The sequence below is a fragment of the Haliotis cracherodii genome, unplaced genomic scaffold (assembly GCF_022045235.1).
Source record: "Haliotis cracherodii isolate W230 unplaced genomic scaffold, xgHalCrac1.p SCAF_1, whole genome shotgun sequence".
NCBI classification, from domain to species: domain Eukaryota; kingdom Metazoa; phylum Mollusca; class Gastropoda; order Lepetellida; family Haliotidae; genus Haliotis; species Haliotis cracherodii.
Window position 1 is genome coordinate 34,971,706 of NW_027266264.1, and position 110,285 is coordinate 35,081,990.

The window sequence follows — 110,285 nt, forward strand, 5'->3', positions numbered from 1 at the left end:
TAAGATAACCAGAATCTTTTTCTTTTTTTCGTTGTGTCAGTATTCCACTTTGTAACAAGTTCTCACATGTGAATGCAAATATTCTTTCTGATCCACTTCCAACAAGGACTTTAATCTCTTAAACACATACTAGCATTTCTCAATAAGATGGCCACGGTGAGAGCAAGCATCACAGACGGGCAACACAAATTTTCTTTTTCTGTGTGACAACACAAACAATGCCATTCAAAAGGATGTAAATGTTGGGGCCATGTTTATTTTCGCAGATATGAATCACACCGGTATTGTGTCGCCTGGAAAATATGAACGATCGTTGCTCCCATATATTATCATTCACATCTTCATAAAAACACTTTGAGGCAGGTTCACAGGTAAACAAAATACAACTGGGGTGAATCACCAGAAAATATAACTGGTTCTGGGAAAGGTAAAGAAAACATTAACATTTATAAAGTGATGATTTTCAAGCAACTTGGCCAGAGTGAGTGAGTGAGATATAGAAAGGAAATGTAAGAGTGAAAACCATATTTCATGGAAGAGTCGGTTTGTGAGGTACCCAGGTTTGTCTACCCTGTGGATGGTTTGTCAGATCTTTATGTTTCTTATCAGAGTAAATATTCTGATTTCAATGACATAGGGTTACAACAGTGCAATCAGTTTCCCATCTCGAAGTGTTCAAAATTAAGAATGCAAGTCATGAGGTTCACCTAATGTTAAAAATCTAGGGGGTATAAGATACTACACTCCTCAAGGACTTCTCTTATTAATACCTCACTGTCAAGTCATTGGGAAGATAAAGATTTCAAAGTAACAAGGTCAATGTCCACAACTGAAGAAATAAATGAACCATTAAACCACAACAGTGGAGTGTTGATGGTTGCTCACAAAAGATGAAAGCCCAGCATCTGCAGATTCACTCAGCACCTAGAAACTATGTCAGTGCAGCAGGTAAACCGAATACTGAGGCTATTCTGGCCAGGAGCATGTAAGCATCATTGATTCTGACCTCCTCTCATCGACTCAGTCAGGGCCATCAATCAGTGGAGCATCACAATTTCCCACAAGCTAGCCTCACCACAGAAATAGTACTGCTACCTAGTTTCTCCGACATTAGGCCATGAAAAGTTTTTAAAATGTTTGTCATCATCGTGAGTTTCACTTAAAAATATGCTATTGATACTTAATTATTCAGGAAGCCTCCCTGTCCAAACTAATTACTTCTGGTTGTATATATTTTTATAAGCCCCACAAAAGGACTTTTCTGTGTTGTTTCTCAGTGGGTTTAAGCAGGTCAAATACATTTTCTCAATTTTTACTACGTCTCTGACTCCTATATGTATATGTCAAAATGACACTAATATTTAACCACAGTCAAAATTTGAGGATTAAATTCGTGCCATGATCGATCACGAAAGATAATGAAATATTATTCATACATTCATCATACATACTTTAATAAACATAATCAACAAAATCTATTTTGGGATGAAATATAACCATGCCATTAAGAAACTGCTGCATTTGTCCTTGCCTATTCATAACATTCCAAATAGAAAATGTCCCTGATTATCAATTATTGCTTTCCATGTATAACTTATTTACTATGTGTCGATACTAAAACCTCAAAACAGTCAGACACTGGTCCATGGCAACATAACAGGGAATACTATAGCAACTCAATACACAGTCCCAAAGAAAGGTGTTTCATTGCAGCTAGTCATGCATATGTAATGAAATAATCAGGCTCACATATCGTAGTTCAACAACACAAATACACTAATATACTAGAAGATGAAACAGTTTGGAAAGGCTTCCACTTGCAACCGATACCGTGGATCAAATCTACATTGGGTCTTGCTAGACAAGCAGTCGAGGAGGGGAATATTAAGTATTAATTTCCTTGGAATAGTAACAGTAAAGAAAACTTTCTCACTGAACTGAAAGATGAATAGACTCCTTCCTTTGAGCTTAGCTTGGCAATTCCTCAAGAGAATAGAGTATTTATTTCAGGTTTAACTTTAAGTTTCCTTGGAATATAAACTTAAAACCTTTTCACCCTAACTAAAACATTAATAGACACAGTATTCTATGGTTTTAAAGTCTAGGAGCATTGCATATAAGGAATGCTGTATTCATTTTAGAATGAACAGTGCACAGACTAAGCAATCAATGGCAAACTCAAGACTGACATTTCTAATTGGATTATTGAAGGAACAAGGATCAATGCATCTCTATGATTAATGGCAATCTGTTTGAAGAGAGAGAGAGAGATGCATCCTCTCATTTCACCTTTTGGCACATTTTAGACACACCATTTTGGCCCATCTTTGGTTTATGTTTTGGCTTTTTTAAATGTAATGGATGGCCGTCTTTAATTGCACAAGGTGATGCTATATATCCTATTTTGGGGAGAGATAGATAAAGCATCATGCCCTCGAGATTCAGGAAAAGCACTTTGATATTGATGCAAGAAAAGGTGTATAAAGTGTCAACACATATACAGGTCTGTCATACAAAGCCATTGGATGTCAACTTGGCTATGACCAATGTCCATATCATCATCAGCAGACTCGTAAGAAATCACACGTCTTGTGAGGCGACGACCCTTTGCAACGAGTAAAGCTCTGAAAGAACATTGCGTCCAAGATTATTGCACTAATATAGTAGTATACTGACTCCGAGCTGACCAGTCCTTGTTTTAGCCCCTAATGACGAGCACCAGACTCGGTAACAACATGTACCATCATTTAACACTTTTGGTATGACATGGCCGGGGATCGGACCCCGGACCTTCCACTCTCCGGGCGGGCACTCTAGCACAAGACCACGGAGGCGGTCGCTCATCATCAGAGACTTCGATTGGCTTGCTGAATGGGTTGACATCACTGGAATCTGAGGATGTGCCAACAGATCCATAAGTCTGATGAAAGCAGATTCTTGTTGCACGTCACAGATGGGCGAACGAGGGTTTGGAGACACAGAAACATAGGGAAACATTGTACCAACAGTCTTGTATAGTGGAGGCTCCGTCTTGGTGTGGGGAGCAATATCTCATGACTGTAAACTGGACATGGTAACAGTACGAGGCAATCACAATGGTGATTCTTGAGGATTCCAGGACATCCTCAATACTGTTGTTGTGCCATATTTAGAGGATCGTGCGCTTGCCACCCAATCTGTGTTCATTGATGACAATGCTCCGTCATGGTGTGGTGAGCAATATCTCATGACTGTAAACTGGACATGGTAACAGTAAGAGGCAATCACAATGGTGATTCTTGAGGATTCCAGGACATCCACAATCCTGTTATTGTGCCATATTTAGACGATCGTGCACTTGCCACCCGATCTGTGTTCATGGATGACAACGCTAGACCCCATCGTTCTCTTACTGCGATTGCTTTTCTTCAAGGACATGCTATTGACACTTTGCCTTGGCTCGCTATGAGTTTGATTCAATTGGAACAAGCAATTAAAATATTGAACATTTGCATCACTCTGTGTACTCATTAGATAAGAGTCTCATCTAACACAAGACATTCAATTCTCCCACATAGCTCAGGCTTGACGTGAATAATACCTTGATGTTGGACAGAAATGGTCACAAAACCAGGGGGGGTGCTTAATTAATTTCTAGGTGTATACTTTATTCTGGAAATTATTTTAATCATTATTGTCAATCTCTCTTAGAGAAACAGTAAACTCCAGGCTTACTAACCATTGCTATAGTACCTTTATCATGTTTATCTTGACTAATTGTCCATGACCTAACTTCATCTCTTCACACATGAAAGTAAATGTGAATAAACATTAATCTGGGGTTAGAATAGCACTTGTTAACATGACATAACCACTATTTACAATACCAGACTTGTTATATCATGAAATCATTGCTAGGACATTGGTATGGGACATTTAACACCCAGTTAGACAGTAGGGCAGGCGACCCATAAGTTTTGCCTGCCCATCTTCAAAGTTACCTGCCAATCTTCAGACATTACAAATATTGAAAAATTACACACAAAAACATGAGACAAATCGTGTCTTGATTAGTTGAAATAATGCAAACAACTAATTGAGAATAACAAGAGTCATCAGAAGATGACAACTTTGATCTAAATCATGACACAAATTGAAAGTTGAAATATTTGTCAAAAGACTCCCTAATAAATAATCCTAGCATCTAGGCCATACAGTGTCAGCATTTGTACTCTAGTATGACACGATATTGATGATACCCTGTTATGACAAGCATAAAGCAACAGAAAATTTCACCAGAAGGGTGTTTGAAACTGCCTACAGCAGACAACACAAGGATACAACAACTGATTGGTTTCATCACCAATCATATCCTCTTCATTTTCAGATTGAAGTCAGGTCTGGAAACATGTCAGCACGTTCCATTGGGTATTCCAATATTCAACAATAATCACATCATTAAGGATATGTCAGCTAGTGCATCGGTATCAGTGTCACAACTGAACCCACAAAGGCAAGTAGGTGAATAGCGTCAGAACACCTCCTCAACAGGGCTTATATTGTGCACAAGTAAAACATCCACGAAAACATAATGAAAACATGTCCTTGATCGAGACATGACTAAAACCATCAGCAGCACTTATCATGGTCTCTCAGTCTTCCAACTATCTTCCTGACCAGCAACAGTTTTCCAGTAAATCATCCAATGGTATTTACAGTCTACATGCAAAACGGTAATTAGCCAAGTAATCCTTCTGTGCAATGATGTTTCACATGTTTCCAGGCAAACGTGACCACAGTGATTTGAAGTCTCGATATTACATCTTCATGCTGCAAGAGCCAACTGCCAAGATGGGTCCACTGCTGTGACTTCCTGGTCGAGAGGTGACAAACAACATGTCCCCTCCATCAATCAGTGGATCACAGTGATGAAGTAGCAGTCATCTTGCCCTAGGAGATAAGCTACACATCCCCTGTCTACTGCCCCTACTACCTGGCAGGGCTTGTACTCAGGCCAGTATGCCTTGGGGTGATGCAACCTGGGGTAGGGGGGTCATTATTTCATCCAGTCCGATGCCCTGAGGCAGAGACATTGGGAAGTCTCGCAACAATCCTGATGCGTTACTTTGATGGGATTATGGTGAGAATAGGTTTGTAACTGGTCTGAAGATAGCAGAAGACTTATTTGAAAACTTTTAGAACTAAGGGGATTAACTGAGACACATTCTAAGATATTGACAAAGTATGACAAATACACGATCTTACAAAAACATCCATGGATTGCTTTTGAGTACAAAATGGGTGTTTTACTTGGTATAGATAGAAAGTGTATCTAACAATATGAAGAAATATTAGCCAGCATGACCAGTGAGCAATTTAACTTTACAACAACAATAATAATGAGACAACGACCCACACCCTTCTTGGAAGACTCGTCACATTGACTTCCATAGGCAACACAGTAATACACCTTAATACAATCAAAGCCAGAAAATCTAACATAAACTTTAAGTAGAACTTATTCAAGAGTTGACATCTGAGAGTAGGAATATTTACATAACATATTATACAGTCTATAAGTGGACATGGAAATGTTAAATCAAGCATGGGTTGTCATGCAACTGCATCAATCATCCCTACAGTGCAATCAGCACCGATTATGCTTAATTGAAATATCAAACATTGCATAATCGCCTGGTTGAAGAGCACAAAGCACCAGATGCTGATTTCAAATGGTACTTAATTGTGTCTCATACTAGTCTGGAAATATGAATTCTTTGATAATGAGCTGACTGCAACCGGACTGGATAATTCAAGACTTGATGAGCTGAACTGAGCTGAGAAGATGAACATTTACCTACATCTTGTTCAGTTGTTGAGTTGAGTACAAAACTTTGTTGTTTAATGCTGCACTCAGCAATATTTCAACTATATGACTTTGGTCTGACAACCCAGTGATTGACATCATGAGCATCAATCTATGCAATTGGGATACAATGACATGCATCAACAAAGGTCAGTGAGCCTCTTTACGGCAAGCGTGGGTTGCTGAAGACTAATTCTAACCCAGATCTTCACAAGTACGATGAGTACGAAAGGTTCACCTCAACATTCCCTCTCAAGTGAACATCCTGTACATGGCTATTTCAACAAACTCAGGTAGCAATCTTAATTATTTCAGGTCAGTAACAATAAGTAACTGATTAATATGTTTTACATATTTATTAGATGTTAATCTAGACAATGGCAGTAATATATACATCAGTGGTACATCCTTGTGACCATTATCAGTGATTATGGTAATCAATTTGAGTAACCAAATAAAACCCAAAGACAATGGTTAACCATGTTAATAAACTTGATAGAACACATTCTTCTCTTTCAACCACAGCCATCATTAAAGCAGCAGTTTAGTTGTCAAGTAGTTGTCAAGTAAGCTTAACTAAGGCCATGACCAATTGACAACTGGTTCTGTGGAATCATCTTATGTTTTCAAAAAAAGTTCTTCCAAATTATCTCAGTAGAGATTTCAGGTTCTATGATAATTTAACCAGTTTGTTATATTTAGGTATTTTATTACCTACCATCTTGAAAATGGATGTCAAAAATAGATGTAGGGCTGTAATCGGGATAATATGCTCTTTCCCAAAGCCCGGCAGAGGGAAAGCCCTAAAAGCTAAAATCAATAATATCTAATTATGGTCATGTTGGTTCATGAACTATTACCATCATGAAGGCATAATATCAACAGACTTTTAGCATACTGAGTTTTCAAAACATCAAAATTTTCACTTCAACACTCAAACTCAGGTTCTCCATATAGTCACGTTGGGACCCAGGATGAGAAGAACAAATAATGAATTAGTTGTAGCCTAATCACAGACGAGCCTAGCTAAAGATGCTAAATATAAAAGTCGGTAAACCCTGTGAAAACTTGATACCAACAAGTTTTGCAGAGTGAAAACGTTTTGGCACAGTCTGCATGAGGCATTGTGTATTCATAGTTGTTTGAAATCAGACAGAGTTCGAAATTAAGGGAGGTCCTAGTCCCTTGAGGTTTTTCTCATCTACAATTTGAATCTTAGAGGCCCTCTAAATCTATTAACTTTTAGCATTAGGGCAATGACAAGAGTGAGTGAGTGAGTATAGTTTTACGCCGCTTTTAGCAATATTCCAGCAATATCACGGCAGGGGACACTAGAAACGGGCTTCACACATTGTTACCCCCATGTCGGTAATCGAACCCGGGTCTTCGGCGTGACGAGCGAACGCTTTAACCACTAGGCTACCCAACCGCCCCTGGCAATGACAAGAACCCTTTGACTTTAATACTGGATTTCAAACACAGGAAATAGTATTGATACCACTCAATTGGACTTGAAAGCCAATCTTAGCATAACTCATCATGTTCATGAGAGTTCCATGGCTTATCAGTACACAATTTGCAGTAAACAAACTCTTGTAAACACATTTAGAAGGATCATGGTAATGTTCTTTAGAAGGTATTCACTTAATTCATTCAATTAAATTAACAAATTAAGTTATATCATGGCATGACATTTTGATGTTGGAGGAGAGCATGAAGTGATGCAGGTCTTAGACATTTACCACTTTGGTGAAACCCACAAGAATGTGTATGGTGCAGAAAAACTTTGAAACATTATCATGATGAACTAGGATTCGAACCCTCGATCAAAGGTCTCAATTTGTCTCACTTTGGATAAAAAGGCCTACCATGTCCCCTTTCTGAACAAGAGGTTCCTGACTGCCAGAGGTGCTATCACTGCTATATCGAAGAATCAAGTCAAACCAATATTTTATTCAGCAGTGATGAAAGGGTAACAATATTACGTAAAGGTCACAATGTCCCAAAGGCAAAGTCTACACTTCAACCAACAGCAGCAAATGTAGATATTTAATGTAAACGAATAAACAGTGCTAAATCATTTACTGCAGCATGGCTCATCATCACAGCTGTACTGGTTGTAGCATGACTCATCATCACAGTAATACTGGCTGCAGCATGGCTCATCGTCTCAGTAATACTGGCTGCAGCATGGCTCATCATCACAGCTGTACTGGTTGTAGCATGACTCATCATCACAGTAATACAGGCTGCAGCATGGCTCATCGTCACAGTAATACTGGCTGCAGCATGGCTCATCATCACAGCTGTACTGGTTGTAGCATGACTCATCATCACAGTAATACAGGCTGCAGCATGGCTCATCATCACAGTAATACTGGCTGCAGCATGGTTCATCGTCACAGTAAAACTGGCTGAAGCTTGGCTCATCATCACAGTAATACTGGCAACAGCATGGCTCATCATCACAGTAAAACTGGCTGCAGCATGGCTCATCATCACAGTAATACTGGCTGCAGCTTGGCTCATCGTCACAGTAAAACTGGCGGCAGCATTGCTCATCGTCACAGGAAAACTGGCTGCAGCATGGCTCATCACAGCAGTGATGGCTTCAGCATGGCTCATCGTCACAGTAAAACTGGCTGCAGCATGGCTCATCATCACAGTAATACTGACTGCAGCATGACTCATCTCCACACACTCAGGCCATTGGATAATGGACACTACTTAACTTTTGATATGGATATTTTCCTATTTCTCTTCACAAACATACACCTATAAATATGTTAAGCACCATCCATTGATTCCTTTCTTCATTTTCTCAACTTCCATGTATCATGTTTATCTTCAGGAAATACCTACACATCACTGACCTACTTTTGATAAATATCTTAGATTCTGTTATACCATTGAAACCTGCTGAAACGTTGGTACCAGAACAGCGTGTGTATCTCACAAAATCAGGGTCGTGTCACATCTTGCAAAACAGCACAGGAACCAATCAATAGAGTTAACAAATAACCAAGTGACATGAATAGTGACAAATCAGGTCATGAGATGTACAAATCCACCTTCTGTATTTCAATACAAGTATGTCACTTTGAAACAAAGACAAATGTTTCATCAGAAATTCTACCAAGATAGATTTTCGAAAAAATGGCTATGGTACTTTATATGGAAATATAGTTTAATTATTTTCCTGATGTATATAAGCATGATGGAATTAATAGTTGTTGTGGGGCGGATGGGAAGCATATGCAAGTATGATTATCCATACGAGATGACCTTTGAGGATGTCCCGAGTAGGTCACGGGCTGACCACATCCAGGAAGATATCAGGAAGGTCAGTGATTCCTGACCGATATCAGTGCACATCATCATCTAATTGGACTAAACTGTCCAGCTAATTGCCGTCACTACAGCATGTGGGGCCTGTGGGTGTATCTCACTGCCTATTAACATGAATTATGTATGGCCTGAGGACACAACGTTGGTTAACCTAATCATTGTTCATGTCTGCTGATTCAACCTTTCAAATTGTTTCAGTTTGCCATACTGTAGTAGCTTGCAGCTTATGAATATTCAACATTGACTTTACATGCTTTTTATCTGACAAACTTATCAGGCATATTGACATTGATTTATCTGAACAAGTTTCAAAACGGTGGTCTCCTATTATCTCGAAAAATGAAGACTCCAAAGGGAAATTTTGAGATAAATGGATTAATATGAACTTGAGACACAGTGCTTCACATTACCAGGGGTACTCGGTCATTGACCCTGTAGAAAAGAATATTGGCTCTCAATTTTGGTGAAAGTGCCTTCTGCAAGTGGCATTTATAATTCAGGGGAACTGTTGAACAGGAAAGAGATTGAACAATTAGCCAAGTGTGTTTTTGTGTCATAAATATCAACTAGTAGGTATAAACAATGTTAGAAACTGCCTCTAGTCCTAAAGTCCTTGCCAAACTGCCATATAGTTAAGGTATCAAAAGGACTAGTAGAAATATGCCCTTTTTAAGGGTTTAGCTATATGCTATCATTATAAAGACTAGCGTTCAAAAAGTGTTAGTTTCTACTGCTGAATAAACACTGTATTATTTCAGCCTATTTATCTTAACAATTGAAAACACATGAATCAGGTAATGTCAGTCTGAAAATAATCAAAGTTTAAGACAATTTTTCCTTTATTTGAGTAACTTTATGAACTGTGAAAGAAAACAATGACCTTAGTGAACTGCCCAACATTACATTTACAGCAAGACATTTCTCAAACCCTAAAACAATGAATGGGAAAATCTAGTTATGAATATACATACTGTGTATATTGTATTCCCGAAGCCAATTTATGCTGATGCAGTAAATCTGCCAATACACTATGACACTGATCAGCAGATGTTCCATTATGAGGACAATTTACAAACAAAAGCTATTCTCATTCCTACTTTCTATCAAAACATCCCATTCAGTGAATTCCAAATCATTTGAACATGTCTCTGTATCACTTCATATTCATACCATTTATCAGGATAGATTCCACATGAACAAATTTATCAGCAAAAATATATAAAACTGGACACAGAGTTGACATTTTTAAGTTGGAATGGCAGGTAACATCGTATTTCATGTCAACATGGTCTTCAGGAGGACAAAGGGACATATTAATCACGCTAAAATGTCATGTTTAACTTGTTCAACTTTGGAAAATTTAATGTGGATTTCACGTATATACACAAATTTGTAATTAGGAAATATCTATATTATTGAGATTATTAAATTCTGTCAAACCTGGCAGTAAGCAAAGTGAAAAGTATTCAAAAAGGATACGTTTCTGCTGAATTAGCAGAATAACGCTTCTGAAACACAAACTACGAGTCCTTTGTCAGGAGCAGTTTCTCATTATCCTCTTGAACCAGCATGACCACCAACAAACACCTCCTGGACAGACACAACACCTCCTAACACAAGTCATGCATATCATTTGAACTACCAATCAGTCCACGTCCAGTAAGAGCACCTTGTCAATGACTTCACCAAGCACCTGCCATGGTCAAACAAACGTCACTGACCGACAACAAAGGTTTCATGCAAGAACCCATGACCCAAGGAGACACACAGTCAGCATTTCCAAATCAGCTTATCAATACTATTGTCCAGTCTCACTGCTAGCCTATAAATCCAGTAGCACAAGCAATCATATCAGGGCTGGTCTCTTCTATCTCTAAGTAGTGATTAAAGACTTCATAAGCTGTTACTGCACACAACATACAGTAAAGCTGTATATCAGCAGATCACCTGTACCTGATATCGGACACGAAAAAGGAACAAGTTTGTAAAAATTTCTCTTGACACTGTTTAGCTGGCTAACAAGGCCCCTTTGAGAAGGTCAATCAAAGCAGTGGGGAAACAGTCATGCATTTTGTCACGATGATAAACTGATGACATTTGATTATCCAATGACATTTCAGAAGGACCTTGCCAAGACACTGTTGTCACTGAAGATAAATTCTGAAAAATGCTGATGGCTCCATATTGTCCAGAGTCATTAACTTTAGAATTCCTATGAATGTGATTTGCTGAAAAAACATCATTCAGCTTGATGTGACAAGAAAGAAGCAAATGAAGAAGGAAAGGTGAAAGTAGATGATGAAGTCCATGCACAGTTCTGAGAAGTTTGTTCACGAGTTGATGTGAGTTCATACCATATCTTCTCGCTACATTGCGAGAAAAAGCTATGATAAGGGAACCTATCTATTTGACTTTAAACAATCATAATGGTCTGTGAAATATAAGACAAGACTGTCAATTGGTCCATTCCGGACCGCTAACCAATGAAATCTTTCATTTTGTCGCGCCCAGAAAGGTTTTCCTGCATTGTGCAGTTATTCGTGAGCAAGATGAGTGACATTGAATCTGATTCAAGGCAAGGTAATATTTGTTGTTCTGGACCAAATTATCTGCAATATATACATCATCATTGGTACTTCAGCTTTGTCATTATTTCTATGTTAAGACAATTTACACTAAACACTTCAACCAGAGGGTTCCACAAAAGTGTTCAAAATTGTTAAAATCATTTTTGGTTTTAGACCCCAACCAGGGCTTGCCTTGGACCCTGGCTAAGATAAATCTCACTCATGGAATCACTATGGGCTTGACAGCCATACTGATCTGACAAACACTCTTTTTGTATTTCTGTAGAAGTATCCTGTACAAAACTTCCCATAAATCATGCCAATATATTGTTGGATTACCTCTACTAAACAATGCTAAACAAGGCCTTGGTGACAGTCTCAGCCAATTACAATGGTTTCCAACTGAAAACCCTATTATTCAGTTTACATGCTGCAGTGGTAGTCATCATTGCGACAGGTATCAGAGAAAACAACATTATGGAAATTGATAAAGGGAACTTGCTAACATGTGATAATGGACAGACTTCAAAACTGACATTTTCTTCATTTCTTCAATTATATCTTACATGACAAAGGAAGGTAAAACCAAAATATTAAAAAATGTTCCATCAAAGAACTTTTCTTGTCAATTTGCTGTTTTATCACTGGTAATGACCCAGACAGACTAAATTATTCAAGCTGTTTGATGTTTAATGCATAACTGAAACGTACAATCAGTTATGGTAACAATGGCTTTTTTTAATCACATGCTAATTGGTTTCTCAAAGTGACTTTTTTCAAAGAAAGAATAATGGACAATACACATGAACACAAATAAAGATAGTTACTAGTAAACATGGTAACTGTCATTTTACAGAATGGTAAAAATCCATGTATTAAATTAATAGGGCTACAACAAATACACTATGAGGCGAATACACTTTGTTTCACTAATATAGGGTAACGAATACGAATATTAATTCACGAATTACAATAACAAGTGACCAGTGACCACAATACTGTCTAATTAAATATTATAAGGGTGTTTTCCTTAGAAGAACATTATGCATATAATTTGTTCTTATGGATACAGGGTATGTAAATGCACATGATTGCATATAAATATAAATATTTGATTCTAGTGGCCACGAAAAACAAACTCAATTCATGAATGAATACGGTTCGATTCACCGAATACGTGAGTGAATCGTAACAGCCCTAATGTTTAACAGTGTTTAACGACTAAAATTTTCAACAGCAAAAATTTCAAAGCTGATGTTTTGCTGAGGTGTCTGTTTCTCTAATCTGCATTGAAATATCTTGACATACAAGTTATCATGGTTACAGTTTTCAAAATTTGACATCATTTACTGTCTGCCTAAATAAACAGAAAATCCTGTTCAAACAATAACTGGTATATCTGAAATAATATCATGTCTCTGTATCGTGATACTCGAATGTCTCGCATTCAATGCACTATATCTGGCAAATTTGTGTAATTATCAATTTGATATTGACCATTCAACAGAGGGCAATATCATTTTTTAAGGACCAAAGGAATAGGTACTGACCGAGCCTAGTTGAAGGCCAATATGACTAACCGAGGACCTATAACAAGGCTAATATGAACACACCCATTAAATGACATATTCATTAAGTGACTACCTAAACTATATCATGTATATGTTTCAAAGTAGTACCTGTCAAAGAGATCAAGAAACAGCATACAAAACAGGACCTATGCTCTAACAAAGTGTGATGTCAGTAGTCTTTTGACTTCTTGGGAATGCAATCATGCGCAAAAGCCGTATTGGCACTACAAAGCCGTGTTGGCCTGCTAAACCCGTCTTGACCCCTGCTTCAATATGTTGTGAGCCGATTTGAGGGCATTACGGACAGTCGATTAATAAAACATGATATTACCTGAATTGTGGTCAATAATTGTTTATTACATAATTACATAATAAAAAAACAACTTTATTTGAATTTGAGTTAAGAATCGCGTCTTTTTCTTTTTCCCAAATGACAATGAAAAGCACAGTCATATTGTTTACCATGGAGACGCTGCTTCACAACAAGCAAAAATGTACATGACAGTTTGACATTACACATGTTGATGGCTGCCTTTTAACTATCATTGAAATAGTTTTACTTTCATCAGTGTTTGAGTGAGTGTGTGTGATTTTACGACACTTTTAGCAAAAATCCAGCAATATCACGGCGAGGGACACCAGAAATGGGTTTCACACATTGTACCCATGTCAGGAATTGAACCCGGGTCTTCAGCGTGAAAAGCAAACGCTTCAACCACTAGGTTACCCAACTGCCCCTCATCAATGTTTGAACAAAGTTTGTTCACTTATGACCGCCACTAAATCTCTATAACTTTGAGTATAATGGTTTTAATAAGCATCCCAATTTGTTTACTTAGTAGTAAGTGAGTGAGTATGGTTTTACACCGCTTTTAGCAATATTCCAGCAATATCAGGGCAGGGGACACCAGAAATAGGCTTCACACATTGTACTCATGTCGGGAATCGAACCCGGGTCTTCGGCATGACGAGCGAACGCTTTAACCACTAGGCTACTCGACTGCCCGTTTACTTAGTAAGCTGAGTAACTATGGTGAATATGGTACATGTATAACGGTGACAAGTGAATAGTAATTGCAAAATAACAGTTTCTTGCAGTGATTGCAGGTCACTGTTTTATTAAGTGATTCAAATCAACTACAGAGGTAAGCATGGTAAGCAAAAGAAACATTGACAGTATTGTGCATTTGGACCTATCAGTTTATTAAGTGCTTGATCTATAACCTGCAAGACACACTGAAAATACCCTTGATTGTGGCCATGAGATAAAGATATTTCACAGTAAATATATTGATACTACCACCACATGTACAACTCATAATACTGTGTGTTCTCACATGTGTCAATGCGTTTGAATGTATTGATAATATGTGGTTCAATTTTAACATGAAATGCCTACTGCAACTGATACATCATGTTCAGAATACCTGGTGAATAGTCAAAATATCTACGGTTGCTTCAGCCACAAAATGCAATGGATCACGTTTTCAAAGTGTGAACTTGAGTTATTCTCATCATGGCACTACATCCTGAGTGAAGTATTCAATGTGCCTCGTTAAAGAATTCCCTAATATATGTATGCTGAGAAGGATATTAATTAATTAAAATTACATACAGATGACATACTGTGATATCTCTTTGAGACAACTGAAAAACTGTTTAAAATGAATGAGTGAGCGAGTGAGAATGGCTTAACACTGCAATGCGTAGTATTTCAGTTATATATGCATTTCAGATATATACTGTAAACAGCTTTATTTCTGCGCCGTTAAAATATTGCGAATACCACTCCAAAGACAATACTGCGACGAGATATTTTTGCGAGTTCCTGTGTTGAGATGACCCCTCGATTACCAAACAATAGACAGCTTCTCTCCGAAGCTAGTTAATCTAGAAAAGTTGACCAGTGTCATGAAACCGATTCACGCAAGATGGCTTGTTTCCTGTGTGGACAAAATTGCAAAGGACACTGACGCAATCAAGCGAGGTAACAGTGACACTAATTGGTCTGTTTACACTGTCATTTGTGATGTATTGTGTGACCATTCTGCATTCATTTGTGTTTTTAACTTATAGATTAACCTGTGGTTCTGGTTGATGATTTCAACATTTGATGACGTGTTGCAATGAATAAAGTATGTATGTATTATCGATACTTATTTTTGCGTTTTTAATTTTTGCGATTGAGTCTCGTTCGCAAAACTCGCAATAATAAAACGGTCGCAAAAAATTCCCTGTTTACAGTATCATGGCATGCCAGCTTAATGTAAGAGAAAAGACTGATACTGGTGAAGATCCATGTTGGAGTTCTTCAGCAACCCATGCTTATCATAAGAGGCGAGTAATGGGATCGGGTGGTCAGACTCGCTGACTTGGTTGATGCATGTCATTGATCCCAAATGTGTGGATCGATACTCATGATGTCAATCACTGGATAGTCTGGTTCAGACTCGATCATTTACAGACTGCTGTCATATACCTGGAATATTGCTGAGTGCAACGTTAAACAAGAAACAAACACAAAGGAAAGCCTGAAGTGACACATTTCTCGGATGCTTACTCTTCAGATGAAAATCAACGAGCACAGATACTGTGCTGACATAATCATTGGTTTCTGAGTCAATTCTGACATATACGTCTTTGCTTGAATGGAGATGTGACGAATCATCTGAAAGGACCTATGCTGACCGCATGGAACTCTGGGTAGGAAGGTGAACCACGTGTAACTGCAAGCTCTGATACCTTCATTACGTAACATTGTGATAGGGGCTGTTGCTGTGGGGAGCTTGGGCATGAGTGTACTGCTGTAATAATGGCTGGCAAGCATGTCATCATTCTTTGGGGGCAAAAACAGTACGCTGGGGAACGGAGCGTCTAAATTGCCTTTTAATAGTAAGAAAGTTGTCTCAGAGACTGACAAAGAGGGTGACAAAGAAACGGGCACTGGTGATTGTAGTCAAAATGTTGCTCAAAAACGTAAACTTGATTCAATGTCTGAAACGGGGTCAGATACGTCAACTGTCAGTTGTCAAAAGGCCAGCCAAACTAAAATTCGGAAATTTAATTCTGAATGGTTGCAGGAATTCAAATGGCTACGTTATGAAGAGGAATGTGGTAAAATTATGATGTACTGCAAGATATGTGAGGCAGCTTGTAAACAAAATGGATTTACAAAAATATGAAGAAGTCGGCATTGAAAGAGCATCGTGATAGTGCGGCACATCACCATGCTGTTACCACAATGTATCAAAGAACTTCCATGGCAACTCATATGAATCATTGAATGCGGCAACGGAAAAATTTTGAAAAATTGACTGTGATGATGAGAACTGTATTGTTCATGGCAAAAGAAAATATTGCTACAAAAAAAATATTCTAGTCTCTTGGATTTTCAGGAAAAAGATAGATGTACCAGTTTAAGTGGTGTGGTATATACACATTCTGATTCAGTGGAAGAAATGGAACATGCTTTAGTTGAAAGCACTATTAAGGATCTAAAGGAAAAAATAAAGGAAAGCACGTTCGTTGGTTTAATCATCGATGAGACAGTAAATGTTACTGTGGAAAAAAAACTGATTATGTTCAACAGAGTAGTGCTTAACGGAAAACCTGAGACAATATTTCTTGGTAATTTTACGGTACACTGTGGGACGGCCGAGTGTGTCACAGAGAAGGTTAAAGAGGTGTTAGTACAGTGGAACATTCCTATCGAAAAAGTTATAGGTCTAGGGTCTGATGGCGCAAGTGTGATGACTGGACGGCAAAGTGGGGTCGGTGTTCGACTGCAACAAGGTGGCAGCCCTTTCATGATTCATGTGCACTGTATCGCCCACAGGGTGGCTTTAGCATCCGCTGATGCAGCCAAAGTATCTAAGACTATCACTGATTATAGAGAAACACTGAATAGCATTTACAAACTGTACGAATATTCAGCAACAAGATATGCCAGATTACGTGAACTGTCAGAGGTTCTTTCTGATTCCGATTTCTCAAGTGTTAAACAGCCATGCAGTGTGTGTTGGCTGTCCGTAGGGAGGGCTGTTACGGGGACGAAAGATAACTGGCCAGCACTTGTCATGGAAATAGAAGAAGAAGCAGCAGAGCGAAATAATGGTGCAGCAGTCAACATCCAGAAAAAAAATCAAAACCTCCTCATTTATTGCAACAACCTACATGCTATCATATGTGTTGTATCATATGGACAAACTTGTCACAACATTTCAGAAAGACAGTCAGAATCTCGGCATGATAATGCCAATTTTGATCTCAACCTGCGACTCATTGCAAAGATTGCTAAAAACACCAAGAGAAAATGAGCAATCGTTTATTTAAAACATCACAAACGGCTTGTTTCGTGGTGTGAAAGTTACATATGCAGATGCACGTTCGGTACACTGCTTTTAAGAATTCACGTGCAGGCTTCATCGATGAATTGTGCAGTACATTACATGCCAGATTTCCTGAAGACAGTCTGTCTACCCTTACTTGTCTTGACAAAGTCCTGAACCCGTCTCATTTCCCAGATTCACGCGAAGAATTGAATAACTATGGAAGGGATTCCCTGAATCAGCTGATTACACATTTCAGTCCTGTGATTGGTCCAATAAATAATGACGTCACATATATTATACATGTAGATGGCGACCGGGCCAACCGTGATTTCGCCAGCTACAAAACTACAGTTGTGGGACTTGGTACACACACACTTCAACAGAATTGTCGAGTTATCATGGCTGATTATGAGGATATTTATCCAGATTTTGCTGTTTTTGCAGCTGTAGCCATGACGATACCTGTGAAGAGCGTACCAGCCGAACGCGGCTTCAGTCTGCAAAACCGCATACATACGGCAAGTCGTAACCGACTTTGCCAGCAAAGATTAAACAATCTTATGATCTTGAACATGCATTCTGGTGAAAAACACCTTCCTGCAGCAAATCTACAGTTCAGAAATAAAAAGAGAGAACTCTGATCCAAAGGTATGTTTTTACACAGTAACATGGTCCGAAAATGATAAGGACCGGTGTATTTTTAGTCAGCCGGCTGACAAAAATGCTAACGGAAACACTGATTGTGATTGAGTCTGGACCAGGCAAGCCAGTAGTTGATATTGATAGATCTGTGGCACAAAGCTTGGCTGAAAAATGATTAGCGGAGTGACAGTCAAATTTACAAACATAGTACTGCTTGAAATTGGAGTTTTTTAGCATTTAACCATGTTTATTGGTATAAGTTTTCCCCAAATTGTCAACAGCATTGTCAATGTGCTATCACCTTTTCTTGGCTAATCATGTCTACAACAGGAGCTGACAAATGTGCAGTAAGACAGCATCAGTCTATGAGAGTGTGATTTTTGTTGAAGATTTTTAGGAAGAGTGTAAATAGTCAGTGCTATTTAACTGTTTAAAGAATATTCAAAACCTGTAAGCTAATACCAATTCAAGACTCACTTGTGGGTCAACACAATAACATCACATGAAAAATCATTGTTCACTATTATTAAGCCCCACCACGAGTGGGAGGGGGGATATAGGAATGGGTGCTGTCTGTCTGTCACGTTTCATTTCCAGAGCAGAACTCAAAAACCAAACCAAATTTGTGGATAGTTTGGGATTCTTGAAAAATATTTTCAAGGAACAACTTAGACTTAGACTTAGACTGAAAAGGGTGGTAGCGCTCGTTTCCGGAGCAGATCTTGAAAACCGTACAATATTTCTAGCCTTGACATATTGGCGGGGGATATGAGTATTTCATGCTTCTTGTGCTTGTCTTCCTGTTGCACCAGACATCAAGTAACACCTAATAAAGTGCGAACAGAGTGGGGGTAAGGAACAGAACAAAAAGCTGGTCAATGAGTACAGATTCAAGAGTGAAAGATCCCCAAATGTGAAAAAAGAAATAAGACCCAAGTGAAAGAACAAATCAATGCTTCAGAAACAAAATAAGAGCAAAACCCACTTGGCACAAGACCATAACCATCAAAGTCAGATCAATGACTTGCATGGCCGAGGTGATTGTTGGTGATGAGCCACATGAAACATAAATGTGAAATGCTGAAGGTGAGCGCCCTACTGTTGGCTGTTGGGACCACAATAATCTGCTAAACAGTGCAATTACACCGATGTGGAGTACATTGAAAGCTGACAGAGCAGTGTGGAGACATTGACTTTTTCAAAGTAACAGCTTGTAGGAAGAAGTCAAACAAGACTTTATACTGATCAATACAGCCCTGACAGAGTGCTCTGTGGTAACACACACATGGCTCATCAGACATACTACCACAACGCATTCGTGTTGCATCATATTGAAGACCAAGAACAACAGTTACACACTTGTGTCGTATAATATAGGTGACAAAGAACACACTTGTGTCGTATGATATAGGTGACAAAGAACACACTTGTGGTGCATCAAATAGAAAGACTAAGAACAACATATTTGTGTTGTATAATATATAAGACTAAGAATACACTTGTGTTGTATCATATAGAAGACTAAGAACACGCTTGTGTTGTATAATATAGAAGACAAAGAACACACTTGTTTTGCATCATATAGAAGACTAAGAACAACACACTTGTGTTGTATAATATAGAAGACTAAGAACATCACAGTAATGTTGCATCAAATAGAAGACTAAAAACAAACTTGTGTCGCATAAGAGAAGACTAAGAACACACTTGTGTTGTATAATATAGAAGACTTTGAAGAACACACTTGTGTTGTATAATATAGAAGACTTTGCAGAACACACTTGTGTTGTATAATATAGAAAACTTTGCAGAACACACTTGTGTTGTATAATATAGAAGACTGCATGTTACTGCATTACAAGTCAGCTCACACAGGGATGATGAATAATGTATAGTTGTACACACATACATACATCCAAGAAATCAATGAAAGTTGGTTGAACTTCTCACACCAAACCAAGATTTCTTCTTGTCTTGTGTATGATGTGGTCATTGATGCAAACACAATGGGTCTTCACCAGTATTGATGTCCTGTCACACGATATGGGCATTGTATTGATCACAGTATATTATTACAGTGTATTATTTCTTTCTTACAGGTGATCAAGCAATCAATATCTCTAGCCACATAAAAACCTGCTTGACCGGCCTCATCCCAGGTGGATGCAGATGATTAACACAACGACACAGAGACACAAGAACAGCACTAATGGACACAGGACACAACACTAATTAGCATCATTAACCATGTTAACTAGTAACAGAACCGTTGTTGCTCAGAGCCCCAGAACAAAGTAATGGTTAGAAAATCACACAGCTCCTTGGCAGTATAATTAGGCACACCTCTGATTTGGATCAATGCCGATTGTTTTCACTAACCTATATATAAATGTTTTAAGATGCTTATCATAAAAAAATTATTGATTGGTGTTGGAATAATCAGTAAACCCAACGTCAATGACTAAAATAGCACTAATCAGAAAGCGGCATAATGACGTACGATGTACGTGCTTACTGTGACATATGATTTATCTCCCGTTTGATCAAGAATTTATTTTCAAGCATGTGTATTGATCAAAATACTTTCTGTGTGGTTGATCTTTCAATGGTTTTTGGTTGAAGTTCAATATCAATGGCAAATAAAATATACTCCTGGCCTAACATGCCTAACAAATTTGGTTTTAAAATTCATGTTGCTATTTTGAACATAAACATACGGAACAAAAAGGTTAGGGACCATGAATATTTTGGGGGATTTTTTTGTAGTGAACATGGAAAGACTGAACATATGATATAAAAATATTCTTAAAAATATTCATGATCCCTTATGTTTTTTGTTCAGGACTTCTTAACAAAATGTATCGTATCACCTATATTAGCTGATTAGATGCCCAAGCGTCTATTAATTTGTGCTTGCCATTGACCTGATATTAGAGGCCGTGCATGTATTCTGTTTAATGCTGCCGCAGTGTCAACTCCTTACCTTTCCAATTTATACAGTACATTCTACCAGAAACATTTGCAGGAAATGTTCATTATTTATCAACAACATATCTCAGTATCAGAGACCAGGCTTCTATACTTTGGATAGAGCGTTACATCCAGCATCAGTTGGAGGCCAGAGTGTATTGGATGCCTGGCATCTAATAAAGGAAACACAGTAAGCTCAGCTGCAAACCGCCCATATGTTGAGACTAAGCTCTGCTGATTAATACCTCAAAGTCTTTACATACTCTAAATGTGTGTCATGACATATACATGATCCTTGTATCTATGCTGCACTCATTCACCAGGCATCTGTCCTAGTTTGCAGACCCAATTTTTTTAAACCACATTTAATATCTATCTTCACAGTCTTTGCAGGTAGTGCTGACTCATCATTTGAATGTTGCGCTAACAGTCTTGCACAGTGGGCCTTGTGGCTAAATACATCTTTAGAAACTGTGCCAATAGTCTCATAAATCAGAACTCCCTTAGTGAATATAGGCAGTTATTAATTTTCTTATAGAATAGGCAGACTCATGATCACAATGCTGTTCATGTCAGGTGTGGAAGGATTTGCATTAGTAATACCTATTTCACACTACTAAACTGGACTCCAGACATGGCTTCAGTGAACCTATCTTGGGAGTTCCCCCTGAGACGACTCAAACACTTCAACACACATATATTGACCTACATGTTTGGTAGTGTCATAAAGGTCATTGACCTCTTGATATTACAAGCAGGATCTGGAAGAAAACTGGTCTCAAGATGTTATTTATCATGGCATTCTCTCTGTGACCTGACCTAATGTCAACATCAGAACAAATAATGAACAATTTCGCACTACAAGGAGAGACACTGCTATTTGAATGTTAGTCACAAGTGCTAATCTGTGCTAAAGTGCTAAACTACTCGTGTTGTCCCAACATCAGGGTTAGATGCTTTGTCTAGTCTCCTTGTCTGACATTAGTGGAGCTCTAAAGGGATTAGTTGTTTTTTCCCCAGATCTACTTATTTTACAGAAATGAGTTGTAGACTAGTCAGTAACGCATGGTGTCAATTCCCTGCACCGAATTATACCCTTGATAAATTACTTACGACAGTCTGTCAATATTGATGTGGACTAGGGCCGTTACAATTCACTCGCATATTCGGTGAATCGAACCGTATCCATTCATGAACTGAATTCGTTATTTGTGGCCACTAGAATGGAATATTTATGAATATGAAATCATGTGCATTTACATAACCTGTACCTAAAACATCCATAAGAACATAAGATATGCATAGATTTCTTTAAAGACAACACTCTTATGATATTTAATTTAACAGAAAATTTGGTCACTGGTCATTGTAGCATTTGAGCAGATACTAATTAAGACTAAGTACCAGGACAAGTGCAGTATATATAAAAATGTATAATAAAGATAATTAACAAACCATGTCAAATAATTTATGTTGTTAATGTTTCACTGAATATGACAAATAATACATCAACTACTGACTTATTATCATATTCGTGAATTGATATTTGTAAAGATGTTATTTGAGAAAAGCGGCATAAAACCATACTCACTCACTCACTTGACTGGGTGCCACCATATTGTTACACCTCCAGTGTAATTTATAAAACCCTCTTCTATTAATCCCACTATATTCGTGATACAAATCGTATTCACCTCATAGGTTATTTGTTGCAGCCCTAATGTGGACCATCACATGAAAGTACATCCTCCCAAGGCAAGGTAGTAAACTGACTTTATAAGTCCAGTTTCCACCCTTGCCGAAATAGGCTCGAATTTCTGGGCTCCATCCTAGCGCCATCAGTGGCTATTTAATGCAGCGAGTAATGTCCCTTGCATGTCCTCCTTACTGACCAATCTGATTCCACTTCTAGTATTGCCAAACAAAATGGTGGCACCCAGTCAAGTGAGTGAGTGAGTATGGTTTTATGCCGCTTTTCGCAATATTCCAACAATATCATGGCGGGGAACACCAGAAATGGGCTTCACACATTGTACCCATGTCAGCAATCGATCTTGGATCTTCGGCGTGACGAGCAAACGCCTTGCAACCACTCAAGAGGATCTTATTGATAATAAAGATCTTTATTGTAATACAACAGGTTTTACTCACAAAGTGCATCAAATCACTTGAGCACTTTGACATGAAATGAAAAGATATAAAATGAAAAGATTGGGAAAATATCTGCCGATGACCAGTTGGCGGGACAAATGCTCTGCAAATCCTGTAATCAACGAATTCGGCAAGGCAGTAGCCAAAATGTCATTTCTGAACTAGATGTTGATATTGTTACAGGATTTTGATTGGACTGTGCATAGATTCATTAGTCCATCCAAAACATAGCTCCATAATTCCAGCCTAGGTCAGGAAAGGAGGTAACTGGATTTTTTAAGTCAGTCAACTCCCTTGCCTCAGGAAGATGATGAAAGTGTTGTCCAAACAAACAGTTACCATGGTTACTGCAAACCAACAAGAATACAAAAACATAAACAAAAGTTACCTGAAATTCTTTTTGATCATTTGAAGATTGGCTCTTAGAGAACTTTACATCAAGACTTTTTCATTGGACTTGATCTTTTTCAAACAGATGAAATGTGTGCAATACAATGTTTGAGGAACTACATCATGCATGCAGTCTGCAACTTAATCAAATAATCAGAAGCCCAAGTCAAGTAAAGTTCTCTTTGCCCTTGTGATCTCGGCTAATAAATAGTCCATAACTATATGGATATAAAGTTTATCTAAAAACATCCTCCTTCATGTTGTAAGTGTTTTATTTGATTTGTAAATCGATCAAAACATGTGCATTTATGTATTTCCCTCAATTTCAAATGTGCATTGACATTCCATTGAAGACATACAGTGCTATGACCACAGGCAATGAGGTTGCAGTGCAATGACGTCATAGCTTAAAGAATATTGCGTATTAGTCCCATTTGGCTTTGCCATAAGCAATATGCGACATGTCATCAAATGGAAATTGATTCCTTTCTTGCTTGAGATTGAAGCAGACATCTTCAAAATGATACCTAAGGGTAAGTTCAGGCAAGCTGACTCAAACGTTTTCAGCACAGGCAGCACATGTGACATGTACTAATAGAAGACGATTTCAATGTCTTTATTATTTCAATACAACTGGTACAGTCAACAGATGCAAGTACTTGCTTGATGAAGGTACCAGCATCTGCACTGAGACATCTCATGAAAAGAATAAAAAAGTCAACTGGTGTCTTTAAAAACAATAATGTTGAATTTCAAAATTAACCAACTTTGACACAAGTATAGATTATTGTACCATTATCTCGAAGTTGGCACTTGCCACATTACCAGTTTTAAGAAGTCCATTTTGAGAAATGTCTAAGGTACCTGCTGATAAGTTAATACAAGTACCACATGTTTCATCAAATGGTCAAAGTACCGAGTCAGCATATGTCAAAGTATTGAGTCAGCATAATATTCTTTCAAAGTCACACCATGAAGAACTAAGGACATCTTGATTGCCTTAATCATGTTAATGCTTGTGTCACAATAGCCAGCACCTTGTCAACACTACACCTCCAGTGTAATTTATTAAACCCTCTGCTATTAATCCCACTAATCAAAACAGGCCTACTTGGTTGCATTTAAACAAGAGTTTGCCACTAACTTGGCTACATCCCCCGCCCCTGTTGCAGAATTTATGACATAATTAAATCTAAACAAACCCTAACCTTTTTTAACGGAAGTGGAACTTGTCATGGAAATTGTAAAAAAAAAGATGAGTTTGGAACCTAAGTCCATCAATGTCCATCTTGTTGCTATTGAAACGTAAAAAATAAATAATTCATAATTTAAGTAAGTAAGTACACAGCATTCACCTGATGAAAGCGCAAGAAGCAGCTCTGAAAATCTGTGACAAAGAATAAAACAGGACACTTCCATGTCAAAAGTGTTATGTATTCATGTTCTTCCAACTTCTAACCATGCTAACTGCCTATCAAAGACTTCATATGTCAAAGTAACAAGTCAGCAAATGTAAATGTAACATAAAACAACATAAAAGTTAAACCTTAATAGGTCACATTTACCACATGCCAGGAACAAAAATCAAATGTCATCATTCAGCACTGAACATCCATTACCCAAATATGGTGTGAGCAGCCACTGAGTGGTAATGTGTTTTCTCTAAACAATTGGGCATAAAATAACATCTAACAAAGTGCTTCAAAGAGTACAGTTCCTCCACAGCATAAACACAACTGAAGTAACAGGTCAGCATTTATAATCTATCCATCCAAAGTTCCCTCATCAAGAGGGTAGGAAGTGTCGGTCTTGTGTAAACTATGAGTATACAGGTAGGAACCTCACATGCCATTAACACTGAAAGTGAGAAGTAGGGTGTCTGCAAAGTGCAACATGTTACTCAGATGACATAGATCAGATGTGTATACAGATTGCGTTTCCTTAACATCATTAATCTGCATACATTTGTTTAGCACAAAACCATTACACGTGCTAGGATTAGAATACAATGTAAGAACAGTGGTATACATGATAAAGGGAAAAGAATTAGAAAATATAAGTTTCTTTGATTGAAATAAATGCTTATTCAAATCACTACTCTAATATAATTTTAAGCCTTTTTTCAGGGGAAAAAGAAAAACAGTACCTTCTAACATGACTAATTATCAGACACTTTCAAAACAACATTCTGAAATCTTATGGTAATCAATGGGAAATATTGAAAGTTTTACCCAAATAACTGCAGTTACTACTAGCATAAGATATAACAGCTTATATGAAGTTAGCAAATATCAAAGGAATTGTCAATGTTACCTAATGGCATTTAGTTAAACAAATAAAATGAACAGTTAGTATGAACTGAATCACTCGGACTTTCTATACATTCATTACAGAACGACAATAATAGTATTAACTATACCACAGCAATTGTAATCTTCAATAGACAAACTAATGAGACATGGAGTGTAAGGTGCCATTGTTCAAAGCTATCTTAGCGCTAAGGTGATCGTAACTCCCATACCTTAACATAGACTTACGATGTCGTAGCTCTAAGCCTTAAGGTTGTTAATGTTATGTACAAACACCTGGTAAACTGTTTGTAATTTCTCTCCAAAGATGACTTCTTGAGATGTTTGAGTACAATTGTCAATATATTTAACTTTAGCCAATGATTTATCTAGGATTTCAAACTAAGTGCCCTTGTCATGCAGATTGGGCAAAAAGGAAATTTTCTTAAGTCCTTATTTTCATATATTCATTTTTTTTAACATTTCATTCAATGCACAATGGGAAACTATATCTTACAGCTTTTTCTTGCTTAATCCTGTTATCAGAGAGAAGCAAGTCACCTCTCAAAATTAATAGCATGTCTTGACAAAATTATACTTCCAATTTGGGAATTATTACTGACATTTGCTCAAACTTGAGGCCGAATATCTGCCTCTGAGCAGGTCTAGATAAATCCATGTTAGTGGGGCTATTTCAGTCATTTTTGTTTATTTTGTGACTAAGTGGTAATTAACTGAATTTGGGAACAGTCATCCGTCAGTAATAATACTGACCTGATGTAAACATACATTGTTCTTGAAACAAATTAGGAAAATGTTGCATTAACATGGTCCACAAAATGTGAAATCAGATATCATTAAGTATGATGAGTGCATGAGGGAGTCGTGTGTAGTGCCACTAAAAAGGCTGCTTCAATCATATTACAGCATGTAAACATTATCAGGTTAAAGTGGGAGGAAAGTGTAAGTGATAAAGGGCTTATACATTAACCACATTTGTGAAACCCACAAGAACAGGTCAGTGTCTGACCAACAGTATTAATTCCGCCATAGGAAGCAAAAGGCTATTAAACCTAAAGGAACATGCGACATAAATGTCACAATGGAACTTCTTTTTCCCACAACACCAGTGTCATAACTAACACAACACCTTCATGGAACATATCTCCCAAAACTAGAACTTGATCAGGACAGGAGCATCCCTGAATGCTAAAAATAGTACAATAATGTAAGCATTGTTTTGGTATTAAGCTATTGGAATGATGGCTACTAGTGATGGCTACCTTTAATATTTTCAAGTCAACAATCTTATTTCAAAATCTGTGAGTGCCCTCAGTAAAAACATTGACATGTGATCATCGATGTCTGATCCATCTTGGAATTTTCCATTCCACATCATCTTCCCTCCAAATTGCTAAGAAACAAAATCTAGACATGCTTGCCATGCCAAGTATGACAAATTGAGACAAATTTACTAAAAATGACATTGTGTATCTGCATGACTGTTTGTTATGTTCAGAAAAATGTAATCATTAGGTCTAATGCTTATATTTGGGTACAATTACTGCACCTGTGAGATGTACTTCGGGCAGGTAAATCTATATCCTTTGAGCAAAGTATGCTAAAAACAGCTAAACATAAGCGGTTACAAGATTTCAAATGTATTGATTGTAGACCTAATGCACATTCAACATCAAAGTATCCATATGTCAACGTTCAACCAATAGCCTACATGTCATCAGCTGTGCCATGGTGTGAAGGCAACTTTGTGAGGTTCACAAGCCCATATCGTGATTATCTGTTACATGAATACACATACAAACGAGGACCGGGCATGGCAATTCATACTAATCCCATAAAATATAGTTTTCTTAGATTTACTTGGCCTACCTTAGTGACACTCTCACAAGGTCTAAACGCACAGCCTGCCTTTTGACAGTCGTCTTGGCTGTCAGTGCACACTGGGCCTAATTCTGCAAATAAGCTGATAATCAATAAATCCGCTTAATTCATTGGTCAGCTAATCAGTCACGATACATAACATAGCTGTGGACCTTAGCAAATCTTCTAAAAAGGTTTTAACTTACCAAAGTCGTAGAATCTTATCCGAAACGTTTATTCGTTATTTTTTCTTGGATGTTTTACCGGAACACGATCACGTTGCATTGTGGGGGAAATACGGGAGGTTACTCTGTTTCGTGAGTTTCTTTCGAGGCTGAAAGAGTTGTGTACCTTTTTTAGATATTTTACAAGTACTTCATTTGAGTGCATGCATGAAAGTCAACATGCAGCATTTGTGATCTGTACAGAAAGCCTGCATGGTACGCATAAATATTGAAAACAGACGCAAAACAAACTACAGAGTGCATCCACTGGGAGGCAGAATATTGGGTACCACCTATTATTATTTTCTGTACGTTATCATTTAAAAAGTAAATTTTGGATTCGTTTCATTTTGGGGACTCCATATTCATTTAAATTAACGGTCTCTAAGCATGCGCAATCTTTCACACTTGTGGTAGAGTACTGTTAACCAGGCGGCCTATTCACGAAGCTGTCTTAGCGCTAATTTAAGATTGGTGTTAATATTGAGGTATCGAAGCGAAAAAACCTCAGCTAACACAAGCATTCTATTCAATACTTGCTATATCTATCTATAAAGGACGACAGCTTGACAATACTATCCTTCATTGATCAATAATGCTGTGAAACAGCATTAATTATAACATCAACATTTATCTTCAATAGCGGTATAATTGTTTATCTTTTAACGTATATGACATTTTATAAAGAATAATAATATAATTTCAATCTTGGGAATCCCTTAATAATCGATGACGTCATTGGAAAACACCCAGCTTATTTTGCCTCCGTTCCCCCAAAAGCTTACTGTCTTGGCGAAGATTTGTGTCGTAAGTAATCTAACGTTGCAAACGTTTTAAGGCAACTTCAAGAATAAGTTATAAGGCAGTCGTAATTTATCGAGACTGGAGCAGACAATCCAGTGATTGACACCATGGGCATTCATCCACGAGTCACATTCACCGAGTCTGACCACCCGATCGGTCAGTTTAGTCGCCTCTTACGACTAGCATTGGTTGCTGGGGATCTGTTTACGCCCGGGATTCTCAAGGGCCCACTTAAGAGTGGCGCTTACTTCTATAATGTCAGCCGCAATTTACACGCATGCGCATTTAAATAAACTCATACTCACTCATCCTTCCACTGGTGAAGCTCCGAGAGTGCATGGGTTAAATTTTAAAACAGATTGACAAGAGTGAGTGAATGGTGCTTTAAAAGCGGAATATTCTTCACGGTCTGATGCCTTTTTCGTCTAGGTAGTGCGTCATTGTGTAAATAGTGTCATTAATGGCACAATGTCTCAATATGTCTTCGCATCTTGTGTTATAATTAACAGGCATAGATAAATAAACATTATGAAACATTATTTTGTAGAAATATACAAGTGGTGTTTCAACATTGTTTGAATGATTCAGATCGCACTTGTAAGACATCACCAATACCACGACGACACAGACGCGCATGATCGCCAGAGGGAAACACTTAGTACTACAAGTACACGTGGTAGGGGAAATGTTTATCAACAAGCATCACATGACAACAACAACCGGACTAATCAGAGACCTCGACAGGGTGCAACAGGTCACGGGCGAATTCACACGGGCGGATGAACAAGTCATCCCAGTATAGATAGGCAACATGTGGGTTCTGGGACGTCAACGGGTGGGCTAGTGATACTATGTCAGACGGTCACGATTTGAGATCTAGATGTGTTTTGCACCTCGACTTTGAAGTCATAGGTATTGCGGAATCACTTTTGACAGAAAGTAATATATTGAATGTGTCAGATTATTCTTGGTATGGACATCACAGAAACAATCAACATGAACAAGCCACAACGGGCCCCGGAGACGTGGGTTTTTAATTAAAAATGATTTTTTGATTAGATTATAAATTGACAATTCTTAATGTTGAATGTGAAAATATTTTGTGATTAAAGTTGGTTCGTAAGTGTGATATTAAGTGTTGCTTTTGTACTTGTGTATGCTTTTTACCGTCGGAATATTCAACAAGAGACACTGAAGCTGTTCACTTTTACGACACCCTCTTATCACAAATAGCGAATTATCATGTTTACAACATTAGGTATGTGTGTGGTGATCTGAACAGTAGATGTGGTACCCTGCTTGATCTCACTGAAGGGGTGGACTTTCCCCCAACTAGAGAGGTCATTGATGAATCAGGAATCACTTTGGGCATCATCAAGCAGACTTTCTTATGTATGGTAAATATTTGCTTGAAGGACGGTAGAAACAATGTTAAATGTGGTTGTGGCTGATTGCATTTGTCCATGTGAACATGTTAATCTTTTATCAAATGTTAAGGTTACATATGCATCTGATTTAGTAGAACTGGTAGAGTATTTAGGATGAGCGAGTGCACAGGCGATATAACAACACTCGATGATTCTTTCCTCTCCTGGGACATGGCAATCTCTCCGTTATCTATTGCAAGTTCCGGCGGGGCCAGGAATAATGAAACCAACACTGTCAAATGTATATAGTATGATGTGACATCGGTACCGGATAAATTTCTAGATGCAAATTGTTACGTGCAAGCTTTATATGAAACTATTTCTAAACTTTAAAACAAATAAATAAAATAAAAAATGAATAAATAATATATAATATAAACAATATAATCATACTAGTTTATTTGAATTAGAAAGCCTGTGTGAAGAAAATAAGAATGAAATTTGGAAAAAGGTCTGCAAGATTGGAGTTGAGTATAGCAGATTCCAATATATTCCTGTGGAGGTGAGGCTCCTTGATGGCAAACTGACTGCGGATAAATAGACAGTGTTGCGCAACTGGGAGAAGTACAGTTGAATACTGAACGGGGAAGACCCTGACGACACGCTCGCCCACCCACGAGATGGAGGTGCGGGGGAGAGTTCACGAGATACTAATGTGCCCCAGAACAGTCCCTTCACTTACGATGAAGTGTTTGAAGCTATACGCTCAGCAAGTAAAGGGATATCACCGAGATGCGACAATCTACCCGCGGACGTGTTGAAGAATACAAGTGGTGTACACTTCTTCCCACAGACTGTTTAATACGTGTTTTTTTTCAAATAGAAAATGCTGAGCGAATGGAAGAAAGCCATTATCTACCCTATCCCAGAATCATGTTTTGATAAATATGACCACTTACTAACGCGAGCTATAAACTTTATTGTTCTGTCTTAAAAAGTGACCGTATAAGTATGCGGAAAAGTTTCAGAAAAGGAAGGTCGACAGTGGAACACGGTTCATCGTTAACATCTATAGCGGAATCGAGGAAGTCGCTCAAGAATTGAACTTTCTTAGCCTTTATTCATTTAAAAAAGGCTTAAGATACTATTGACAGGGATATTATGTGGAAAAAGTTATTGGACCTTGGTATATGTGGACGAATGTAAGAAGATGTTGTATCTTTATACAAGTGTTAAATGTTATGTGAGGCTTAACGGGAGTTTTAACTCAAAGGTCCAATATGTGAGATCCGGTTTGAAGCAAGGATTCTTTCTTTTCTTTTTGGTGTTCAACATTTACATAAACGAACTCATTACTACTTAACATGCATTGGATATAGGTGTCAGGATCGACGATGGGAATGGAAACTGCGTGTATCGGCTTGTGCAGACGACTTAGTGGTTCTTGCGGAAAAGACCTGTGAAGATCCGGGTCAGAATAGGTCTTCAGCAACCTTCAGCTTGTCGTAATAGGCGATCAACGGGATCGGGTGGTCAGGCTCGCTGACTTGGTTAATGTATGTCATCGATCCCAATTGTTCGGATCGGTGCTCATGATATCACTCACTGGATTGTCTGGTCCAGACCCGGTGATTTACAGACCGCCGTCATATAAGCTGGAATATCGACGAGTGCGGCGTTAACAATAAAAAAACAACCCACCAATCTTGCGAAAATGAAGCGAACCTAAATGCTCTCTTAGAATGTCTTCATAACTGGTCCGGTGTTAGCAAATGACTGAATTCTACAATTCTTCACTGCTGACGTATGGCAACAAACACCAAGGACAAACTGTGCTTTTAGCTGTGGAAATGTAACTCTTAAGATTGCTGACAGTTACTGTTACCTAGGATTATTAATAACAGAGTATTCAGATTACTCACGCATGGCTAAGGCAGTGGCAAGCTCGGCTAATAGGGTGCTAGGATTACTAATATCCAAATTAACATTCTCCGTATGTACAATGTACGACTCAATGGTATGGTCAACGATTGGACATGGATCAGCGATTTGGGGTAGTAGTAATTTATCATTCACGAAATCTGTAAAAATGAGAGCAATTGAGTTTTTTTATGGGTCCACAAAAACATCCTCCTAATGCTGCCGTTGGTGGTGATAGGGACTGGACCCCTGCTGCAGTAAAGATCAGTTGAAATGTAATTCGTAAATACGCAAGACTGACCTAGACAAGAATAGACTCACAAACAAGGTGTTCCGATGGACACACACACACACACACACACACACACACACACACACACCAAATTATTGAGTTTTACATCTGTTTGATAAATAATTTTTATATGAACTATATCTTACATGTATATATTTGTTTTTAACTATAGGACATTTTTTGGTCTCTTATAAACTTGAGGAATTCAGTGGATATCTTAGATGAAACCAGTTATTTGAAGTTGGATTGGTAGACAGACATGCAAACTTGGAGAGGGTGGAAATCCCACGAAAACCATACCTGAGTTCTCGCTAGCTCCAGCGGTAGCGAGCACAACGATCTGATTTTAACGAGATTGGGTGGCGGTGTTATAGGCCCATGCATACTTCACGGGCTTGTAACATACACTAGGTGATGGACGAATTATACACACGAAAAATAATTGCTGTAATTGTAGCCTTTCTTTACAATACAGATATGATAGTTTATGCGTACATGTCCGAAATTGGTCGGCTGGAATTAGCATTACCCACTTTTTCACTTGGGCACACACAAAACACTTTCTTTACCCACGAGCACGTGACGACAAGGGGGTTTAAATTTTGGGACGTGTCTCACACATTATCTGCATCAGGCACGATACTTTCTATCCACTGATACCATGCCTTTGAACTTTTGCCTGCCATCACGATCTAGCATGGCATATTTAGTGATCCCATATTGACATGATACATGTAATTCTACGTTCTCTCACAATTTATCTTAACCGACTTGTCGACCGTGGTTATGTATGAAAATACGTCACCTGAGCATATAGCTAAATTACTTCAGATTTTCTTTGCCATATAGCAAACAAGAATAACTTCTTGACGGCATGTTTTATTGCATGGTGCACATCCCCCCCCCCCCCCCCCACCGAAATATCAAACTGTAGTGCATTACTCATTGCAGAAAAGTCTTTAATAAATAACCAGTGAAAGGAAATACAGGTACGACAGCTGATTTTGGGTAATTACATAGCATTGTTGTCGAAAATACTAGCGTATTTAAATTATTCATGTTTGAAATCTAACGTGAAGCATTTCACAATGACATTTCGGGGTTCTAAAGTCTCTCTGGTGTCCGTGAGGGAGTAAATCTGTCGCCGTTACTATTTTCTATCTTCGTGAACGTTGTAGAGTTTTTACTTATAATATTGTAAGCATACTGATACGTTTACACTCACTATTGCTTTTTGCGCCCCCCGCACACACACACACACACGTGCGCTCCTCAGATAGAAACACGCAAATGCACACGTAAAGACTTGCGGTTCCATCTTATTTAGGATCAATTGCCTCAAACAAATATGTCACATACCACTTTAGCTGTTTAATCGGTAAAATTCCATGATATATAATCGATATACATAATAATACAGAGACAAAGCCCAAGATGCCCACAAAGTATCAAGTACAATGTCTTGTACTGAACAGAAAATTGGCAACACAACGCATGTCATGAGCATATGTCCACGAACATTGCAGTCGCACAAATACGGTCCAAGGTCAAGGTAATAAACATGAGACCCGCAGCTAAACTTGGCCCCTGTCTATGAAATACTGGCGCATTATGTTTGGAGTATATTGGAAATAAAACCGGTTTAATAGCGGCCATCCTTATCGAAAAATATATATGACGATTGTGTTCCCTAATTAATTACAAACTGATGACTACTAAGATAAAAACACTGAGTGTGAATGATTCTATAATTAAGAAAACGGGTCGGTAAAATATGTTTGACTGCGCCACTGCTGTTTACTGGACAGCGCCATGTTGGATGGGGTTTTATATAAACTCTGAAGGTTACACAAGACGTATAGCAATTTCGTAGGCATTCATCATGGCTAGTCTCTGCAGGGTGACCCCCAACTTGCTGTCATCGATTGGTAAGAAGAAAAATATGAATTGCATTTGGCCTTGCATTTTCCCGTCACGATGTGATCAATTGTTATTCATGCTTTTTCAGCGGTAGAAACAAACATTTTCAATCCACTAGGCCTAGTTCCTATAACATATAGCCAAACCCATTAACATTAATAGCAATGGCAAATTACTACCTTATGATACCATAACTATTGGGCAGTCACTGTTTGGCAAGGACTACAGGACTAGTGCCAATTTCTACCGCAGTTTTTCATCAGCCTCAATGTCAATAATTATGGAGGATCATGATCAATGTTTTGTGATTTAGATTTTCAAATGAGCATGTTTGTAAATGATCAAAATTAGAAAAATATTCCATACCAAAGTTGTATCCCAGTTTACTTGTAGTTTATGATTTGGGACCATCATTTTTATTTTTTTGTGTTTGGTCGGTGAGGAAGCCTTGGGGTCAAAGCATTTCCTCACCTTAGACCCAAGTTTGATTTCCCACATTGGTACAATGTGTGAAGCTAATTTCTGGTGTCCCCCTCCTTGACATTACACGTTAAAGGAATATGCTTAAAGTGGTGTAGAACTACCCTTACTCACATATATTAAATTTGTCAAATATGTGAATGTTAAAAGCTGTTGATCTGTTAGTGATATGTATCCTTATGTACTGTGTTTTTGAGCTGAAATTTGAAAAGTATTTCTGATTACGTGTCTAATAACAATACCAATACACTAAAATTAAGTCCTTACCTTTGAGAACATTTATTTCTGTCAACACTTGGAAGGCAGAATGATCAGGCCTTGTTAATTTTATAGTGATAATGCCTCGCCAAGTGAGAAGAGTCGATCGGGCACCAACTTGTCATCGTCCCATGATTTCAAGCCCCTTATTATAGTAAGAAATTAGATGCAAAACATGTCAGTCACCAGACATACAGACAGAGAGTTTACAAACAGCAGCCGATACATTATTGTGCATACAATTGTTGTGATGCAAAATTATCAAAATGCACATCCAATCTATCGTAGTATCGACTCAATCTGTGTCTAGGCTGACACTGACAGTGACCAGCAACTATCAATTTACCTTAGTGTCTGTTTGACACATCTTTAATTACACCTTTCAATGATCGACCAGTTGATCAGTGATGACTAACACATGTACGTGGCACAACTTCATTAACAACTTCGAAAATCTCTCCTGTCATGTATATTGTGTCGGCCATTTTGACATCTTATACTTGATGTAAATGTATTACGATACACTGACATTGTGACTGACTTACTGAAGTAGTTCTTAACAGACTTTTCTCATCTAATGGGGATATTATTTGAATACATTTGTTCTAAAGAAACTACAAAAGTTGACCCTGTTGAGCATGCCGAGCATACATAAGCTCATGTCACCTCGTTTTGAGGAACTATTTTATTCCGCAATACAGCTGGTTGTTGTATGGATATCAGTGTAAACATGAAGTCACACATACTTATATAATTGTGTATAGATCAAGGTCTACGTCCTTTGAGGTAAAACTAGTGATATGAAAAATTATGAGACTTAACTTTCACTTTATCGCAAGCTCTGATGTTCATACAGTTTGGCCCTCACTCTATGAAAGTTCATACTCCAATGAACTCACTCAAAGTGATGGTCAATTCTTAATTAATGCCTGATTATCATTGACATGATGAAGCGGTCATCATGGTTATGATTCTTTTTATCTAAAAACATTGATAGTTTTTCAATGACAGAAGTATCCATGGTTTATCTTATGTGTAAGTTTAGAACAAGTCAGTAGCAAAGAGTGTGACAGGGACTATATATCATGTTTACAGATCAGTTGTTTCAATCCATTAAGATACAAATTACACAACCTCAGATCATCATTTGTCTTGTTCCAGCCAGAAAACAGGTCACTCCCCAGTTGTCTTTTGCTTTGAGGTCCAATTCAACAGAAGCAAAAGCTGAAAAGGTTTGAAACTAACCATGCTAACAAAGTTACCGTATTTTCTTGAGTAGAGTGCACACTTTTTAAAAAAACCAACACAGCTGTGTAGAAGGGGGTGCGCATTATACACGAATTAATGAGTTTTGATGTTTTTTCCCCCATGGAAAGACATTACCGTGAGCACGTAACACCAGAAATACCATGTCAACAAATCCATACTGAAGTTCGCAAATTATTCATGTAATTACATTGTCTGGCTATAAAAAGTGTTCTTTGTATATCTGGACTTCTGTTTGTAACTTATTTCATTAATTTTATTCAAAATTCCTTTTGATATTGTTTTAATTAATTTAGGCAAAATCGTGTGTGAAGTGATCGGAAGATCGCACAACTCACCATTATTAACAGCAACCATGGTCAGATTACCGCTTTTGACGCCTTGAAACAAACTTTAGTTGACAGAGAATTGATACATATATCATAAATTCGTTAAAAGTCATATTTGTTTTTGTTGGACGATTCTTTGTCAACACGTAATTCTCGCGATCATGCGATCACGTGCACGGGAGCCTTGACTGTGACTGGTCAGACTGGTTCCATGTAAAAAATAATACCCGGTAATAGCGATCAGCTGCTTCGCTTAGGGTTATTATTATTTTAAATATGTTTAGTAAAAGCTGCATCTAAATAAACAAGATATTGGAATATATTATTCCTGATAAAAAAATAGTTTCAGATACAACTTTTGCCGATCCTTGCATTAAAATACTGTAAAGTTATATCATTGGGTGTGTCTTGAGCGAATCACCGGTAGATTCCATGAAAACGTGTGTACAGCTGATTGCTGTGTCCGGCTTAGTTTACGAGAAAATACACAAGGTAATCTTAATCCCTGGATATAAAACAATGCTTAGCTGAACCAAAAAAATACAATTTAAACGGTAAATCAACATGTCTGGTGATTTTTTATCTCAAATTTCGAATTTGTACTGTCAAAGTTTCTCATCACCCGTTCGTTTGCCGGACTTCGCTGAAGGGGTATTGTGTAATTTTTTTCTGTGCATTATATTCAAATTTCCTTTTTTCCAAAAATTGAACCCGCTAGAGGGGGGTGCGCATTATACATGGGTGCGCACTTTACTCAAGAAAATATGGTAACTTGGTTAATAATACAAAAATAGAAAATACATATTTATATCTTATCCTGCATTACTACCTTAATGCTTCTACTGCTGTTCATTTGACTAGGAAGACGGAGCTGTGAGAGGTCCTGGTTACAGAAATTGTTGTGCCAACCAGTTGTGTGGCATCCTTCATCCAACAGCTACCATGTGACTGGAAGTGGCAACGTCACATATAATCACATCACTGCTAGTCATTGGACTGTACAGACGTTTGAGAACATAGCTCCTCAATTTTAAGAACCAGATTGTTATCCTTTGCTTATCTTTTGATAGCCAATATGTTCTCAATTGTATATACAGTAGAACATGGATATATATAACGATCTACAAGGGACCCGAAAAATCAATTTGTTATATCTGTTATTAGTTATATACATTTTCTCTCGGAAACATCCGCCACCTTGGATAAAAAAAACCACAATACACATAATTGCAGCATTGACTTGTATTAGCAGTGATCACTTCATAGCATTCAATTCATAACATTTCATAACATTCCTTAAAGTTGAACAATGTTGATCCGTCATTGCTGAATGTGTTTTTTTTGCCACGATTGTGTTGATTCATCGCTGATTGCATTGTCAGTGACACTTGACTCTGAGTGAGATTTGTTAGTTCAGTATACACGTCACTAATCAGTGGCAGATGGGCTTGTGGGTGATCACATATCAGTTCGCTGTAGAGAGTTCGTTATCTACGTAAATTTTATATGATATTATATGGGAGTTAAATCGGGGATTGTTTAACAGTTCGTTGTATCCTTTTTGATCGCTGTATCTGTGTTCTACTGTATTATGGCCTGGTGTACTAGGGTGGTTTGTTCAGGCTTACCTTTTTGTGATTGTCGCCTGATTTTGTCTCTTTCCTGTGCTTACTTTGCGTGTGTAAGCATCTCCTCCTCCTCAAAGGACACAATTTGGTCTTCCCCTACATCCATCCAACTGGATCCTATGCTCACAGATTTGATGTTGGCCTTGGATGACGATTTCTCCAAAACTATCCCTCACTCTGGCTTTTAAGACGCCTTGTTACAGAAAGCTAGATTTTCCCATTCCTGCTTTTGAAGCCGCAGATAATGCACACACTCTGGATGATGATTTACATCACATGACTGGCTCCTCCAGGCTGACCACTCTTCGTATACCCGATAGAAATTCAGCGGATAATCCGGATACTGAGGATAATCAGGTTCATCATTTACCTACGATGATGTTTTTTCAACACCATCAAATCGACTATCTACGTAATCATCTCAAGGTGGCTTTGGCGGAGATTACCACATCCATGTCCCTTGGTTATCTCACCTTAATGGATTGGGATTCTGAGTTCGGAGGCAACTCCTACGTCAGCCTTAGAGTGCCTTCCTGCTATTCAATAGCGCTATATCTGAAACCCATGCAAATGTCTGCAGCTTTGCCTGTGATGAAATGACGCTTATAGCACTGGAGCACATCTCAATCAATCCAAGTTTAAACCATGTAAAACAGGCAATTATCAGCCCAGGCCGCACCTCTCTTAAGGCTTCCTCGTCCTTTTGTGGCAAAGGTCAAGACTGTTCAAAGCCACAAAGTAATTGTGGACTAACTGGACAATTCTTTCAAGATCCATTTGTCAAGATCCATTTGTCGCCAACATCCTTCATCAGGGGTACAGGCTTTCTCTCATGGCAGACCCACCGTTAACCTCTTACTCCATAGCGGATGCCCATCCCCTTGTCAGGCTCAGCTCTTAGCACATAAATACTCTGTGTGATGACAAATAGGGTTCCTTTGAATCCTTCGGTAAGGATAAGAAACAGGACCCTATTTTGGTGTCACCATAATTTATGGCAAATGTCCTTCTCCATCTCCGCAACAAGCGTCTCCTCAAGGGTAATACCATAACTATATATCTGGTTGCCCTCAATTTGGAATGACCAAGATCCCGCAACTTCAGTCACTATTGCGGTCTTTTCATCTGGAGGATCAACATGCCAACTTTCCTCCCCCAGCCTAGGATTTTGAACATGGTATTGAAGTCGCTCTGTACTGCTCCCTTTGAACCACTCCTCTCGATGTCTTTCTCCAATCTCTGGTGTTAGCTACGGCGGCTTGACTCAGTGAGTTACAGGCCCTTGACATCTCCCAGTACGGTTGCATGGTTCTGTCCATCTTGGGCTGTGCTGGGATTTCATTGCTAAGAATCAACTCCCAGGAAAGCCAGACAGATCCTTCACCTTTCCTCCCTTATCATCGATAATGGGCTCCAAAAACGAGGATGAACTACTTCTGTGCCCAGTTGAAACCTTAAGGGTTTTCCTCCATTGATCCAAGACACAACATGGATCTTGGAAATGATTATTCATTCCGGTCTCACTATGGCTGAGATCCATTATCCTGCAGGCTTACGACCTAGTCAGCATGCACGCGCCTAGAGCCAACAGCATGTGATTCGAGCTGTCGCTTCGACCATGGCTCTCCACTGCAATTGTTCCTTCCAGTTCATCTTGGAGGGTTGTTTTCGGCACTCAGATTCTGTCCTCGCCAGTTATTATCTCTATTAATGTGGCTCTTGAGGATGTGCAAGGAGTTCATAGTTTCAGTTCCCTAATGGTAGCTCAGCAGGTCACTAACCCCAGACGGTCTTGACTGTTACACATCGGAACTGAGAAAAAAATACCCAATGAAGGTTATGCATGTTTACAAAGAAACTAATTTACTTTCCGAGTCAAGCCTACATATTTAGAACAGTTATATACATCTAAAACATTATTTCATTGTTCCGGTCACGTGGTAGCTGTGGGATGAAGGATGCCACACAACTGGTTGGCACAACAATTTCTGTAACCAGGACCTCTCACAGCTCTGTCTTCCTAGTCAAAGAACAGCAGTAGAAGCATTAAGGTAGTAATGCAGGATAAGTATCCAAATGGGAAAAATATTTAGATTTGACTAAATTTTGCCAATTGTTTAATTTACTATATATTAAATTTCATGTATAATCTATGCACAATTATTTCATATATATCTAGTAGCTTAATCATAAATTGATGTATCATTTCATCATGTTTATAACTCATTGCCCTTTGATTGTTTTAATGTGTATAATGTAAGACATGCGTCCATCTTGTGTGGCAATGTCACGCTATTGTCTACCTACCTATGATGCTGCCCTTTCTAACTGTAACTTTGATTTGAATTTAATATCATGACAGTAAGAAGTTACATCAGGATGGTACACAGTGATATTGCAAGGAACAAATGGCATTGGAACTTTTGAATATGTGTCTGATTTGCAGGTAATGATTTGTGAATCTGTAACAATGCTCTTTCTATTCTCAGACTGTTTTTGGCCCATTGAAAGATGAAGACCGAATTTTCACCAACCTTTATGGTCGACATGACTGGAAACTCAAAGGAGCTATGTCAAGGGTGAGTTTGAAAGAGCAGTATGCTGTTAGTGGATAAGTCCACTTGTCCATTTTGTCTGAGACAAGCGAAAATTGTGAAAGGACTGGTTGTTTTATCTTACATGCACCACCAGGCAGGAATGGACTGGACTGGATATATTTCATTGTGTCTAGACCGTCTAGTGTTGACCACTGACTCTGAACATTTTTGTAGGCAATATATAAAAAGTATACTCATATTTTTTGACCACCCAATCAAATGTGTGGGTTCTTGAGCTAATCAGAGGTCATCTTTCTAAAACAATTCAGCTTCATTTCTTTACCATTTGATTTAGAAATTTTCCCCTTCACTAATGAAAACCTCCAAAGGCCATATACCCTTGGTGGTTCACCCTTTTGGGTGTATATGCCGTGTTGCTAAAATAATGACAGGCTCAATAACATACAGGTATCTACAATGTAATAGTATGCCTTTAGTTTTTGGCAGTGTTTTATATTTTTTCAGGATACAGAAATCAGATAGACTTAATGAATACTTCACTCGTACTAGAGAATTTAGAAGCCTTGATGCTGATTGGCTCATAAGAACCTTCACCTAACTTTCTATGCAGGAAATATCTTTATACATTTAGGTTTCGTATTGCAGTAAAAGATCTGATTTTAATAAGATTGAGGGGATGGAGCATTTACACTTGACAAGACGCAAGTTTGATTCCCAGTATGTGTTGAGTGTGTGTAGAATGTATGTCACTTGCCGATTACATGTTGATGATGATTATGATGATGATGATGATATTCCAGGGAGACTGGTATAAGACAAAGGAGATCATCCAGAAAGGCGCTGACTGGATTCTGAAGGAGATCACCAAGTCTGGCCTTCGGGGGCGTGGCGGTGCTGGGTTTCCTACTGGCATGAAGTGGGGCTTCATGAACAAGCCATCAGATGGAAGGTTAGAGATATGTTTGTGTTTGGAGGAATACAGCTTGTTTCTGGAACCTTTTCTTATGCAGAGATTAGTTTTGGTAATAATAAGAAAGGTATATTGTGAAGTATAAAGGTATATTTTTCCATGTTTTCTGTCTTACTTTTTTGTGTGTAAATAAACATAAAAATAATGCCAACATTGTTTATTTGTTTATGGGTCAAACACTTGATTGCTTAACATTTATGATTAGAACAAATGCTTTGGATCATGTTTGTATTTCATGCTCAGAAGAGTTTCAAAGTTGTTATTTCCCTTTGGTAAGAACTCTTAATGGCGAACCTTATTTTGATATGATCATTTTCATACAACAAAACTATTTCTTTCCATGCATAATGTTCTGATAAATGTACAATTTGTCTTGAAAAAAGGTCCTGGATAGGGTTTGGGTGAGCTAAGTGTTTAAGTTATTCAGTATTGGCTATTTGTATAGTAGTGTTACTGTGTACACGAGGTGCTTGTATGTTGCCTGCAGACCCAAGTACCTGGTGGTGAATGCAGACGAGGGGGAGCCTGGGACATGCAAGGACAGGGATATCATGCGGCACGACCCTCACAAGTTGGTGGAGGGCTGCCTGGTGGCTGGCAAAGCCATGGGGGCCAGGGCTGGTGGGTAGCACCTGTATACAGAATCTTGCTCTCTGGTTATCCTGTTTTTTGGTTGAAATTCTGTTTTTTGGTTGAAATCATTTGGGTTTAATGATGGTGGTCTGTAAATAATCAAGCCTGGATCAGACAGTGACTGACATCATGAGCAATGATCCACGCAATTGTGATATGATGACATGCATCAACCAAGTCAGCGAGCCTGACCAGCCGATCCCGTTAGTCGCCTCTTTTTACAAGCATAGTCGCCTTTTACGGCAAGTATGGGTTGCTGAAGACCTATTCTACCCCGGAACTTCACAGAACTTCAACCATGTCATTTACACAATCTGATAAGTAAAATGTTGAACTCGGGGAGAAAAAGAAGGCAGCCTTTGATGTACCAAACCCAGCTGGATATCTAAAAATCCCTGTTTGAATGACATATAATGTTGAAATGAACTGTTCTATGATCAAAATAGATCTAACATCTGGATGCATTTAGGAAGATGAATATCTGATGTATTTGACATTGTATTACTAGGTTTGTTATGTTATAATATGCTAACAAATTCAGTCACAACAGCTCTTGTTTATTTGTCAATGTCTTTCATGCTGTTGGGTTGATGATGTTAATGATATGGTTGTCTGTATTCACAGCGTACATCTACATTCGAGGAGAGTTCTACAATGAAGCCTCCAATCTGCAGATAGCCATAAATGAGGTAATGCTTTGTTACAGTTAACAACATCTTGCTTGCTGGTCCAGGCTTGATTTGCTTCAGGTTGTCACGTACGGAAGTACACAACCATGCATTATGGTATGTTCTAACCCAATCTCATTAATATCACATCTTAGTTCTCGCAAACGTTAAACAGATCTTAGGACTTCCCATTACAGGTTACATCAGAACGACCTTTCGCAATTCGCAAACTTTGACTGACCGATCAAATGTGTGACTAACATTAAGTCAACATTAGCCAATCAGAAAGCAAATATCTCGAGTATTACGGCGCTAATTTCAAATTAGAAAGCAGTTTTATTTGAATCATGAAAATACAAGTTGAGGACAAGTGATATTCCTTCCCCCCCCCCCCCCCCCCCCCAACCCCCCCCTCCCCCCCACCCCAATGTCACTATACTGTTACAGTCCACATAAACTTCCTCAGTTTCTTATGTACATTCAATGTCACTATACTGTTACAGTCCACATAAACTTCCACAGTTTCTTATGTACATTCAATGTCACTATACTGTTACAGTCCACATAAACTTCCACAGTTTCTTATGTACATTCAATGTCACTATACTGTTACAGTCCACATAAACTTCCACAGTTTCTTATGTACATTCAATGTCACTATACTGTTACAGTCCACATAAACTTCCACAGTTTCTTCAGTACATTCAATGTCACTATACTGTTACAGTATATATTGTTCACAGCAGTGTTAAAGAAACTTGACTTTTTCACACAACATACTCTCATGATCTCTTGTATTTCAGTCCTACAAGAATGGCCTCATCGGAAAAGATGCCTGCGGCTCTGGTTATGACTTTGATGTGTTTGTGCACCGAGGAGCCGGGGCCTACATCTGTGGGGAGGAAACTGTGAGTGTTTCTATTGGATTGGATACATGTACCGTATTCGCAGTAATTACTGCCCCAATGCTTAGGAAATTGGTTGGGGGGGGGGGGGGGGGGGGGGCACCATAGTGCAGTTAATTTGTTTCCAGAGATCAAGCAGTAGAGAACAAACTTAGTTTAAACGTTGATGAAGCTCCAACAATATTTCGATAATATTGTCAAGGCAATTATATCCTCATTTTTAACTGACTGCTGGGTCATTTGTAAGAAATCCTGTACTAGAAAATAAGGACTGTCATGTACATTTTCGGGCTTAGAGTAGGGAGTTTATACAGATTACATACAGATGGGTCTTGAAGTTTATGAGGGGCTGATTAATGGAACGGGGTGGTTACTACAGCGAATGTAGTATGCAGTTCTATTACCATTGCAATATGCAATAAACCAGAAGTTGTTATCTCTAAAGTTGTACATTTTCTTACCATTTGAAAATCTAACACAGGCAGTGAGCTTAGACATATGTTTGTTAGCAGTTTACCAGATCTCTGTTTCCATGACACAGCTTGTTCCAATTTTGTGAAAGTATTCATGATATTTGAGAATAGTTAGTGTTTGGTTATGCAGTGCAGTCTTTCTTATGTGACCATTTGCCAGTGTTTCATACAGACAGATTCCATTTGTTGAGAAATAGCAGTGCATGATATGGGATATATGTGGACGTGTCCATCGTGTCATTATGAATGATTGTTTTTACAGGCATTAATTGAGTCCCTTGAAGGCAAACAGGGAAAGCCCCGTCTGAAGCCTCCATTCCCTGCTGATGTCGGAGTGTTCGGCTGTCCGACAACTGTAGCCAATGTAGAAACAGTAGCAGTAGCTCCGGTAAGTCATTGCACCATAGAACCCGTGAAGATCCGGGGTAGTAAAGGTCTTCAGCAACCCATGCTTGCCGTAAAAGGCTATTGCTTAACGTAGGAGGCGACTAACAGGATTGGGTGGTCAGGCTTGCTGACTTGGTTGAAGCATGTCATTGATCCCAATTGCGTTGATATCAATCACTGGATGTCTGGTCCAGACCCGATTATTTACAGACCGCTGTCATATAGCTGAAATATTGCTGAGTGTGAAACAACAACCAACCAATTGCACCATCGTTGGCAATATTTCTGTTTGAGTTGGATAATCATTTTGGCAACCAAATCAATGTAATGTAAAATTTTTAGGTTTTGTAACTTTCAATTTATGAAGTCTTTTATTGACATTTAGAAAATGGTGGAATAGGAAGACATTAAATGTTGATATTTTATATTAAAAGAAATAATACAGAAATTATCATGAAATTTCATCTTTGTCAATATGTTTGTTTTGAAGATTTTTGAAGACAATTGTTTGTGTTATGTCCAGATCATCTGCAGGCGAGGGGGAGACTGGTTCGCTTCATTTGGAAGGGAGAGGAACCGTGGCACCAAGGTATTTGTTTTTTAACTGGAAGCCTTTTTATGAATATTTAGAAAATTAATGAGATGCTTCTGTAACCATAGAAGTCTTTTGTTTTTATATGGTTCTGGATCTGTGAATCTTTTATGTACAGTACGTTATGGTTATAACAAACTCAAAGGGACCACTAATTTTGGGTTGTTATGTTAACCACAGTTCATTATAAGCCCATATGTCTCACTCACTGAACTGATCAGGGCCCCGTTCGATCTTAGCGCTATGAGTCGTAAGTCAGTGATAAAGAATGGTAGTTACAATTGACTTAGATCGCTTTGTGGAACAGGGCCCAGTGCTGAATCTTTGTAAACAGTGAATATGTTGATGTTTGATTTTCTGCTGTTTGTAGTTGTTCAACATCTCGGGCAATGTTAACAACCCCTGCACTGTTGAAGAGGAGATGTCTATTTCACTCCGAGAGTTGATTGAGAGACACGCTGGGGGTGTGATCGGGGGGTGGGAGAACCTACAGGGAGTCATCCCAGGAGGCTCCTCCACACCACTCATTCCCAAGAAGTAAGTTGAAGGTGTAGGCTTTGGCGATATCGTTGTCTTGAGCACAATCGTTTTCCATTATTGGTCAATGCTTTGCCTCATTTTGGATGCATTTGAAAAAGTTGTGTGAAAGAGCTTTTACAAATGTCAGGCTCAGGCCTGTGTACCTCATATTTACAGTGAAAACCTACTTGTCAGGACATCCATTTTAATTGGAAAGCCCCCCTACCCGATGAATTATATGAAAAATAAAAGTGCTCCATTTTCCATATATGTGCTTCATTTTTTAGAACTGGACAGTGAATTTCTCTATAGTTGCAGGCGATTACCCATAACCTAAATTGTAATACATGAATATCAATGAATATGAATATCTGTTTGGTCTCTGTACAGGCATATTGCATTGCGTGGCGATTTGTTTTACTGATGAATCCATGTGTTGCGTTTGTCAGGGTCTGTGATGACGTCATGATGGACTTTGATGCTCTAGTCCAGGTTCAGACAGGCCTGGGAACCGCTGCCCTCATTGTGTTCAACAACCAGGCTGATATCGTCCGTGGCATTGCAAGGCTTATGGACTTCTACAAGCATGAGAGTTGTGGACAAGTAAGTACAGATGGATATTTCTCAGCAGAGTCTTTCTGGATTCAGATGAAAGTATGATGACTTGTACCTCGGGGAAAGAACATCCTCCATTATCAAGTGTTTCTCCATTTTGTTAGGATAAATACTGTGAATCCAATCCCCATCATAGCTTTGTTTTGAGTCTGTTCAAATGACATGTTAATATGACAAGTGTGGTTGCCAGTACACGACTGTCCTTGTTGCATGAACCCTCTATTACAACTGTGACTGCCATTTAGCATAAAGACATCTCTCCCATGTCTACATACTCTAAATTCGATAGATGAGGGTGAGGTCATAAATGACAATTTTCATTTGCTATTCTGAAGTCATTTCTTTGTTTCATCCAGTTGGAGTATAATTTTCAAAATGACAAAAAAAGGTGAACGTGTCCTTGTCAGTCATAACCATAAGTTAAAACAAATTTAAGGTGGGACCTAGATTTTGATACTATTGTAGAGGTTTATTTGTAACATTTGGATACTATATTGTTGTCCTGTTGGCAGTGCACACCATGCAGAGAGGGCACCGGCTGGATGGTGAAGGTTATGGACAGATTCAGTGAGTAGCAAAATTAGCCAAACTATTTATAGTTTGATTTTATAAGTTGTAGCTATGATAACCACTGTTTCTTTAACCTGTAATTTCACTTGTCATCGATCCCAAGTGCATGGATTGATGCTCATGATGTCAATCACTCGATTGTCTGGTCCAGACTCGATTATTTACAGACAGCCATCATATAGCTGGAATATTGCTTGTCCTTGTTTTGATTAAATTTCAAGAAACATAATTTGAAATACATTATTGAACAAAATCTGTGAGACGATTATGTTGTTTTTGCCCATACATTGTCAGTGTAAATATTTAGTGTCAACTACATTTTTTCAGGTTTTAATGTACTCTTTCACATAAGTATATAAAGCAATAAGATGGATTTGATTAATTCAAGGATACAAGAATTATAATTATCTCCCTTTTTTAGCCTGTGTCCACCTTGTTTGATTATCTCCCTTTGACTTCAGTGACGGGTAACGCACGGCCGGATGAGATTGACATGCTGTATGAACTGACCAAGCAGATTGAAGGACACACTATCTGTGCTCTGGGTGATGGAGCTGCATGGCCAGTACAGGTGGGTCACAACTGACAGGTGTACTTTTTAATCTATTACAAGCTGTCGCAATTGTGAAGATGGTGTGGGATACAAATGCAAGAATTTTGAATGGTTATGGGTGCAGTTGAAAAGTTAAAAGTCTGATTGAAAAAATTAATTCCTTTTCAGATCTACCCTGAACCCCCATCAAACACATATAATGATTATTTTGATACATGATGATTTGGGGTATTTTGTCAGATAGACATTCTGTAAAATCCTCAACCTCAAGTTGTTGTTTGGAAAAAAACAAGAAATGGTAACAGTTCAAATATAAGAAAAAAATTAGTTGTTTTTCTTAGACTTGAAAACAAAATCCGGATCAAGTTAGTTGTTACTCTGATAAAGACAACTACTAGCAACTTATGCTTGCTCCTGGGTTCCACCAGTGTGGTGAGTGCCTTTGTTTTGTGTACAGCCTCTCTCTTAGTGTCAGTAACTGACATAGTGTTTAGAGCAGTGTTACACCTTCCACTAAGATGTCTGTACTAATACTCATGTTTACAGGGCCTGATCCGTCACTACAGGCCGGAGCTGGAAAGGAGGATGAAAGAGTTTGAGCAGAAGAAAGCTGCAAGTTCATGAACGTTATGACATAGAGGAGAATATGTGAACTGTACAGTGTAAATTATTTCCAGGAGTATTGGTGGTATTTCAATTTGTGTACAAAGTGGTTTAGAGAATGATACAGTTTATCACAAGGTTGGTTTGGAAGACGTTAACAAAATTGCACCAAAAATGTTGTTTGTGAATGACTATCCATATAATATGAAATGGTGATACATTGTATTGTCTTACTGTTACTGTTTACCAAGTGTGAAACTGATGCTGATTAAGCCAGCTCTGTATTGAGACATTCACCTTCTAGGTCGGCAGTACCTGTGTGTATGAGTGTGACATACCTAGGGCTTCACCTAGGTTTACTTAAGTATCACTGGTGACAAGAATGTCCAGGGTTTACGTTGACCACACTGAGTCACTGTTAGTGAAATAAAATATTGTTTTAAAAGAAAATTGTATTGAGTCTTTATTTGAATTAAATTTCAGTTATCAATTCAAAGGTACACTTATACTTACACTTGCTGTTTGATGGGCATTCTAGAAGTTGGTGAGTAAGTGAGAAAACATACAGCTTTATAAATAACAACTTCTGGTTTATTGCATATAGCGACGTTTTGATGTACACCATTATGATTTTTTATAACGGTGTAAGAATCTTCATGGAACTGTCGCAGTATGCAAGAAACCAGAAGTTGTTATGCATAAAGTTGTACGTTTTTTCATATACAGTAAACCACGGTTATAACGAACACGCTTATAACGAACTGACGGATACAACAAACTTACTTTTTTGGTCCTGACTATCTGCTGTAGTTATGCTGTATATATGCTTTTAACGAACTACGGTTAAAATTAGTAGTCCCTTTGAGTTCGTTATAACCATAGTTTACTGTACTCACCTTTTCCAGCACTTTTAAGTGTTTTGCTCACAGGAACCAAAGTGTTCAACTGAGATTTTTGGCAAGCATTGTATGTCCGTCCTTCATAGACACAGATTGATGCTGAAGCTTTTCCTTGACGACCCAAGCATTGTGTCAAAGAAACTGCTGACAAATCTGATCTGACTTTGAACAAGTACATGTTGATAATGTGTTTAGCAATCAGAATGGGTTCCCAGTGCCCATGTGTTTCCTAAGAGCCAGCTAACAGGGGTTGTGACTGGGCTAATGGGTGTCACTGCACTGATGGCCTTGATGATTGCTCATGCCTTCCCTCACTGGATTGTCTTGTCCAGACTTGGTAGTTTACAGGCTACCATGATATGTATTGAATATTACTGGCTGCAGCATTAAACAACATTGTAAACTTACATTTTTATCATGTTCCCTGAAACCACACCTCCAATGAAGCTGAACTTGACATGTTTCAGCAATGGTGCCTGTAAAACATGCTCACAGAATTCTGATCTGACTTTAACTTGCCAGGTCATGGGATTCTCTAAAGTGGTAAAAGTATTCTGTATTTCTCTCGTAAAACTTGATCCTGATTGTATAATTTGTATGTTCCTTGCAGCATCAATGCATGCTAACAACCTAAAGATGGAAGATCTACTGATCATTAGGTTGGTCTCTCCGTTTTCTCCTTAACACCTATGGATTAAACAGACATTCAAGGGTTTACTGGTCGACATTTCCTCAGCGTTAATATCGCCAGATGTCTGAGACCAAACCACGAACATAACTGGTCATATTGTACACTAGTAACTAACCAAGGCTTAGGGTTGTGGGGACTGTTGCTTGGTTGTTACTTGTAGGGTCGTAGGTGCCATTGGCAGCTGACTGTATGGATTACAGGGTCGGTATTGAAAGCAAGACTTATAGTCTAGACATTGAAACGGCCAATGCACCCATCCTTTTGAACTTTATTTTCAATATATTTTAGTATTAAGTACGGGGGCACAGGTGGCCCAGTCGTCTAAAGTCGATGGATTCCTTGTGCCGAGTGGCATCCCTTGGGCACGCCAGAAACCTATTATGTTTCTAGGTTTGTCAGCAGCGTACTCGTCCTCATGGGTTTCACTGAAGTGGTAAACGTCTGAGACTGAATCACTTCGGGCTTTCCTCCCACATTAAGCTGACACGCCGGGATACTACTGGAATACTGTTAAAAGCGGCGTTAAACCCCTCACTCACTCACTGAGTATTAAGTACTCCGTGGTAGCTTAATAGTGAATCTACACCAACATGTCCGTCCAATCTCAACTCATGCTTCCGCATTAACTGTATCAATATACAAGTATTAGAAGGTGTGTTGAATCCCCAAACAGTAGAGCAGTGGCCTGGGCCGATATTGAACTGAAGGGACCATTTATCTGAGTACCAAATTGGCATTAGTGGAACGTCCACCAAATTTGCATTATGGAGAAAAACAAACATTCCATGTACAACGCCCTTATGTGGTTCCAGGGGTTTCTAGTATTGATTTAAGAAATTACATTAACTTGACAAATGTCTGAAAGAAAATGGAGATAAACTTGGTGATACTTGTCGCAGTAGTGTTTGCTCGAGAGGATTCTGGCCAACCAATTGGTGGCGCCTTACTCAGAACAAATCCAGGAACATGATTTCCTGTCTCTTTGATTGTCTCTTACATGATGTGGAGGTGGAATAACCGCACTTCTCTCCACAAGGGTAATTAACTGAACACACTTTGATGTTAGAAATCTTCTGAAATATTTAATTGGTGTTGGGAATTCGGATTAAATTCCTGTGTCTGAAATAAAAGATTGCCACTTGAGCAGCAAGGATGAAGAAAGGCTGATGGGGCGCCTGTGATGTGAGATGTATGTTGACTGTCCGCCCACACATTTAGGGTGTGAATGTACAAATTATCCACATGCCTTCATGCGACAAAAAAACGTTGAGGTTTTTATGTAAAATGATTGGATTGTCGCGATGCATCTCGATGTGTACAACTGAAGATTACTCCATGGGCCTTTCAGATAGACATAGCGTGCGCGGATACCGCTTTTTAGAGGGCTGGGGGTGGTACTGACCTTAAAATTCCGGCACAAGATTCGGGAAACACTTTGCGTTGTCGGCCAAAGATTAGTCAAATAATGGTGTGTATTAAAAAGTGTCACCAAATATCTTTTTTAAATATGTCAGCATGATTATAGTTGATGTGTGCACCTGTGCATATCCTCTGGACCCTGGATCCGCGAATGTATCGTTATAGGTATCGTATTTTCAGTACACAAGTTTCTTGTGTGCCTTGTTCCATTTTTACGTTTGTCGCCGGAGATGATATTAACTGTTATATATTAACTGCATACTTTCCACCGAAAGGAAATCTTTCAAACTTGGTCAAGTTCATGTAATTTTGAATGTTGTCAGTCAGATCTGCCTGAGTTGTTTACCTGAACTTGTTAAACTTTGGAACTTCGTGTCAACGACTACCAACTAACAAAGGAAGATGGAATAATATATCTATCGATAGACCTAGTTAATGAATGTCTTTATGTCTTTCTATATGACTGTTTAACGTCATGACTTCACACACAGCTGTGCGTTTTAATGAAACTTGGTCAGTGGAGTAATTGTAGCAAACATGGCAATCAAACAGATCAGTTGTAAAAAAGGTAAAATAGTCGCCACCCTTGGACAAAATATGCTGTTCTGTGCAAATTTTTGGTATGGACATAGTATTGAATGGAATAAAGTTCTGCTCTATGAATCATCGATTACACCCCCTATGGGCTATTAGCTGTGCAGTGTAACCAGAAATCTGTGATCGTGGTTCGACGTCCTGATTATGTTTGTCAGCACTATACCCGTGCTCAAGGGTTTCACCAAACCAATGTAAGACCTTCTTCACCCACACCAAGCTGAAGCGGCGTGATATAACTGAAATACTGTTCAAAGCTGCGTCGTATAAACTCACTCACAGTGTGTACGCGCGAATATGTAGCAGATCGATATGGCGAGCACTTGTTTAGTATTGTACTGTCACTGGAAAAGTCTGCACTGTCCAGCTCCATCCTTATCAGGAGGACCAATCACTTAAAGTCCATACTTCAGCTGTTACATCGGGAGTATGTGTGTATTTATACAGTCACAGCTGTTGTGTGGACACTGTGCATGTGGGATTCTGGCTTGATTAATGAAGCCATGATTATGATTGCATTATATCATACTGTAGAGGAAATCGATTGATGATGCTGACTACACTGGAAAGGTTGTCATGACTACAAAACGATGCAACACCCCTCACCTTGAGGCATGGAGATTGTGATCAAAACTGATTTGAATTATGGCTGTGAAATCGATGTCTATTACATCCACTACCCACCCAATGGCGGCATTTATTTCCGTGTTTTTTATACCTCAGTGGAAATTCTATGGCGCACTGAAAGGCAAATATTCTCATTCATTTTAATTTCCAGTGCGATGTTTCCTCCGGCAATGCTGCATGTTCAACCTACATCGTATCTGAATGATGAACTGGTGCCCGTGGTATTCAACTGCGACATACACCTAGTGCCACGTCCCCAGGTCCATTTGCTAAGGATATCGGTTGATGAAGTTGCCAGAAACGTCAACCTTGTGGTTACCTTCCTGTTACGGTCACAGAGTATAAGGGGCCGTCCATTTGATATTCTAGGGGATGTTGTATCGAGATATGTTTAAAATAACTGCTGCAAAACCAGACAATGTTTTTTTTCTCCCCAAAACTATGAGCCTGATTTAAAAAAAAGAAAAACACCTTGCAACAATGTAATTGTTTTGGCAGGCAATTATTTTTCTCAAAGGTCTGAAGCATACTTTAAGGGTAACGCTATTTTTCAGGGCATTAACATTTGTAGAAGCCCGAGGTCTTCCATTTACTGCCCGACCGAAAAATAGCGTTACCGTTATTATAGCTAAAATGGATGGAATTTGTTCTCAAATAAATAGAAACAACAACATCGGTTTGGAAACATTTACTGCAATCAACACGAATGTCACTGACCCAGGTTTACAAATATGGAAACGTCATAGAACAAACCAGATGACGTCACAATTGAACATGACGTCACCTATTCTATCACGTCACCGGGCGTGATAAGGACCCCTCGTCAAGCAAACTGAGGGCATTATCAAATTACAGTGGTCCGCTCATTTTTTAGCGGGCGGTTTAATGATAATTCTATTCATTATAGCTATAATTATTTATAAAAATAATTTTCAGGGACAATGAAGTTTTTTCTCTAAAATCCCAGCTCCCCTACCCCCCATCCTCTCGAATATCAAATGATCGGCCCCTAATGAGACAACACATTGTAAATGCGCTGAGGAGCTCAGTGTCAGCGAACATGGCAGGTAATATGTAGAATGTCACCGTACTTGTGAACATTACGAATGAATTGTGTGAATTCCAGGTCAATGGTGAACCCTGGAGGCCTTGGTGTACGTCCAGAAGAAAGTATTCCATGATTATCCGCCGAGTTTCTGTTGGTTGTCACGGGCACAACACAAAATACACACAGGATAACTTTCAACAGGCGCTTTACTGTACAATGCACATAACATAATATATAAAGTTCCAGTAATATCGAAGAACAATTTGACCTTTTTATTAGAATGATGTCTCAATTCTGAAAATGCAAGGAACGACTTCATCAGTATAGTTGTTTTGTTGCCTTGAAGCCCACCAACACCGTTCAGAGACCTTCTGAAGGGACAGACGTCTCGGCCCCAAAATCAAAGACATATTAGGTCCAACAATAATGCATGCACTAAATAGCACGAATGAATGCCTGGTATGTGGACATAGATAATTGTCATTCCAAATCAAATCTTGATCATTTTTGAAAGCTTAGCTTGTCTAAACAATTCGACTGTTATGAAACACCAGGCGCAAGCTCTTAGCGCTGTCAGATCATGTACAATATATACAACCGATCGATTGTATAGATTCACGTTGCAAATGTCCGCTAATTCACGAGTACCGGTGTCCATATGCTAGGTTTCTTCTGCCACATCGTTCAGTCTGTTCATACATATATCTGTAACTGCTCATGTACCACGGGTGGTGTTTTTTCTGTGAATAAACTGAATCTCATAACACTTTTCACACCTTTTTCTTAACAATTGAAAACTATTGGAGAAAACTCGCGTGTCTTTCGTATTGTATGATGTGCATGTACATTCCCTTCGTCTCATTATTACATATTTCTTGGTTGCACGCGACATATTATATACACTATATTTCATATCATTTACACTAAATCATGAAATCGATGACAAATATCATTTTACATTTCAAATAACGTAACTTACGGTCATTTTTTCCATTGCGACATATACTTGTAGGCAAAAAGTAACATTTCTTTTCACGAAACGATCTTCCCTTAGTGTGGGTTGTGTCGTTACATCACAAACCCTCAACGTCGTATGTTAATATCAACCTATTAATCTGAGACAGTTTTAACAGATGTACACGTGTCTGAATATGTATAAATCTCCACACGAAAGCGTTACCAACCATAGCCTATCATAATCTTTTTCGGTCAATATGTAATATGAACTTGTTTGATTAACAGTCTTATCTTCGTGAAATATCGCCCGCGCAGATCCAAGACTATGAACATAACCTGCGATACAGTGTATGTACACAACGGGAAATGATAATGGAGGTAGTACAGTTTGATAAAGGAAATACTGAATATATATATGTGTTCTTCCTAGTTTGTGGAATCATCTGCATGGTCTTCATCAAGGTTGAATGTTTAGTTGGATGATTAATGTCATCACAATGTCTGCCACACTGTGGTTTGCTATATTTGGATCGAGTGTCATAATACAATGTTGAAATTGACATTTGACCGTGAGTTAAAAATATAAATGTATGTTTACTACCTTTAAACAATAGACGGACAAGGTCGAGTTAACGCGATCAGTATTAGAGCTGCCAGGTGTAGTGGCCCATCAATACTTTATCATAACCCTTCTCATTGAAATGGTTCTGGGGAAAGGTGTTATTCACTGGAGCTATTGGCAATAACACACCGGATAAGACTGGGTATAAAAGGCTATATACATTTACACTTCTGTATTGCAGTTGGAAGGATGTCATGGGAGAGTTGTACACAAAGAAACAAAAACCAGATATGTCTCGTGTCCGTTCCATGATATTGTGATCATGGTTTAACAATTCAAAACTAATAAATGCCGCCCTTCATACTAAAGGTCACTAGCTTCGACTTTGACCTGGTAACGTTGATCAAACGTTCAAACCGTGTCTCTTATGTTTTCTTTTACACATTCACAAAACCACACTTTGATTTGCTTGAACCATCTTCTCCCAAATTGTCTTACTACAACGCTGTCCATAACGTTTGTTTTGATGCACTTGTTCCACTGCCAGAGCCTCGTGTGGTACCAATATGGTTATTGTAGCACCTTTGTGTGGGTATTGCTAAGTCACGTGACGTTGTAGCGCCACTTAGCCGCAGTGTCTAGCACATTATGCTTTGCAAATACGCCCGCACATGTTCATATGATCACAGCTGAACAAGCACACAATGACTTCCACTATCACATTTTAGTTGTGCACCAAACTTGAAGGTGTCCAGTCGGTAAGAATCAACATGATTCATCCTCAATTGGAAGCGAAATGCAGGATGTCCAGTCACATCACAGTCAACACATTAAGTACACTCAAGAGCCAATCACAGCCGTTTTCACACAGTGACCTCGAGGTCTTGCCGGAAGTACGAGTTTGTCCTTGACACTTTTGAAGTGGGATTCTTGGAAGAGAACTGGTACATGCTGGGCGACTTTTCTGACTCTGATCTATCTGATCTGTCTGACCGTTGTGACGCCATACTGGACACTCCGCTCGTCGTCGTGCTGCCGCTAGATCGACTGTCTTTACTTGACAACGTCGACGACGCATACTCTGACCCCTCTGCAAAACTCCGCTCAAACTCTGAAATAGAGAAAATAGTTCGATTAGACAGACCCAAGGAAGTTACAGTGTCCTTTATCTCACACGGGTCCCGGGGCGGTTGGGTAGCCTCGTGGTTAAAGCGTTCGCTCGTCACGCCGAAGACCCGGTTTCGATTCCCGACATGGGTACAATGTGTGAAGCCCATTTCTGGTGTCCCCTGTCGTGATATTGCTGGAATATTGCTAAAAGCGGCGTAAAATCAAACTCACTCACTCACTCATACGGGACCGGACAGCCTGTGATTCAAGACATACAACTGATCTCTCAGGTGGAGCCAAGCAATGGGGTTTTCTTACACATTAGTTTCACAACATTCGTTTGTGTGTATAAAACACGAGGACAGATTATTTCTTTCCAATATTTTCGGGAACAGTTTATTGTTAGAGAAATAACCCAGCCTCCCACCCCTCCACAATATGAAACTGTCGACCCTAAATATGGCTCTTACTCAGAAAAACCGTATGCAGTGCGACAATGGCCAATATTTGTAAAGCATCTGACAAAATGATTTACAAATTAACAACTCAGATAAGCACCATACGGCCAAGCATATGTACCAGCGAGTTCCCTCCGTCGCAAATACCCATATTATTGACGTCGATTTAATTATTGTAAGGTCGACAACCACTACCATTTTGTCAACTTACTTCCGTTTTATTGATTTCTTTGGCATCGGAAATAACATCTGGCAAGAATTTACGCGGATAATTTGTTTCGTTGCCATAGAAACAAAGATACTTCCGGTATCTGAGAATGGCTGGTCATTGTTTACAGTGGAGCCTGGCTGTGTGGAGAGTACCACACCTCAAGTCATTAATGTTTGATGACGTTAATCCTCCTACGAGAGTGGGTGATTGATGTACACTCGGATTCCCAGCTTGCCTCTGATTACTTTCAGGATCTCACAATGTTAACATGCAATCTCATCTTGATACGCGTGACTTCACAGCGAACTATCAAGAATATATGCAACTGATAACGTTGATCTCTGATGTTACCGGAATGCACGTTGAATGTTGCAAAATTGTTTATTGGAGATGCAGTTTGTTCGAAATGTTTCAGAGTGATGTAGCTCGTGCCTAGAAGGCGTAGCTCGTTGCTCAAACCTCTGGTTTGCCTGACCAAGATCATTTACAAAACTATATTATTACAATGGTGTAAAACAGGTTCTAACAATGACCTTCAAGAATCCGGAATTCTGTTTGGTCCGCCAGCGGCATCGAATCTACTTTAGACCATGATTTGCTGATGACCTCATAACCGCGAAAGAAAATATTTTTTCCGAATTCTTTCGCAAACCCGCCAGTTTGGCATTTTCAAATACTGATCTTACTTCATCAACGCTGGTAAATAACGTGTTGTGGTTCCTACATTGGTTACGGGAAGTGTGGCGATATATTTCAGGCGGAAATCTTGACGAACAAATACTTAGTATTCAGCTTGACGTTTGGCGCGATGCTATCACCAACTATGTCGTCATATCTACCGCGTTACAATGAGTTTATGAAAACACACAACGGTAGCTTCACCTTCTCTAGGCATGTTTTCAAAAAATGATTTTAATGTGTCTCAGTGAAGTGGTAAAACGGATATTCCCCGATCCCCGAATTCGCCCCAAATATGAAAATATTAGGCTCAACGGATGCTCAACCGATGCCATATCACAAATCAATTCCGCTTTAACAAAAGTGTTCGTGTTTGTTTTGTCACTGCGTCATGGTAGAATGGAGATTCTGTGTATTCAATGTATTCGAGATTTTGAACTTCGTTTCATGTAGTTTGTCATCGCGTTCAGTTTCCAATGAATATACAGGTATCGTGAAGATACGGGTTACTTGTCGTAAGAGGTGCCAAACGGGATCAGGTGGTCAGGCTCGCTCACTTGGTTGATGCATGTCATCGTCTCTCAGTTGCGTAGATCGATGCTCATGTTGTCAATCACTGGATTGTCTGGCCCAGACTCGATTAATTACATACTGCCGTCATATGCCCGGACTATTGCTGAGGGCGGCGTGAACAGCAAACAAACACAAATATTAATACCACCTCGCACTGCAGCGTCGTCCATATAGCCCAGCCTCACCTGATATTTCCCAATCTTCCCAATGGTCTTCATCACCCTCATCCAGATCATCCTCCGAACATTCCTCCCATAGCGCTCTCTGTTGTTTAATACTCTCAATTGTCTCCTGGCAACGCTGCAGTTGTCCTAGCAACGCCTTGTCCTGAACTCGCATCGTTTCCTGTAAAACAATGTAACCTTTCATACTTTTGCATTTGTTATCTTGCAGTTCTATAGCTACTCGTCTCGCTACTTCTTTGTTTCAAACGATTAATCTTGTTCGACGTATGCTCGACGTATGTTCATCTGACGACTTAGTGGCGACAACCTAGCGAACATGAACTGGACAAAGCGTGTCTACATGACATAATAAATGCCATCGTTAACCTCTTGTTCCGGACACATCGTACCTTAGACTGTTATGGGAAAAGACGAAATGGTCTTTGACCTTAGTTCAGATGCATATTTAATAAGGGAGCCAGGATTCCGAGGGCTGGGACTTAACGTACCGTGGAAGGGAGATACATTGGTATTTCATGTATGTTAGGTCTGAGGGCGTGGTCGGATAACGCACGAACACGAAAGTAGTTTTCACAGTACAGACAGTTCATGATACTGACATGTCAATGATTTATAACGTTTTCGTTCACACAAGCTGAACCCGGCTGGATACAAATGATCATGTTTTCCTCCATAACTGTATCCACTTGCCCAAATTACACGAGGTACATAGTGTCAGGCATTGAGAGTGGCATGACCGGGCAAGGCCTTGTGAACCTACCACTGTACACAGGGACATGTACACGCAAGTTGGAGGCAGTTATTGTGTCCTCGGCGTTAAATATTTGATAATTTGGGCGTCAATTTGACATTTGAAAATGATGGGTCAACTTTCAAAAACATTATCTCCAAAGGATTTTAAAATAAATGAGTGGATTTTAGGCCGCTCTTAGCAATATTCTAGTATTACCACATGGGCTTCACAGATTGTACCCATGTAGGGAATAAACTCGGGGCTTGTGATGATGAACGCTTTAACCACCCACCTGACCCGCTAGGGGCCATAAGCAGTTATTCAGGGTAAGTGAACTAGTCATTGATCAATATGTAGTGTTGATTTTTTGGTTCTGTAAAATATTCTTATTATACAATAAAATAATATTATTATTTATGACAGTTCGTCAAACGGAGGAGTTTATTAAGAGGAAATCAAAGGAGGTCAAATGTTTTCCTAACCTTTGGGCCATAATTTAACCAGAATCACGCTTATTTGTGTAGTGTTGTCTTCCATTGAATCAGTACTGATACCAAACCTTTAGCCACCTGATCAATAGGTGTCATTGATATAGCGGCCTCGGGGTACAGTTTCTATTGTACGGCTTACAGATAACGGACCGAGCGCTAAGTCTAGTGTTCGGACCTGACTGATTCATTTTCTTTTCCCGATTGACGTATTGATGTATTCAAAGACAAAAAATCGAAACTCTATCAGACTCGAAATCGCAACACGCGTCCCTGACAGAGAAACTCCCTCTGGCAAGAAAACATTAACTATTGATGTTTGGTTGACTGACTGAATTAGGTAGAGTAAACAACCCGACCATCACGGGAAGCGTTATTCTCAGAGGAGATGGTATAGGTAACTAGAAGTTTACACAGTACCTCAGTGTATTGACGGTATGTATCGCATGTGATCCTGAGATACCAGAGAGACATGACATCGATGGTACTCGTAAAGAAAATGTTCTTACTGTTCTGTAATATAAACTCAAAGCCGGAGAACAACCAGTCTCGATTATCCGTCGATTCCACTGGGCGTTAAAAAGCAAACAGGTGAAAAATATGTGAATGGATCAGTGATCAATGATATGAAATTCACCACTGGACCACTGAAAAACAGTGATGAAACCGTGTGTTTGCGAAAAGTGTAAGCATGCCCTGAACTACAGGCATCACACGCCACAATTTGCATAAAAAGTTAGTTGCCTGAAAAAACAGTCACTGACAGGATTTGATTTTGAGATTGGGTATCCTTAATAAACTTCACGGCAAGATCACATATTGAACTTAGCAGGTCAGCGTAATATTACAATGGGCATACTGAACAGAACTCACGTATCACGTTGTCAATTATCAGGTTGGTTGGTTGGTTTGTTGTTAAACGCCGCACTCGGCAATATTCCAGCTCTATGACGGCGGGCTGTAAATAATCGAGTCTGGACAAGACAATCCAGAGATTAATATCATGAGCATCGATCCACGCAATTGGTGATCGATGACATACATCAACCATGTCGCGTCTTACGACAAGCATAGTCGCCTTTTACGACAAGCATGGGTTGCTGAAGAATTATTCTACCCCGGATCTTCACGGGTCTCAATTATCAGGCGTCAAAATTGAGTCATAATCCAACACGAGCGACACGATTATACGACTTTTCATTGAAGGTGTAAGACGATCATCTAAAGTAGGTGACGCCGCAATATAACTGGAATACTGTTAAAAGCGGCGTTAAACCCAACTCACTCACTCTAAAGTAGGTGCGTGAGTGAGTTTGGTTTTATGCCGCTTTAAATAGGATTTCGGTTATATTACGGTATGCCAGATTAATTTGGGACGAAATACCGAAGTGATACAGGTTTTGCATTAGCAGAAACCCACGATCACAGGTCTTATGCTGACATGGAACATCATCAATGCGATTCTGGGATTCGAACCCACGACCTAAAGGACGCATCTCTGGGCCCCCGTGCCACCACGATCACACTGAGTTTGGGGTCCACGCGATGCATCCGTTTAACCTGTTCGCGGCCTTCACATACTCTTCAACAACTACATAAGATCGCACGGGATCCAGAAATGAAGACCATTTTAACAGCTCCAGTTACCAAGTTGCAATCTCGACGGCTGTCAGAAGACACCTACACGTGTCGTTTTTACAATAACATATGCGCTCTGCTGGAACCAGCAGCCTGCCAAGTGTACATTATTGATGGGGACGACTGGGGGTGGTATACAGGATCGATACAAATCTACTCCAGGGACACCTGGTGTCTGAGTTTATAGGAAAACTCCCCATGGGGCGATCAGGACTGCGTCTGGCCAGACGCCGGAATTCAAAGATGAAGTATCGAAACTATCGTCGAGTTTTAATAGACTTTGGCCTGTTAAGACTCTCAAACGGTAATTAAGACTATTCCGTTCACTGTATTTTAGTTCACCATGTTAGTTCACTGTATATATTAAAATGACTGACCGACCAAACGACTAGGAACTCCAGTAGTTCCCAAAATCGATAACCTATTCAATGCATTCATATAGAAAAAACCCAACAAATTACGTACAATTGTACGTCAATACTGTAATTCATGTTATGTGAAAGGGCATTTCAGTTAGATCTCATACCATGTTATTTTACCTATTTTAACTGCAATGCAAGGGCACGTATTTGAATATATCGTGCCACATAGCTGTCATAATTTATCCCATTCTCACCAGCTGTTGAAATCAATGTATTTGGACCGACGCTGCATAAATGAACCACAACGGGCATTTATACAATACAGCTTTTGTTACATCTGAAGACATAGGGTACTTCCATATGGCCACAGTACACAGGCTAAGCCTGACACTGGAGCGGTCTATGTACGATAGGTAGGAGTATTTGTACATAGCTGATCGATGTGGCAATTTAGAGCCATTTGATTGACGATGTAACGAAGTAAGTAGGTCGAGAAAGTAATAACCTAACAAATATCAATAACCACGCATTCATAGTAGGTAAACAAGCATCCACTGATCCTGGATATAACCACGCTGTGCACACACTATTTCAAGATGAGGTGAGGTGGGGTGAAATTGGGTTTAACGTCGCGTCCAAGATTATTCCACTTATATAGCGTGTGTGTGTGCGTGTGTGTGTGTGTGTGTGTGTGTGTGTGTGTGGCTGCTTGTACTAGTCCGGACCGATGCCGATTTATAGTGCTAGTACACTGAGATACCATGCCGCAGTTTAACATGAATTCCCCGTGACACAGTATACTGACTCCGAGCCGACCAGTCCTTGTTTTTGCCCTTTAATGCCGAGCGCCTGACAGGGTAACAACAAGAACCATCTTTAGGTATGGCGCGGCCGGGTATCGAACTCCGGACCTTCCGCCCTACCACTAGACCACGGAGGAGGTCACTATTTCAAGACGCAACGAAGCAACGTGATTAAATGAATTGTTTTACAACATCAATTTAACACGTGAAAATGAGGAAAAGCGCTGCAAACTATAATAAGATGCATGGTACCATTAATGTAAACTCATCCCGTCGGGATTCGGTGTCTCCATAGGTCCCATAGCCCGACTGTTGCATAGCAACTGATTTTGGTGATTCTGTGGTCACAATGGCATGACATTCAGCTGGGAATCTGATAAATACATATTTCATTGCTCGTACCATCAACCATCAGTTGGTCTGACCAAGACTCACTTGTGAGTACGTTCTAACCATACACATTAATCACTTTGTCAAGTATCAAATTGTCCTTGAGCAACATGAACTTTGCTCTGCAAACTCTCAAACTAGTTTGGGCGATATACACTCTTGGAGGGTGTTGCCAATGTGTCTGTATACAAGTGCACCGTGACCGAAGGAGCTTGGCAGACCTCCCTTCCACATCACCCGTCTGTCGACATTCATCACAAGGAGCGGTGTTGAACATCTTGCAACAGTCGTCAGTGTAATCACTTGTGGTGTACGGAAACGTACAGGTTCACTTGATAGCTTTCGACATGTGTGTGGTTGTTAGCCACAAACTGAATTATCGTTGATGCCTGATACAATAATGGTGTTTGTTATTTAGCTCAGATGTCACAATATTCCAGCTTTGTCAAGGAGTTCTGTATACAATCAGCTCTGGATCAGACAAACCAGTGACTGATGAGCAGTGACCCGCATCGTCGGGATGCTTTGAGAGGCAATCAATGAAGTCACAGAACCTGAGTTCTCGATGCATTTACTAGCTTCTTACGAAGGTTACCGGGGACCTTTTCCAACCCGAAATGGCCACGGGGTATGCCACATCACTTATCTAATTATATTTTTCCAAAAAAACTGGATTAATCAGGCGTAATCTACCTGGTTCAATATTACGCAGCAGACAAGGAATCTTCGAGACGCACAGAATTACGTTCCATACATAATGACGCGAGCAAGGAACATCCGGAAACGATACCACTTAAAGGAATTCTTTCTTTGGTACCACAAGGGCGATACTATCAAAAACACTGTTTGGGTGCCAACATCAACAGTCCGACCCTGACACCGCCAGATGGTCACCTATGAAGCTAAAAGCTGTGCTGATGTATGCTGTTACAGACGCTGACGTTAACAAAAGCACGCCACGTGCTGACTACCTCGCCTCTAAGAGCTTCCTACATCCAGAATAGCACTAAAACACCTGGGAAATGTGCGTATTTGTATTCCCCTGCACGGGTTTGCTTATTTTCCAGTATCGTGTAGCATCGTGTATGGGGAAGTGCCCTATCCTACGGCAAACGGGTGGGAATGCTGATCGTATACAAGGAGTCTGGTGCATCTCAGACCAGTCTCGGAACAAGGGTGTGGTTGGGTTCACGTCCTATGTTAACCTTTGGAGTAATTATTGTTGTTTTATTGTGCTTTTTTACATTAATCAGAAACAAACGTTGTGAGAACACTACTGGCACTAACTTCCACAAAAGCAGTGTTCGAATGGATACGCAAAAATGATAATGAAATTGACGCTTCCCACCTTTCAACCAAGTATTTGGCTTTAACAGGTATCCCAAATACAATACCTGCTTGCTACTAGCTTTTTTTGTTTGTTACCAATATTCAAGCTATATGACGGCGGTCTGTAAATAAACGACAATGCGCCAGACAATCCAGTGATTGACTGACAACATGAGCATAGATCCACGCAAGCGGGATACGACGACATGCATCAACCAAGTTACCGAACCTGACCACCCGATCTTACAAACATAGTCGTCTCTTACGGCAAGCATGGGTCGCTGAAGACCTGTTCTAATCCGGATCTTCGCGGGTCGCTTGATACTAGCAAAATAATAAATAAAGAAGTTGAAATACATGTCAACTCATTCATACTACAGCTTCTAAATGCAACATGAAGACATCCTCCTTGCATTCGCTGCAAGATATTTGTGGGTTTTATGATTTTGTTCGTCCAATCGATGTAAGGTACTTATCAACCCTTCTGCATCGTGTACTCTTGGGACAATCAGCTTGGTAGAAAACACGACCAGGCATAAGAAGCTTATTGTCACGTCATACCGATACATAAATCCTTACCATGTATATACATTACCTATCTAAGGTAAGCATGGTATCACAGAAATCGATGGTGGTAGACGCTACTACTTTTATCGTTTCCTGATATTGCATATTACCTACACGTTATCCTGATATTGCATAATGCCTACACGTTATCCTGATATTGCATAATGCCTACACTTTCCTAATATTGCATATTGCCTATCCTAATATTGCATATTACCTACACGTTATCCTGATATTGCATATTACCTACACGTTATCCTGATATTGCATAATGCCTACACCTTTACCTCATATAGCATATTGCCTATCCTAATATTGCATATTACCTACACTTTATCCTAATATTGCATATTACCGTAATGATATGGATATACAAAAATGGGGTAGTGGAAGATACGCCGAAGACTTCAGGATGGTTAAATGATTGCGAGACGTATGGAGGTAATTTCAAGAATCTTCCGTCGGTATTCACAATGTATGTGTGTAACTGACACCTTTTCCTTCAAGACAACATTCAGATGGACAATTCACATTAAATTTATTAAAATATCAGAAAGAGTATGACAAGCAATGCCATTTTCTAATATAGTTTCTTTTAGATAGTATCAAAATAAGTGAAGCACAATTGTATGAAGACCTCACTATACGAAGGAGAATTTGGTTCATTCTGACGAACTGCAACCTTGAAGTCGTTACCGTGTAGATGCACGTACAATCTTCTTTCTGACAATTCATGAACCGGCAACCAGGACCAGCAACTAAGTGACAATGTCGAGCATAACGACGCTGTAACAGCGCCATGTCTACACGAATAGGGCTGACCTGTAGCGTGACGCAAGCTATGAAGCCAGGGCTGGTTCGAATGAGATTACAGAGTGGCAGATCTCGTTAGTCCCCCATTATCGCTATCTGTCTATGTACATGCTCGACACGGTGTGGTGCTGTACATGCAACATGGAGACGGTTACCCCCAGGCTGTATGCTGACATAGGTTAATACGTGCGTCCGTCTGACGCAAAGGAAATGTATATGTCATGAAAGCTTCTTGCACAAAGCTAACAACGTTTTTGCATGAACCTCTGTTGAACTCATGTGGTTGCTACATTGAATAGATTGTGTTCTTTAAAAATCAGCCTTTTATGAAGTAAGCATGTTTACTAAGATAAATGCATACAACAAGTTCTGGCTATTTTGGTATTCCCAAGGGTAGGTTAGATCCTTACTGTTCTATGATGGTCTTTGTGTAGTCCTCACAACATCCCTGAAGATTCGGGTGGAGAATAGGTTTTCAGCAACCCATCCTTGCCGTAAGGGGGGCAGGGGTGGCCCAGTCGTCTGAGGCGCCGCGATTCGCTGTGCAGAGTTGCGTCCCTTTGGCACGCAAGAAATCTAAGATTTTGGGTTTGAATACCGGTTCGCCCCGATTATGTTTCTAGGTTTGTCAGCACCATACCTGTGCTCGACGGTTTCACCGAAGTGGTAAACGTCTCAGACCTGTATCACTTGGGGCTTTCCTCGCACATTAAGCTGATACGCCGTGATGTAACTGGAATACTGTTAAAAGCGGCGTTAAACCAAACTCACTCACACACTCCTTGCCGTAAGAGGCATTCTACTTAATATTAATATGTTAAATACTACTCTTCTGTCCGAGTTTACTTGTCGGGTAGCCATGATATAGTTGAAAATTTGCCGACTGAGGGGCAAACCTTAGCCATTAAGTTCTATTGACACATTCCTGTGTAATATAATTTAATCAAATCCAAAATTAGACTTACCAATCTCGTAACATGATCACAATCATGCGAGGCGTGGATGATGCGATTAGATACTATTACATGATCAAAGAAACAAGACTACCATTGCTAATTCAAGAAATACGTTTTACACGATCCAATATTGATTCAATTACCGCAAACGCAACTGCCCGTCATGGAGTGCAATTAACCAAACATGTTCACTACGCTCGCCCGAAAGGTGGCGCTTTTGACCTTGATACGTGACCACACACAAGGACTTTGTGACCAAAGGAACGGAAGCCAACTAAATTTCAAAATGATAGTGTGCACTAGATGCGTTTGACACATACAGGCGACTGCTACCTTTTCATGTCCTAGCCTACTGACAAAGACGGACAGTACCAGGTGCCCGGCCTTGGAGATGTCCTTGTGTTTATCAGGGCAATCGTCCGGCAGTCACGATCTCCATGTCAACAGCTGGTTCCACACCTAACATTCAGACATGACTCAACGATATTGCTGAAATGGCGAATAGGAACGGAAGAAATAGTAGGAAATAGAGACGTTTCTAGCAACTGAATGACACCGGGAACAAATCGTTTTAAGTTGCTATTTCTAACATATTTGCTTGAAAGTTTATTTACCTTTATAGATAAGTTATAAGGCCATTTTGGTATGCTATTACCATCCTGTGTGTGGCATCTGAAAAGGACATTCTTACGAATAAAGTAGCTTCTCTAGTTTAACACACTTATACTGGTGTCATCAGAACTACCCCATATATCCTCCATGTATCAGTCAAGTGACTGGTCGAATACTTCACCAGCTTCTGACTAGGGTAAGACAAGGATCACCATTACCACCTTATGATTTGCGTATACAAGTACTGGATAAGGGCTACTATACTTTCAATATACACATAGTGTGAACTTAGCATTTCTGGGGAAATGCATTTGACTATTTACTCGATTGCAACTTTTATGGGAGAGTTTGCTACTCCAGTACTGTACGAATATCCTTGTAGAAAGTCCATATGTTAGGGCAAAGACGTGCATAAAAGCCTATTAGCTTACCATTGCCGTAAGCATTCATATTGCAAAATCCTAAAATGTTTCATTGTAATGTAATAATAATCGTCACAATTTGTGTCAAGGATCTTTGCCCATTTTTCTCTAATTGGAAATGTCTGTGTGCAGTTGAGGTCACTGACCTATGGCGTCGAGACTCCCTTACAAAGGAGCTAAGGATAGCTTACTTTATTCACCATGAATACCCTTACAACCATTACATCAAATCCCTATTACAGCAACACCCAATCTACGCTATAAAAACACCGGCCAGCACTTTACATTTGTAACACATCGTAACACATCACCCAAACGCTATTAAGTTCCCCGTTGCCTATACTCTCGTCTCGCGAACCCTGAATTATCCCTACTTTGCCCTGGGGACATTCGTCTCCAAAAATGTCAGTTCCGACATGATAGTTATCGAAGGCCTACTCCGAACACATCGTCACCTTATAGTTAACAGCTATGGCTTCAATTGATGTAGGACCTTCATTAATCATTCAATTTAAATCAAATTTAGGCCTTTGTGGTTGATATAGAGAAGCGCAGATGCTAATCGGTGCTGTTGAATAAACCCATTGATGGTTCCGGCCGATATGAATCTGACGTTACTTCACTGTACGCGGGATGCAATCTATATTGTGTAACAGTGATAATGGTGGCTGGCCAAGTTACATCAAGATCAATACAACTTTTTCATCTTGACAAAAATAACGACTATGGGCAATTCCGTTATTGAGGGTTAAAGTGGAAGGATGAAAACAACCTAAGTCCCGATCTTAAAGAGGGGACTTTCTAGTTACAATTGATTTGAAGCAGGGGCAGGGGCCATTGTTACCAATATAGGCATAATGCTACCGTATGTCCCTTTTGTGTATGCAATCCTTCTTCGAGAGAAAACAAACAGTAAAACCGCCTTATCTGTTTCTATTCATAAGGATTCAGTGGAACAATAAAAAAACACACAAGACTGTACAACAAGAGGGATTACTTTCCCTATATATCGAGAAACTCCAGCATTTGGTATTTGGTGTCTACATTTCGATATTTCGAAGTACAATCGCGCATGATCGTTCTGTGAAGATTTCATGGAGCGTCTCTTGCCACGACTTTTGCTAAAATAGTGTTTGATCAAGGTTGAAGGCCTTTTTAGCTTTCAAAACTTTTTATGGTCGACTTGTGGTGGACATTTCCAAATTTTACTCATCATTGACTATAATAAAGTCCGATGCAATCCCTATTTTCATTTTTCCCGTGTGTTTTCAGTTGGCAAATGCATGTGTTTGTGACGGGTTCCACCGGTAGGGCAGGATGCGCTCACCTTTTCGTGAACACCTGGTATCATCAATGTTTAATAGTGATTCGTAAACACAAATTTATGACGAAGTCGAAATCGTACAATGGAGCAGAGATTTCTTATGATTATGGAAATGGTTTCATAGCTTTTATTGTAAAAGAATCAAAGTTAGCACCGTGAGGGCATATTATGATATCAGCTTAACAGATGCATACTGAACTTCTTTGGGTCTAAAAACAATTAATCTTCTGGTCTGACTCACCCAGCAGGCCTCTTTCCTGAATATTTATGAAAAACGGTCTTTGGCGTTAGATATGTGCGGCAGGTTGAGCTACATTCACACCAAGAATACAGGGATGACGACGAGTCATGTGATACTTTGCAGACTGTAGCCCTCATGCTCGCATCGTGTATCAGAAATATAGAGCTATGGGACTCACTGCTAAAAAGTGGACCCATATTTTTCAGTGTTCATTGACACATGCCACCTGGATACCTGAACCAATTAGTGCACATATCGTGGCTCCTGGATAAACACGTTTGAACTTATGTTTAGAAAATAATCATGTTGAACGTATTTCTAACTTTACATGGACTAATTCGCAATAGAAACATGTTCTGCTCGGTTGGGAGTTTGGCTAACATTTATCACAAATGCAAATTTACAAGTTAAGTGACTTCTACCTGTTGGGTTTCAGATCACCCTCGAGGGTGTTTGCAACATTACACGGACTTGCGACAGCAAGGGAAACATTAAATAAGCAAATTAGCCACGCGGATTACGTCAATAAAACATTTAACTTAGCACAATGTAACAATTAAACCAGGCAGCCTTTGATCTAAATGCATAGGCAGCCACATGCTCGAGCTGACCGCGTCCAAACGTCCACCTGTCGTGGTTTTATGGACATTAACGCTATCATTACATTACGTGACACGGGTGGAGAATTGAGGTAATTCAAAATGGCCGCAGGCACTTAGCGAGATTGGGCAGTCATGTTACACAATGGAGTGTACCCCTGGGAAATGATGTAGTTGATATGATTATTGATAACATTCCTCACACAGCATTGCTGATGATATTTGCTGTTGCAATGTTCATCAAATGTTTCTAGTTTTACACTATTTCTGGTAAAATTATTGCCAGTGAGGTATTATATTCTTTTTCAACCAACCTTACACTAATAAACATGGGCCTACTTACAACAGAAAATAATATATTTATAGCTGTTTGTCCTATGCTTATTGACCTTTCAGACATTTGTAACACGTTGTCCATGATCCAATGAGGAAAGTTGAAGTTTGTCACAGAGAACTTTTGCAATTCCTTTAATCCTTTAATTTCATCTTTAATGGCTACAAATTGGGCATCTGACATCAAACACCCCCGATACCTGTATTTCAGTGCCCTGCGGATATTTTTCCTCTGGTGTAAGAATACATCAAACGTTCTCCGTCACAAAAATAATCAACTTTTTGTCAAACCCCAGTGAAAACACTGCCAAACATATGTCTGTATTTGGCATGACACAACAAAGGATAGTATGACTTGATCTAGGGTTTAAATGTATACCCTTCACCTATATAATATTGCATTCGATAATTATAACAAAAGCAAGATATCTGGGGCAAAGGTTTTCTATACAATGCACTTTGTACACTGACTGTAAATTAACAGCAATAAAATGAATTTGTGAATATATTTGTGAATGAAGGTTTATCCTTTGTTATGAGTTAATTCGTTTTATATTGCACATTAATAGTTTTTTCAAGGGCGAATACGTGTTAATGACCACGGAGTACTGCCATCCAACCCAACTAGAAAGCCATTCAGTGCCAAGAAATGACCTGCTTTCCAAAGTTGGTAGAACTTTGTTAATTTCTGTAGTGTCATGAAAGCTGGTACTGTTAAATGAAACTTTGTCATGTTTCACAGTGGCAATTTCTGAATCTTTCTCATTGGTACCAGCCCAGCCCATAAATGGAATTTGAACAGTAATAAAACGACAACCATATGTCAATTGTTTGATATATAAGCAGTTAGGTGACTTCGTGTGCCTTGCGTCAAAATTAAATGATCACAACCTATACACTTTCTATCTTTGTAATCGGAATACAAGAGGGATGTTAAACAGTGGACTTAAAATTACTAAACACAGAATACATTCCAAGGGTTTTAACTGATTATTAAACATCTGGTGTAGACAATATAGTGGTCTGTTGTGTACGCTAAGGTCATGTATGTTTCAATGATACACATAAAAGGCAACAACATCTTGACTATACGAGCCAACAGAAGGGTAGTTTATCAATACATTTCCAGTACAGCGTCCCAAATGGAAGGACTATTGAGAAATGAAGTGCTATTAACCATACTACTACATAACACAAGTGAGGCTAGGGAACAGTTCTCGACATAGATTAATACCTGCGAGAAAAAAATGGTTATTGATCTTTGTCAAGGACAAAATGATGGAAGGAGTATTGGCCCGGATATTTTCCTACAAAGGATGTTTAAAATAACTACCACGGAGTCACATATTACTTGACATATATTCGAGGCATGCTATTTTATATAGTCTCAAAGCTCAGTGCCTGCTAAATGTTCTGCATTCAGAAACGTTCGCCCATTTCCGTAAGGTACAAGGTCACCTTGTTTCTTTCCGAGTGTACATAGATAGTATTCCATTGCACCCATTTCACGGCTGTGTTCCTTCAAATCTGTCAGATGTTGAAAGTGAATACTACTCTGGTGGAGACCATGCTTTGCTCAGTAACGGAATAGGAGACTTAATGTTGCAAGAAAATCGAAAATACCCCCACATCTCCTTGGTTAGATGAACAGTAATTACTTCGGAGTTTGAATTAGATACTGCTTTGCATCAACAAAAGAGATACCATGTCGTATTAGTCGAACCAGAAATAATCGGTTATATGTTTCTCGGCCGTTAACAGTTCGTAATCGGAAAACTTTTCAGAGGGAATCTGGACGATTAATCTTCAGTGGAGATGGAAGAAACGCCAAAGCAGATTATTCCCATCGTGTAATAAATTTTGAATCGACTATTAAGTTACGCATGCAACTCTGGTTTAATGAAGTTTTATGTTTTCTAATAAAGCTGCAAGGCATGAGAGGAGAGAATCATAGCCATCATTCAAAATAAGAAATAGATAAGAATCGGTGGTTAAGTCTGAGATGAAAATCAGTCTTCGAGAAAAGGAAGATCCGGTATTTTTATTTCATGTAAGCTATCTGTAGTAAGATCAATGACTATTGTAAAATTGTTGACATGCTTGCGTTGTTCGCAACGTGATCAATTATATTGTTCTGACCCCTCCAGATGGGGTCACGAGTTGCGGGCGTCAATAGGTCATAAACTGAAGGAAGGTAAACATGCTGTAGTAGGGCGGAAGTATTCGTAGTGAACACGGTGACCACTGGTCAAGTCGATCTTATAAACATGTACACAGATGCCCACCTTCGTGCATTAACTGCCTTTCAAATATCTTGTAGCTTCGGTCAAGTACTCAACGAAAGGTCAACGAATCGGAATAGTTTTGATGCCTATGCTTATATAGTGCGATCTAAGTTTATCCATGTTTGCTGAAAGAGAAAAAATTCTACAAGACATGATATTGTGCTTAATCATTTTTTCTATTTTCACATATTTTAGGGGATTTGTGTTGTCTTTGAATATAATTGTTCGTGCATGGTTCACCAAATCTAGCGTACAGATTTTATTTGATTTCATGGCATGGCTTTGAATCAAATTTGACTATTCTAACTAATGATGTCTGTGAACTGTGTCCTTCCTCTATGTACACGGACCCCCCCCCCCCCCCCCCCCCATGCCCTCCCATACACTCACCCACCCCAATACAACCGAAGTCCACCCTCGTCACACATATCATATTTGTACAGACTATGAACTCTATAACACATTCCATCATATAAACCGAGTTGGTGGTTATCACTCCCTATTGTGTCTGAAGTAAAGGCGTTAAAACATCCTTATACACTACTTCAGAGCCTCGGGTTCACCTACTTGAGCACTCGGCCGTCATGTGCCCCAGCCATTCGAGTGAGATTTACAACACATACATGCTGAATTCCGAGAGTTTGTATGATACAACGTTACGCTGTAAAGCAATAAACACCATGCTGAAAGCAACGGGCCAGGGGAACAGGTTTGGACAGCATAGACAAATAGGACAGTGTCGGATTCGTTCAAGGTTGCCGGGGGGACAAAAATACCAAATAATCTAAGAAATTAACCCTGAACACTTTTATTTCTTGTAAAATACTTTTTACAGCGACATTTTCTATCTATTGATAACTAGAAACATCCCAGGAAAACTTTCTGTATTGCACTAAACGTCTTGCTACGATTAACTTTTGCGCTTCACTGTAAACTGGAAATTGCAAGTCACGTGGCAACGGTTTAAGTTATGAAGAGATATGACATTTTAAATATCTGAAAGGCTATTTTTATTGTACCCTAGATGAATATTCCCCGTGGATGTGGCTGGTCTTACATTTATTTTTTACTTGAATATTTCTTCAAGAGTTTGTTTTCTGGAAACTTAGAACCCGGATACGCCCTTGATGGGTCCGGTAATGTCAGCCTGACATTTAATATGACCTGTTATTTCTAATCTAATGGGGACTTGTAGATCGAGGCGGTAACCTTTATGAGTGAGGAGATACAACATGCAACTTAGTCGGAATAGGTGTTTTCTAGGAATAACTTGCTATGTCAATAACAATGAGTATATATTCATATAGCAATGGTTAATATTCGGTATATTTTGTTTAGCTTCCATAGTTTGGTAACCTACGGACGAACGAATTGGAAACGAATAATTATTTCAGATTATCACATGTTTCCTTTTATTTCGTAAATCAGAAAGTAAAAATAAAATTGCTGGACCCGTGGAGAGACTTTAGCATTACGACTACCATACCTCTTCAACAGTCTTACGATGGCCGTAGCACTAACAACGCTTCTTGACAAAGGCCCGTTGAGCGTGCACCACCATTACAACTGCCACTTCTAAAACATATGTCAGAGAACTGTGTTGAAACAATAAACAGTGTTGCTTTGTTTGTCCCTTCGGTTATCTTGAAGTACAACAGAGGCATGTGTTATCTCATTCAAAACACGTTCGGCCGGACTGAGATTATAGCGTTTCATGCCTGAAGCAATTAAAGTTCTGCATAACAATGTTGCATTTCAGACACTTATGAAACCACACAATTCGTATTGGCTCAGGCTATCCTGCTAATGTAAGATCGCTGGTAGAAGGGGTCGGAAGAATTTAATTTAATTTAATGTTACATTTGAATTTCTATCGATAACATTTAATGAAAAAAAGGCAGTATAGCAGCATATGAACAATATACTACTATTGCTCAGTTGGATAATGACAATAGTGTTAAAACACTACTCTTACATTCGCCATCCCTGTGTTGCACTAATTTGACATTTCAACTGACATTATCCCGGATAAGAACGCTTGTAATTTCATAGGATTAGATCTAAATATCCTCGCACTAATATCTGTATGATCCTCCTATAATATTTTCATATTTACAAATGACAGTATGCATCCTGTTTGCATCCAAGAATGCGATTTGACAAATATTTATTCATAACTTTGAAACCGAAAATCTTTTTAACTGATGTACGACTTTCTTACAATTATTTCCCTAAACAGAATACACTGTTTTGAATCAAACGTGTTTTCGTCACGTCTATATAATTTAACATTAGTCCGTGTGTAGCAAACAGGTGAAAATACTTCCTGGTGTAACGTAACCAAATCTCGAGATTAGAACCTGATAAAGGGTTCCCTGTTGAGCTCGCAATCATCTGACACACGGTTTTGTCACGTACACTTGTGAATTCATCCTCCCCATCCCCATCGAGACGAAAAGGCCCACGCAGCCGACTTGAAGTTGAATGATCAAGGTCGTCTATTGAATAACATGAAGTATAAAGTGGTGTAACTATTTGCGTATCAGTTTTTGACATCGGGCCTCATCGTGTAGTTTGTACCAAATATGTAAATATGAGGACACGTATCCGAATAATGGTTTCATGATTAGTGTTTATTGAATATATAATGACAATAATATAAGGGTAACGCTATTTTTCAGGGCATTATCATTTGCAGAAGCCCGGGGTCTTCCATTAACTGCCCGACGAAGGAGGGCAGTTGAAAAGACCGAGGGCTTCTGCAAATGATAATGCCCTGAAAAATAGCGTTACCGTTATTATAGCTAAAATGGATGGAATTAGTTATCAAATAAAAAGAAACAGCAATATCGGTTTTAAAACATTTACTGCAATCAACACGAATGTCACTGACCCACTTTTACAAGTATGGAAACGTCAAAGAACAAACCAGATGACGTCACTATTGAACGTGACGTCAACTATCCCTATCCCATGACGTCCCCTAACAACGGGCTTGATAATGTCCCGTCGTCAAGCAATGAGGGCATTATCAAGTTACAGTGACCCGCTCATTTCCGATAACATGCGGGCGGTTCAATGATAATTCTATCCATTTTAGCTATAATAGGTAAATAATCAAGTTTGTTTGTTTGTTGTTTAACGCCGCACTCGGCAATATTAAACCTATATGACGGCGGTATATAGACAATCTAGTAATTTATATCATGAGCACCAATCCACGCAATTGGGATCGATGACAAGCATCAACCAAGTCAGCGAGCCTGACCACCCGATCCCGTTAGTCACCTACTTACGGCAAGTATAGTCGCCTTTTACGGCAAATATGGGTTGCTGAAGACCTATTCTACCCCGGATCCTCACGGGTTAAATGTATATAGTCTATAGCACAGCTGGAGCTGATCATTCGAATTATAGCTTGGTAGCTTAACCAGATATAGTGGTCCGACCACACGTTCACACAAAGTGTAATCCTTTCAACTGTTCACGATATCAGAGGTATTTTAACACGTAGCTTGATAAAGTAATTCACCTTTGGAGTGTTACTCAAATCTTGTAATGTGAATTCGTTTGGGAATCTTTGTGTCTCTATTAAACATAGATGTATACTTGTCTAGAACCAACACACAAAATCGTCTTTCATTTGCCATAAGTGACCATTTAGTTACTATTTTCTCATAACACAATTCGTTTGTCACGATGAACAAACATGTCTACCCGTGTTAAGAACTGGCTCTGTAAGCAAATATATCTAAGCAAAAGTATAATTCAACATACGCCTTTACACGTTTCGATAAATCAAACATACATCTGGTTTTGATAACAATTTACACTCTAACCAGATAAGATACTGGTTCCGTGCTCTCATTGAGAACATTCCAGGAATATTTACTGCCAAAGTTTAAACAGTCTCACTGTACAGCAAGGTAAGCAAAGATATCCAGTCACCTCAACGTTAGTTAACAATGGTCGTGTTTGGGTAGGGGTGTGATTTGAGGTAGGTGGACAATTATGGTATAAAGGTGACTGGTAAATACCACTAGGGGGTTCCGCGACTGAAAGGAGAATTATTTGAAAAATGATACCCTCGGAACAAGGATATAGGTTCTGGGGTTTCGGGGGATTTTTGGAATAGCTGATTCATGTTTCCTAATTCCGATAAGGTTGCAGTTTTTAGTCAGTCTCGTAAAGTTGAATTTAACGAAATGTATGGGCTATAATCGTCCGGTATACTGTGTAATAGTTATTCAAGTGTTCGTCAAAGTGATATCGAGTTGGAAACAAGCCAATCCGTAAAAGGTTACATACCGTTTAATGAATCGAAATAGATATTAAATCATCAGTTATTGAAAATAATATTAAGACTTTAGATACACTTAGATAAATCCCTCTTATAAAGTGTGTTTTTAACTTCTCCTAAAACACATCTTGATTTATTTCGTTATCATCTAGTACATATATGCAAGGTTCGTGTGATTACTAATCACGCTATACTTGAGTTTATTTACAAATGTAAAGAAAACGTAATCAAATGTAAGGTTGAAACATCATGAATGTAAAGTGCGTGTTGGTGACGGTGAACAATCGATAAATTTTCAATCTCGATGTAAGACATCTCCATCAATATTTGATAATCTAACAAACATACAGACATATTATAATCACAACCTTTGTCCATGGCCATTAACAAACGAGTACAACTTCATAAGCCGCGGAAAGATTATATTCATCTCATCATACACAGTATAACGATTATGGAGTGATATTGAAAGTAAGCACGTCTATGTGAACAGAACGCGCTGGGTTCACTTCGATGATCACAAGAAACAAACGCTACTCGTAGAGACAAGAAAACAGCACGACGTACGTAACTTTAGATTAGCGAAAGCTTCGTTGGGTGTGAGGCACAAGCACTGGTTGTGGCCAGTGGTGCGTCCACGTTAACGTGGTGAGGCGCTGTATTTAGCAGCTGTATACGAGTGTCTTTCCTTCTATCACGTCCGATTAAACTTGACTTATGTTAATTTGGGGTGCATTTAACTTCGACTTGACAACTCCACACAGCGATATCCATTCAGAGTTAATGACTGTACGCCGTAACCTTTTGATTATTTTTCCATATGGATATTAACTGATCGTATTGATTCAACGTTTTTTTCATAACGACATGAAAGTGGGGCTATAAATACTCCAGATTTAATACCTGATCTCAAGTATACGTCAATAATCTAAACACATTACACATGACTATATCAGTGACCGGGTCTGTGATCATGTGGAATGTCACACGGTGTTAGAAAGTTGATCGATAAGTCTTCATGGGTATATGTTGGTATATGTTTCTATAAATACAATGTCCCTTGCGGCATTTAAAGAAGAATGACAAAGAAAATGTTCACCTTCAACGTATTTTGGGGGATACGTTTCTGTATGAATCGTGTTACATTTGTTTAAATAACATTCAGAATTGGGAATTTACGGTTATATGAATGAGATGTGAGATACCACACCGTAATAGTCATAAATTGAAAACTAATGAATACACATTGCGTATAAAGTTCGTTGTAAATAAATACAAGTGTATTATCTGTGTCATTATGTAAACACAGATGGACAACATGTGGAAAATATAACGTGAATTAGTCATTATGGCAGTGATGCAATGGAGCATTTAGTGAGTTGCATATGCGTGCCTAGCACACTGATGTACTTACCAGTTCCGTCCGTAACCATGACAACGCATTGTCTATCCTATTTTTTCTCTCTTTCCATGGAAGCTCGCTACTTAGTGTGGAGTTGCTCCCACACGCATTGGCAGCCTTCTTCTTTCGCTCTATCTCCTCCCATGTTTCGTCCTTGTACACGATAGGGACTGTGTACCCCTGACACATGTCCACGGGGGTGAGGGGTCTGGCTCGAGGGGGGGTCAGGTTGTCCAGGCTTGAAAACGAGCCGAAATCGTCCGTATCCAGTGCTGATAACGTTCGATTGGCGATGTACATACTGGAAAGTAAAGAGGAGAGGTCCCAGTCAGAGTCGAAAAGGGAAGAAAATAACGTCGTCATCTTGACGCTAAACCAGTCCTATGTTTAACACACGTATGCCACGTTTCTTTTGTGTATTGAGGAAATATTCACATTCCAATCAACTCTTTTCGCGCAGCATACATCTCTTCCTTCTACACATAGATATAAGCCACTGTTTCGTCGGACTGCGAAATATCCAGATCACACAAAAGGTCTTATAATAATCCTGTCTCGAAAACCATTAATCCCAAGTTAATCCAGTTAATCCTATCCAGCGTTCTGAGTCCCTCCTGTCTGTCCCCCGTATAGCCGGCTACTGCACAGACCACGCGCACATTCTTCCCGCATCTCTCACCTTTCCAGTGTAGATAATGTGCCAAGCTTGGGTTATTTTAGGAGATGGGAGCACTGCAGTCTTGGCGATAATTAACTTTTGCCTTTTTGCGTACATGTCTATAAACTGTCTAAAGCAAGATGAAGAGATTTAATATTGCATGCGATACATCATGACTAGATTATTGATAAACATAATCAAAATGATTGATGCCGATTGATTCTCATGCTGTTACATGTCTGTGATTACGAACATATTGATCTATTTCTAAACAAATAGGATTTTTTACAAAAGTCTGGTGGAAGTCTGTGTAAATAATCGAGTCTGGACCAGACAATCCAGTGACTGACGTCATGAGCATCGATCCACGCAATAGGGATAAGATGACATGCAATCAACTTTCCCATTTATAATGTGATGCGCTTCTTGTAGGTTCGGGACTTTTGCACTTTATTACTCACCTCATACTCTCATTATTCATCGAATTCCCGAAACCTAATGGCCACAAATGTCATGCAATGTACCTGACATTTGACGTGGACAAATTATGAGTCATCTACAATGTAATTGCAGGTGAGATGTTATTACCTGGCCGGCTTTATGTGGAATACCGCACATAACTATCCATCAAACGAGTGGTGCAAAAACCACGTTAAGAAAATATATTTCACTCAGACTGACATTAATTTCACTTGCAAGCGGGAAGAGGTAGCTATTCACTTTCCTGAATAGTAACGCACTTCTGCGTTCTCTCACCGCGTACTTTACTAAGCGTCCACCTGAACTGGAAAATGATTAACAAAAATCTATGAAATGCTAGCCGGATGTCCTGTCCTTAATTTAAAGCCGACATTTGTATAGCCACGCGGGATAATACTTCATGCATCTGGTGCATTGTCTCTGTTCACGGGAAACGAAAGTGCACATTTCAGCGGTATGTGGACACGCTACCTTCTGTCATATTTTGATGTACTTCCGGGTTCTTTGCAACAAATGTGGAGATAAACTGTTCCCAAGAGGCTGTGTATTTTCAGTTGTTATCAGCATCATAAATATCATATTAATCTCAACGGGGATAGTTAGCATAGGAACTGAAATAGCCCATCCACAGGGCCTGCTATCTTTACTGTTTGATATTTTAGTATAGACCTATTGCTCAGCTTGATTTGATACAATGTACTCTACACATACACTGTAGTTGTGTTGGAGCCGTTGTGTTGTTCAGCCAGACAGATTCACTGCTTATCCAGTGACATTCAAAATAATTCTGTAATATTTTCAACTTGTTATTAATATATAGCCCATTAACATAACCACGAGTTAATCAAGGCACGAATTAGCGACAATATATATGATATACTGATCAACCAAGATCCGGTAGAACAAATATCACTTCTACATTCCGCCTAGAAATCGATTTTCTATGTAGGGTAACTAGCAACTTAGTGTACATTCACGGTGAGTAAATATAAGTTTGTTCACCATGTGGGACCAATTTAACCTACACTGCCATATCAATAGCTGACCAACACTTGCAAAACCAAATCAATATCTGGCATTTGTTGAAGCTGTTGTGACAGCAGTTGGTTTATCTGCTGGGAGAGCTAAGGTCATGGGTACGACATGTGAATGCGACTGGTATTCTTTCAGCACCATTTATAACAATTATTATAACAATAAAATGTATTTGACTTTATATTGTCGTCTAAATGCCAGTGACATAAGCACCACAATATGTGAGGTGAGTGTTCGACTGTGATTATAATCATGACGGTCATCATCACAACAATAACCGTCATCATCGTCATCACAAAAATAGTGCCACTATCACAGGCCTTGGCATTGGAAAGATTAGTATAATCACGACACAAGTATTACCATAACATACATCGTCATCACAAGTATTAGCATTGCCAAAGCCAGTATAACAAACATTACCAAAGCTGTAAGTCACAACAAATATCACTTTCACAATTTCAATCACCATTGTCACTTACTGAAAATACCCAAATGACGTCAACAGGGATGCAAATGTTATGGGTGGAAGATCGGTTATCATTACTGACATCGTCCACCTACGATCAACCAGTTCCATTATAATAGATAACTATAATAATCTTGTCACAGACGTCATCGTAATGTCCGCTGTCGTCATCACTTTTACCTTATACACTCATAATATCATAATAATCATCTCCTTTTACGACAATCGTTATAGTCGGAATGATAATCTTCAAACATACTGTGACGGTAACGACATGACTGAGGAAACATTGTATGACCTTCTGACGAGGCGCCAATGCAATACTCATTTTTCAAAACTTCGAAAACCCATATGTTATTTGTAATCATCTGTGTGCAAAGGACGTATCCTAATATATCTAAATTATCTGCTGAATATGGGCACATCAGTTATAGCGTCACGACGGCTCCTATTCTCTTACCTGGGATCTGCTCGTAACCGCAAATAGTGACGTGAAGATTTATAAAGCTACAGATTAGGTCTACACATCTTCATTAGAATATATACATGTCACGAGATCCGATGACAATCTCATCTCAACCGCATTGTTGTGGACGAAAATACTTTCAGAAATGTTTCTAAACACGGAATAAAAAGACTTTTCATCGCATACTAACTATACAACACATGCTGAAATGAAAATAGGATTATGCATTTCTGAAATCGGAAGTGTTTCAAAACATTCTCCACTCACGTTGCTCCAAAAGGTCTAAACATCAACGTCGAACAATGAGCGACACCTGAATGTAGCATTGTAATCAGTTCCGCTGTGACTTTAACAAAGGTGACAAACTCCAGACCAGCTATCTGAGGAATGTAAGTTTTGTATAAACTGTCCTTTACTCACCTCGTTTTAAAAAACAACATCGCAGATTGTAAGTTCTCAAACGGCTTTATCACAACAGGACTGAGTGACTGCAGTTAACACTATGCCTGCTTGGCCTAGTCGTGGCGTAGGTAATTCGTTGGAATATGTAATGACCTCTCGTATGGCCAGTTGTTACACAATGGCGTCACAGATGACTGGTTGCCTGACCAGAGGTGTTAAATGCTTCAGTTACCACTGACCGCGAGCTTGTCTCTTTACGGTCACTTGCTTTCCGATGTTAATTGGATGAAGGCGTCGACCGATGGTGCGGTGTGAACAGTAGGTGATTAGCGGAGGGGAGGTTGCTTGATTGCTGCGACGTAACTGTTGTATACAATTCATTGACTGACACAGACGTTTCAGGTAACAGACGACAGTGACAGACGACAGTGACAGTCCACGCTCACATGTCGTCTGCTTGTTTTGTCTACCCCAAGCACGCGTGTCGTCTGCACTGACTGCCACACGTCTGGTGACCGTATTTGATTGAATTATGAAGTACAAAAATAATATTCAAGCCTTTTCTACATATGCCGCATTGGTTAATTAATGTTAATTAATGTACCATATTCTTGCAGATTATATAATTGAATCTATTTCGCTATTTTTATTTATTAACTTCCACAAATGTTTTGTTTTTATTTGTTGTTTAACGCCGGACCCAGCACTATTCAAGTTCTATGACGGCGGTCTGTAAACAATCGAGTCTGGATTAGACAATCCAGTGATTGACATCGTGAGCATCGATCAACGCAGTTGGGATACGATGACATGCATCAACCCAGTCAGCGAGTCTGACCACCAGATACCGTTAGTCGCCTCTTACGACAAGAATAGTCGCCTTTTACGGCAAGCATGGGTTGCTGAAGACCTATTCTTCCCCGAGACTTCAAGGGTCACATGCACAAATAATGAATACGAACGTTGTGATTTTACTAAAGGTTAATGATATTGATGCAATGGTTGTAGGCCGAAATCATATGATAGACTGCTTTCAAACATTACATTACTCACGGTGGCCAACAATGATAATAATTAGTCAAAACTAGTGCAGGAAACAATATCGTTGGGTCAGATTTATCATATATGTTTATAAGATAGTGCTAAATATATTATATTTCCAAATGCGTGTCATGTATTTTTGGTGAACCCTAACGGCAGACAGTTCATCGAACCTTTCCATTTAACCAAACAGGCGTAATTTCACTGCACAAACAATCTTTTCGAAAGAAAGAGAATCTGCAATGTACTTAATGAACTATTTGGCATCAAACATTATTTGGTAGATTCTTTAAATAATAGTTTTTTATCCCATTTTAATTCATTTGATCTTCTCAAACAACAAGCCAACACTTTTAGTTTCAACCGAATTTGGTAATCCTTACATCGCATCCGGAACACACAAAAATAACCAATTCTAACGAAAGAAGCAGACAGACACAGCGGATTGACAGTTAAAACTGAATTAACGCAGGACGATTGTTGCAAGAGCTGATAGCAAATCGGTGTATCTGGGGGCGCCGGTATGTGAGAAATCCTGCACTTCCGTGTCTGTAAGGACATGGGGACCCGTGGATGTCATCTGCACAGCACTTACAATAATTAGTGTGTCTGGGAAGACCCGCCGGCAGAATCGTTGAAGAGATTACAAGCCTTAAGCAGAAAAGAAATAGGCTCCGTTTCCATCTCCAATCCCCTGACCAACGAATTTAAAACGTAGACAACAAAAATATTGCACAGTTGGTCGTTTTTAAACAAAGGCAAGTCACATTCCACGTGCTATATTATAACGGAATGTAGAATACACTCACAAACCAAACTAAGATATGGCCGTTCTTAGGATGAGTTACCGCTGAAAGTGCCCCGCAGTAATGCACAAGTGCAGTTAATGGTCCCACATCCTCGTGATAAAGGTGTTGGAAGAACCAGGCAACACAGGAACAATATGTAAAGCGAATTCATGGTGTTATCGCCCGTGGAATAGCAAGCATATTGGTAAAAGCGCACTCGTTCACCTACCCAACAGAATTGAACATAGAACATCTGAAAAAACCCATGTTTAGACATGGTAATGCTGATATAAGACCTCCACATATCCATTTTTAATGAAGCACCGAATTCTTTGACTATGAGACAGGTCTGCGGTTGTGTGTGAGCTACGTAGGACGTTACAGGAGGCGCCTCTGAGATTCATCCAGGAACACGTTTCCCCCCGCAGAGTGCCTCCCCTCATCACCTGTCAGTATCTCCCATATATAGCATCAGTCACCAGAAGCTGGGGATTACGGATTATTAGATTAGAGTGTGATTGGTGTTTACAATCAATCATGAGCACCAAGAGACTTGTAATTATGCTTCCTGGATGCGAAGTGATAAAAATTAGAGTTGACACTCTCGACATCAATTTTACACGAGGCCGAGTATTACATTTTAAACACATTTAGTGTCCTTTTAGTTGAATTCAAGTAACTATCTTGGGATATATTGACAAAGTATTGAGAAAAAACTCAAAAGAAAAAATATATTGTAAATTATTGTTTGTACAGAATAAAGAGTGAATGTAATATATTCCGCATCAAGACATATATAAGCTATTTCGCAGAGGCCTGTTACAATCGAGTTTGACCAGGCAACTGACTGACAGCATGAGCAACGACCTCCCCAGTTGATGCACATTGACACACATTCAGTCAGATCACATATTGATGCACATTGACACACATTTAGTCAGATCACACATTGGGGCACATTGACACACATGTCATACAGACCCTGAAACAAAACATATCCACTACCACCCGTGCAAGTCTGTAAAAGTCGACAACTCTCGATAACTGCAGCTTCTTTTTATTTCATCCTATTAAGATAATATAACAACCGTTTTAGTCAAATAATTTCATTTCAGAGACGAATACAATAAGGATTGCGTGGGGGGGACTTGACCTAGAAATTACAATGGGTGGAGTTTTCTGAAGACAATAGTTATAAGCTTTCAACTAAAACATTATCCCATTAAGTTTTAAATGTTTTTTACACTTGTATTTGACAAGAAAAGGTAAGTTGTTGCCAAAACGTCCTATCGACATGGCGTCAGCAGTTACAAACGTTTGACGTCATTGTTTCAAGGAAAAACAGTAGCGATTCTGTACTTATCTAAATAAAACTCTCTAGATACGCTTCATGGAAACTTGTTATTGGAAGGAGCCCTTATCCAGGCTAGTTAGAGACCCAGATAAACATATTTAGTAATCAAGAGGCACGGGTATCAATGATGTACCAAAAACGGCCAGGATTTTACCATTCATTTTCACACCATAAAACATTCCCTATTACCTCTACATGTATGAATTTGAATCAAGAATTGACATTCAGTTGTGTCAGTACATCTAAAGTATGAACCTTCACAGAGCGAGGGTCAAACTGTATGAACGGCGGTCGGTTATAACTACTTAAGTGTCAGTCAATGTTACGGCGCGTCGTAATACATTTACATCAAGTGCAGGACGTCAAAATGGCCGAGACGATAATCGTGACGGGAGAGATTTCCGAAGTTGTTAATGAACCTGTCACATGTGACGATTGTTAATGTAAGTCATCATTGACCAATTGGCAAATCATTGAAAGGTGATTATAAAGGCGCGTCAAACAGATTCTGAGGTAAATTCATAGATTGCTGTAGATTGTCACTGTCAGTCTAGGCAAGGATCGAGTCAATAGTTTGGATGTGCATTTCTTCGTGTCGTTCACTGGGATGAGTCGTAGCGAGGATACATGTAAACGGGCATGCAGTCACACTCTCTTACGTTTCACATTGAGGGTATGCTAAATACTGCGGGTATTTGAGGGTCTAAATGATCAAAAACGACGCTTCTGTATTTATTAGTGCTGAGGAATTCACAGAGTTTCCCCAAGAATGTGGAAGCGGTTCGTCAGTGGTTACGTCATTTCAAGAATACACTCTTGCCAAAATGTGCTTTTCATACGCTATTGAACTTCAGTTTCGTGGTCATGTGACCGACTTCTCGTCCAATGGAAAATACGTATATCGTTTAAAGGTCACATTAAGAAATTATACGATAATCACAAAGTATCGCGATTCATCGATTATTCAATGAATCGCTACATTCCTAGCAATATACTTATCTCCTGTGGCGGCAACATTAAAGATTCGTTTAACTGAGTTGCAGTAAGAAATCCCTTTTTTATCCACTGTCTAGCCCCTCATGCAAAAGCGTGTTTCTATGGTGTTGATATTCCCTATGATAAATGGTTGTAGGTGCTTACAGCGGGCTACATACTTTCAAGAACTGTGTATGTGCTGATGGATTTCACGGCATTTCCACCCCATGGGTCCACTAGGATGAATATATTCAAGACGAAACTGACACATCCCTTATTTGGCGGGTCAGACATATGCGATCATGGAGATAGGCGTCTCTAGAGACAGATGTCCATTTCGCTGGTTAATTTCAGTGGATCTGAAATAAACATTTATATACGGACTTTCACGACTGTACTCTCCCAGGGAATCTTACTCGGTGACCGACATAGGACGTTATGCTGTTTATCTTAAATAAATATTAAACTACATCGATTGTAATCTCTTCCAAAACTTTTCTGACGCCGTTTGTTGATTTCAACGTGGTAGCCTGGTAATTGACATTTGATGAGAGGTGTTAATTTTATCGCATGATGTGTCTATTATGATCACCCCAGGGCTGCACTGTTGACCGGTTTCCCGACCCTCATGTTCTGACTGTCAAGTTAAGCTATCGTGAACCTATGACACATTGCCCTATAGTTCTGCCGTGTTTATTTGTTCGCAAAAAACATAATAAACTAACCTGTTGAATAACCTGTACGCAATATTTTTAGTTTAGATACATATATACACCAGATTAAAAATAAAACAAAACAACTTAATAATTCTATGGAGGTGTTAAATGCAAGCCATGTAGAAGATCAGACTGGGTGATGGGGAGCATGTTGTCTTCCATCACAGACAAATAATGCCGGAATGTGTGTTGACACTTGTGCGAACAAAATATCCAAATAGGATAAATGAGCCATATATGGGACACAAGTGGTGGTGAACTGACTTTGTTATTTTTCATATATGAACATTTATATTCTTTCTAAAACTGCAATTAATTTCTTTAGGGAAAATTAAAATTTTGTAAAGCATAAAACAGTAAAGAAGTAAAGAAACTCTTGGCATCATGTAGCTAACTATGGCAATACAGTATCCTTATCAGACAAGTGATTGTGTTTTGTTTACATAAAGTGTGTAATTGCCCCCTACGAGGTCAAATGTGTGACTTGTGCTGTGTCTCAAAGATGACAGGCCTTCCGTTCCCTCCTGGAGGAAAAAGTGGCGGTTTAACATGTGACAACCAGTTACACACAATATTAGTCAAACAGGTGTCGATTTCATACTTGAGACTTCCATGTAATATACATCGCTATTTTATAGTCCATAACGAACTCATATTATTATTTACAACATATGTATTGATCTGTCCGAATGTCCTGCTGGTGTGGGCCGTATCTCATGTGGTCAGCCTACTTCCTTTACTATTCCCGTATATAGCCGTAGTAATCAATATCAGGTATCAATCAAACCGCCTTGTCCATTTCACCGGCTAACTACACGTAACTGACGTGACGACGCTCGCGATGACAGCAATTTACAACTCAATTACGACATCATTTGCGTGTTAACCAGAGTGTCAACAATTTACATCACCATTTACATTTTCGTAACTACGCTTAGACAACTCACCTGTTAATATCACCTGTATTTTTTGTTACAGGTGCGGTTTTGCCGCTGCATTGCGCTGGTATCGATTCGAAATCAGGGTTGTGACGTTGACATTTGTGATGAGGAATCCTGGGAAATGGGAAACTGGCCGGGACCGGAAGATAGTGTCTGGAAAATTGATGAGAATATCGAATGCAGACATCATCATTTAATGGGGGTCTGATATGTTATATAATGTGTCAATACGCGTATACAAAGCAAGAATAAATGTACAAAAAAAATCTATAGTTCGATGAACCATAGACACCAAAATATCAGAAAAACATGCGCACACGAACGCCTTGACTTACATCAATGAAAATATTTCAAGATATATTTTGTTTTAATTGTCTTTTAATGAATAATCGAAAGGAGCCCAGAGAATCGGTTCATTTTCAAACTGAAGAAATCTAGAAATGCCAAAGACAAATTTGGGAGGTTTTGCTTCAGAGACTGAAAACGCTCAAATTTCTACGGTGTTGAACGAAACATGTTCAAATAGGATGCACGATTTTTGACACCAATACATGTATATTGAAAGTGAACATGCTATTGAGTTTCTTATAGTTTAAATTTTTTTAGGACGTCATATTTAACATCTGCCAGATATTGTACATCTGTATCTGTGATCACTGGGTGTTTTTAGGTGCAGAACTCAATTGAATATTGGAAGAAGCAACATTGGAATTACATGGTGAAATAGCCCCCTTAATTGATAAATGTCATCAAGAAAATACAATTATTCTTGCAGGTTGTCTTTTGTTTACATGCATCTAAACTGGTCTGATTGCTTGATCAGTTAGTAAAAGAAATTTTCGAAGAAGGCTGATTTGTCTATAACGTTAAATGTTGAAAAATTCGATTACAGCAAACAGGATTTCTTACGTTTAACTACACAATTACATTTTCGCGAATAAACTCCAAAGGATACTCCTCGATTAAACAAGGAAGAGAATGATATTAGCTTCAAGCTTGCCCATTGCAAAGAGAGAGAGAGAGAGAGAGAGAGAGAGAGAGAGAGAGAGAGAGAGAGAGAGAGAGAGAGAGAGAGAGAGAGAGAGAGAGAGAGTTTCCTCAAATATGCCAAACACACGTGGCTGCCATGTTATAAAGCTAGGCTAAGGGCTGACTTCGTGGTACGGTTCTACACAACGAGGGTCAGACCGCTGCTTATTATGATGTGCTCTCTCATGATAGTCATATTATTCTATTATATAATTATTCACATGGTCTTTTATTTCACTTTATTATTTCACCCCATGGAAGGCATGGGGTATCGGTATTAGTTATTCCCCAGGCTTGACGTCTCAGGACCCTGGTTACGATAGATCCCCAGCACCCCATTGCCGTCGTGAGAGCATACTTGATCAGGATCTGTGACTGGTTTGCGTGATACCATGCCCCGTGTGGCTGCTTGTACTCGTGCGGGCTTATGCCGGTTTTATATTGCTAGTCCAGTGAGAAACTATGCCACATTGATACCCCACCAGACACATTGAACTGACTCTGAGCCGACCAGTCCTTGTTTATGCCTTAATGTGAAGCACCAGACAGGGTAACAAAAAGTACCATGTTTTTAACGTCTTTTGGTTCAGGATGAATACCAGCACGGTACTTAGTGTTCAGTTCACATGTGGGTATTATACTATTATCTCGATTCCTGGTTAAATAGGTGTCCATCATTCAATAGCTATCTTTAACTATTGACCTTCCGCTGCCCCGGCAGAGGCACCGTGTGATCAACGACCACAACAACATTAATAATACTAATGAAGACGATGATGATGATGATGACGATGATGCATTTGCATGGCGCCTAATACCAAACCAGTGATGCTCTGTGGCGCTGTAACATATATATGTTGTGACACGGGAATAAGAAAGATAGTTGAAATGTGAATGTCTCTAGAAAATGAGGAGTTGTTAACTCTTCTTTGATTTCTCTACGGGTAGCTACTGATCTGAGTAGTGTTCCACAGAACAGGTGCTCCCATGGCTGTCTTCAGTGGTACTTCACTGTTCTCATCTCAAGGAATCTTTCTGGTTGGTAAAGGCTAATGACATTCTTAAGATATTGTAGAAAATGGCTGAAATATTGCCGACAGTCACGTAAAATTCACTTATTTACAAAACCCCGTAAAAAAGTTAGAGAGTGATTTATTAAATAGCCGTATTTGTTTCCGAAAATCCATATATTGAAATCAAACTTCGCGCTGAGCTTCTGGTATTGGAAGTTTTTCTCAAGTTTGAAATGAATCTATGATGTAGTTTTCAAATTATAGGTCGCACACTGAAGATGTCCTTAGAACTAAGGACGGACAAACGGAATTTCAGATAGTGATTTGTTGAACACCACTTTCAAAATTATTTTAGTCACGTCATGATGTATATTTGTAATAAATAAATGTAAAGCGGGCGGTTTGAGAAAAGGTTTGTCTTTAGGCAACAAACAAAACACGATTCACCTCAAGATCGACCCCTGATAGAATTACTGAAATCGACATGAAACAACAGACACACACAGCACGGTACATCACGACCCCTGGCCCAACGCGACCATTAACGACATGAAACTTCTATACGTGGAAAACTCGTTCACCCAGATCGTAGGGTGAGATAGAAACATGCTTGTTCTTAAGAAACATGCCATTATCTTAAGCCATTAGTCATAGATGGAGATGGTTGATTGTTTATGTAGGTTTATGAGTTGTTTACCATTAACCGATTGTCACGTGACCGCGCGACATTCTTGCACGCACAAAACATGTGTCGTTCGTGTGTGATATGAAATTGACAATGATGTAGATTTCGTTTCGCCAAGCATAGTATGAATGTCTCCATTGCTTGACACTATGTCAATTTCACGAATTATATTTGTGTATATAAACAATGTCAAAAGAAAGTAGACGTTTGAAAATGTATCTGACCCGAAATACGTCATCATCGAATAATCATTTCTTGTTTGTTTATAGCTGGAATATTGCTGAGTGCGCCGTTAAACAACAAATAAACGAATAAACATTACATCACGAACAATGACAAAACTCACACCATTACAGGGACATAAAATTATTCTGCATGTAATGTATTGCAAACTCTTTGATTGGCATTCTTGGTGAGTAAATAAGAAAAGATGCAACTTTAATGCAGCGACGTTTCGGTGAGTGAGTGAGTGAGTGACTGACTGAATATGGTTTTAAACCGCTTTTAGCAATATTACAGCAATATCACGGCGGTGGACACCAGAAATGGGCTTCACACATTGTACCCATGTCGGGAATCGAACCAGGGTCTTCGGCGTGACGAGCGAACGCTTTAACCACTAGGCTACCCGACCGCGTCTCTCCAGCCTGATAACGTTGTAATAAACAACATTGAAACGTCGCTTATGTTATAAACCAGACGTTGTGATCCATAAAGTTGTACTTTTTCTGGAAAAAATTTTTTCTTAAAAAAACCATAAGTATTGCTCTTCATGATTTTGCTGTTTGTATAACAGTGGCATGTATTATTATTATTATTATTATTATTATTATTCACGAGACATTTAAAAATAACGTCAACAGGGATTAACTGTCCGCCGTGAGGATTGAATCACAGTCATCCTGTTTCTAACTTAAAAGTGTTACAAACGGAACAACTTTACCACTTCAATTGGAATCAACACACATGACAACTCGCAAAAAGGTTTCAAGGTGTTTAAAACCGTTCATATCTTACCACCAAGCTGCGGAATGATATACACTTCACGCAACGCGTGCCGGGAAGTGAACGTGTTCCTCGAGACCAAGACGCCACATGCGTCATTTGTGTGAGTGAATCCGAAATCATTTTTCTTTAGCAGAAGTGTATACTAATCTGGACAAGTAATAACTTCCTCTACTTAATGGCTGTTTGTATTCACGACTAACACCAGATCTCGGGAAGGCTCTTTGTCTTCTGCAATTCTGGACAAATTCAGGTCGTGAATATCTTCTCTCCGATTTTTTACAAAACGTTTTGTTGTATTGTTTTGTTTGTTATTTGAGACAACGAGTCACTTCACCTATCCCCATGCATATGAAGATCTAGACTTACACTTTTCCAGGTGAACAGTCCGGGGTGAGTAAGTGAGTTGGTTTTACGCCGCTTCAGTAACATTCAAGCGAAATCACGTCAGGTAAATTATACTAACGCATTGTACCCATGCATCATGCGGAGAATAGAACCCGGGTCTTCAGCGTAACCACCAAACGCTTTAACCACTAGGCTACCCCCACCCCTAAATCACTTTGCTCCCCTGGTCCACCCGTATCGTCTCTCTCATTATGTGGGGGGCGGTCGGGTAGCCTAGTGGTTAAAGCGTTCGCTCGTCACACTGAAGACCCGGGTTCGATTCCCGACATGGGTACATTGTGTGAAGCCCATTTCTGGTGTCCCCCGCCGTGATGTTGCTGTAATATTGCTACAAGCGTCGTAAAACCATACTCACTCACTCACTCACTCTCATTTTGTGAGGGTGAGATGCGTACGTGGAAGTATATAAATAGAGTGTATGTGTCCCGTCAACAACATGTTTATCTCACCGAGTGACCTTACAACGTTGATGTTATCACTGTAGACACAACCACGAGTGAATAAATCAGCATTTACAGGCCACGCCACGAAAAGACAAATATTTATTAACCATGTTTTTTCTCGCTGTTCTTTATGATCTGACTAAGAAGACAATAGTACCTCTGGGGTTGACAGTGTGAGTGAGTGAGTTGGGTTTAACGCCGCTTTTGACAGTATTCCAGTTATGTCGCGTCGGTAAAACCCACGAGCACGGCTATGGCGCTTACAACCTAGAAACATAGTCGGGGCGAACCGGGATTCGAACCCACAATCATAGGTTTCTGGCTTGCCCAAGGGACGCAACTGTTCACAGAGAATCGCGGCGCCTTAGGCGTCTGGGCTACCCGTGCCCCCCTGGGGTTGACGGAAAGTAGCAGTGACATTAAGTGTTATTTCACTCGAATGACATTTTGACTTATATTTTCAGATAAATGATACCAGTTAAAGCGGTAAAAGTAAAGCTCTTAAGAAATCAATTACATGTACATGTAACAACTAAATTGGACAAAAGAAGTATACACCCATGTTTGATAGTGGCTTCAAATAAAACAAGAACGGTTGACGTATTTCATACGAGTATCATAATTGTTTTGGACCTTACGTTTGCAGTGTTTCAGCCTAGTATTAGTTTGATAACGTTTGCAATGTTTTTGTCAAATTTAAAAGGGTATACTTTCTTTTGCCTGGCAGTGTACCTTTAATAGTGTTGCATACCATACATGTCATGCTATAGACGTTGGCATATCCGAATTCAATGCTCATACTAACATTACATCCTAACAGCTCATCACGATTCGAGAAGGTATGGGCATCCAATCCCTGTCCGCTGAATACACTCGCTATACATTACAGGTATGACATGACATAGTCTAGTCATACACACTGGGAACAGCATTCCTTGCCCAAAATAAACAAGATTTTTGAAACCAATCACGCATTTGTAATTGTGAACAATCCTATTTGGTTTTAAAGGGTTCCTAGTCTAGGAACACCCAGAAACCCTTGCAAGTTGATTCAAGTTTGTCAAACACTTATTTCTGCTACGCCACATCTGTTGACAAAGTAATTGCAGTTTTCTGACCATATTTTTAGTTTGATACATTCCAATATATCCTCATTGGCTACTTCAAACACTATCGTATGATGAGGTGGGGTGAAAAGGGGTTTAACGTCGCGTTCAAGGTTATTGCACTTACATAGCGTGTGTACGAGAGAGTGTATGTCTGTCTGTCTGTCTGTATTTATGCATGTATGTATCCGTTATTTCGTTATGTGTTCGTTATATCAATCAATTTTATATGATAATATTTACAGCAAATGGCCGGGACCAAACGAACAGTTCGTCATATCCGACAGTTCGTTATAAGCGTGTTCGTTATAAACGTAGTTTACTGTATGTGTATGTGTGTCTTAGGCCGAACCCCGGTTTTACAGTTCTCCCCTACTGACATACCAGGCCACAGTTTAACATGGATACCCCACTCAGACACAGTATACTGACTTCGAGCCCACCAGTCCTAGTTTTATCCCATAAATGCCGAGCGCCAGGCATGGTAACAAGAAGTCCCATGATTTAACGTTTTTCGGTATGACACGACCGGAACATAATAAAAACAACTCAGGGATAAAGGCCAGCAAAAAGGTTTCCGTTGATAACATTTGACGATGACTAGCCGAATACCTTGGAGGATCTGAAACATTCTACACAAGGAAGTAGACCGATCACCTTAACTTGCGTTCAAATGGCTCGATTCAAAATGAAATGTCTGCCTCTGCAAGGGGCATAGTAAACCTAGAAATCCGGCTTCAGGATCGGGTGACACCGGGGTTTAAAAAGGAAACTCTAACTTGAGCTGCTACTTAATACACCTGTTGACAGCCCTGCCACAGTGATACATATCTTGTAATTTTATTCCGTCCTATATACTTTGACAGGTATTATCACATTTTCAAAGACCGTTACCAACTTTGACCTTCAGAGGCGTGTGTTTAACAGTTTAGCGCATGCGCGGTAATCAGATGCCACCTTTGACGTCTGTTTCGCTGCTCAGTGGAAAATAACAAAGGTTTTCGTCTGCTTTTTGATTATCTATACTTTCCAAGTGGCTAAGCGGGCTGACAACAACCCCGCAATGAGGACTATGAGCCGAAACTAATATATTTTAGCACTTCAGGCAGACCTTTATGAACCTGGAACTGATATGTTGTGAGTAAGACTTACACAGCGTTTTAGAACGTCTTCGCGCACAGTCAAGAAGTCTGATTTTACCATCAAAGGTTAATTTGGTTTCAGCATTTAGATACGACTGCTTTCATATCACGATATCACGCGCAAATAAACCTTTGCTCTCTGACACAAATGTCGATAGCAAATATATTTTGAGTTTATTGTGTTCCATGGAAATATACGAGTACGCTGCCAGACTACTGTAGATTTAACGGGCGCTTCCAGCTATTAATGATTGCGCACCTGTTTCAAAAATATATCTTTACTCGACGTGGTTGTCGGTTGGTGGTGGGGGGTGGCTGGGTGGGCGGTGGAGCTTGTATTTTCAATAACTTTTGCGTTTCTGGCAGGTTTCTATGACTATATCCTCCACCCCCACCCTCCCCAATGTCCCTTTCCCTTCTAGGATTCCATACAAGTCACAGTTTCTGACCGGTGAAATGTAGTTTATAACTTGAGATTATATTTCACAATTCGAGGGCAAGACAATGCAGGTGTGCCAGTTATTTGAAGGCGAATACATTGCAGGTAGGAATTATCTTCTCCTGACCATCCCACTCCCCACACCCCCGGATACTAACATCGTGTTTGCCTACCCCTGCACCTCTAGTCACTGCGTCTTTGTTCTCGCTGGAGTTACTGCTCAGTACCAATCACCTGCCGCTCTTCCTGCATGTGTGAACATCCATAAGAGCACCGTGCAGTCTGGTGTGTACATTACATATCAGTAGGGGTGTGGTTTATCACAAGTCACAATTCAACATTACCTGATATTTATTTTAATCCATGGTGATATTGCAAAATATCACCTGACAGGACAACTCAATCATCAACAACGGGTAAATAATCAAGTTTATTTGTTTCTTGTTTAACGCAGCACTCAGCAATATTCAGGCTATATGACGGCGGTCTGTAAATAATCGAGCCTGGACCAAACAATCCAGTGATTGACATCATCGCCATCAATCCACGCAATTTGGATACGATGACATGCATCAACCAAGTCAGCGAGCCTGACCACCCGATCCCGTTAGTCGCCTCTTACGATAGTCGCCTTTAACAGCAAGCATGGATTCTGAAGACAAATAATCAAGTCATTGTATAACAATACGCAGCATGTATTATCTTTGAGGGAATGTTTCCTAAGTGTGAATTTACGACATCACTTTGTCGTCCACATTTCTTATTGAGTCTAACAAGTAAGATACCTTTTTTAACGATATGTGGACCACAATTACCCAAATGTATCGACATCGCGATAAATCGTGAAATGAAAGTGCACGTCGAATTGAGATATCACGATTTCGATATGAAGCGATTGACCGATCCATCCGTTCTATACACACTGGTATATGCACACGCCTTCGTTTAATGCTTTGTTTATTAAGGCAAGTTTATCTTTGATAGGTGAGTAAATGTTGTTTGAGGCCGCATTCAGTACGCAACAGTACGACCGTATCATGGAGGATTGTTAATAGCCATGTCACACAATTAACCAGGACACGTACGCGTATTGTAACTAGTGTGGCAAGCATGAGTGACTGGGGACCTATTATGACCAGGAATATTTAGATTCCCAGTCTCTACCTACGATTTAACTACGATATCATTAGACAAGATCTTTACCCGACAGGAGATGGAATCGGAGTAAAACGTCTGCTTTTCATGAGATCAATTTTCTTTTGTCATGGCTGATAATAGCGACTGACAGCATGTTCCATTATCGGAACATTTATTTGTAGAAAATCTGATCAATCTGCATCCTGCTGACGGAAATAATGAAATAATACCGGACGAAGACGTCAATGACGTCACGACGTTGGAAGGTTACGGTTGACCAGTCAGTGTGTGAATATCTCTAATCATGCACCAGTCACTTCTGACCGCTGTCACTCATGTGTGGTACTCTGTCCGGGAGGTACTGCAGTATTCATGGCCACTGACGTAGAATTAACACACGGATTAATCTATCAATGACATATGTGGAAACGATATATTAAAAACATATACTCATTTAAATAACTGAACAAATAAAGTTAGGATCATGCATAATTCTGATGATATTTTCTATGAATTGTGTGCTTATTTTTCACTAGAAAAAATGTTCCCCCAAATATTCATGATCCCCAACTTATCTTGTTCAGTATATATGATATTGATTACAGGGGATTATAGCCCGTTGGTATTAAAGCGGTTTAGCCGTCACACGAGGAATTTGGAGCATTTCATGGACAACATTATATACATTACCAATCCATCCTGGCATTATTAGAAGTGGTAACAAAACCAGGATTAGTCTACGACAGAAACGCACTACATTGTGTATTATAGCACGACTATTGGTGATCACAGGGTCAAACCTGGCCGATTGTGAGTCACCGTACTCATGGTTGGGCCGATCTTCCAGAGGCAAGAGAGTTAACTGACTTTAAAAGTCCAGTTTCCACCCTTGCCGAACTAGGCGGGAAATTCCTGGGCTCGATCGTAGCGCCATCGGTGGCTGTGACGAGTTATATCCCTTCTATGCCTCTCCTATGGACAAATCAGAACCGACCTCTCGTATCACTTGCATTTGCTTCAAACAAAATGGCGGCGCCCAGTCAAGACGATCTGATCGACAATCAAGATCTATGTTGTGATAAAACGACTCTTACATCGCGAAGTGCATCAAATCACGTGGGCAACTTGATTAAAAACTTGAAAAGATTTGGAAAATATGTGTTGACAACGAGTTGTCGGTGCACATGCTGTGCAAATCCAGCAATCGACCGAACTCTGCATGACAGTTTACGAACCGGATTTCGATTTCGGTGCGCGATTTTGATTGGACTATGCATAGAATCGTCAGTCCAGCCAAAATGTAACTCCATAACACCAGCCTAGTTCGGCAAGGGTGGAAACTGGACTTTTATAATCAGTTAACTCTCTTGCCTCTGGAAGATGGGTTGGGACGTGCTCAGGTTATCAAACACTGGTTTGTGTGTTCCAGATTCGAACATCCACAGGCCACCGTGATATGGCTGTGGTGTTCCGGTGGAGCGATGCGTCATCGTACACCTGTACACAATATTTTCACCAGCGCCAGTTGTTGGTGGGAATAGCCCTCACTCTGGGTCCTTTAACGGCTGTATAAACCTATAGGGTCTCTAGAGTTCAATATATTTTACTAAGAAACAGTGTTGGCGAAATAAGTCAGCAGCACATTTCTATGTTAAGGTCGAGAGTAGATTTACACAGCCAGGCAAAAGAAAGTAGACACCCATGTTTGTTTTATGGTGGCTAAAAATGAAACAAACAAGAAATGGTCTTTCGATGGTGATGTATTTTATAAGGGTACCACAAGCGATACGACATGTATCATATCAATGACTGACAATGAATATATCACAATAGTCGACTTTTTCAGATTAATAACGTTTGTAATATTTTGGTAAAATACAGTTTTCAAGTGTATAATTTCTTCTGCCCAGCAGTTTACATACATTATCGAAACATTGAACACATCCATGTTTAAGTCATACTGGTCCCTGTCGAAGCTCGGTTTATGTTGCATTATATACGATCAATGCACAGATGAGACGCCTCCGCTATTTTTAGGAAAAATCGTCACAAAAACCATGGCCCGAGGGTATACGAGACAAATTGCCAACATTTCCACCAAATAGAATCTAGCGTCTTTACCATAAAATCTGCCCCTCCTATTACAATATAATTACCCAGTTTAACATAGGACAGGAGCTGGTTTTAAGTTGGCTAAAAACAAGCTTACGAATTGCTCTTGGTCAATATTGTAGAATCGTTGTCAAACGTAATGGCAGTGTCATCTTGGACGTGATACAACTGTAGTAACCTCCCTTGGGTAGGGCGTGTTTTTATCATATTAAGTGTATTGGAAATACGATATTTCACGGCAACCTGATTACGGCTGTTCTGTGGCTATTAAACCTAATTTATTGGTTGTCCCTACTCATATTGCCATGACGTCCACTTAAAACCCTGCTTGGTCATTATTACTACCTCCCTGAAAATATAACGTATTGATTCTTACATTAGTGGGTGGGTGAAAGATCGTGGGGGATACTTGGTAAAATTCTGAGAAGCTGACAACAGGGGATTCTGGATCCCCCCCCCCCCCCCCCCCCCCACACACACACACCCTCACACCTACTGCAGAACATGAACATGAAGACAGGGAGACATGATTACATGTGACATGTGATCGAATCCAGACGACGAGAATATGTGTTCATAATATCAACCACTTAATTGTCTGACTCAAAATCAGACTAAATTATTTTCAGTTTATCATAACATAGCTACATTGTGGCGTACTGTGGCGTTAAACAACTGACTTCTATATCTTAAGCTGCATATACAGAAGACATTTATCAATTAATACAGTCTTGACACCAATGGACTTATCCTATCGACATGTTTTTAGTTAAGTCTCTTTCTTTGTTAGCAATAAAGAAAACACGTCTTTATTCGGTCGTTTTAATTTAACACACTTACATCAAATCATGTAGGCATAAGTACCATGGATGAGCGACGTATCAACAATGAATATTAATGAACATTTGATTAAGGCGAGTTTTACGAATAGACTGTCATGAATATATGCAGGGATCGCCCACTGTTATTTTACAACTTGTTGTAATTTATTGTTTCGTCATAACCTATTTCCTATCATGGCCGACGACTGTTGTCAACACACAACAATAGATTTTCTATGCTTGTATAATGAAGAACTTTCTGTTGTCTCCAGACAAGGAATATGGCAGTGTCACCTTAATGTGACCACCGTGACATGTCTCACAACGAGACATGAATACCTGTACCGTGTACGTGGGGCTCTGGCAAAGCTACGTCACACTGATACCAGTTCAAAACAGTTGTCATGTTAGTAGTTCATACATTGTCCATATGTGACAACATTTACTGTTGTTATCGATGATATGGACAGTAAATAGTGTCTTTTGTACGTGGCAGGATAAACTTTAGATATATACATGTGCCAAACTGCATTGAAGTTTATCATACTGTGGCTTTGTATAATGGCGTCTATTCAGCGCATGTAACTGTACGTTTTGTATCGAAGCGTGTATTGTATAGTCATTTCGTCGTTGCAGGCGGACGTAAACATTGTGTTAGGAAAGTGTTCCTGGGTGTTCCTGTCACTTACCACACCACAGATAACAACCTGAATTGTAAGCTGATTCTGGCTGGCTGATGCTTTTAGTGTAGACAAGAGGAAATGTTGGCCCGGAAACAACGCTTAGATCTATATTACAGTGTTGAAGAAGTGTGTGTGTGTGTGTGTGTGTTTCTCTGTGTGTGTTTCTCTGTGTGTGTTTCTCTCTGTGTGTGTGTGTGTGTGTGTGTGTGTGTGTGTGTGTGTGTGTGTGTGTGTGTGTGTGTGTGTGTGTGTGTGTGTGTGTGTGTAAAAGGGACAATGGTGTGAGAACGTGTGGGTTTGTTTGTAAAATACACAGATACATTGAGAGAGAGAGAGGGAAGAGAGATAGAGAGAGAGAGAGAGAGAGAGAGAAAGAGAGAGCGAGAGAGTGTGTGTGTGTGTGTGTGTAAAAGGGGCAATGGTGTGAGAAACGTGTGGGTTTGTTTGTAAAATAGACAGATACATTGAGTGTGTGTGTGTGTGTGTGAGAGAGGGGGAGTGTGTGTGTGTGTGTGTGAGAGGTTTGCGCGCACGTGTGTGTGTGTGAGAAACACGTGTGGGAAGTGTGTGTGTGAGCGTAGACAGTCGCGTGTGTATGTTAGAGTGATACACAGTGTGTGCAGAGTTTGTATGAGAGAGTAAGTGTCTCACGAGAACAGATACATACATGAGACGGGGGCAGCCAGTGTGTACGAGAGATAAAGAGACACAGCGTGTGTCAACCAGAGAATGGGAATTCAGATCACTAATGGCGTCACAGAACACTCCACCACCGTAGACCTAACAACACATCGCATGAACCTACCCAAGTGTCGACTAAAACCTCACAACTCCGACACTTGTGACCACACCACACAGTCGACGATGACGGTGACACCTAAAGTCACAACACATCAACAACAACACCTACCGTACGGTACACTGTATTCCTCCAGTATATTCACCGCGCTCTCCACATGTCAAACAGGATACACTAGACTGACACAAATCACTGGTAGATCCGTGACGAGGGAACCAACAGCACTGTCTCCACGCTCAACGTCAAACTCACCACTACAACACGGTGATGTGGGAAAAAGCACTGTGCAGTCACACTACAGCGACCAGCAATAGAGCCCGCTCTACCTGTAGAGAGTACGTAGTCTTTACCTACACACGACACATGCGATGAATGTCGGCAGATGGGCCTACTCTCACCTTGGGCTATCACAACTGTGTCACCAAGCCTTGGGTGGTTAGACGGGTGGGTTTAATCCTCACCATGAAGCTCGTGTCCTCAAAAGCTCTTAATTCTGTCTCTGGCCTAATATTCGAGAAATCGATAAGGAAGTCCGATAACGTGGGTTACCTATCTGAGGTGAATTACAGCACTTGTCGCATAGCCGTACGCCGTTAAGTGGCCCCTGTGCAGATATGAATAGTTTTGAATTTAAAATTCAGGGTTCTTTTGTCAACGCCTTGGGTGTCTTGTCGATTTCCTGTTGTTGGTTTTTGGCGAGGGTATTGTTTGATTGTTTACGTTTCATACACCGAACTTGATGGAGTTAGACAGGACGAGTTTATTGTGTGAATAGAGTTAGCAGTCCTGGAAATGAATTCACTTTGCCTTGTGATATTTTAAATGTTCTGCCGTGATTTAAGTTGTGAAAAAAGGCAGAGTTTTAGGCATTGATAAACTGCGTCTACTTACTCTGCAGAGGTCCGTCTGAGTGAGTGTATGGATGTTATTTTATGCCGCGGATCGCTGTAATTACGGCGACCAGTAATTACTTAAATCTCGTCCGTTGGCTGGGAGTGTTAACAACGAACCACGTCGTCGGCGTACGATGACACACATTCGACCTGGTCACACTCGATGTCCAGCTTAAGTCGGCGTGAAGTGCTGGGTAACGAATCCGACACAGAATTTCCTTGGGGTGGCAAGCATGAAGTGCTGGGTAACGAATCTGACACAGAATTCCCTTGGGGTGGCAAGCATGAAGTGCTGGGTAACGAATCCGACACAGAATTCCCTTGGGGTGACAAGCATGAAGTACTGGACAACGAATCCGACACAGAATTCCCTTGGGGTGGCAAGCATGAAGTACTGGGTAACGAATCCGACACAGAATTCCCTTGTGGAGACAGACATGGAGAGTTGGGTAACGGGACACAGAATCCCCGTGGGGAGACAAGCATGAGCCTCTGGGAACCTACCCCTCCACAAATGAGCTTTAGTGTGATCACGGTGGAAATCGGTATATATGGTCTTTCAGAGACAAAATGGAGTTTTATAGAAGACCACCAAGAAAACCCGCTGATGTAGCTCCATTGGGAATCAAACCCGACATACCAGCATGACAAGTGAATACACAAGATAGATGGGACACAGAGAACTAACGACATTCGTAACGACCAGTTGCACAACGCTACCTTAGGGCTACGACTGTCGTAAGTCTATGTTATAGTATGGGAGTTACGATCGTCGTAACGCTAAGATTACTTTGTGCAAGTGGACCCAGGTCACTGTCTCTGTTCTATCAAACCAAAAGAAATAACTTCATAACGTGCTGTTTTTCCTTAATGTTCCTACCGATTGAGCAATGTGCGGTATATTAAACTGATTGATGACTTCAAACTAGCAGGTCTGATCCTCGAAGTCATCCGGTGCAGTTCGACTTTGAACCTTTGAAAACATTCGCCGATATCTGTTGTTTGCCCTCTTAGATAATATCACGAGAGAAGGATGTAAACCACCAAGACCAGCAAGGTGATTGGCCAATTGGCTAAACAGTCACTTTGAGGGAAAAACCTCGATGTTTCAGATTGAGGAAGACTTGGGGATTGATATAACCTGCTTAAAGGTAACAGTTCTAAACTAACTGGGGTCTGGCGAGTTAGACTTAATGTCCGGATGGTGGAGAGACCAGGTAAACAAAAGTCAGTTCTTGGTTTGGTTACGGGATTTTATATCCTAGTAGGCGGGATTCCGAATTGCGAGGTTCACTGTATGCGCACATCTACTGCCTGAAGAACATATATGTCATGTTGTGTAAATATCACACAAGTTTCATATTCGCCAGCAGTTGCCAAGTCTACTGTCGTGCTGTCGCCCTTAGTCTCTATGATCGTGGGTTCGAATCCCAGATCCGCCCGGATTATGATCCTTGGTCTGTCGGCTCCATACCCGTGCTCATGGGTTTCAACAGATTGTTAAACGCATGAGACCTGCGTCACTGTCGGAATGTTTTCATAGACACGGTAAGGATGTACGAGTATCGCAAACAACATCGTGCAATAAAGACATACATGTATAGTGTAGATTCGGTTTAATGTAACGGTTGCCAGCACAAATTCCGACTGAGATTGTATGATCGTACAATGGCTAACTGCATCGATTTTCTTTGATGTGACAGGATTGGAGTGGTATGCATACTGTTTTATGGTCGCATTTCATTCCTAGTGTTTTTAGGTAGACAGGAGTATTCCACAGTCAAAAAACATTTTAACTATTTATATCTAAACATCTCATTGTTGAATCCAAGTCACTCATTATATACTGTATTCGACTTGTGTTCTGGAACTATGTAACGAAAAGATGTATAGGTGAGGTGAGGTGAGGTGAGGTGAGGTGAGGTGAGTGAAGTTCAACGTTGCGTTCAAGATTATTGCCCTTATGTGGCGACGTGCATGCACGTGTGTGTGTGTGTGTGTGTGTGTGTGTGTGTGTGTGTGTGTGTGCGCGCGCGCGTGCGGGTGCGTTGTGCCTTGTACTAGCCCGGACACTGACATAACATGCCGTAGTTTAACATGAATACCCCATTCAGACACAGTATACTGACTCCGAGCCAACCAGTCCTTGGTTTAGCCCCTTAATGCCGAGCACCAGACAGGGTAACAACAAGTACTTTTAATGTCTTTTAATATGACGCGGCCGGGCATCGAACCCACAACCTTCTGGTCTCAGGGCAGACGCTCTACCACTAGACCACGGAGGCGGCTTGGGTTTGTACATATATACTATATATAATAAGGGAGTGGTGTTGATTGCCTTTTGGTAAAAGATGTATACAGCAGGGTTCTTAGTGTTAAGCTCACAGATGGGTATTTTACTGGCTTTGATCTCTCGATTCCTGGTTAGAATACGTGCCCTGCATCCTTCAGCTATCTTTGACGTACGAGACGACTTAAGAGATCGGGTGGTCAGACTCGGTGGCTTGGCTGTGTCATCGCACCCCATCGAACATAATGCTATGCATCTCGGAGATGCCTTCATCGCTACTGCATTATACTAAGGCCTGATTGAACTATGAATTCAGTTATGGAAAAAACCCACATGATTTGGTATTAGATTTGTTGACATTCGGGGAACCCAGCCCACAAGTGTCATCAAGTGTCCTATATTTGTCAAAAGAATCAGCTGTAAATGAGTATTGGTGGTCACAATGGCTGTTTAATTTGGATAGTATTTGGGTAAGGACATATTCATATTCACGATTCATTATAGCACGATGTAAAGTCGATACACATCATGTAAAATGTGTCAAAATGAAAATGTGTGATTTCATTTTCTAAAAGCATGTACAAGTATTACTGTTAATGTAATTTACATCAGTTAGCCATTTGGGCGGTATTAAATTCCTTTGACAATATCGAGGTACGAATCGTATTGCGACAAACTATCGATACAACCCTTTAGACCAGAAAAGGCACATGACCTCAACAGCTATCAGGGGGATTGCGTTTCTTCGTTGACAGGAGTGTGGTCGCCCATATGTTTTAACACTGTTTTGTGAGGACATTAAGGTCGCAAAGATGTAGCAATGTTGTTTTTCCAACGGCTTTGTAAAAATATATTTTCAAAGTGATTGAAAACAGAGACTCCCATTATATCATAGGATGCATGACAGATGTATCGATTACTTTGCATTCCGTTGACCCACCACATCTCCTAGTGACATGCTGCCAAATTGTATAACGGCGTACAACATTCAAAAAGTTGGGTGACGGAATTAATCTGATCCCTCCCCGACCGTCACAAGGCAAGAAGAGTAGTCTCCCATGGAAACACTGCGCCTTTTACAGACGCTTCTACCAGCAATGCCTCGCAACGTTTGAATTGTTCAAGAGTGCCTGTCCTCCAGAGAAAACAACAGACACACACAGGATGTTTATCTGTTTATTACAACACATATGTCTTAAAACACTGAGTAAAAATAGTCACACGGAATGTTTAATTTGTGTTGCATCTTGAGCGTTTTGATTGCCGCTCGATTAACACTGCCTATCGTGGGTTCGTCTCGACAATGACCCATGGTCTGCCCATTCATTCTCGTGCTTTACCGTCTGTGTATGAAGATCTAATCAAGCAACATACTTTTTAAAAAGTTACTATTCAATCAGTTTGTTCACCATGTTAATCCTCACTGTATATCTGTCTTCATTATCTGTGTGTTATTTGCTATTCTTACTGACAGGTATATCTGTCTTCATTACCTGTGTGTTATTTGCTATTCTTACTGACAGGTATATGTGTCTTCACGCAATTATCTGTGTGTTATTTGCTATTCTTACTGACAGTTATATCTGACTTCACGCAATTATCTGTGTGTTATTTGCTATTCTTACTGACAGGTATATCTGGCTTCATTACCTGTGTGTTATTTGCTATTCTTACTGACAGGTATATGTGTCTTCACGCAATTATCTGTTTGTTATTTGCTATTCTTACTGACAGGTATATCTGGCTTCATTACCTGTGTGTTATTTGCTATTCTTACTGACAGGTATATGTGTCTTCACGCAATTATCTGTGTGTTATTTGCTATTCTTACTGACAGGTATATCTGGCTTCATTACCTGTGTGTTATTTGCTATTCTTACTGACAGGTATATCTGGCTTCATTACCTGTGTGTTATTTGCTATTCTTACTGACAGGTATATCTGTCTTCATTACCTGTGTGTTATTTGCTATTCTTACTGACAGGTATATCTGGCTTCATTACCTGTGTGTTATTTGCTATTCTTACTGACAGGTATATGTGTCTTCACGCAATTATCTGTGTGTTATTTGCTATTCTTACTGACAGGTATATCTGACTTCACGCAATTATCTGTGTGTTATTTGCTATTCTTACTGACAGGTATATCTGGCTTCATTACCTGAGGGTTATTTGCTATTCTTACTGACAGGTATATGTGTCTTCATTACCTGTGTGTTATTTGCTATTCTTACTGACAGGTATATCTGTCTTCATTACCTGTGTGTTATTTGCTATTCTTACTGACAGGTATATCTGGCTTCATTACCTGTGTGTTATTTGCTATTCTTACTGACAGGTATATGTGTCTTCACGCAATTATCTGTGTGTTATTTGCTATTCTTACTGACAGGTATATCTGGCTTCATTACCTGTGTGTTATTTGCTATTCTTACTGACAGGTATATGTGTCTTCACGCAATTATCTGTGTGTTATTTGCTATTCTTACTGACAGGTATATCTGACTTCACGCAATTATCTGTGTGTTATTTGCTATTCTTACTGACAGGTATATCTGGCTTCATTACCTGTGTGTTATTTGCTATTCTTACTGACAGGTATATCTGTCTTCATTACCTGTGTGTTATTTGCTATTCTTACTGACAGGTATATGTGTCTTCACGCAATTATCTGTGTGTTATTTGCTATTCTTACTGACAGGTATATCTGACTTCACGCAATTATCTGTGTGTTATTTGCTATTCTTACTGACAGGTATATCTGGCTTCATTACCTGTGTGTTATTTGCTATTCTTACTGACAGGTATATGTGTCTTCACGCAATTATCTGTGTGTTATTTGCTATTCTTACTGACAGGTATATCTGGCTTCATTACCTGTGTGTTATTTGCTATTCTTACTGACAGGTATATCTGGCTTCATTACCTGTGTGTTATTTGCTATTCTTACTGACAGGTATATGTGTCTTCACGCAATTATCTGTGTGTTATTTGCTATTCTTACTGACAGGTATATCTGACTTCACGCAATTATCTGTGTGTTATTTGCTATTCTTACTGACAGGTATATCTGGCTTCACTCAATTATCTGTGTGCTACTTGTTATCTATCATCTTCCCGAGGCAAGAAAGTTAACTGACTAAAAGTCCAGTTTCCGACCTTGCCGAACTAGGCTCGAATTACTGCGCTTGATCGCAGCGCCACCAGTGGCTATTATCAGTTATGTACCTTCCTATTGACCAATCAGATTCCAACTGTCATATCACTTGCATTTGCTTCAAACAAAATGGCGGCGCCCGGTCAAGACGATCTGATCGACAATCAAGATCTATGTTGTGACAAAACGGCTCTTACACCGCGAAGTGCATCAACTTGATTAAAAACTTGAAACGATTTGGAAAATATATGCTGACAACGAGTTGGCGTTGCACATGCTTTGCAAATCCTGCAATCAACCGAACTCTGCACGACAGTTTACGAACCGGTTTTCGGTTTCGTTGCGCGATTTTGATTGGACTATGCATAGTATCGTTAGTCCAGCCAAAATGTAACTCCATTATAACAGCCTAGTAATTAAATGAGGACGCCCTGACATAACCTGATATCAACTACGCTCGCTCGTTAACAGCAGCACAGAAGTAAAGGTTTGTTGGATCTGTTTATGTGGTTACTAGTCATGGTATTTTGTATATTCGGAAAACAAACGTCACAAATCATGGAATGATAAACATTTACGGTTACAAACAATGGTATATATCAGTATATGTGTACTACATAACACCCGTCGAATACTGCCTCTAGGAGGAAGGGACAGAGGAGAAACGGGATCGTTGGACCTTCGACTGTGGCGCCCTCTGTCCGTATTCTACCCAGGAGCCCTGAAATATATAATGACAGATGTTTGATTTACATACTCATACTCGTCCTCAAACGGGTTTCATTTCATGATTTAAAAAATAAGTCTTTTTGGCTTCCCACCGAATATAGAAACACAAGATATATCCTTATGTTTCTAGGTTTGTCATAACCATACCCCTGCTCGTGTGATTTACCAAAGTGGTAAACATCTGAGACCTGCATCACTTCGGGCTTTCCTCCCACATTAAGCTGACACGCCGTGACTTAGTACTGTTCAAAGCTGCGTTAAACCCATCTCACTCACACACTCATTGATACAGGACAGCGTCACAGAGAGGTGATGCTGTATGTGTAATCAAGCTGTACTATTGTTACGTGGGTGCCGGTGGCGGATCCTGTTTTCGCCACTATACACTTACACAGTACACCGACACGTCTCCGAGTCCGCACTGACTGGCGGCAAGGGCGAAGATACAGGCTGTCAGACCGACGTAACACGATGCTATGATGGGCTGCTTCAGTTTCACGCCTTGTTTCTGGAACACTGACAACAGAAACACATAACCAGATATTAGTTTCTCAGTACTGAACACAACCTTACAAAAATACAGACACATAATGTGCTCCCATCTCCCTCAGCTGCGGGAGGCGGCGTTGTAGAACCATACTCACCCACTTGCCCTTGTTACCATATCTCCTCAGCCGTTCACTGTTTAATATCAGCCTTTTTATATTATCCGTTTGAAATGTCTGCCAATATGGGTAGTTGGACTTACAGCGCGCACTTCTATGTATCTAATTTGCTACAAATAATTGTGAGTGAGTGAGTATGGTTTTACGCCGCTTTTAGCAATATTCCAGCAATATCACGGCGGGGGACACCAGAAATGGGCTTCACACATTGTACCCATGTCGGGAATCGAACCCGGGTCTTCGGCGTGACGAGCTAACGCTTTAACCACTAGGCTACCCGACCGCCCCTGCTACAAATAATAAAATATTGTGATAATCTACAAACGAATGTCTTCTTTATTCACTTCCAAAGTCGATATTTTTACATCGAAACTTTTGAATAAGAATAGCAAATTGGAATAAGAAATCGATCGTGGTTTGAAGGAGGTCGTCATCGTGTTTTCCAAAACCGTTTTTCGTCCTTGATCTCCAAAGCTTCAGAAAGCTTACAGTTTGTCCGAACTGAGTTAAGTTTCTTAAAGTTGCTAGGATCCTCCGATCGTAGGTTCGAATCCCAGATACGCAGAGGTTCTGTTCCTTGATCTATTGCAATCCTACCCTTGAGTTTGACATAAATAGGAAAGATATCTGCGACCTTCGGAATAAAGCTACGCGCCACGTATGAGTTAAATATGGTCCTAGTCAGCGGTAAACCTTTACTCACTCACTCACTCACTCACTAACATACTTTAAAGAAGTACTATACCGCCCGACGAGGGAAACACGTACATGCAGTTAGATCCTCTTTGGTCTTGAATGTGACACCATCTTCTTGGTACATGGAAGGATAGGGGACACTCGCAGCTCCTGGCATGTGACCTGTTTGTAGGTCAAGGCCTTCCTTCTTCATGCCAAGGGCAGGCATAAACGCCTGCAGGACTGTACGACAAAGTGACGAAAACAATACCGTTAACAGGTTACATAGACGATAAAGTATTGGAACAGAATGGTTTTGTGAAGTCACGATTTTCAGTAAGTATCTCGATCGTTAATAAAACCGAATGTTTGTTTATGAATGTCCCTATAGGCATTTAAATACGTTATTCTTATTCCGAACAATATAAAATGTCCACTGCCGTCGAAAGATCTGACAGCTCGTTACGGGTCGCCGTGCAAAGGGTAGATAACTCTTAATGAGTGAGTATGGTTTTGCGCCGCTTTTAGCAATATTCCAGCAATATCACGGCGGGGGACACCAGAAATGGGCTTCATACATTGTACCAATGTCGGGAATCGAACCCGGGTCTTCGTCGTGACGAGCGAACGCTTTAACCACTAGGCTACCCAATCGTCCCAACTCTTAATGAAAAGGACAGCGAACTTGCAATACATGAAAGTATGACGATAACGTGATCTACATCTCTACCATATATTTGTGGCATTGCTCTGCATCTGAATCCTTGACCTACATATGAATGCTTGAGTGGATGTTGTTTCACGCCGCACATTGTCGCTATATTCCAGCTACATCACGGCGGCTTGTAAATATTTGAGTCTGGGCAAAGCAAACCACTGGTCGATCGTATGAGCAACAACCCACGCCGTCAGGGTATGAATACGTACTTTCAGTTATACCCAACCTATTCTGCCCCGGATTTCGACCCGCCTGCTACATAACATACATTTTTACTATGCATCTTTTGAGGCTGGCTACGGCACTGGGAGGAAGTTACTCACACAGAGATGGCTCCTGCTCCTCGCCGGCGAAGTTTTCTGGAGGTCTTGTGTCCACCAGTTGTTTATCAGCGGAGGTCATGACGTCATTGTAGGACGCCAATATATCTTTATCTATTGTTACAGTCACATCTCCATTCTGATGGGAAAATAGTGAGAACAATGCAGTGGATAGATAGATGGGTGGATGGATGGGTGGATGGATGAATAATGTAGTGGACAGCCAGCCAGACAGATCATCTTCATTTTCTCAAAAGGGATGACGATATATTGATAATAAATATAATGGTATTTTACAGTTACATGATGTGGGGCATATGGTTTGTACACTGCACAGGTTATGCATCTTCCCGAGGCAAGAGAGTTAACGGACTCGATAATCAATATCTATGTTGTGATAAAACGGGTCTTGCATCTCGAAATGCGTCAAATCACGTGAGCACCTTGATTAAAAACATGAAAAGATTATGAAAATATCTGCTGACAACGAGTTGGCGGTGCACAGTTTTTCAAATCCTGCAATCGACCGAAATCTGTACGACAGTTTACGAACCGGACTCGTTAG

General features: G+C 39.7%; 4 protein-coding genes across 7 annotated transcripts; 1 reads left to right on the forward strand and 3 right to left on the reverse strand.

Moving 5' to 3' along the window:
• Nucleotides 1-7,894: 7,894 nt before the first annotated feature.
• Nucleotides 7,895-8,536, reverse strand: LOC139455508 (antifreeze protein Maxi-like). Its single transcript, XM_071237059.1, has one exon. The coding sequence runs from the start codon at nucleotides 8,534-8,536 to the stop codon at nucleotides 7,895-7,897; it is 642 nt and encodes a 213-aa protein (XP_071093160.1).
• A 25,860-nt stretch (nucleotides 8,537-34,396) lies between these two features.
• LOC139476845 (NADH dehydrogenase [ubiquinone] flavoprotein 1, mitochondrial-like) lies at nucleotides 34,397-48,936 on the forward strand. Its single transcript, XM_071259445.1, has 14 exons — nucleotides 34,397-34,519; nucleotides 36,411-36,481; nucleotides 40,962-41,051; nucleotides 41,831-41,979; nucleotides 42,488-42,621; nucleotides 43,258-43,322; nucleotides 44,105-44,209; nucleotides 44,942-45,067; nucleotides 45,590-45,655; nucleotides 46,029-46,195; nucleotides 46,627-46,780; nucleotides 47,305-47,359; nucleotides 47,824-47,933; nucleotides 48,462-48,936. Exons 1-14 carry the CDS (start codon nucleotides 34,474-34,476, stop codon nucleotides 48,537-48,539), a joined length of 1,416 nt encoding a protein of 471 aa, XP_071115546.1. The 5' UTR covers nucleotides 34,397-34,473; the 3' UTR covers nucleotides 48,540-48,936.
• Nucleotides 48,937-54,001: 5,065 nt separating this feature from the next.
• LOC139476861 (uncharacterized) lies at nucleotides 54,002-100,836 on the reverse strand. Of its 4 annotated transcripts, XM_071259449.1 has the most exons (5): nucleotides 100,386-100,835; nucleotides 87,459-87,605; nucleotides 78,140-78,428; nucleotides 58,531-58,690; nucleotides 54,002-56,426 (listed from the first exon to the last, which is right to left on the reverse strand). In XM_071259449.1, the coding sequence occupies exons 3-5, from the start codon at nucleotides 78,425-78,427 to the stop codon at nucleotides 56,179-56,181; spliced, it is 696 nt and encodes a 231-aa protein (XP_071115550.1). In that variant the 5' UTR covers nucleotide 78,428; nucleotides 87,459-87,605; nucleotides 100,386-100,835; the 3' UTR covers nucleotides 54,002-56,178. The 4 variants fall into 4 exon arrangements, with proteins under 4 accessions (XP_071115550.1, XP_071115551.1, XP_071115549.1 ...); XM_071259450.1 differs by lacking the exon at nucleotides 87,459-87,605 and having other exon boundaries at nucleotides 100,386-100,836; XM_071259448.1 differs by lacking the exons at nucleotides 87,459-87,605; nucleotides 100,386-100,835 and adding an exon at nucleotides 81,656-81,705.
• Nucleotides 100,837-107,253: 6,417 nt separating this feature from the next.
• On the reverse strand, nucleotides 107,254-109,802 carry LOC139476934 (thiosulfate sulfurtransferase-like). Its single transcript, XM_071259497.1, has 4 exons — nucleotides 109,724-109,802; nucleotides 108,776-108,925; nucleotides 107,734-107,858; nucleotides 107,254-107,334 (listed from the first exon to the last, which is right to left on the reverse strand). Exons 1-4 carry the CDS (start codon nucleotides 109,800-109,802, stop codon nucleotides 107,254-107,256), a joined length of 435 nt encoding a protein of 144 aa, XP_071115598.1.
• Nucleotides 109,803-110,285: the final 483 nt, after the last annotated feature.

Coding starts and splice junctions, on each gene's coding strand:
- LOC139455508 (XM_071237059.1), bottom strand. CDS start 8,536: ATGAGTCATGCTGCAGTCAGTATTACTGTGATGATGAGCCATGCTGCA.
- LOC139476845 (XM_071259445.1), top strand. CDS start 34,474: ATGGCTAGTCTCTGCAGGGTGACCCCCAACTTGCTGTCATCGATTG. Junction 36,482..40,961: donor CAGAAGCAAAAGCTGAAAAG/GTTTGAAACTAA, acceptor TTCTATTCTCAG/ACTGTTTTTGGCCCATTGAA. Junction 43,323..44,104: donor TGCAGATAGCCATAAATGAG/GTAATGCTTTGT, acceptor CTTGTATTTCAG/TCCTACAAGAATGGCCTCAT.
- LOC139476861 (XM_071259446.1), bottom strand. CDS start 78,490: ATGACGACGTTATTTTCTTCCCTTTTCGACTCTGACTGGGACCTCTCC. Junction 58,691..78,139: donor CATGGTTACGGACGGAACTG/GTAAGTACATCA, acceptor ATTGTTTTACAG/GAAACGATGCGAGTTCAGGA. Junction 56,427..58,530: donor GGAAGATTGGGAAATATCAG/GTGAGGCTGGGC, acceptor TCTCTATTTCAG/AGTTTGAGCGGAGTTTTGCA.
- LOC139476934 (XM_071259497.1), bottom strand. CDS start 109,802: ATGACCTCCGCTGATAAACAACTGGTGGACACAAGACCTCCAGAAAAC. Junction 107,859..108,775: donor CAAAGAGGATCTAACTGCAT/GTACGTGTTTCC, acceptor TTCTGTTGTCAG/TGTTCCAGAAACAAGGCGTG. Junction 107,335..107,733: donor GAGACGTGTCGGTGTACTGT/GTAAGTGTATAG, acceptor TATATATTTCAG/GGCTCCTGGGTAGAATACGG.